Source organism: Mercurialis annua, linkage group LG1-X (assembly GCF_937616625.2).
Source record: "Mercurialis annua linkage group LG1-X, ddMerAnnu1.2, whole genome shotgun sequence".
Taxonomy (NCBI): Eukaryota; Viridiplantae; Streptophyta; class Magnoliopsida; order Malpighiales; family Euphorbiaceae; genus Mercurialis; species Mercurialis annua.
This window is the reverse complement of record NC_065570.1, coordinates 48,003,139-48,147,317: the sequence shown is the minus strand read 5'-3', so window position 1 is coordinate 48,147,317 and position 144,179 is coordinate 48,003,139. Positions and strand designations below refer to the sequence as shown.

At 34.5% G+C, this 144,179-nt stretch overlaps 9 protein-coding genes and 1 non-coding gene across 17 annotated transcripts; 3 read left to right on the top strand and 7 right to left on the bottom strand.

Moving 5' to 3' along the window:
• Positions 1 to 955: 955 nt before the first annotated feature.
• LOC126677470 (uncharacterized) lies at positions 956 to 3,497 on the bottom strand. Of its 4 annotated transcripts, XM_050372108.2 has the most exons (3): positions 3,289 to 3,497; positions 2,921 to 3,007; positions 957 to 1,748 (listed from the first exon to the last, which is right to left on the bottom strand). In XM_050372108.2, exons 2-3 carry the CDS (start codon positions 2,962 to 2,964, stop codon positions 1,118 to 1,120), a joined length of 675 nt encoding a protein of 224 aa, XP_050228065.1. In that variant the 5' UTR covers positions 2,965 to 3,007; positions 3,289 to 3,497; the 3' UTR covers positions 957 to 1,117. The 4 variants fall into 4 exon arrangements, with proteins under 4 accessions (XP_050228082.1, XP_050228073.1, XP_050228065.1 ...); XM_050372125.2 differs by lacking the exon at positions 3,289 to 3,497 and having other exon boundaries at positions 956 to 1,792; positions 2,921 to 3,009; XM_050372116.2 differs by lacking the exon at positions 3,289 to 3,497 and having other exon boundaries at positions 956 to 1,809; positions 2,921 to 2,998.
• A 13,471-nt stretch (positions 3,498 to 16,968) lies between these two features.
• On the bottom strand, positions 16,969 to 22,562 carry LOC126664423 (uncharacterized). Of its 4 annotated transcripts, XM_050356800.2 has the most exons (7): positions 22,456 to 22,554; positions 21,598 to 21,816; positions 20,216 to 20,695; positions 18,727 to 19,031; positions 18,568 to 18,624; positions 17,827 to 18,296; positions 16,969 to 17,583 (listed from the first exon to the last, which is right to left on the bottom strand). In XM_050356800.2, exons 3-7 carry the CDS (start codon positions 20,614 to 20,616, stop codon positions 17,266 to 17,268), a joined length of 1,551 nt encoding a protein of 516 aa, XP_050212757.1. In that variant the 5' UTR covers positions 20,617 to 20,695; positions 21,598 to 21,816; positions 22,456 to 22,554; the 3' UTR covers positions 16,969 to 17,265. The 4 variants fall into 4 exon arrangements, with proteins under 4 accessions (XP_050212757.1, XP_050212756.1, XP_050212760.1 ...); XM_050356799.2 differs by lacking the exon at positions 21,598 to 21,816 and having other exon boundaries at positions 22,456 to 22,562; XM_050356803.2 differs by lacking the exon at positions 21,598 to 21,816 and having other exon boundaries at positions 17,827 to 18,293; positions 22,456 to 22,562.
• Positions 22,563 to 48,212: 25,650 nt separating this feature from the next.
• LOC126656844 (putative DEAD-box ATP-dependent RNA helicase 29) lies at positions 48,213 to 55,363 on the bottom strand. The gene is made up of 11 exons (XM_050351469.2): positions 54,880 to 55,363; positions 53,278 to 54,439; positions 53,138 to 53,195; positions 52,526 to 52,621; positions 52,000 to 52,045; positions 51,743 to 51,819; positions 51,286 to 51,338; positions 51,081 to 51,162; positions 50,935 to 50,991; positions 49,904 to 50,042; positions 48,213 to 49,258 (listed from the first exon to the last, which is right to left on the bottom strand). The coding sequence occupies exons 1-11, from the start codon at positions 55,253 to 55,255 to the stop codon at positions 48,723 to 48,725; spliced, it is 2,682 nt and encodes an 893-aa protein (XP_050207426.1). The 5' UTR covers positions 55,256 to 55,363; the 3' UTR covers positions 48,213 to 48,722.
• A 4,578-nt stretch (positions 55,364 to 59,941) lies between these two features.
• LOC126672140 (uncharacterized) lies at positions 59,942 to 60,607 on the top strand. Its single transcript, XM_050366084.1, has one exon. The coding sequence runs from the start codon at positions 59,942 to 59,944 to the stop codon at positions 60,605 to 60,607; it is 666 nt and encodes a 221-aa protein (XP_050222041.1).
• Positions 60,608 to 74,883: 14,276 nt separating this feature from the next.
• TRNAT-UGU (transfer RNA threonine (anticodon UGU)) lies at positions 74,884 to 74,956 on the top strand. The gene has a single exon. It is a non-coding gene; the product is annotated as a tRNA-Thr (tRNA).
• Positions 74,957 to 85,368: 10,412 nt separating this feature from the next.
• Positions 85,369 to 97,198, top strand: LOC126663473 (BAG-associated GRAM protein 1). Of its 2 annotated transcripts, none has more exons than XM_050356426.2 (18): positions 85,369 to 85,800; positions 86,903 to 86,953; positions 87,076 to 87,173; positions 88,690 to 88,765; positions 89,300 to 89,428; positions 89,532 to 89,578; positions 89,811 to 89,934; positions 90,105 to 90,221; positions 90,377 to 90,406; positions 91,680 to 91,779; positions 92,807 to 92,913; positions 93,737 to 93,871; positions 93,958 to 94,062; positions 94,741 to 94,887; positions 95,061 to 95,114; positions 95,415 to 95,478; positions 96,641 to 96,702; positions 96,811 to 97,198. In XM_050356426.2, exons 1-18 carry the CDS (start codon positions 85,384 to 85,386, stop codon positions 96,949 to 96,951), a joined length of 2,004 nt encoding a protein of 667 aa, XP_050212383.1. In that variant the 5' UTR covers positions 85,369 to 85,383; the 3' UTR covers positions 96,952 to 97,198. The 2 variants fall into 2 exon arrangements, with proteins under 2 accessions (XP_050212383.1, XP_050212384.1); XM_050356427.2 differs by having other exon boundaries at positions 96,641 to 96,727.
• Positions 97,199 to 118,850: 21,652 nt separating this feature from the next.
• On the bottom strand, positions 118,851 to 119,857 carry LOC130015754 (uncharacterized). The gene is made up of 3 exons (XM_056106514.1): positions 119,813 to 119,857; positions 119,640 to 119,732; positions 118,851 to 119,563 (listed from the first exon to the last, which is right to left on the bottom strand). The coding sequence occupies exons 2-3, from the start codon at positions 119,715 to 119,717 to the stop codon at positions 118,958 to 118,960; spliced, it is 684 nt and encodes a 227-aa protein (XP_055962489.1). The 5' UTR covers positions 119,718 to 119,732; positions 119,813 to 119,857; the 3' UTR covers positions 118,851 to 118,957.
• Positions 119,858 to 119,910: 53 nt separating this feature from the next.
• LOC126678332 (serine/threonine-protein phosphatase 7 long form homolog) lies at positions 119,911 to 122,577 on the bottom strand. The gene is made up of 7 exons (XM_056104662.1): positions 122,202 to 122,577; positions 121,912 to 122,027; positions 121,096 to 121,826; positions 120,937 to 121,024; positions 120,464 to 120,859; positions 119,992 to 120,378; positions 119,911 to 119,928 (listed from the first exon to the last, which is right to left on the bottom strand). Exons 1-7 carry the CDS (start codon positions 122,575 to 122,577, stop codon positions 119,911 to 119,913), a joined length of 2,112 nt encoding a protein of 703 aa, XP_055960637.1.
• Positions 122,182 to 123,493, bottom strand: LOC126672131 (uncharacterized). Its single transcript, XM_050366075.2, has 2 exons — positions 123,192 to 123,493; positions 122,182 to 123,100 (listed from the first exon to the last, which is right to left on the bottom strand). The coding sequence occupies exons 1-2, from the start codon at positions 123,487 to 123,489 to the stop codon at positions 122,598 to 122,600; spliced, it is 801 nt and encodes a 266-aa protein (XP_050222032.2). The 5' UTR covers positions 123,490 to 123,493; the 3' UTR covers positions 122,182 to 122,597.
• Positions 123,494 to 128,791: 5,298 nt separating this feature from the next.
• Positions 128,792 to 131,617, bottom strand: LOC126665393 (phytochrome-interacting ankyrin-repeat protein 2-like). Its single transcript, XM_050358179.2, has 3 exons — positions 130,830 to 131,617; positions 129,355 to 129,526; positions 128,792 to 129,241 (listed from the first exon to the last, which is right to left on the bottom strand). The coding sequence occupies exons 1-3, from the start codon at positions 130,974 to 130,976 to the stop codon at positions 129,048 to 129,050; spliced, it is 513 nt and encodes a 170-aa protein (XP_050214136.1). The 5' UTR covers positions 130,977 to 131,617; the 3' UTR covers positions 128,792 to 129,047.
• Between the last annotated feature and the right edge of the window lie 12,562 nt (positions 131,618 to 144,179).

Sequence of the window (144,179 nt, the reverse complement as noted above, 5' to 3'; positions counted from 1 at the left end):
CCTCTTCTATGTTTTTAGAGTGGCGTATAAGCAAATTAAACCTATCAATCAATATATATATATTTAGTTTAGCCATTAAGGTTTGTTAACCTAAGCTCTATGTTTTTCAGGACCAAATTTGTTTTAGGTAAAGCCATTAACGAGCTTGTTTAATTATTATGTATGGTGGCAATAGATCGAATTTAAGGCGAATTTGCTCTATCTTTAAATTCAATTCACTAGTGGAGAATTATATAAATATAGTAAAATAATATCCAATTATTTCTAAAAATATGGAATTTATAAACTCATAATATTTTAATCTCTTATATATTAATTTTGAAGATTAGGATACTCAAATTACACCATGAATGGTGTAAATTAATTTTATTTAAATAATATTTTTTTTATCTATATCATTCATTTGGTAATAAATGGTGTAGATTCATTGAAATTGGCCCTTAAAATTGAAATGAATTTGAAGAAATCTCAATTTTTTTTTAGAATGACTTTCATATGAAATTATAAAGTCTTGTGTGTTATGTGTTTACGATATCAATTCATAAGTTTAGCAATTCAAAAACCACCAATTTGACAACTTAAAACATTGCATTTTTGAAATATTTATGATGGAAGCCAAAAAATAAAAACTTCTAATACACTCTCGGTGTTTGTATAATATTGTAAAAATTGGTAATTTCATCTATGTTTCGAATTGACAACTTAAAATTGCTAATATTAATTATCAAATTATCTATTGCTAATATTAAAAAGAAAATTGTAATCACATAACAGACTAAATTTTGAGATTTTATTTGCAATTAACCCTTATTTATATAAGCATATAAGAATATGTCTTTAATTTCCTTAGAATTCTAAAAATAATATTCAATATTTTATTCAATAATTAAGTTTTTTTTTGAGACAATTCAATAATTAAGTTTAAGCATATATATGTACACATAATATTAATAATTTCACCATCAAAATAGTCTATAACATTAATGACAGAGATTGCCTGCAATAAGTACAAACTTTTTAGCGGATAAAATATAAATTAATAAATAATAAAAGAAAAAAGAGAGGAAAAATTACAAAATTTTCTGTTTGAACACAAATAGATTTTCAAACTTCCTAATCAAACATTCTCCTCCTCCTCCTCCTCCTCCTCCTCCTCCTCGGCCAATACCATTCTACTAAGCGGGCTAGGTCCAAGCTTTTTTCTTCTCATCAAATTTCTCTTCCTAATAACTTCCATTTGATTTCTCCTTCTAATTTGCGTCATTGCTTCTTCCTCAACAACAAATCGCTTCATCAAAACGTCATCCGTCAAAGATTTCCCCCGAAAAACTTTTCTACCTTCGGTGCTATGTCTTGCGCTAGGTATTCTTTCTTGCGTTGCAAGAAAGGGTTTCGACCTAGGGTAACTATTGCTTCTTCTTGGTGGAACATCGGCTCGAAATACCTCGTTGTAGGAAGAGATCGGTGCGCAAAGACATACTCGAGTAAATGAAGTAGCAACCCTAAGAGAAGTGCTTTTTCTTAGCTTGCCTCTATTAGGGTTTGTCGTCGTTGCTGTCGATGTTGCCATCGGAGGAATTTCGGTGGATTTGGATATGGTTTTCCACAATGTTGAATTAGTTGAAGAAATCTCTTCAAGGTTGGAAATTTTCCATAGTGTAGAATTTGTTGATGATGGAATTTCAGGAGACTTGGAAATTGTCTTCCATTGAGTAGCCATCTCTATAGCTCTTTGATACCATGGCTTCCTAGAGCGCAAGAAATGCATATCAAGCATCTTCTCTAGCTTTTGCTATAATAATGCATATGCTTTTTAATATGCATAATCCAATATTAATTTCATATAACATAAAAATGTCATAGACAAAAATATTAGATAAGTTGATGTATAAGATAATTTTTGAAATTAAAGAAAAGAATAACAATTTTTGTAATCAAATGCAAATTTCCAAGCTGGTATTTCAACCTAACTTGTTTTTAGTAGCAATTTAATCAGGGAAAAAAACAAAAGCATTCATGCACTATAGAATACTAATTGACTTAAAAGTGACGGTTACCTAAAAATATTCATAGAATTTTTTCTTGAAATAAAGTTTGGGAAAACACTTATAGATTATTATACTATACATGTAATTTTAAACAAATAAATAGTTTGTTGGAAAAATCCATTCCTTGGCTTTTTCATGCTCATATAGCTTATGAAAAGCTAATTAGTAAACCTTAGCTAATTTTCTTAATTTGCATCTATTTTCCGATTGTCCTACTGCACTTAAATTGAAAAATTAATTTGTAAAGGGATATTAGGTATAAAAACAACAAATTTTATTCAATTTGTTTTTGCATATCTAAAGTAAACTCTTGATTATATTATAGCTCAATTTTGATTCTTTTAAAATAATAATAATAATCCATTCTTAAAGCTATTAACTAGCATGTGATATGAATATATGATACATATTTTAGCAATCTTACGTGGAGAAGAAAAGTAAAATTGACCACTAAAATCAAAATAATCACTTAATAAAATTGGACTAAATGAATATCAGCTTCTAAAATTAAAAAAAAAATCAAAATTAATTTCTTTTTAAAATGTTTGGATTGTTGTTTGACAATTAGGCCATTTTTACAGAGATTGTTAGTCCTAAAATTCTCAAATAATAAGAAAATGGACTGGGCTTTACTGCTCTGGTCCATCAATATATTAGACCAAGACCCTCATGCTCTGGACCATCAATATACATAATAGATACACATCAAATGTGTTACAAACTTTGAGCATTGCTATAATATAATACATCTAACATCTTTATGTGATAATGGAAATGATTAACAAAAATCTGCAAATTAAATCAGTATTAAAGACTAACAAAATTTCAGTAATAATGTAGCAATAAGATCTCATAAAACAAAGAATAATCACCTTTTGTCAATTGTATAAGAGGCATGCTGCCTTGAGATTGTCATGTAGAATGCAATAATCAGTAACGACCTATTAAATCATAATAACCTGTTTTAATCAAAAAAATGCATATTTTTTTAGCTTAATTAGCCATAAAAATAGACATTATACATTCATTTTAAGTTATTAATTCTATGAAATTTATTTTTAACTAAATTAAACACAATTCTTTAACAAAAGAATTAATTCCACAAAATTGTATTGAAAGCATGCATAAGGTAATTAATTAATGATAAGCTCTATCAAACTTTCACATATATAAATTTTCTTGCAAATTCAAGGACTTGATAATTTCTTGAATTGTGAATACAAAGAAAAAAAAAGGTTACCTTGTGTGGCAGTTCTTGAAATCTTGCATGAACATGAACAACCCAACTGAAGTATGAAAGATTGATGAAAAAACTGAAAATTGAAGTTTTTTTTTTTTCATTTGGGTATTCAAAGAAACTAAAAGAAAGAACAAGAAGCCTTCAGTTTTATGACTGAAAAATGGGTTTGCTATGTTTTTTTTAAATTCTTTAAGAAAAGGAAAAAAAAATTGGATTCTTTAATATAAACACATTCTCTTTTGCTTTGACAGGCATGATCTTATTCATCTTTAGAGAGAGAGAAATATTTTCAAATTTCAAAGGCAAAGTAAAATTTGTTGCTTTTTGATGTGGAATTACTAAACTGCCCTTCATTTGATCACTTTAATTGACTACTTTTCTTAGGCATAGAAGAAGTATCTATCTAACCTCTTGAATTCCCTAGTTTAAGAAAATTTAAGGCTTTATAATCTAAAAAAGGCCCATCTTTTTAAATTTTTCTTTTTATATCTTAAACTCTTAGAATCGTCAATTTTATCTCATTTTTCAATTCTCAATTTTAATTATACTTATTCTTTTACTTAAAAAAATAGTTCAAACGTACTTCATATTTGATATTAAATTTCAATTTTTAGTATTTTTTTAAGAGTTTATTTAGATTTAGTGTCATATATAAAACCATATCTAAACTCTTTTTGGAGTGAAAAATTCAATTTAAAAAATATATATAATTAAAATTGAAAGGTAAAAAATGAGATAAAATCGACGATTTTGAAAATTTAGAATATAAATGGAAAAAGTCAAAACAATTGAGTAATTTTAGAGGATTAGATCAAAAATTAAGGTATTGGTTATATACAAGATGGATTACTAACAATGTTGTGACTATTATATTGAAATTTGATTTACGTCATATACTTAAAAGGTAATTTGCAGAGGTCGCTAATTATTGCCTTAAAAAAGTTATATTTATTTATTATTTGATGAATAAAAGTTATATTTATTTAATTCCCTTAAAAGGGTCCATTTGGTATTAAGAGAATATTATTTTGATTTATGTGTCATGATGTTCATTTTTTTTTTATAATGTATTCATTTTTCTTTATTAAATTCAATATATTAAAAAATTTGCAATTTCATATCACTTGGATACAAAATGAATTTAATTTTTAATTTTTATTTGACTTTTTTCACATAATTTTAAAATGTTTGATCTATTCGACCTTAATTGATCAAATTAAATCTATATTTTTAATTCTGCGAAATAAATTTATGGATCGAAATAATTATTCTTCCGTATGCTATAATTATTATTAGGCAGGAAGGGGATGGGCATGCTTAAGATGCAGTCTTTTTATTAAAATAATTTGGTAATGGATGGCATCATGATTCATATGTAGATGAAATGTTATATCCACAACTCAAAAAGCTGCTATAAAATATTTGATGATTGGATTAGATGTACAACTTTAATTCTTTCATTGCAGAAAATAAAACATGCACATGAATGTCCGATTAGCACATGAATTATAGAGTATTAATATTAATTATATGGCATTATTGTAATCCTTTTCTCCTAAGTTAATTAATAGTATAATTTTAATTGTGTATAATAAGTTTAAATGTGGAAGTCTGAAGTTTGAAATTCTATAGTTTTTTTCTTGCTACAATACAATAAATAAAATACTATACTATACATATTTTATCAAAATTAATAAAAATTCACCAAAATTTAAGGATGTTTTTTTAATATAGCTATTTTTTGTTTTAAATTTTATTTCATGTGCTAAAATTTTAATACTGTTTTGAGCTGGGCATTAGCATTAATTTGACTGCATACAGAAATTGAATCAGATGGAAAATTCAGAAACTCTAAAAAAAAGAATTGAGAAAAACTTTTGGAGGTCAAAAGGTTAATGGGTTTCCAGTCTTCTTTTAAATTGCTTTTGTACATTGTAGACCCTAGACATCATTTTGTCTGTTATATACTGGAAAATTTAGATCAATCAACTGTAGGATAATTTTATATATTGGCCTCTTTTGGTTATACAAATTACAAAAATTAGGGTTGTAAAGAAATTATTATTGAAACATAAAAAGAAAAAATGAGAGAGGAAAAGAGAAAAATGGCCGGCCACAGAAGAAAAAAAATCAAAAAACATAATATCAAAATAAAAGGAACTAATTAAAAATAACTAAAACATATTTCTTATGTCTCAAATTAATAGGCACTATTCTATTTTTTTTTCCAAATTATAGGCAGTCATTTATTATTTAATAATAAAATGGCATAAATGCCCTTATTGATTATAATATATTACATTAAAAACAGAGAGCAAACATCAATAAGAGTCAAGTCAACACTACATTAAATAAGGATAAGTATGGTATATTTTCACAAAATTATTTATTTTATATAGATTTACTAAAAATTTTAATACTTGTATTTGTCCTAAACAGTTTATCAATTTGGAACGGGGAGAATTTTTTGACATTAACATTAATTTTTATACATAATTTAATATTTACACTAGGAGTTTGGATCATCAATAAAAGCTTCTTAATACTGATCATGAATAGAAGAATGTTGCAGGGCCATTAGAGGTTGAATTAATTGGAAGACATGTAGTTTACACTCGGAGGTGGAAAAATCTACCGATATTGAAAATTGAAATCAAACCCATAAATTTAGTTCGATAATAAAAATTTAGATCTTCGATTTAATCGGTTTGAAAGGGGCACAGAAAACTTGACTATACTACCTGTTTAGATATAGGTAGAAAAAATTTGAGACTTTCAATTATAGGTTCTTTGGCAAAGTGGTCGTAATCTCGGCATAGTTGTCAAAGGACTGTAGCGCGAAGTCTGTTTTGACTGTAAAATAGATTCAGTTATGTTTTAATGTAAATTGAACCTAATCGAGAATCCAGCCAAACTGATCGGTTCAATTTGGTTGGAAATTTAAACTTTTTTAGAATTTTGGTTCGGCTCGGTTTAAAAAAAGAGGGGAATTTTAATTTGTTTTGGATTAAATGCAGCCAACTGAATCTCCCGAAAAATTAAACTGAAACAGATTGAAAATAGTCCATTTGATTTATATTTTATACTTTTTTAAAAGTGTAGTTTGGTTTGATTTTTAAATTCTGAAATTCCAAAAACTAAAAAAAAAAAAAACCGAATTATGTATACATAATTCAATTTTTCTTAAAACATCATTATTTTCTTAACATTAACATTATTTTCATACATAATTTAATTTTTAAAAAACATCAATGTTTTTATATATAAACAAATGATAAAAATGTATAATATATTATAATTTAGTGGAGACTTGGTTTCAAAATTTAACGTCTATTGATTTTTAATTTTATATTACTTTTTATCTTTTTTTTTTCAAAAATACTATCTTAATATTTTGATTAAACTGAAAATCAAATCAAATTTTACACTTTAATTCAGTTTATCTTTAAATAGAACAGTTTTGGTATTTCTATTTCTAAACCGAATGAAATTGATAGATGCACATTTTTAATTCACACTTCTATTAACAATTTTGTTGGATAGATCATTAAAAAATTATCATAAGATAGTTTAGTTGAGAAAGAAAAAAATGCATGATAATAATCATGATTCAAATAATATAAACTTTGGCTAGCATACTGTTAAATTCTAGATTTTATTTTCCTCACTGTTCCCTCCAATTATGAAAAAAATAAGAAAAATTGCATGACAATTGTTTATCCTGAAGTCATCACATGAAAAGGGAAGTTACAATTGCAGTGCCAGTGAGGAAAATCACGTGTTTAACTTTCTGACATTCATCAAAGCCTGCACTACATTTAGTCATTTCTCACACTAATTTAAACCATTGATTTATTACACAATACCTACACTACTATCAAATCTCTAATTCCATCTACAATAATAGAAAATAGAATGTCATTTAATTAATGAAATATTCATTCGAACTCGGGAGCAGCAAGAGTCGACGTACGTCGCTATTGATAATGGGCGATATTTTCATACGAATCAGGACGGAGTTCAAAATCGGAACATTTTTTCGAGAGAAATTTAAGTTTTAGATTAAGTTAGACTCGGACATTGCTGCATCAGAAGCTTTCTTTCATAAGAGTCATTCAAGATTCAGGACAACATAAAAGAATCAATCTTAACAAAAATGGAAAAACTAAACACTTCTTGATTTCAGAAAATTGGCTATATTTAAACTCTCCAACTAAATCCGTGATTAAAACTGATGAATTACCACACAATGGATTGTTGATCATACAACTCAGACTCTAGGGGTGGTCTATTATATGCCATGTTTCATGAAAATAGAAATGTTCATAATGTTGAAATAAAAAATGTCAAATGTCGTAAAACGGCCAAATCTTTTACAAAACTTCTGACCTTTCAATTTTGTCGATTTTGACCAAAAACTGATTATTTAGTTTCACAAAAGTCCTGACCTTTCAATTTTGTCGATTTTGGCAAAAAATAGATTATCTGGTTTTACAAAAATCCTGACCTTTCAATATATGAGCATGCCACGTAGGCGCCACATAGACAAAATTGAAAACAAAATGAGAGTTGACCACAATTGAGACCAAATAATCTGTTTTGGCCAAAATCGACAAAATTGAAAGGTCATGACTTTTGTGAAACTTTTATGAAATGTTTGGCCTTTTTACGATATTTGGCCAATAAAAAATGATGAAAGAGGTTATGGATATAAAATTTTAAAAATGTTACAAAAATAAAGACAAAATACCCGTAAGACTAATTTTTCGTCCATCATAGGATATTTGCAGCACTTATGGGAATAAATGTTCTTGAACGGTAAAGGTTGCTACAACCAGCTCGAACTAAACATGATTTTAGAAGTGACCTCTAGTGTCACATTGATTTCGCTGTGGCATCAGCTGAGAATGGAATTAAGAAAAACCATTTCTAGCTAAAATTATTTCCTTAAATTTATTATACAATTGCGCAGGCGCATACAATACTATTTTTTTGAAAAAATAATTTGTTAAGCGTTAACAAGAATTCAAATTTTTTTCATCTTTTTATAAATCTAACTAATACCTTTAATTTGTAATTGTAGACTAATTTTAAAAATTAAAATTAATTTTAATTTTTTATAAAATTGCTTAACTAATATTTGAAATGATACATTAAAATTTAAGTTTAGTAGCCATGTGTGAAGAACTATATTAAAAAAAACTTCAAAAATATATATAGTATATATATTCTTAATTCACCATTGAAAATCAAATCAAATTATTAATGCAACTAGACTTAAATTAATATTAAATTTCCAAAATTATTTAAATGTCTGGATTTTTATATTTTTTGACAATTTAGCCATGACCTCTTTAGATAATTTAAATGTCTATAAAAAGATAAAATATTCTCAAAATAGACTTAGATAGCAATTTTCCCCCTAAACTTGCAAGCAATGCGCAATTAACACATAAATTAACTTTGTGGACAAATTAGTCATGAACATGCTTATTATGGATAATTAGCCTCATAAAAAAAATTAGCTTAAAATTTGATGGGACAAATTGCCAATTGAGGGACAAATAACTTACAAGTTTAGAGGAAGTAAATTGCGAAATGGGGTATAATATGCAAGTTCATGACTAATTTGCCCATAAAATTATTTTTTGTGTTATTGCCCATTGCTTACAAGTTGAGGGGGCAAATTGCTACTTAAGTCCTCAAAAATACTATGTGAGAGTTTTTTAAAAATAAATACAATTTATACTCTTTTATTTTTGCAAAAATAACTTTTTTAATCTCAAAAATATGATTTTGATTAACTAACGATATACCACCAGGTTACTAACAATATACTAAAAATAATTTATATTTTAAATGCACAGTTTAAATTTATTAAAAAATTATTAACGATATACTAAAAATTATTAACTATAAGTTTATCAATGATTTTGAAGGAGGATAATACTTCTCCAAAAAAAAAAATTAGCTAGGTCTTCCCATTTAGCGATAGTATCTCGAGGCAAATTTTATAATCAATTCTTGATCTTATCTTTCAAAGAGAATGAGAATAAAATGAGATAAATTGCCTCCATTGGTACCCATTCATCTTGAAAGTGTTGCATAATTCCAAGAAGTTGGTAATATGCTCATAAGGATCATCACTAGGCAACCCATTTAATGAGAGATTGTGAATGATCATTTGAATGAACGCTGGCTTGATTTCGAAGTTATTTGCTTTGACGTGAGGTCAATTCCCGTTGTGGCGTCATCAAGAGATGGTAACATGTAATGTTTGAGAGATCTATCTTCCGCCATTGTTTCGAGTTCGGATATGTCAAAATTCAACTCAAAAGTTTCTTATTCGATAGAATACTCAATACGCCGAAGTGCCATTTGTGCGGAGATTTGCTCTTTTTGTTGCTTATTTAGTTTTTTTGCAAGTTTTCTCGATTTCGGAATTAAAAAGGGAATAATTTCTTGTCTCTTGAACTTCGCATAAACTAAAGAGTAACACAAGACCTACAAACTAAAAACACAAAAACACCAAGAGTAAAAACTAAAAATAAAAATAGAAAATAAAAGGTGTCCAAAGCAATAATTAATTTAGCTGTATTGATATAAATATCAATTCCCCGGCAACGGCGCCAAAAATTTGATGCTCAAAATTGCAAGTGTACGATGTCGAATAATCAAGTAATATAATGATAAGTAAAAGTCGAACCCACGAGGAATTGAATTTAGTACCAAAATAGTTAATTAAGAATTATTTGAACTAACAAAGATGAGTAGGGGTGAGCACGGTTCGGTTCGGTTCGGTGTGCACATGGCCAGAACCAAACCAAACCACCCATATAAAATTAAAACTAATAAAACAGAAAATAATAGTCAAAGAAATAAACAATAACGACAAATAACTCATAATATTGCTTTCATATGGATTATCGATACGGATAGATCGAAAATCACTAATCCCGCTTTGATCCAATCGATTCTTCTATCCAAAAATGCCCCGCTTCGATCCAATTGATAAACCCACAAAATAAACACCTTTTCAAGCATAATTTTCCTAATATAAGAAGTATTATCATCAATTACACTTAGAAAAATATTATACAAAATTCACGTATTAAGGCAGAGAAAGTCTTCTCCTGACGGATTTTAGACTCGATCCTCTCGCTGGAAATTTGTCTTCGTTTGTCAATCTTAAGCTCTTGGATTGATACTTATGCCACCCAGCCTCTTTGTTTGAACTATATTCAAACAACCGATTATATCTATCCATTGACTCATTCAAAGAGGATATCCTTCTCATATGAGGAAGTTCAAGTTTCTTCACAGCATCATTATAAGAATGGTTCGCCTCAATATCCTTCAATTTGTTAGAAGAACTAACGTTCTTATCATTTGAAATCGAGGGAATTCTATGGAAGAAAGAATCCATTAACGTGTGATCCTTCTTCTTTTCGTTCCTTCTATGTGTTATTTTCTTATAGCATCTTTCAAATGGCGTATAAATGATTGATGCCAACCGTGTTTATTTTATCCATGAGGTATTTCAGACACAGACGAAGAATTCAAGTCTGATTCATGAGTAACAACGGCTACTTCACCTGACCTTTTTTGTTCTTGGAAGCTTGAAATAAGTATTATGCTATTAATTACTTAGAGCGTAGGGTTCAAATTTATTTTTGTAAAGACAATAGCATCCATAAACTTTTTAAAGCTGATGTTCAGTGGCTTTCCTTTCGAGCTTACAATCTGCATTACATCACCCGCTACCATAACACCAGGGGCGAAGAGAAGCTGAGGCGAGCTGCGGCGGCTTCCCCACTCGTCTGCTGGAAACCTTTAGAGGGCCTCTATTTTTCACGATAACTTTCCACTTTTCGTCGTTGTTGACGCCTTTGATGAAAGGATTAAGCCTGGTGTAGAGAAAAGGAGGAAAAAGATAAGTTAATAAGGTTTTAACTATTAAAACTGTGTATCAAAACGACATGTTTTGGTATTTTCTTAAAATAAAGTTTAAAGCCAAAATGACAAATATGAATTCTTATGGAGACTCATGTGGCGTGGCTTAATGAACCCACTTCATGAATAATCCGTAAAAAAAAATTGATCCTTTATTTTTTTCACAAAGGGGATATGATCACCAACAATACTATTAAATATCTTGCTTGCAATGTTATACTTCAAAACCCGATTACACTCCCCACTACCAATATATATTATCGATATAATGAAAAGTTTTTTTATTTTTCAAGTTGGTCACATGTGACTTATCATACATAATATAATCTTTCTATATACGTTCAACAAATCTGTATTGGTATTTTTTATGGGCAGGTTAAACTATCAGATATGGTTTTTCTTTTACCTCTAGAAAACAATAACAAGACGCTTCACTCAATAACACGGGTGCTATAATCATTAGTTCCGAGAGCTTTTATTTGTTTCTGCTCGAAGCATCGCTATATCAGTTTAGTGGAGAAGGCTGCCAATTTTGAATTTATATAGATACTTCGCTTCCAATTTCGTTGCCTGCCAAATGAAATATGAATTCTTATTTGTAAATTCACTTTAATCTAAATTCTTATATATTGAAAATACATTAAATATAACATCAGTGTTTTTTTTTTCAAACTGCATTATACAATATTGGATCATCATTAGTAGTCTACTGCATGAAATAATATCAAACATTATCAGGGGCGGAGCCAGGCGGCCGCCCGACTAGAATCCGAGGGACCAATTCCCTCCTTCTATGGTCGGCTGGAGTTGAAGCGACAGTCTGCTGGAAGAAGAAAGTGTTACAGCGCTCTTGCAACCCATTTTTTAAATTAAAACATAAGTCGTTTGGCCTTTTAATTTTTAATTTTTTTTAGACAAAACGACTTGAAAAATAATAATAAAAACAACAGATTGCTTACCTCATTACTCGGAACCTTTCTTTTCCATTTTTCAAACCCCAAATTTTTCCTCTCTTCTTTTCTCTTAACAAAATTAAAACCATAAACTAAATAACACAAAATTAAAATTAATTATAACCAAATAAACTTCATAAACCTAAATATTAAAACTCATTATCTTCTCTACTCAAGTATTAAAGGTATTTTATTTTATTTTTATTTTAAATTAATTTCTTAAATTTTATATAAGTTAGTTTGTTTATAAAGCAGTTTAATAATTAGCTTAAATTGTATGTTTTTAGATCATTTACATTGATTTAGCAATGGCAAATAGTGAGTTTTAGAAAACTTCAACAAGTATGTATCTTATAGTTATTGTTATTTTATTTATATTTTTGATACTAAATGAACTGATTGGTTAAAACAAATTTATTGGGGAATCAATATTAGTAAATCGGTGAATTATTATTAGTAAATTAGTAAATTAATATTAGTGAATTTGTGAATACTAATAAATTTGTAAATTAATAATTGATGAAACTTATTGCATAATTAACTTGATGAATTAGTAAATTAATAAAACTTTTTGTGTTAATTTTTATTAGATAAATCAAGAAGTAAAAATATAATGACTTTTTTTAAACCTAAAAATCTCGTCTCAAGTACGTCATCATCTTCATACGTAACTAGTATTACTTCACCAAAAAGAAATCATGTCGAGTTTAATTCCAATGAACTTATTTTTGATCCTAGGATTCCGTTATGTATTGAAAATTATGATGTGAAAATTAGAGATCAAGTTAGAAGATAGTACTTATTAAAGGGTCCGTGTCAATCTTATGGTCATGATTCTCCATAAAAAAAGACATGAGGAGTTTTCAAGAAGCATGGTTTAAGAAGTTAATGTGGTTAAAAAGAGTGTAGAAAAAGACATAGCTTTTTGTTTGTATTGTTATCTATTTGCTTGTCCAATTTTAAGGAGTGAGACTTTTACAAGAAAATGATTTTAACAACTAGAAAAATGCAATAAAAACTTTTAATGACCATGTTGGTGTACTGAGAAGTGTCCATAATGATATTAGACGTCTTTGTGAGGATTTTTAAAAATAACGTACTCAAAGTCATCAATTGGAAAATGCTTATCGAACTCATTTGACAACAGAGCGTTAAAAGTTGTTCGCATTATTCTATGGCAAGGTCTAGCATTTTGAGTTCATAAAGAGTCTTCTAGCTCTTTGTAAAGGGGGAAATTTATTGAGATATGGACATGGTATGCCAATAAGGATGAAGATCTAAGAAATGTGATAGGTGATAATTCTCATAGCAATAATCAAATGACTGTCTCCCAAAATTCAAAAGGAATTAGCTAGTTCCTGTCTCTCACAAGTAAGATTACTCATGCTCCTGAACTTGGAGATAGTAAATTCTCCTTATTAGTAAAAGAGAAAATGACAGTGATTTTAAGGTATGTGAATAAGAAAGGTGAAATAATTGAACGATTTCTTGCCATTGAGCAATGTTAGTGACACTTCTGCAAATTCATTAAAAGCTTCTTTGGATATATTGTTTGCTCGTCATGGTTTATCCATGTCTAGATTGCGAGGTTAAGCATATGATAGAGCATATAACATGAGTGGAAAGTTTAATGGGCTGAAGGCACTTATTTAACGAGATAATCCTTTTGCCTTTTATGTTTATTGATTTGCCAGCAGTTGGTGGTTGTTTCTGTTAAAAAAATATTTTGGTTGTTGATGACTTTTTTAATTACATCAGTATGGTTTTCAACATTGTTGGTATTTATTGCTAAAGAAGAGAGACATTACACAAAAGCCATCAAGATGGAATTTTAGAGAAATTAGAGAATGGTGAGATCTTACAAGGAGAGGGTTGCAGCAAGAGACTAATCTTGCAAGACCAGATGATACCCGTTGGGGTTCGCATTATTTCACTCTTATTTGTTTGTTATCTATGTGGGTTTAAGTCTTACATGTACTTGAAAAAGTTTGTGAAGATGGAAATGACTCGGAACATAGTGGCACAATAAGTAGCTTGATTCAACAGATGAAAACCTTTCAGGTTGAATATGTTGGTGCCCAATAACATTCACATGTTGCTCTTCTATATGATTTATTTCCGAAACCTGCTGATTTATACCCAAAACCTAGTCAGTTATGTACTCTATATTATGCTGAAAAATGACCTTCTACAAGTCTGGATTTTCAAGAGATTTTTGTTCAAACTAGTCAGCTTCAGTTTGCTCAATCTCTTACATTCCCACTGTGATTTGCTCTTGAAATTCCAGCTCTCTGATCGACTGCAATGGAGATGATAATCTGACCATAAACTGCTACAGAGACTCATTGTAAATAGACTGATCCTCTTGAAGAACATTAAGAGAAGTTTCAGCAAGTAATTACTCCTCATTTGCTAATTCTCCTCTATAACCTTCCAACAAAGATGGAATCCCATCAACCCTAACCTTTGAACTCACCTCCAAACCACCCTTTGACATAGGTATTGTATTGCTTTTAATTTTAATGGCCTTGTATTAAAAAAAAAATTGTCTTGCACTTATTTGTGGTTTAGTTAATCCACAATATTCTATATCCAAAAAAAAAAATCAATATATAACACTTTTATTTAATTTTTTTAATATTTATATATTTTTATTTGAGATGTCGCCCTCCCTCGTTTATAATCATGGTTCCGCCCCTAAACATTATATTTGCATAACCCTTACTCACCACATAAACATTTTGCATATTGTGTTCATCTCACTTTTATTTGACTAAGAGGCATTAATTTTAGCAAGAAAATGAAAATCACATAATTTAAATTTCTCATGTGTTACAAAATTAACCATCTTTTTCCAAATTGAAAGAATCAATTTTAAAAAACATGATAATTCCCCAATTTTTTTGACTTTTTTTAGTTCATAGACTCCCAAAACATTACAATGATATACCAATGGGAGTTGGTCCAAGTGGTAAGCGGCTTGGTATCGCTTAAGCAAGATCTCGAGTTCGAGTCCTTGTAAATGCAGAAAATTCCCACTGGCAGACTCACCCACCATATCAGGTGCGCGACGCGGGTCGGATCCGGATTAGTCAGAGCGAAGCCTTGGAAACCGAATGGGCTTACAAAGAAAAAAAAACATTACAATGATATAATCGAGTTTAAAAGCGAAGGTTTTAAAAATATCAAAAAAGCAGCACAACTCAATGAAATCATGACTAAAATAAGGTATCTTTAAAAACTTAATACTAACCTCTTTGAGAAGCTACAAAGAGTCATTAACCAAGACTTTTAACTCATTTTACCTAAAGTATCTATCTTTACCTAAACTAACATATTTTAGCGCCAAAACAACACATTCTATAACAATCTTTTTATTGTTTTAATAAAAAGCAGTTACAACATCCTCTAGATTTATGTTTTAGATATTTTTAATGACTAGTGTCGCTTTACGAGATTCACACGTGGTCCGTAATGTGACTCGTCAAATTATTAAATAATATTTGAAATAATAGTTAATTAGGAATAGTTTATCTTATTTAATATTTTAGATGATTATTTTAATAGATTAACAATTTTAATTGATACTCAAATTTTATTATTATAGAGAATTTAAATAGAAGATATCAAATAATAATTAAATTAGTAATTTATTAAAAGTAGTTTATCTTATTTAAAATTCTATATGATTAAAAAATAATTAAAATAATAATTATTAAATATTTAAAATAGTCTATTTCAGTTAGTATTCTAGACAATTATCTTAACATAAAAGTTTATTTTAGTTATTACTCTGACTTTAATAATTAACTTAACATAGTAGTTTATTTAAGTTAGTACTCTAACTTTAATAATAATCTTAACGTAATAGTTTATTTTAGTTAGTACTCTAATTTTTATAATTATTTTAATAGTTTTTAATTAATAATTATATTTTGTAAAGTGAAAAGACATTAACGTAAATGTGTCTCCTCCCCATCCATGCTTTTATATATAGTATAGATTAGTATTTTAATTTTTATAATTGTTTTAATAGTTTTTAATTAATAATAATATTTTATAAAGTGAAAAGAATATTAACGTAAATGCCCCCCCCCTCCCATCTGTGCTTTTATATATAGTATAGATAGATATAATACGTAAAAAAATTACATAGCATAAAACTTACAAATAATACTCACAAGAATACTAAAATCAAAACATAATTTGATATAAATAATATAAAAATAAAGGCCTAATTATTTAAAAAAACCTCACCTTGTAATATTTTTTCGTTTATACCATGACCTAGGAAAAAGTTCATTTGTACCCTTTTTTTGATTTTTCGTTTTCAACTCTACCCTAAAGCACTAAATTGAACTGTTTTTATTTAGAAAAAAGCTTAAAATAATCCTTCATTTTTTAACTTATTTGTATTTTTTCAAATAGAAAAAAGATGACATAACCCTTCTATTTAATTATTTTTAATGTTTTCATCCTTTAATTAATTAAATTGTCAAAAAATAAAATTTTGGGGTACAATTGAAAACGAAAAATCAAAAAAAGGGTACAAATGAACTTTTTCCTAGGTCAGGGTATAAACGAAAAAATGTTTCAAGGTGGGGTTTTTTTAAGTAATTAGGCCAAAAATAAAATATTAGTACTATATTTTTGTTCTACAAAATTTTAAATTTCTACTATTTTATAAAAGTAAGCATTATTCGAAGATGTTTTAATAATTGAAATTGTTAAGCATATAGATCAGAAATATCTACACTCATAAGAGTCATTCCAATTCAGAAAAAGAGAACAAAAAGTTTCAATCTTTATAAAAACAGAAAAGCAAACCACTTCTTGATTACAGAAAATTGGCTCTACTTCTTAAGTCTGTCAGAGCTACATTTAGAATCTTCAACTAATTCTATGTTGTTTAACAGTTAAGGTTGCTGCAACCAGCTTGTACCAAAATTCCAGCAATGTTGATTAGTTCACAGCTGCATTGATAAATCCTTGCTCTTCTTTACCATTTTCATTGAGTAGCAGTTCCGGAAATTTTCGAGCAACGTATGGATGGACAAGGTTTTTGTTTGAATCACTGGCTATCAGGATCACCGGAGCCTTTCTTGTTCCATCCACCAGAGCCAGCTTTCCTCTCTACTCGCTTTCTCTTGTTTCTTGGAAATTGGAAATCTGAGGCTAAACATGATTTTAGAATCGATTCCTCTGGTGTAACGGTGGATTTTGTTATGGGATCGGATCCTGAGGATGAAATCGGACAGGGGTTGAGGGTTTCTGCTTCATGTCCTATCTCCGGTTCCTGATGCTCCTCAAGAAGTTGAGCGCTTGTCGCTACGAAAGTGCCTCTTTCTCCGTCGGCTGTTTCAGTATGTACCAGCACATTATCCACAATCTACCAAATGCAAAAATTTACATTACAGAAAACCAACTGAAGTTATTAAAGAAAACAAGATCATCTAACCAGCCATAGATTTGAATTTTAGTGCTCTCGACTTGATTAAAAAGGAAAAACGTATGCAAGCATGCAACAATTTTTTCATATTTCTACTACAATTAGGGAAATATGCTATAAAAGCTCAACGAAAAAGTTTCATGCCATCCGTTTCAGAAATTAGCAGTTATGATAATATCTTACATATTCGCATGAATCTCCGATTTGTGGCTGATGTGACGTAACATCAGCAGCAGACAACATTCCTACGGTGCTTTCAATTATATCAGGTACGTGAATAGCCTCTCCATAACCTAAAATTTCACTATCAGGCAAAACCAAGTCTCCAAAGTCATATTCGGAGATATGCTGAGTTTCATTATGCATAGCTCCTACTGAAATTGTTTCTCCATTGCCGGCGGATAATGTAGGGCTAGGAGCAGAACTAGTCTGCCCATCACAGGGTGAGAGAAGGCTTAAATTCTCATAGGACGAAAATTTATCAGCATTTTTTGATATCACCAAGTCGAGTTGATTCTTCAGTTTTTGAATCCGAGTTTGCACTATTTCAATTTTCCGAAGGACTTGCTCCGAGGATTTATCACCACCTCGAAACTCGAAAGACAATTGATCCCCAAAGTTATCATTGCAATCAGCATGTCGTTCTGTCGCTGCTGTTTTACAATTATTTACAAAATAAATAGCAGTCAATGACAGATTAATGCAAATTTATTTAAGAATCTAATTGAAATGATGACAGGGATAAACTTCAGAATATGCTGTGGAAACATCAAGCTGGACGCAGATAAGAATCCTTGAGGGTTACAACACGAAAGACTGAGCAAGCGTTTTGCAATTCTAGAAACTGGCTGCTAAACTGATTCCAGAATAGTTGACTGTATCATAAAATAGAAAGCAAATCAAGAATATAGCAGTAATTATTACCTGCATTATCAAAATCATCAATCATAGAACTTCCATCTGGATTGGATCTCTTGCTTTCTGTGATTGTTCATGAAGTGAATTTTAAGAACATAGAACGGGAAGAGATGTAGAGCTAATAACCTTAATCACAATATGCATGTACAAAGAAGAAGCATATACCAATATAAGAAAAGAGGCTATGCTGTGACACATATACTGTTGTATCAGTTTTTTCTTCAATTCTCTTTCGCTTCCTCCTCTTTCTGGCCCATCTTCGATAACATTGATTTGAAAATGGCGACAACTTTGAACAAAACCCATCATATGGAGTTTGATAGATTTGTTTTCTCTCTTCATAGACTGCAAGCTCGCGAGCATATTTTAATGCTCGCGACTCGACTTCCTTAATCTTCAATTCTGTCCATTTGCACCGCCAACTCATAGGACGTATAAAGCTCCTCCAATGATTTGTTAACTTCTTCTTCCTGGTCGAAGCAACGGAAGTTTAATAGCATTGTTTACAATCTGAATTCCAAATTTGTGGAATGAGGAAAACACGAAGAGAGACACTAACTTCAGATAGCTAGTAAGTGAAGGGAAGTCGTGCAAATAAAGTCGGAGGGATGCAAGTTACTACGTTAAGGTTAGAGATGATATCAAGTGTAGAATAATACACTAGATGTACGTGCTAGAGTGCGTGTCTAAGTGATGAACACCTCTTGATTATCCAATTAATATGCTGCTGGCCTATATAATTGATAACTTACTGGCCTTAAGGCCGTACTCTTCTAAGTTGCACGCATTTGAAGACATAAATGACAGCTTTCATTCTATAGTTTCTTTACATGTTGACAATTTTCAAACTACTGACTTCAAATTCCGAAACAAGGAATACAAAGATTTGAAATTAATAATCGAGTAAACGAAAGAAGTACTGCAAGTTGTAATAAAATATGACAAGGAAACAGCAAGAGGAGCAGAATATAATAGAGTACAGGATATATAATTAGGCAAAATTAATGATTTTTTAAAAAAAATCTATAAGAAGTTCCACAGCAAAAGTATTACAAATTAAATATATAAAAAGACAAATAAGTTTTAATAAGGCAAGAATAAATACACAAGGACTAGATTTCCTCCTAGGCTAACTAATGTCGAAATATAAACTACACCAGAGAGTAGAGACAAAACTATACGCATTCAAACTTAGCCAGCAAAATTTAAACAACAATCATCGTGTATCTATAGATAAAAAGAGGAAATATAAGCCCTCAGCTCTCAACCATACACCACTAAAGAAGTTGGTCACTATAGTGAAGTAGCAACACCAAAATTAGTTCAGTGCACTCCCATAAACAAACACACCATAAAGACTTGAAATGCTTGTCTAGTAGCAGTGGTAGGACATAAGTTTGAGTATATGATTTTAAGTCACCTACCTTTTCATCAGAGTAATTTACTGCATCCCAATTTCATGTAATGACGTGAATCAGCAGGAAGTCCTCTAAATAGCTAATCACATACACTATAAAGCATATTTTGACCCTACAGTGTCATAGATCAGAATTTTTTCCCCATTCCATCCAGTAAAATATATTTTACTTAAAGTGAAATTGTAAATAATCAGATATCTCACACACATGCAAAGAGGACAATATAGAAAACACACCTTGTTTGAAAGGTGCTATTGAATGCATCATATGGGGATGCCAAATCGCTGTCACCAAAAAATTGTGATTCCACTTCATTTTCACTTAGGCCAGAAAATTTCTCTGTATCAGAGAGAGTGTCGGCAAATGAACTTGAATATTCAGTTGCATCTGGATCTTCAGCTTCAGCTGATTTGATGTCATTGATGTTTTTAGATGCAATTATGTCAACTTCTACATCCTCAGGGTCCTTTTGCTTGCTTTTTTCATTCAGCAGAGTACTTCGAACATTAAATACTTTTTCGTCATTATCTACACACCCTGAACCTATGCCATCTGATTTTACCACAATGTTTCCATAATTTGTATCAACTTCAACTTTTATAGAATGTTGTTTTTTGTTATCTAGATCAATATCCATTAATGGCTGAGCAGGAGCCACGGAACAAACTGAACCAAAAGTAATTGATACCCATCAAGCGCTCCAACTTATAGCAATGCTGGAAAAAAGTGAATGCATTAGTGGTTACAGAATTAGAAATATTTATTCAAATCCAAAGATAAAGATTGAAGCAGTAGAATAATAACATTGCAAAAACGTATACAACAAGTATAAGATAATATGTAATCCAAATCTTAGATAACTATACATTAATCTAAGAAAATCTATTGGAAATTTGAGGAAAATCATTAGCAAGTATTCTTGCGCCGTACTAGCAAAAAACGTATAGATAAAAAAATTACTTATATCTTCTAGAAAATGATTCTTATGATTTACTTGGAAAAAAATTAAAGGGAAGGCTTCATATGTAGAAAACAATCCAATGGTGAAGTCATCCTCCATAACAAATTGGCCATGTTATTGTAAAAAGAAAAAATTCACCAATTATTCTGCATTCCTAAAACTAGTCCCAAGCTAACATCCTATTGAAAGATTTGTGAGCTATTAAAAGATAATGTTCTAGGTTGCTAAAGTTAAAACACTTATAGTAATGCTTAGACAACACATAGCTTCATGTCAAATGAAACTAAAGAATTAGTTTAAGAGTATTCAACAGAAGAGCATAGTTTTTTTCCATGATTTATGAGAAATTTATAGGAAATGGAAAATGAAATAACCATTGTTAACTACAGAAATTCCAAAAGGACACTCCTTTTGCACAATTTGGCTGCCATGCTATAAGGCCAGAGCATAATGGAGAAATATTTTCCCATGGCCCTACCGCGCCCAATTTATCCTCAACTACTGAAGTATTTCAGTTGAGGAAAAGAAGGGCTACCTTGAAACTAATGAAACAGTTTCCAAACATTGAGCAAGTTCAGAACAAAGATGTAGTTTGGGACAATCATAGTAGGAGCACAGCATTAGCATATTACAGAGACAGCATTTCCTTTTTCTTACAGGTATAATTCCAAGAGAAGCAAGATTGATTCTCCAGGAGAAATAAGCCGTGTTAAACATAGAATTCAGGTAACACGACCCAGCCTTATGTGCCATTAAGACGAAAGAAGTGTCATATTTGACAAATATTTTTTGGAATATGCAGCTGAAACTCGTAAATAACGGAAAGAGCCCTTCAATTCCACAACTGCTTTCGTTCATCACATAGAATGTTTGACCCTATACGCAAAAGCACACATGTATGCACAAATTAGGACAAAACCGCAGTCTCTAAATATTACACTATTTAAGACTGCTTTAATTGAGCTTCAAGCTCATGTCCACAATTTAACAAAAACCAAAACTCACAACAAAATTTCACCACAAACATGCCACACAACAAGATTCAACCTTTGTACATTATATCAACAATTCAGACAGAATGGCCACTAATTTGACAACAGAACCCAGTAGCCAAATAGTCAAGAGTTGAATTACACATGCAGAACAAGAAAAAGATAAAGTTGAAAGAAACCCTTCCACCAATTATTTTTTTCTATATATATATAATAAGAACGGAATTGAACCCACAAACTTAACAAAACGCTCGCCATCGCTTATACCATTTGAGCTATAGCTCGTCGCTCAAATTACAAATTAGCTACAGCCCATCAAAAAACTTATAAAAACATTAGGATCATCTCATAAAAGTTGACATGCATTTGAATTTATAACAAAAACAACAAGAAAAAAAAACATCCATTAAAGCTAGCTACACAAAAACAAGAGGTGAAGCTGAGCAACAAAGCTAGCTATAAGCTGTACAGACATTAAAGAACTGAAGAGAAGCTGAAGAATTTAGGAATACATAAAATTTACCAGTGGTTAAGGAAGATTGAAGTTGGTTGTTGATGAGCAGAGTGTCAGTGCGGCGAAGAAGGGAAGTTAACGTTGTTATGTGTTATATACAAAACCTAAAAGCAGTTATATGCCTACTTCACTTCCCGCTTTTGTTTTCTACTTCCCACGTGTCTCTTTTTTATTTGTTTTCACCTTTTTTGCCTCTCTCCCATTGGTTCTTTTCTTTTTTAAATTGATGGCAAATAAGTATTACTAATCCGAAATTATTTATATAACATTTTTATCGAATCTATTATTTATTTTTTTCGAATATTCTCTTCTCCCATAAAAATAAGAAAATGTCTACTCTTACAAAAATTTCAAAATTTATTTATTATAATAATCTTACTATATCTTTAAATTTGTTAAAAATGAATATGTATTCAGTTGTATATCTAATGCTTATATAATAAAATTATAATGGTATTTTAATAATTTTATTTTTAATTAAATATTATATGTAGCAACTATCTTTATTTTTTTTATAGAATAAAAAAGTATTATCTTCTTCTCATTTTAAAATTTTTATTTTTCTGTTTTGAGATGTCTCATTTTAAAAGTATCATTTAGATTTTTAAAATAATTTTATAAATGTTCTTTTTTATTCTTCCTTTTTAATCATTTTTAAAATAATTTTATGAACAATTTCACTATCATTAATATGGATAGAGTAAAAAAAATCTTAACTGATGGATACACCACCAGAATAGTACACAAGACCCACACAGGTGGCGTTGGTCACTGACTTAGAGACAAGCCTGAAGTCACTGACTTATAGACGAGTCCGAACTTACTGACTCAGTACCGTACGCAGTGTTACCAGAAGACTAGATAACTTATCCTGTGAAATCAGGGATAAGGACGGATTTTACCTAATCTTAACAAGAAGATGAACTCAAATCAGTAACAAGATTTATACTACAACGCAATGACTATCTATTATATATTAATAGATCTAGGTCAGGTAAAGGACACCTTTTACTACTCATATTCATCAGTTCAGTCTATCTGACTTAGGTATCGGAGGGTATTCGAGCCAACACCGGCTCGAATCCTTCTAACCTATCTTTTCTGTGTAGATTGAAGATCACGCTCAGACCGGCCACATCAAGACCTGATCCAACATCACCGGAACCATCATTTGGCGCCGTCTGTGGGAACGATAATTCGTTCTTGAATAAATTTAATTTTGGTTCTCGGTGACAGACAACCATAAAAAAAGATTGGAAGTCATGAGTGAAAATCAACAAATTAGAGCATAAGTGGCTATCAAAAGTAATATATGAAGCTGTCGAATCAGAAAGTTTAGTTCATCCAAACTTCTTCATCTCCCTATGTCATAGAAGGAATAGTTACCGTGTGCCAGACGCAGACACCAGTGTAACATACAAAAACAAACAAATAAGTTTTTCCTTTAATATCACTAGTATTCAAAGTGACAATCTTATGATGCTTGTAAGATTACGTTTAATTGTATCGATATTATAGATCTACTAAATTATAAATATTGAAGTAACGGAATCAAAAAAAACATTACTTTATTATATTTGGCGTTAAACTTTACTTGTTGAATCATTTTTACTGAAGTTTGCAATGATTGAAATGCTGCTTAATGGAATTTTAGAAGAGAAACTATTGTGAAAGACAAACTACTGTGACAGTCGGAAGAGAAACTATTGTGAAAGACAAACTACTGTGACAGTCGGAAGAGAAACTACTGTGACACTCGGAAGAGAAACTACTGTGACACTCGGAAGAGAAACAATTGTACCAGTCGTAGAAGGAAAAAATGCACCAATAAAAAAAATTGGAGGCAAATGATCCCAAATGAAGATGTAGATTGACGAATAGCCCCAGGCGCAGACGCAGATCCTAGGCGCAGACGCAAAGATGTTACAAAAAGAACCGACATACGAGTAATCCCAGGAACAAATGTAAATTGACGAAGTCCCAGGCGTAGACGCAGATCCTAGGCTCAGACGTAGAGATGATATGAAAAGAACCAACGGACGAGTAATCCCAGGCATAGATGTAGATTGACGAAGTCCCAAGAATAGACGTAGTTTCTAGGCGCATACGCAGATCCCAGGCGCAGACAGACCTGAATATTTTATTAGACGAGAATTGTTCGTGGATCAATTACTACTCGATGTGTTAGTCTTTGACGTGATATTAGGAATGGACTGGCTAGCACGACGCGAATGTGGATTATCGGAAGAAGATAGTGACGTTCCATGCTCTTGGAACCGAACTAATCTCAATTCAGGGCAAGAAGTCAGAAACCCCAACAAGTATAGTGTCGGCTATGAAAGTGCGGCGGATGTTGAATAAAGGATGTCAATGATTTTTAGCCATAGTACGGTATGTTAAGAAGAAAATAAGTAATGTGTATGAGGTATGGTGGGTATCTTAGTACCCCGATGTTTTTTCAGTAGAATTTCTTGGACTACCACCAGACAAAGAGATTAAATTTTGTATTGATCTTATTCCTGATACCTATCCAATATCAATACCTCCATATCGGATGGCATCAACAGAATTGAAAGAGACAAAAGATCAATTGGAGGCATTACTTGATCGTGGATTCATTCGACCGAGTGTATCGCCTTGGGGTGCACAAGTGTTATTTGTAGAGAAGAAGGATGAATTGCTGTGACCCTGTATAGATTACAGACAGCTTAATAAAGACAAGATAAAAACAAATACCCTTTGCCCAGAATTGATGACTTGTTTGAGCAATGGCAAGGAGCAAAGTGCTTCTCGAAAATTGATTTGAGATCAGGGTATCATAGTTAAAGATGAGAAAGGATGATATTTCAAAGACTAAATTCAGAACTAGATACGGTCATTACGAGTTTCTAGTTATGTCATTTGAATTGACGAATGCACCCGCAACTTTCATGGATTTGATAAATCAAATTTTTAAGCCGTTTATAGATCATTTTGTGATAGTGTTTATAGATGACATTCTGATTTATTCGTGCACGGAGGAAGATCATGCTCAACACTTACGGATAGTATTACAAACTTTGAAAGACCATCAGCTTTTTGCCAACTTTTCAAAATGTGAATTCTGGCTGAAAGAAGTAGCATTTTTTGGACATGTTGTATCTCAGAGTGGAATTAAGGTTGACCCAAAGAAGATTGAAGTTGTAATGGAGTGGAAAAGACCAAGTCCAGTGACGGATATTCCTAGTTTGTTAGGATTAGCTGGTTATTATGCATGATTTGTGCAGGACTTTTGGAAAAATTTTGCATCATTAACCGAGCTAACTCAGAAAAATGCAAAGTTTATCTAGACAGATCAGTACGAGGCAAGTTTCTAGAAGTTGAAGGAATGTTTAACAACAGATCAGATTTTGGCATTACCAGAAGGTAGACTTATAGTCTATTATGATGCATCTAGAATTACGTTAGGATGTGTGCTAATGCAACATGGTTGATAATAGATTACGCCTCTCAACAGTTGAAAAGGCATGAAGTCAATTATCAAACTCATGATCTAGAGCTTGCAACAGTAATTTTTGCATTGAATCCGGAGACATTATTTATATGAAGCAACATGCGAAATATTCACTGATCACAAAATTCTGAAGTACATATTTGATCAGCGGGATTTAAATCTCAGACAAACGAGGTGCATGGAATTGCTAAAGGATTATGATTGTAAGATACAATATCATCCTAATAAAGATAATGTGGTAACATATGTGTAAGTAGAAAATCAGCAGGAAGCTTAGCGCATGTTACTACAATTGAAAAGCAACTGTTGATTAAAGAAGTACATTCATTAAGTGAACAAGGACATCAGTTGGAAGTCTCATATCTTAGAAGTTTATTGGGTCAGATGACGATCAAAGAAATATTGAATGATCAAATTAAAGAATTACAGACAAAGGATCCTCAACTAAAGCATGTGATTGATGAAGTATAGAAAGGAGACATTTCATAATTTATAATGGAAAATAAAGTGTTGAAATTTAGTGATAGGATAAGGGTGAGTATCGGTCGGTTCGGTTCATTTGGAAACATTTCACGTTTTTTTGGTTTTCGGTTTGGAAAATTTTCAAACCAAACCGAACTTTTAGTTTAAAGGCAAAAAACCTTAACCGTACCAAACAAAAAAATTCAGTACGAAACGGTTCGGTTACAACCAAATTTGTTTTTTTTTTCATTTTTTATATTAAAATTAATTCAAATGTTAAATAATTAGTGTCACGGCCCAAAACTATTGAGCCGCAACCGGCGCTAGGGAACGGGAGTGGTAGCTCCGGAACCCGTAGCAAGCCTAACATCACAATTTATTTTCCGCAAATATAATATAAACAAATAACAACAAACAACGGAAGCAAATATACATATATATAACATATAACCAAATATGTACACTAACTGTTTCAAAACCTCGCGGGCTCTAGTTACTGTACCCTGTACGAACTGGCCTCGCGGTACTATATACATCAGTTAGTGTTTCAAACATCTCACCGGCATCTGGGGCCGTGGATCATATACTAAACACGTAGCCTATCAAAATGCATATAAACAATAACAGCAGTTAATATATACAATCAAAATGAACTGCTGACTAGGCTACTATACCATTGACACAGGACCACTACTGCAACACTCAGAAGTCAGAAACTAACATATACAGCTGACTTCTGGACTTCAAAATTGGCTTCTAGCTAGGTCCACAAGCTAAGCACCTGAAAGACATCAAAGGTGAGGGGTCAGTATTTGAGAAATACTGAGTGAGTTGACATTTACTAACAGTATTAATATAAAAACATAGCATCGCATCTCAAGAAAATATTAATATAAAATATATAACCATGTATTTGATCCGTGTGAAACTAATATCCTAGCATGCGACACATCTCTTGAATAATCATATATCATTCAACCCAATCGTAAATATCAATTGCGAGTCCAACTCGCTGGTGGCCCAGCCACTAGATACGGGGACTTCCAGGCTACACCGTAGCCGAGTTCACACTCGTATCGAAATCATATACCCAATCGTAAATTTCATATTCATCAACAGCTCCCAGCTGTGTCAAGTCATTTCTCAATGCAAACATACTAGACCGACTCGATACTGGTGATCACACAGCCTATTGACACCCAATAGGTAGCTAGTTTCTTCGGATCGCATACTAGTTCTCGCATATAGAAATTAAATAAACATATAACATCCAATCAATTGTATATAGTGCGATGCGTGAAAACAATATATATAATTTCATAAAATAATTTCAATATATATAATACATGAAAGTAAAAGTACAACTCACAGTGACCGGAATCCAAGAAATGATATGATCGATCTGATAATACGCTCTCGCTAGTCCACCTCTATTGACTTCACTACTTGCTGACACGTCTGATAAATCGTTAATAGTTAGACGTGATTCTCGCATTCTTATACGTATAATACTTTTAAGTTTTATGATTTAGTTTCATTTTATACTTGTTTACGTATTCAATAACTTTAGTCGTATAAACGATTTAGCGAATACTATTTCTCATAATTGAGAATTGCTTAACGTCCTTGACGTTTTCCATTATTGTTATTTATCTAAAACGTCGAGCTAATCTCGAGATTAATGATTCTCAAAGTCCGAAACCCGTCCTTTAGAGTCAAATTACTCAAAACGTCGAATGCCTAGATCAATTTCAGTTTGTATTTGCGTGGGGGCGAGTTGGGGTGCACGGGTGTGCGTTTTGGTGGGTGCACGATCGTGCAACTGAGTACACGTTCGTGCACCTCAGGGGTACACGTTCGTGTACTTATTGTACACGTTCGTGTACCATGAGAAGTACACGTTCGTGTACTTCAGTACACGATCGTGTACCTTGCTAGGTGCACGTTCGTGTACATCAGTACACGTTCGTGCACACGTGGTACACGGTCGTGTACCACGTGCACAGTCCCGGAAATGCGATTTTCGTGGTTTTTCCTCCATTCCGACATGCTTCACACACCCACACTCAATACCCATATCTCGGTTTCTTCAAAAACGCCATAATAAACCCAAAAACGTCAAATTCAATCCAAAATCATAATCTCATGAAAACAGCCCACAAAACCATAGTTTTCATGCCAAAACCCGACCTCTTACCTTAATTTGATGGCCGGAGGTGATAGAGCTTTCGGTTCTGAAGAAATCGCCGCTTGAATCGCTCGAATCGGACGTCGAACGGAGAAACGGCGGCGAAACGACGGAAATCGATCGGAAATCTCTCAATCTCTCTGGACGCTTCCTGATTCTCAAATTCATATTTTCATTTCATATATAATCCGGCTAAAGTGCCACTTTGGTCCTTGTTCTTTTTGCTTACTATCATTTATCCTGTAAACTTTTCAATCATACGATTTAGTCCATAGCTAAATCGTTAACCTCTTTTATTACGACTTATACGTGTTATTTATATTTGATAAATAATACGAAGCTCGATATTAGCACTTTCCCGTCAAAATCCAATATTTCTATTTTCGACACAAAGTGGCTAAATTACCACTTTGATCCCTATACCTTATTTTAGACTTTTCTCATCATTTTTCCATTAAATTCCAATTCCAACTTTTTAGAATTAAAATATAATATAAGGTTTCTTCATAATAACCTTTTCTAAAACCGACCTGCTAAAACTTATTTACCGGGAAAACTTTCCAATATTGCCACTTCTGCGACTCAAAACTGGACACGTGGTCCAATTAGCTAGTTAAATATTTTGGGGTATTACAATTAGGTTCTAATAAAATTATATATATGTTTAAATAACAATTATCAATTCATATATCAACAATAATTAAGCTATAAAGATAAAAAAAACATATAAATATAAGTATAAGTATATATGTGTATTATTTTTTAAAAAAATTACATATTTTATATTAAATATTGGTTCATTCGGTTTTTCGGTTTTCAAAATACCCAAACCGAACACCGAACACCAAACTTTACCTATAGTAGGAACCAAACCAAACCATTTTCACTGAAAAACAAAACCAAACAACAAAGTTCAGTTCGGTTTGGTTTTTCGGTCTGATTCGGTTCTTACTCAGCCCTATGTGAGGATATGCATACCAAATATACAGGAGTTAAGACAAAAAACAATATGACAAAAGCGCATGCATCTATGTATAGTGTTCATCCTGGTTATACCAAGATGTACTCTGATGTTAAACAAATGTATTGGTGGAGCGGTATAAAGCGAGACATAACAGAGTTTATTGCAAAGTGTCAGCAAGTTAGGTTAGAGCATCAACGACCATTCGGATTTTTGTAACCGTTGCCTATTGCAGAATGGAAATGGGAACGGATAACGAAGACCTATCAATCTTTCAGATTGTATTTTCGGGACATTGGTACCACTGGAACTCTTTTGTTTTTTTTTTTTTGCTTTTCTTTTTGGGCCTATTATTTTTGCCCCAGTCTCTTTTATGTGTTCAACTTGGCAGGCCTTCAACTCATTCGGATTCCTGGTTGCAACTATGAACTTATTTGATTGGCATTTCATATGCATTGGAACTCTGTCGTAGTCTGCTTCTTTTGTCTTGAGAGCCATTGGACTGGCCGTTCATGTCATTTTGTATGCGAATCTCGAAATTCTTGATTCTGCCTTCGATCTGAATGTTGTATCAGTTGAGCTTTTCCTTGCAAATATCATAATGTTCGGTGGATGTCTTGTATTTGACTAACTTCTGAATTTCTAGTCTGAGTATGTTGCATCGATCGATATTATTCCCCCGAGCTTGGCAGGATGTGCGGCATTAGTGGTCATCTAATATGATGAAGTCGTCGTTTGTCAACTGGCTTTGACAAGTTTACTTTTGAAAGTCTATGAAGGTACTGGTAATCCCCTCTTGATTCATTCTGGAATGCATTTCTTGGATAGTCCATGTTGATCTTGACTGCAGATGATACCTCTTTGGTTGATTTTGACATACTAGTTGAACCGTAATTGGCATTTCTGATGTTCTATCTGAGTTGATTGATCTAAAAATTCTACTGGATGAAGATCTTCTGGAAGGAAAGTTTTTCATGAATCCTTTTGACTATCTGTATTGTCGACTTTGGAGTTGTAAAAGACTTTCTTAACCTTTTTCTGATCCTTCGGTTGTCTGGATCGCCGATGCTGGAGTCATGGAAGACTTGGTAGAAACTCTTTTTCTTATTCGTCGACTATCTGGATCATCGATGTTGGAATCGTAGTAGAATTGATAGAATCGTTTTATAATTTGTTAGTTGTCTGAATCGTCGATGTTGGAGTCGTAGTAGACTTGATAAAACCGTTTTCTGATTTTTCGGTTGTCCAGATCGCCGATGTTGGAGTAATGGAAGACTTGATAGTTTTGTCTGATCCTCTGGCTTTCTAGATCGCCGACACTAGAGTCGTGGATATAACCTTTTTCTGATCCTTCGGCTATCTAGGTCACCAATAATGGAGTTATGGAAGACTTGATAGAACCATTTTTTGATTCATTGGGTTGGTTGCTTGATATTCTAGATGTTAGCTGGGTATCCAATAGAGTAGTCAGTAGAATGGCTGCAAGACAACTGGTCAGCGTGTGATGCAAGTATGCAGCTACATCCACAAAGGGTTAGCATATGATGTGAAATATTCTGAATGCATGAGATGCGTGATATGCATGAGATGCACATGCATGATATGTAGTTAACACATAACACGTAGCTCATAGCAATTAGCACGTAGAGCAGTTGATATCATAGAGACATGTTATTCTTTCCAACATTATTTCTAGGATTTTTGGTTTGAACCCTCGCATCGCAATGCAAAGGTCGACGTATACTTGCAAGCTCTAGTCTAGTAGTCCTAAAACAAACAAGCGGAAGTAGTCAATGTAAGAATTGTTTGTCCCTTTTTGAAGGTGTCCAAACACAGAAAGTGGACCTGGCGGCCCGTTTTGAAATCTGAAAAATAATTGAGTGTGGACGGCTGGTCAAGTGCATGGATTGACACTTGAATGGAGTGGATATTAGAGGTTTCACCAAGTAAAGGAGTTTTACTTGATCGAATCTGGTATTTAGGTCTGGCCTACTAGATGTTTTTGAAAATCTGGTTTTGAAAACTGGAAAAATTATTAGGCCTGACCTAAGACTGAGATTGAAACATAAATTTTTTAAAACAGATTACCTTACATTGACAGCATGCCTTAATTACAGTCATTATGTTGGATATTTTTCTAGAGGGTAGTGTCTAAGATGGTATGCATGTGGGCTGAGTTGATGGGTTTTGGCAGTAACCGGTTTGAGGGCCCCATAGAAAAATATACCTTTGATAGGTCTCATCAATCACGAGTACAAGCGACCGAGGTACTAGACTGTGAGTGATCCTAATCCACATAAGACGTTCTGAATGTTAGAGTCAACGCTAAAACGTGGTATCGTTTATGAACATCGGGGCTGAAAACGTGACTCCTAGAGAATAGCTGGAAAGAGAAATTTCTAAGGTTATGCAACATGTGCGAATTTGTATGGTAAATAAAGTGATCGATAAGGTGCAAGTCGTGTGGTTATATCCATGGCAACTGTTTTCGAAACAATTTTGAAAAACGTTTTGAGTTTATGTTTTAAAAATAGTTTGACTTTAATCATCCCTAATAGAGTCGCCACTGTGAGCGGAGCGGGGTTCGAGGGCTGCTCGCCCAGACTTATGGCTGACCTCTATTCTGGAAAGATTTGAAAATATGGAGTCGCCACAACTAGGAAATTCCTTTTCTACCGGCTGGATAACCTCACTTGCTTATGGGTGAGATTATCGTACGCCGGTGTCACGACCCATTTTCATGAATCGCGACCGGCGCTAGGGTATGGGTAATGTAGTACCGAAACCCGTAGCTAGCCTTTCATTTAATTCATAAACACATAAACCTGCAGAAAAACCAATGCTCGGGGGCAACCGAGACTTCAGCCTAAAACTAGCAGTTATAATGTTCAACAGTTAATATAACATGCTTATTCAATTTTGGGTCTAAAATAGGCATAACATAAATAATCCGAAATAAATACATAACATGCCAGAGCAATATAACCAGTCAGACCAATCCGACAAACAACTGTAACAATAAATAAGACGTCTAGTCAACTACTGCGGTCTAAGAATAAAATAGTTTGACAGTTTATCAAAATAAATGGAACCTCCGAGAAAAAGTAAATGCGGAGATCACCAGACTCTCTCAGATCATAACCCTGGGAAAAATTGGGAAAACAACGGGGTCAGATATACTGAGATGAGTTCATACCACTATTTACATTTATTAAGTGGAAAACCTTTAAAACGTTTAAAACATTTAATAACGATATTACAGATAATAGTTGGAACCCTAATCCACAATTCTAAATAATAATCATAATCCAATAGGTCTGGTCCCGAGAGCTGAGCTACACCGAGTTACCACTGACCACACTCATACCAGAGTCCCGAGAGCTGAGCTACACCGAGTTACTCTACCTGGTCCCGAGAGCTATGCTCACACCGAGTTACCACATTTCCACATATACCTTACCCAGATCAATACCGGTGCGCACGCAGTCCTAATGATGCCCATTAGGTAGCACGTTCCAACTAAGAGCCATAATATAAAAACAGTTCGAAATATACGTACAGTACATATATATTATATTAAAATAACAATTTACTTAATAAAGCGGTAAATAGTAAATATAAACTCACAGCTTGCTAATCCGCGTGAAATACCGGCAAGCAACTAACTCTGGTTCGCCTCTGAAGCACGAACAGTAGACGAGTCTAGACAAATAAAATAATTATTAAAAATCAGACCCTAACTCTAGAGAGTACTAGACACCACATAAGACTAGCACAATTAACACGTAGTAAATAAACAATCCAAAATAACACAAATATATCCAAAAGGTAATAAAGCCCAATTAATATAAGTCTATTGAGTTCCCGCTTAAAATCCAATTTATAAATATTATTTAATAACTTTAAATAATAAATAATTTACAAATAGTGGGTTTGCCGAGTTACCAAATAACTACCAAGCTAAACTCACTTGTCGGATGACCCAAGTCTAATCCGACTCAAAACGTTTATCAAATGTAAACCCGAGTTTATATTTATAAAACAATTTAACAAAATAATAATCCATTTTAAAAGCGGAACTCAATAACTTCACTTCTAAGTAACCCAAGTTACAAATCAAAAACTTAAACATTTTAAGTTAATAAAAGTTTAGGGACTAAATTGTACTTTTGCCAAATAGGGACTAAATTGTACTTTAGTCAATTTGATATCCGAAATCAATTTATTGCTTTTCTTTATAATTAAAACCAACAATAAAGTTATTAACCAAAAATCCACTTAATTAAGTTATAAAATAAGTTTAGGGGCTAAATTGTAATTTAGCCAACTTTTGACAAAACGACATTTGAAGGCAAATATAACTACCCGAGTAATTATATTAACTTAATTTATAATTATCTATCATTTCCACTATTTAATTTATATTCAAAATAAAAACCCAAGTTATTAGTTTAAAGTTTAACCTTAAGGATTAAGTTGATTAAAGTTAAAGTCTTTGGTGATTAAAATGAGAATTTAACCATCTTTCTCAATTCAAAATAAGAACAGACCCCGCCATGCTCAAACAACCAATTCACCATTTTTATGATTCTGAAACTAAGCTCACATCTCAATCCTCATCACCAAAGCAACTTAATTCATAAATGAACAACACACTAATCACCTAATTCAAACCCATAAACAGCAGCATAGTAGAAGGAATTCAAATCAAAACCATGGCAGAAACTTAACAACGAAACCAAGAACAACCCAATTACTACGGATCCGAGAACCAAATGATGAAACAACTCAATCTAAAAGCTTGATCTATTAACTACTAATCATGCCAAGGGATCCATAATCAAAAGACAAGCAAAACAAAACCAAAAGAGGAAAGGATGGTTCGGCAGAAACATATAAACAAGCACAGAACATAGCCAAAACAGAAAACGGAAACCGTACGGCGAATGGAAACGAGGTCGATCACGTACCGTTCAACGAAAACGAGGTGGGGAATCGAAGGTATATGAGTCTAGAACGTCTGAGATCAAACGGTTTTGATTTCGATCTAGAAACGAGCAAGAACGAATCAGAAAACCGAAAGGCGTTTCAAAATGAAAACTGAAATTTAACGAAACCAGAAAACTTACTGAACAGCGACCTTTGGAGGACGATAACAGCTTCGATACTCAGTGAATGGACAAGAGGAAAACGGCTAGGGTTTGTTTGCAGCGTGATGAAGGTTTTCTGTTTAGAAGTCGACTTTAAATATCGAGAGGAGATGGGTCGAAAATGAGTACGAAGTGGGCTGGGCGAAGGGGTCCAAAAGGGACCTGCTGTTCTCGAACGGGAATGGCCATATTTGGCCTGCTCCCGTTCGAGAAAGGGCCTGGTCTCGAACGAGACCAGGCCTGAAAAAGGATTCTCGTTCGAGAATCCTTGGATTCTCGAACGAGAATCAACATTTTTCTCAGGTCTCAAATGAGACCTGAGTCAAACGAAAGTGGTTCAACCACTTCGGTTGAACCACAACCCAAAGAAGAGATTTTTTTTTTTTTAAACCGAACCAAAACGAATCGAACCACGAAAATCTACGAAACTTCAAATACCCCTCAAAACACATCCGGAACCACGTCGGAAATTAACAAAATAAATTTAAAATTTTACGGGATATTACATTCTCCCCAACTAATTAAAAATTCGTCCTCGAATTTAACACGATAAGCAATTACCATCAGAACAACACGTAACACAAGTAAAAATCATAAAAAAGTCACAGAAACCAAGATATCGTACCTCACGGAAATAGAAAAGGATAGCGATTCCGCATATCCAACTCGGTCTCCCAAGTACACTCCTCTACAGAATGATTGCGCCAGAGAACTTTGACCATCAGAATCTCCTTGTTCCGCAATTTACGCACCTGCGTATCAACAATCTCCACTGGCTGTTCCTCATAGGACAGCTCCTGGTCAATCTCAACACTCTGAGGCACAATCACGTGCGAAGGATCAGAAACGCACTTTCTCAACATAGAAACGTGAAACACCGGATGTACTAACGACATGTCTGGCGGTAGAACCAGACGATAAGCCACAGCTCCAATCCTCTCCGAAATCTCATAAGGACCAATATACCTCGGTGCCAACTTTCCCTTGACACCAAAACGAACCACGCCTTTCATAGGCGAAACCCGAAGAAACACGAAATCACCAACCTGGAACTCAACGTCTTTCCTCTTCGGATCCGCATAACTCTTATGCCGACTAAAAGCAGTCTCTAACCTCTGCTTAATCAACGGCACCTTCTCTGAGGTAATCTGAATAATCTCCGCTCCCGAGAGTTTACGCTCCCCGACCTCCTCCCAACAGATAGGAGATCTACACTTGCGCCCGTACAAAGCCTCATACGGCGCCATCTCGATACTCGCGTGGTAACTGTTGTTATAAGAAAACTCAATCAACGGCAAATGAGTATCCCAGCTACCCTGAAAATCGAGAACACACATCCTGAGCATATCCTCCAACGTCTGAATAGTCCTCTCAGACTGACCGTCAGTCTGAGGATGAAAAGCTGTACTGAAATCCAACCGAGAACCCAAGGATTCCTGTAACGCTTTCCAGAACCTCGAAGTAAACAAAGAACCTCTGTCTGAAACAATAGAAACCGGTACACCATGCAAACTGACAATCCTGTCGATGTACAACTGAGCCAACCTCGAAGCAGTATACGAAACCTTTATCGGAAGGAAATGAGCTGACTTAGTCATACGGTCAACTATCACCCAGATGGAATCGTATCCCTGTCGAGTACGTGGTAATCCAACCACAAAATCCATAGCAATCCGCTCCCACTTCCACTCTGGAATAGGTAGTGGCTGCAGATAGCCAAAAGGTCTCTGATGCTCCAGCTTCACCTGCTGGCACGTCAGACACATAGAAACATACCCAGCGACATCCTTCTTCATCCCGCTCCACCAGTAGGTACCCTTAAGATCATGGTACATCTTAGTAGAACCCGGATGAACACTATAAGCAGACTTGTGCGCTTCTTCCAGAATCTGGTCCCTCAAACCATCTGAATCCGGAACACACAATCTCGAACCATGTCTCAGAACACCATCCACAAATGTAAATTCAGGATTTCCATCCTGCTGAACCTCCTCAATAATCCGTTTCAACTGTGAATCCTCAGCTTGTAAAGCTTTGATCCGATCAATCAAAACGGGTTGCACTTGCAACTGTGCTAACAAACAACCAGTCTGAGAAATCTGAAATCCATAGCCTGAAGCTATCAAACTGTGCCACTCTCTAACCATGGGTCTACGCCCAATCTCAGAAATATGAGCCAAGCTGCCCGAAGACTTGCGACTCAACGCATCGGCTACCACATTAGCCTTACCAGGATGGTACTGAATAGTACAGTCGTAGTCTTTCAGCAACTCTAACCATCTCCTCTGTCTCAAGTTCAATTCTCTCTGATCAAAGATATACTTCAGACTCTTATGATCAGTGAAAATCTCACAAGTAGCACCATACAAATAATGCCTCCAGATTTTCAGTGCAAAAACCACAGCTGCCAACTCTAAATCATGAGTAGGGTAATTCACCTCATGCTTCTTCAACTGTCTGGAAGCATAGGCAATCACCTGTCCATGTTGCATCAGAACGCAACCCAAACCAATCCGAGACGCATCACAATACACTGTGAACCCATCAATGCCAGAAGGCAATGCCAAAACTGGAGCTGTAGTCAAAATCTCCTTGAGCTTCTCAAAGCTCGCCTCGCACTTGTCAGTCCACTCAAACTTGACACCCTTCTGTGTCAGTTTAGTCAAAGGTGCAGATATTCTGGAGAAATCTTGCACGAACCGACGATAGTAACCAGCTAAACCCAGAAAACTTCTGATCTCGGTAACTGACCTTGGCCTTTGCCAATCCATGACCGCCTCAATTTTCTTCGGATCAACCTTGATCCCATCTTTCGACACCACGTGTCCTAGAAAGGTAACCTGATCCAACCAGAACTCACATTTTGAGAACTTAGCGTACAACTGTTGCTCACGCAACGTCTGTAGTATAGTCCTCAAATGATAAGCATGCTCCTCCTCACTCCGAGAATAGATCAAAATGTCATCAATGAAGATGATAACAAATTGATCCAAAAACGGCTTGAACACTCTGTTCATCATATCCATAAACGCTGCTGGTGCGTTCGTCAGACCAAAGGACATAACCAGAAACTCAAAATGTCCATAACGAGTCCGAAAAGCAGTCTTAGGCACATCTGCATCACGGATCCGTAGCTGATGATACCCAGACCTCAAATCAATCTTGGAAAAACACTTCGCACCCTGCAACTGGTCAAACAGATCATCGATGCGAGGAAGAGGATATCTGTTCTTGACAGTAGCCTTATTCAACTGTCTGTAGTCGATACAGAGCCGAAAGGAACCGTCTTTCTTCTTTACAAGCAGAACTGGAGCACCCCACGGAGAAGTACTCGGTCTGATGAACCCGCTATCCAACAACTCTTGTAACTGGTCCTTCAACTCCTTCAGCTCTGCAGGAGCCATCCGATACGGCGGTATCGAAATCGGAGCTGTACCAGAAACCACATCAATGCAAAACTCAATATCACGATCAGGTGGTAATCCAGGCAATTCCTCTGGAAACACATCAGTGAACTCATTCACTATCGGAACACTATGCATATCACCACTACTAGTCTCCAAATCACGAACCACAGCAAGAAAACCCTGGCAACCCTTGCCTAACATCCGCTTCGCCTTGATGGCGGAAATCAGATTCTTAGGTGTCTCTGCCTTTTCTCCCTGAAAGGAAAAAGGTAGATCACCTGGAATCCTGAACTCGACTGACTTCCCTCGACAGTCAATAGAAGCATAATGGCGTGACAACCAGTCCATCCCCAAGATAACATCAAAAGAAAGAACGTCAAGTACAATCAAATCAGCACATAATTCTCTACCCTGAATAACCACAGGACAAGAAGGATAGACGACGTCCACTACTACACCTTCAGACATAGGTGTAGACACAGCTAGAGGTTCACTCAAAACAGATGGTGCTCTACCCAATTTCCCAGCAAAACAAGTAGAAACAAACGAATGGGTCGCACCCGCATCAAATAATACCAAAGCATCAGTAAAAGAAATCGGAATGGTACCTTGCACCACAGCATTTGATGCACGCGCATCCTGAGGAGTAAGTGCAAACACTCTGGCCTGACCCTGCGGCTGCTGCTGCGAACTCTGTCTAGTACCATAACCGTTGGAACCTCTACCGCCGTTACCACGGCCACCAAAACCTCTGCCACCAGAACCACGGCCCCGCTGGCCACCAAAAGATGCTGCAGGTTGAGAGTACCCTACAGACTGTGTAAACGCAGGTCTCTGCTGCTGATAAGATGACTGCGCCACACTGGAGTTAGACATCTGCTGCCCAGATGTCGGACACTCCCTAGAAAAATGACCCGGCTGGCCACAAGTGAAACAACCTCCAGGAGCTAACTGGCACTGACCATAATGCCTACTTCTGCAATTCTGGCAGAACGGAATGTTCTATCCACCACTGTACCCGCGTCCTGAACCACGGTTGCTCCCACTGCTACTAGAACTGTACGGAGCACTCCTGGCACTATGCCTCCCTTTGTTGTGAGTCCGTCGACTCCCCCTGTTGGCCTGAGAAGAGCCACTGTAGTAGTTCCCACTACCATGCTGCACTGGGGCCTGCTGCCCCCCACTAGGAACGTCACTCTTTCCCTTCTGATTCTGGAAAGGGTCAGAGATCGTTCCAAACTGAACCATCGAATTCTCCATCCGCCGCGCACTATCCACTAACCGGGCAAACTCCATGTTTGTCCCTATCAGCAAAGGGAGAAACTCCGAGCCTAAACCCCTAATATAACGGTCGTTCACTCGCTCTTGATCACCCTGTAGATCTGTAGCAAACCGCCCCAAACGTACGAACTCAGTAGTGTAGTCTGTCACTGATCTATCCCCCTTCTTCAAAGTGAGCAGCTTTTCCCTGAAACTCTCAGTAACAGAGAAGGGTAGATAGTAACCTCTGAACCTGACCACAAAATCAGCCCAAGGCAAAGTATCCATAACTGGCCTGATGTTATCGCGATACCAATCCTTAGCTGGACCCTTCAGCGACATCTCCACAAGCATCACTGATTGACGATCAGACGCTTGAATCCTCTGACTGTTGTACTCAAATTCCTCCAAAAAGTCAAGAGCATCACCAGTACCATCAAAAGAAGTCGGATTCAACTTCAAGTAGATCATCACCAACTCTCTGTCCGTCGGAATGTGACCGACACCAGCAAGTCCACCAATACCAGCTACAGCACCAACCTAAGGTTGCTGTTGCTGCGCTAACTGACCCAGTATATTACACTGATTCTGCAGTAGAGCCTGATTGTTCTGCATCTCGACAACGCCAGCCAAGAAAGTAGTGAAGTCGAACGCTTGCATATTTGGTGCTTGCTGCACCTCTGGTGCCTGCTGCACATTCGGTGCCTGAACACCTGCTGCACCGCGTCCCCTAGCTCCACCTCTACCAGCACCAGCTCCTCTACCTCTACCAGCACCTCTACCTCTGCCAGCACCTCCACCTCGACCACGTCCAGCATTAGCCTGAACTGGTGGTACGTTTTGATCGACTTCCATGGAAATCGCATCATCAGCCACAGCTTCTTGCTCTGCCGCAGCACGAGCACGAGTACGAACAACGTTGTCCATATCCTAAGATTGAACAACAACAATTTAAATAACAGATATTTCATACCCAAGTATGAACAAAACAAACAACATACAGGATTTCCCAAGAAATCAACAGCAATAAAATGTTCACCCAAGTGAAATAAGATTAACATTTAACAACATCAAATTAACATACAATGACTGACTCGACGCAATCCTATTGGTGTAGGCAGAATGTTTTTTTTTTTTTTAAATCAAAAGATGACGGTTTTAAAGACATGACAGAATCCTATATCCGCAGTAGTTCCTAAGACACAACCATACTTAACAGAGTAAACACATAGCAAGCAATGGCCTTGGTTTGAAACCAAAGCTCTGATACCAAGTTTGTCACGACCCATTTTCATGAATCGCGACCGGCGCTAGGGTATGGGTAATGTAGTACCGAAACCCGTAGCTAGCCTTTCATTTAATTCATAAACACATAAACCTGCAGAAAAACCAATGCTCGGGGGCAACCGAGACTTCAGCCTAAAACTAGCAGTTATAATGTTCAACAGTTAATATAACATGCTTATTCAATTTTGGGTCTAAAATAGGCATAACATAAATAATCCGAAATAAATACATAACATGCCAGAGCAATATAACCAGTCAGACCAATCCGACAAACAACTGTAACAATAAATAAGACGTCTAGTCAACTACTGCGGTCTAAGAATAAAATAGTTTGACAGTTTATCAAAATAAATGGAACCTCCGAGAAAAAGTAAATGCGGAGATCACCAGACTCTCTCAGATCATAACCCTGGGAAAAATTGGGAAAACAACGGGGTCAGATATACTGAGATGAGTTCATACCACTATTTACATTTATTAAGTGGAAAACCTTTAAAACGTTTAAAACATTTAATAACGATATTACAGATAATAGTTGGAACCCTAATCCACAATTCTAAATAATAATCATAATCCAATAGGTCTGGTCCCGAGAGCTGAGCTACACCGAGTTACCACTGACCACACTCATACCAGAGTCCCGAGAGCTGAGCTACACCGAGTTACTCTACCTGGTCCCGAGAGCTATGCTCACACCGAGTTACCACATTTCCACATATACCTTACCCAGATCAATACCGGTGCGCACGCAGTCCTAATGATGCCCATTAGGTAGCACGTTCCAACTAAGAGCCATAATATAAAAACAGTTCGAAATATACGTGCAGTACATATATATTATATTAAAATAACAATTTACTTAATAAAGCGGTAAATAGTAAATATAAACTCACAGCTTGCTAATCCGCGTGAAATACCGGCAAGCAACTAACTCTGGTTCGCCTCTGAAGCACGAACAGTAGACGAGTCTAGACAAATAAAATAATTATTAAAAATCAGACCCTAACTCTAGAGAGTACTAGACACCACATAAGACTAGCACAATTAACACGTAGTAAATAAACAATCCAAAATAACACAAATATATCCAAAAGGTAATAAAGCCCAATTAATATAAGTCTATTGAGTTCCCGCTTAAAATCCAATTTATAAATATTATTTAATAACTTTAAATAATAAATAATTTACAAATAGTGGGTTTGCCGAGTTACCAAATAACTACCAAGCTAAACTCACTTGTCGGATGACCCAAGTCTAATCTGACTCAAAACGTTTATCAAATGTAAACCCGAGTTTATATTTATAAAACAATTTAACAAAATAATAATCCATTTTAAAAGCGGAACTCAATAACTTCAATTCTAAGTAACCCAAGTTACAAATCAAAAACTTAAACATTTTAAGTTAATAAAAGTTTAGGGACTAAATTGTACTTTTGCCAAATAGGGACTAAATTGTACTTTAGTCAATTTGATATCCGAAATCAATTTATTGCTTTTCTTTATAATTAAAACCAACAATAAAGTTATTAACCAAAAATCCACTTAATTAAGTTATAAAATAAGTTTAGGGGCTAAATTGTAATTTAGCCAACTTTTGACAAAACGACATTTGAAGGCAAATATAACTACCCGAGTAATTATATTAACTTAATTTATAATTATCTATCATTTCCACTATTTAATTTATATTCAAAATAAAAACCCAAGTTATTAGTTTAAAGTTTAACCTTAAGGATTAAGTTGATTAAAGTTAAAGTCTTTGGTGATTAAAATGAGAATTTAACCATCTTTCTCAATTCAAAATAAGAACAGACCCCGCCATGCTCAAACAACCAATTCACCATTTTTATGATTCTGAAACTAAGCTCACATCTCAATCCTCATCACCAAAGCAACTTAATTCATAAATGAACAACACACTAATCACCTAATTCAAACCCATAAACAGCAGCATAGTAGAAGGAATTCAAATCAAAACCATGGCAGAAACTTAACAACGAAACCAAGAACAACCCAATTACTACGGATCCGAGAACTAAATGATGAAACAACTCAATCTAAAAGCTTGATCTATTAACTACTAATCATGCCAAGGGATCCATAATCAAAAGACAAGCAAAACAAAACCAAAAGAGGAAAGGATGGTTCGGCAGAAACATATAAACAAGCACAGAACATAGCCAAAACAGAAAACGGAAACCGTACGGCGAATGGAAACGAGGTCGATCACGTACCGTTCAACGAAAACGAGGTGGGGAATCGAAGGTATATGAGTCTAGAACGTCTGAGATCAAACGGTTTTGATTTCGATCTAGAAACGAGCAAGAACGAATCAGAAAACCGAAAGGCGTTTCAAAATGAAAACTGAAATTTAACGAAACCAGAAAACTTACTGAACAGCGACCTTTGGAGGACGATAACAGCTTTGATACTCAGCGAATGGACAAGAGGAAAACGGCTAGGGTTTGTTTGCAGCGTGATGAAGGTTTTCTGTTTAGAAGTTGACTTTAAATATCGAGAGGAGATGGGTCGAAAATGAGTACGAAGTGGGCTGGGCGAAGGGGTCCAAAAGGGACCTGCTGTTCTCGAACGGGAATGGCCATATTTGGCCTGCTCCCGTTCGAGAAAGGGCCTGGTCTCGAACGAGACCAGGCCTGAAAAAGGATTCTCGTTCGAGAATCCTTGGATTCTCGAACGAGAATCAACATTTTTCTCAGGTCTCAAATGAGACCTGAGTCAAACGAAAGTGGTTCAACCACTTCGGTTGAACCACAACCCAAAGAAGAGATTTTTTTTTTTTAAACCGAACCAAAACGAATCGAACCACGAAAATCTACGAAACTTCAAATACCCCTCAAAACACATCCGGAACCACGTCGGAAATTAACAAAATAAATTTAAAATTTTACGGGATATTACAGCCGGACCAAATGACTGGGTTCGTGGACATTCTAACGAAACTCATGAACTTGCCTTATCGATTACGTTGTTATTTACTGGACATGTTCGGTTATTCTCATCTCGACATTCATGTAGTTCATAGTATAATTTTCTAGAAATTAAACACGTATGAAAGCGGTAAAAGGGTCCATATAAGACGCGCATATGACTCTATCTGGCATGTGAGGCAAGTAGTAAGTACTCTTAAACATGCATCTAACCATGATGGTATCTATCACGCATCAGATTATGGATAGTTTGGATCATTTTACATGCACAAAACCTAAAATCGGATGTCTAAATAAGGTTGATTTTATTATTAGTTATGTTTAATATCCTATACAACCTTCTAACTACTTTTTCATGGCAATACTACGATTTCTAGGTGATTACTGGACTTGCTAGATTTGATTACTAAATTAATGTGATTACTCCTTTAGCCTGTTAATATTTAGATTTGGACTTGCTTTTTGAAAGCTTTTAAACAATATCAACATACACATAAGGCAGGTGATAAACATACAAGGTCATAATACTTTTAAACTTTGTATACCGAAGTGTCTGTCACTCGAGGCAATTCGGATGTTGAGGTGGTCAGAATCTGAAATCAATTATAACATATAAGTTCTTCTTTTTGTCAATACGGATCCACTGGTTCAAACCAGGGTCGATTTTGAGTTCAGACGAACTCGAAATCACGTTTTGAAATTACTGGTTTCGTCGATTATTGGCTTCAAAGCCTAGTTGATTGGGAAGATAATAATTTTGGGCTTTGAGGCCCAAGTTAAATTAGGACAGGCGCATTACAACACATACTAAGATTCTACAACTAATTTCGTACATGTGGGCTCAAATAAGGCCCAATTCCGAGTTCAAACGAACCTTGAAACATGAAATTAAGTTTAGATTGAAGTCTGGAAGTTCTGTCAATCAATTCTGAGATGAGGATCAAGAGGGAACCATGGATCCAATGGTAGTGGCGGTGGCGCCACTCCATGATGACGTCGGCGGCAGTGTGTCTGGCGGCGGCCCCAATGCCAGGGAGGGCGTCGATTCATCGTTTCGGCTTGGGATTTCATGTAAAAATAGTCAAAACACATAAAAATAAACAAAATAAAATACATTGGCACGTACTACAATTGATATACAGTTGATACAACATGCTAAATCAGATAACTATCATGTTTTTAATGTAAAATCATGGAAATTTGAACAAGAACGCGTTTATAGCAAAAAAAAACATAAAACAATCCTAACATGCATTTTAGGCATCTAAAAAAAACTAGATATGGTTCATAAAACACGTTAAATCAGCCTAATAACATGTTTCTAGTCAATTTTGCATGGCATCATAGCAAGAACATTGAATTTAGCAATTATGATAGTTTTAGCAGTTTATGGCAAAAAAAAACAAAACAACTAATCATGCATCCTAAATACACAGAATTCAGCAGTTATAACTAGAATAATATAAAACGTTATAAGAGACAGTTATGGATCCTCATAAGTGCCGTTCTGAGTTCTTGACTCTTTTTCTAGTGGACAATAGGGTGTTCTTGAGTAATTAAAACATTTCTAGCTTGTTTGATTGAATAGTGTGGGTGTGGGTGTGTGAGGGGTTCGGCCAAACTAGTATTTTCCTAAGGTTTGGTGTTTGATTTTTGTGCTTCTGGTTTGTCCATCTCGACCCTTAGCTAGGTTGTCCTAAGGGACTATTTATAGGGATGAATTAGGTTTAGGGTTACTCTGGAACCGAATTACATCAGGCTTCTACAAGTAAGTGAGATGGTAGGATTAGGAGTGTGAAGTGATAGACTAGATAGTGTTAGGATTAAGCTAAACTGCTAGTGTTTTAATTAAATTCGGATTTATTCTTATAGGCTAAGTAAACCATGGTTAAAAGTTATTTTTGGTCCTGAAAGTGTTCAAAAAGGCTTCTGGGACTCTATAAGATTTGGGTATGGTCAATTTAGCCAGTCAAACTTACAAATTGGCCCATAAACTTCTAAGATATTGCATTTTGTCTAATTTTTGAGACTTAGGCTATTTGTGGCTTATTATATTTTAATCCCTCAAGTTCGCAACTTTGCGTTGATCACGCCTGCTTGATTTCAAACAAACGGATCAATAGCTCGTCATTAGGACAAATTTTTCTAAAAATTATCATTGGACGCTTCAGTCTCTTGTCACTTTTTACTTGTTCAGAAAATAGGTGTCCATAATGAGTATGTTGGCAAGGTTCTTGATCTCACGTGTTTGATTGTTCATTTTGAGAAGTCTATTGTATTGTATGATTGTCGGTTTATCATATGAGTTGGTTGAGTTAGTATTGAGTAAGGCTTGAGCGCCTTTAAATTCAAAGTGTTGAGATTATGTTTTAAACATGTTTTTCGGGTTTATGTAATGTTGAATTACATTTTGATTTACGGTTATTATGGGATGGACTTGAGTCTCTCGACTTGTGAGTTAGGCTTGTTAGTTGTTATAACTCGGGCAACTCAAGGAGATAGTGTTTTTGAAATGTTTTGAATTAATAACCATTTAATGAAGACCGAAAATTGCTTTTAAAACCTTGGAGCTCAACTAGCACTCGAATACTAATTGATTGGTTGGTTATGTCTTGTCTTAGTCTTTGATTCAGTAAGTGTTATATGGCTTGTTTGATGACTATTTGTTGCTATGGTCGAGTCGAGTTAGAAATCTCTGGAGTTAATGGGTGTTACACATTGGGGTATTGATTTATATTTTGTTTCCTAGACCCGTTTACTACTCAAGCGATGGAGTCGGATCTTAGCTTTCGAAGCATGATGGAGTTCGGGAATAGTGATCCTGTTTTATGAGTTAATATTATTATTTACTTTTATTAAGTAAACTTATATATTTATTTAGTATATTATATAAACGTTTTAGAATTGTTTTACATACTGTTATAGATTAAATTGGAACGTGCTACTAAATGGGCATCATTAGGACTGTGTGCGCACCGGGTTGTGATGGATAAAGGTAAAAGTATCGATATTAGATCCATATGTGTGGTTAGAGAAACTCGGTTGGAACTCGGCTCCCACGACTCTCATTTGAGGTTTAAGTGCAGTCGATGGTAACTCATTTAGAGCCTAACTCTCGGGACCATTTTGGAGTATTGATTATTTTGAGTATTATATATATATGTATAATGATGTTATTTGGATTTGTGATCTAGAGTTCCATTTATAATCTGTAATGGTAAACTACTATCAATTTTTTCGAATGGTATTAACTTATTAATTGTTTATAATGATATGAACTCACTCAGTTTTAACTGACCCCGTTGTTTTCTCCACTTTCAGGTTTATTGTCGTGGGCGTGGTGTCACTTCCGAACTTTTTTCCTCAGAGGTTATTTTACTTATTTGTACGTTAAATATATGTTTTAAACTCTGAATCGCAGTAGTCGTAAAAGTATTATATGTCTGTTTGTATAAACTTATATTGTCTTCGAGTGAGCTAAATGACATTAAGTTTGGAAATCTGAGTATTGATTTGGAGACTCGGATTGACACCGAGCATTACATTATTGTTATTGATGTATTATTCTATACATGTTGTTGGAGTCTCGATTGCTCCCGAGCATTGATTTTCTTGTATGTTTGTTGCATGGTAAATGATCAGTTAGGCTTGCTATGGGTTTCGGAGCTCACGCCCCCATTCCTTAACGCCGACCACAGCCTATGCTTTGGGGTTGTGACACAACCACTGCAGCAACAAGCCACCACGAGCAATGATTTTTCTGATGGTGACAGAGGTTCGACCGGTAATAACGATTTATGTCGCTGCTCCTCCAGCAACAACACACTACAATAAAAAACGACATACTCCATTTTCATAAGATTGAGTTGTTGTTGGAGTTTGGATTGATGGGTCTAACTCATGTTCAAGATCAACTGCTGCCATTCTAAATTGAGGAGGCCGACTACAGATTTTGTTGTTTAGGGTTAAAAATTTCTGCTTGTTCAAGTTTAATTAGATTTTAAATAAGACTAATTAGAGTTTTAGTTAGGATTTAAATTAGAGTCGTAATTAGTTAATAAGAACTAATTAGGGTCAATACAGGTAAAGTAGGTGTTGCACTCTTTTTTTTTTTTAGCATATGAGTGGAAATGATACGGTTTGGGCAAATTTTTGAACTTTTTTGACTGATTTTCTTAAGAATGACTAATTTAAGGGGGTGGATTGATCCTTTGTTCAAAAATATATTAAAAGTTTAGACATTTAAATAGCTAATTTAAAAAAATCAGACACTATTGATTGATGTAATTTTTCTAAATTTAAAGATACATATTACAATATGACAAGTTAAAATATACTATTAATTCTTATGTCTAAAAAAGAGTCCAAATATAAAATTTAATGAGAGAATAATGTAACTTGTAGAAACTTTAAAAACCTTGATAATATTTAGAAAAGAAAAATCATGACAATAATTCTGTGTCTGATCCAAAAATCAAAATTGTCGAACTACACATAAACGTTCTATAATCTTTTAGAGCATCTTTAAATACACTTCTCTTTGGACTTTAATATTATTAAACTTTTCACTCTACTAAAGGCATAGTGAGTAACTGATCCAGACGAACATTTGAATGAATTTTGTTTTTTCAGTGTCCAATTTTGTAGTCTTCAAAAAAAATTCCTCAAAAGAGCAAGAAGCATGGAAGAATCACAATAATCTGATTACAGAACGTTAGAAAATCGTACTGGTACATTCAATCAAACCTTCTCTCAACTACTTGAAAACTTTGCTCGCACTTGAGTTGAAACATGGGTGGCTAGCGAACAAGTTCACATTTAGTTACCTTGCATGAGCATCAAGCCATTCAGCACTTGAATTGCTGCTTTCCGTAAATTTCAACAAAGAGACGACAATCTAGTTGGTAACTAAATATTCTTTAGCTGTGCTAGGCCCGTAAGTAAAAAACAATGTATGCTCGGTGTCTACGGAGAGGTGAAAGCTTAACATTGTATGCCTTCAAGTTGCTTCAGGCACAAGAAAACTGAATACCGGCTGCAGGCCTTCACCACGCAATAATTCTACACAAAACTTCCAACTAAAGAATACTCAAAAAATTCAAATAATCAAACCGATGTTTACCTCTTTCCCTTTCCTCCCTTTCCTCCTTTTCCTCCCTTTCCACTCGTTCCAAATTTTCCTCCCTTTCCACTCGTTCCAAATTTTCCTCCACTTCCTCCCGCTCCGAACTTTCCTCCACTTCCTCTCGATCCGAATTTTCCTCCACTTCCTCTCGATCCGAATTTTCCTCCACTTCCTCCTGATCCGAATTTTCCTCCATTTTCTCTCGATCCGAATTTTCCTCCATTTCCTCCCGCTCCGAATTTTCCTCCACTTTCTCTGGTTCCGAATTTACCTCCATTTTCTCTCGTTCCGAATTTTCCTCCACTTCCTCCCGCTCCAAATTTTCCTCCCTTTCCTCCCGCTCCGAATTTCTTCTTACCACCAGGACCACCTTTGCTCTTCATATGAGATATTTGGTTAGCCTTCTTCTCCCTCTCCTTGCGAACTTGATCAAAACTTTTAATTTCTGAATGCACATTAGCATTAGGCATATGTTGCTGATTCCTGCCCCCTTTGAAATTCCTATTATTTCGCCGTAGATGCCGATCTCCTGCAAATTAATAAAAAAAGTCTATTGTAGGAAAAGCTGGCCATATAACAACTAAAGGTAATTAACAACGTGGAGCATAATGGAGTTCATCAAGACAATTATTGGATGATATTACAAGACATCAATAAAGTTGGAATTAAAATTTAAATACAATTTATTTTTGAATTTACATTCAGTGGACAATAAACGCCAAACTTATACTTTTTTATCAATTAGTTTTCTGAACTTGTTAAATTTGACCAATTAAGCCAAATTTTTGGTCAATCAGCTTCCTTCAGTTGTTTTAAAACTGATACATTTAATCTAATTGATAAAAATTAACAAGTTAATTAAAGGGACTCTTTGGAAAAATAATAATGATCCTGGTGTTAATTGTTCATTGCGTGCAAGTTCAAGGAGCAATTTGATAATTAGGTCTTGGGATTAATATTTATTTGAATTGTATTAGACGACATCAATTTAAAAGCAACAGTTGCTTTATTCCTATGGCTGACAAGAAACTGAGAAAGGATGCGGAAGAAGGAATGGTACAATCGGTAAATGAATGTACAGTGCGCTTGACCACCAATACCGTAAAACAGAACACAAAATTAAACAAGGTCAGAATACAGCACTAGGTAGAAGCATTCATATTCAGAAAGGTACCTGAGGAGGTCGAAGTTTGCTCCGCATTCCCTTCATCTCCAGTTCCTTTAAGATAGACTTTTCTATGTGATTGTTCTTTCCACTTCTTGTATATCCCAGTTTTATTACCTTTTACTTTGGCTCCACCTTCTGTCTTTATCTACTCCCAGTAAAAAAAATAGAGTAAGAAGCCTAAACATGGACTATATTATGCAGATGCATCAATCAATTATGATGAGGATGGAGCCATAGGGAAAATAATAATTATACGCGATTCAGAGAACAGACGAGTATTTTTTCATGATATGCAGATAACTTGTGCTTGATCTATGATCTAAACATATTTAAAGAAATTATCTTCTGCCAAAACAGACCTATAATATTTAACTAAAAATGTTTAATCGTGTTTAAACAGGTTAAGCGTATTTTATCCGTTTAGACATGGAATTAATCATGTCATAAATGAGTTAGTCCGTTTAAGACACGAACCTATTTAGACGAAACTCGAACTGACTTAACTCCGTGTCAAAGTTTGTCTAAAGTTGTCAGGTCAACCTACAAATGCTAATTCACAAGTGGACAGCTATAAACCCAAACTACTGCCCCAACATTTTATGAAGTGCAAAATCTTGAACAATTGGTAAAATTGAATGATATGGCAAACATTTTCTTCCCTTCAGCTATATATTATAGATTATTTGCCTATCATCTAAAATGGAGAAATATTCACTACCGTTAAATTAAGCTAAAATGACATAATAAATAGTAAAAACAATTTGAGGACATCAACCAATGCCTTGTTGACAGATCTATTATTTATACATGCTGAAAGTAAACGAAAACAAAATTTCACTACAATTTTCACTTGATTGCATATTTGAAAGTTCAAAATTATCTTAAAAGGACAAGCAATAGAGCCATTTGCAGAACTACAAATTTCTACTTACAAGAATTAGAAACCTTCAATATGAATATATATTAGATGCAGAAATTAACAGTAAAACCACATAGTCCCATACAAATGCCAATTCAAGAAGAGGTTAAAATAGTACCTTTCCACTAGCAGTAACACGATCACCATTGTTTAATTTGATGTACTTTTTACCCCTCTGTCACCAAATGATGAATGAAATATGAGATAACAAAAATTAATGTGCATAAAACAGCTACATAACTTGCCATTTAAATATTTCAATACCTTATCCCAGTGGTATACAGTTTTCTGTTTCTGCATTCCCCCACTATCATCTGCAACCAGATCTAGGACAGCTGCTTCCAACCTAACAGGATAATTTCCATCAAATAGTGGGGAAAAATAGCACTTAACTATAAACTTAAAAGAATCCATGTCGCACCAATCAACATACAACACCATTTGACAATATAGTACGTAAAAATTTTACCTATTTGATCCATAGCCTTCATTAGCTCTCACTGAAAGACCTGCCTCAGTATGCTATGCATAGTACAAAATTGCAACTCAAAAATGTTAGCCAAAAACAGCGATAACAAGGATACTTTTCTTTTACCAAGTAAATGAAAAAAAAAGTCTCCTATACAAAAAGGAAGTGCAACAAATGCGAATTATCAATACTAATCATAATTTAATGAAAATAAAAATTCTTAAGATCTAAAAGTGCACAATATAAACATTTCCAAAGATTCCTCATTATTATTCAAGGAATGTCGATGGTAAAGTCACCCGCATGGGATTGTTTTAATTTTTAAGTATCATAACAGATTGAAAAGGTGGAGTGGACGTAACATTTTTTAAAAATCTTATAATCAAGACAAATGAAGTGTTAAATTAAAGAAAATGCTACAAGAAAAAAACGAACGTAACAAGATATTTGAACGTACATGATTTGTTGGTATTGAACTTATGAAATATTCCTCATCTTTGAAACTCTTCGCCTTTCTTTTAGAACCACGAGCTTCTGACATCCAAAATAAATCACTGACATTCAATACTGAACTCAACTTGGCCTAATTCTCAAGTTAATTGGGGTCAGCTATATGGATTCTCTTTCTCCATTCAATATTAGAATAGAAAATAAATTACTTCTACTAATAGACATTCAATTTCATTATAAAGGAATGCTTGAAAGTCACTGGACCTTTTTTCTCCTTTTCGTTTGTATAAATAACTTCAGGTTCAATTTCCTGTGGTATCAAAAGATATGCCCAAGAAAAGATTAGGAACATATAAGTATGCTATAACCAATGAATATCAACTAATTGTGCATACATTATGCAGCAAAACTAAAACCAGGTGAAAAAATCAAACTATATATGAAGACATGTTATACCCAACAATAGAGTGATAAATCGATATCTGAACTCCTAATTCTGTGGCTACGCTGGGACAACAAGGATTAAGGCCCCACCTGACTCGGGTCAGGAGAAAGTCAAAACCTTACAAAAAAAGGATCTTTACACATGTTCCTAAAAGCCTCCTTAGGGGAATCATTACAAAGAGAGATTGTATATAATAATATAATGATATAAATATCACTTTCTGTAAGAATCGCAGGTAGTTAATTGTTTCATGGTGTTAAAATTGAGTGATATAGAGGATAACAATAGCTTGCATTAACGATTAAGAACAATGGCTGCAGTTCAAGTTGCAACTAACATATTTACCTTTTCCTCCTGCTTGTTAGACTGCTGCCGGTGTACCAATTTGATGACCTCCTCATGAATAGCTCTTTTCCTCTTCATGACATCAACCCGTTGACCCTGCAATTAAAACATATTTTCCAAAAAAAGCTTCATGCACAAGAATATGATTTTAAATAATGAGAATTATACACACATTGTGTTCCGATTAATTTGTGTTTATTTGGAATTTATAAACTAAAGTGAGCAAACAAGCTAATAAAGAATAATTAAAAAAAATCTCAAAAACGATTAAGATGTGCAAGAATGGCGAGTAAACTCGGAAAAACAAAACGGAAAAGAATATTATGAATAAAGAAGAAAAATTAAGAGGAATCAAAGAATTAATTTTTAGAGCATCTTCTTTAGCTTCAAGATAAGTGAAAAAGAGATATTCAAACATAAACTAATAACTTGAATAGCCTACGCTATATCAGATAAAGACATAGAATAGAGTAATTGACCCAACTCCAACAGTTGTAGCCTCAAATTGAGGAGCGTTTTTCGTTGACTCACAGGAATAAGCATTCAAGTTCAGATTGATAGCGGTTTCACAAAGATATAATATAATGCATAGTTAACAATGAGGTAAGTTACCTGCAAATGCTTCGACTTAGCAGCTTCACCTTCAGCTTCCAATATAGTCTGCTTGGGTCTAGGACAATCAAGGCATTGTATAGTTAAGGTTATCCAATCAAGCAAAAGTCGTCCATTGTTGAAAAAATATATAGACTCACCTGTATGCTTTTAAGCGCGCAGAAAATGCAAGTGCAGTTAATTCACCATCTCCCATAACATTTTTAAAAATTGGATGTACACCTTCATGGGGCAAATCCTTCGCTCTTCTAATGGACTCCTTTGCAGGTAAGGGTTTTGTCTTCGTATACAACCGAAAAGCATTTGTACAGGATTTCTGCAAGTAAGTCAGTTCTGCAGATGAATCGATAATTTCTCGAACTCTATCTGAAACAAGATCAAGAACCGTCTGAGGGAAACGTCCATAAATAGTTTCTCCATTTGCCATTGCTTTATCAATCTTCGTCATTGCTCCATCCATGTCCTTCAGAACTTCTTCCTCAGTTGGCGCAGCCCTTACTGGTTTTGAAAGAAATAGATGAAGATCTAAAAGGTAAGGCATATCTTCAGATGTCATAAAAGAGAATGCTGTACCAATTCGACCTGCCCTAGCAACTCGCCCTACACGGTGAACAAATATTTTCGGTTTTGGAGGGAAGTCCCAGTTAATGACATTATCAAGTAAGGGGATATCAATCCCCCTAGCTGCTACATCTGTTACAATCAACAACATAGTTTTCTGTGCCCTGAACCTTGATACATGAATCTTACGAGCATCTTGATCCATATCACCATAGCATACAGAAGGAATAATACCCTCTTCTCTAAACAAAAGATTAAGGCACTCCACATGATGTTTTGTGGAAACAAATATCAAGGTCTGCTGATCAGAACTAATGTGCTCTCTTACTAAATAAAGCAATGCTGCATATTTTTCCTCCTGCCTTAAGGTGAAAAACATTAACTTCAAATCAGGGCTAATTTTACTATCTACATCAAGCCGAAAAAGCTGCGGATCGCGAAGGCCAGCCTTAGCAAACTCCGCAAGGGCACTAGGCAAAGTTGCACTAAAAAGCAAGGTCTGTCGATTCTCACTCAGCTGGGTTAAAATTTGATGCAACTGCTCAGCAAAACCCATGCCAAATAAACTATCTGCTTCATCAAAAACTACATATTCCACTGTCCGCAATGACATGTCATCAATCTCCGATAAATGGTGCATAAGTCTACCAGGAGTTGCAATTATGATATCAGGACTCTGAGCTAATTCCTCAAACTGACTTTCCATGCTATCACCACCAACCAGTAAACTAGTCCGAAGATCTGCAACCAAGATAATAAAAAAAAACTTAAACACTCAATAGTCACAAATGCACTATCACCGTATCACGGATTACATAGTGTCCGGAAAATGCAAGAATTCAACATTTTTTTGTTCTGTTATTTCTAATTAGTGAAATCTCATCTTTAAAACCTTAGAATTGCTAGAATTCAATATTTTCAACATTTCAGCCTGATTTGAAACTAATCGTTTGCCCAGAATTCGACATAGTTGAATCGAATTCTTGCAAAAATGTGTCATATCCCAATGCTCACACTGAAAACAATTTTGCCACAGTCCAACTCAGCTAAATTCTTACACATGACATATCCTAAACATATAAAATGACTGTTTAATTTCCATATCAATCAATTAAATCCCAATTAAACAGTAAAACATAATGTAAAACAATTAGAAGAAAAGTAAGAGAAAAAGAACTAACCAGTAAACCTGCCAAGCTCTTTAGTAAATTTCAAAGTCTGCAAAGCCAAATCTCTAGTAGGAGACAATATGAGAGCTCTAACACCTCCTTGTGACACGTGTTGTCGTAATCTCTCAAGCATAGGGATCAAAAATGCCGCCGTTTTACCAGAGCCAGTACGAGCCATAGCAACGACATCGGAACCGGAAAGAATGATAGGCATGGTCTTACGCTGGATAGGCGTCGGAACACGGTAGCCTTTACGTTTGATTCCGTTGTAAACATTTGGACTTAGGTTTAGTGACTCGAATCCTCCTGATTTCGCTTTCTTTTTTAGCTTTATTTTGTGTTTTAGCTCTGCCTTTGAGGTTACCAATGGATCTTTTCCCCAAAACATTTTTAGGGTTTGAGGTTTGTAACTGTAAAAGTTGCAGTGGAGAGATTTTGAGGTTGAAGACGATGGTGTTATGTATTCGTTGTAGGGCTTTTCTGTGCCTTTGCTTTGAAACGATGCCGTTTGAATCAGGGTTTTAGGAGAAGTAGACAAACTGTTTATTCTATATTGGTCTCTCAACTTTCCACTATGATCAATTTGCCCCCTCTTCTTATACTAAAATCACTCAATGAAAATTCTTTTTGCCCCTTGTACTTGTCACAAAACATCAAATATGATTAAATTTGTAAAAGGAGGTACCTGTAGTTTTCAAAAACGTATACATAGCCCTTTTAACTTGTCTTGGGATCGTTTAAGCCCTTCAAGTTTTTCACATGGAATAGATAATCCCTTTCTTCTCACACCGTCATGAAATTGCAATTAATTTGATGACATATCTGTCACACCTAATTCGATTCTTTGACACCGTTAATGGGGATGTGCATCGGTTGATTCGGTTCGATTTGAAATATGCCAAAATCTGATAAAATTAATATGTCGAAAACCGAATCGAACCAAATAAACTGAACCCAACTGAAATATTTAGCTTGGTTCGGTTTATAAAATTGAGTTTTGGCATGTAAGTAGCACTTGCTAATATCTATAAAATTACTGCTTGTGAGCCTATTTTCATCACAAACATGCTATTTTTTCATAAATTTAACCTATATACATAACCTTCAAAGTTTGAATTCACAAAATATCCATAAACATTAAAATTCATAAATATTTATAAACATTACAAATTCAAATTCATACAAAACTTTAAAAGTTCTTGCTGAGATACAAATTCAGCAATTTAGAATGTAGAAATTGAAATTCAATAACTTTAAATGCAAAATAACAAATTCTAAAATTTCAATATCTTCAAAACAGCAGCTATAATACTATACTAGTACATAATCCTTGCGTTGCTTTCGGGATAATTGCTTTAAAAACAGAAATAGAAATCATAGGTAAGATAATAAAATATCTAAATAATATAACAAAGTATAATCACAATTACAAATATAATTGCAGTAATTAAACCAAATCCAAAAAACGTTAGCTCTAGATTGTAGTAATAAAAGAAAACGAAGATTAAAAATATTGACAGAACGGCATGCACTGAAGTATTTTGGCAAACAAATTGCGAACATAGGTATGAGATATTATTTACTCATAACATTACGATTTACTATAATTTTATTATATTTTATTACATTTACTTACCTAATAAGGTTTATTTTATTTTAAAATAAATAACTTTTTATAACAAAAATTAGTTGTCTACATGACTGCATATTTTACATGAGTCGGATATTAAAAACACAATAAAGCCCCTATTGTCAATTTTATATTTAATCATTATAATTATTTATTTGTTATCTTTTGTATTTATTAAAATTTAAATTCTCAAATTATTATCTACCTTATAAAATAAAAAAAATATTAGCTGACATAAAAAATGTTTAAAATATATTTTATATATATAGTCATAATTAAATTCGTAGCATGTTGCAATATTCCAGTTTATGTTAAAATTTATTATTATTCCTTTATTATAATATACAGTTATTAGTATGCCAATAACAATTTAGTAGCAAATTTATTTATGGAGTGGGCATAAATGAAGACTTTGTCATCCATGTAAGTCAAGCCTTGCAAGTCTGTGACATATGCACATCTTGTTCATTCAATTTAAAAGACATTTTAATCCGTTCATTCAAAAATTGGATCGGGTCAAACATTTTTTATTCTCGCCTCACTTTGTAAAACAAAGAACTCTTCTTAATTCACCCAAATGAACAAGACGATATGCTCTAAAGAATTAAACCAAGGAACACTGAGGAATGATGGCCATAGTTTAACTGTTTCGTAGGATGGTTGAGTGCGCAAGTTCTCTTCAGTGTTATTCGATTTGGTCTACCCGATATATTGAAAACACATAAGCTAAACCATCGCTGAGAATTGTTAGGGAAATCCATACGGACCGAAAACGTTACAGATTCAACGGAACACATCGGAGGTCGTAGGTCCAAAATATTATACACAAAGCTGTGATCAATGTAATTATTTTATGAGTTTATTTTTTCTAGCCCATCCCCTTGTTCTTCAAATGATTCATGGGCTAGACTAAATAACTACAACAAAACACTAACAAACATAGGGCAAGTTCCTTTCATTCTTTTTCCATATATAGTTATTGACCATGATACTTGTTGTATTCTTACCTAATTAATACATCGTCTAAGAAATTTGAACTGAAGACATGATGAAAAAAATTGATTTTTTTTAGCAAAACCAAGATTTACTGTAAATATTTAAATGTGTTATATGCATTTAAATTTATATAAACAAAAAGAAATTGCCGACCTTGAGAAGAAGACTTGCAATTGAAAAAACTAACAATTGTTTCGTTTCACACCCAATTTATATTGGCTAGTGCAGGGGCATCATGGAGAAGCAAAAAAATAAAATGTGGACATGAAGAAGCCACAACAAATAGCATAGTACAACCACAATTGTCAATAAATAGATGGACTATTTGAGCAGCAAAACTTCATCAATAAGCAACACAAATCCTCATGTGTTTTTGTTTAAATCCAACGGTTATAGATTAAATAAAAATCTCACAGTAAGTACATGACAACAAAAAGAGCTGTGTTGTACGAAAAGACAGGAATGTTCTGACTGTAATAAGTTAATTATTCATCCATTCTTAAAAGACTGTCGTTCTAAGGAAAAGCACACAGATTAAAAATATAATTAATATCTACTAAACTTCCCAAATTACCTTTAATAAAAAGTCTTGTTGACAGAAGTAGAAAATCCATTTACTGTTTACAGCTTCGTGACCTTTTGCATTCTTTACCACCATTCATTATAATCGTCCACTTTTTCTACTACCGCCATTTTCATCTTGTTTTGTGCCATCTTTTTTAAATTATCCTAAAAATGCTTACTCTCCCTTCATCTATGGGTTTTCATTTTTTGAAAACAAACATGTAATGTGATGGAGAAGACAAACTGTAGAATACCTCTTAGAGAAATTGACTTGAATAATGAAACTCTAAATGATGAAGTTAATTTTGAACAAAATTGTTGAAGTGATTTACCTGATCTTAATCTCAACTTAATCTCACCTATTTTGAATGAACTTCTATTTTATTTAAATTTGGGTTAATTTCATATCAAATCACCACCTTCACAAGAATTGTCAAAAATAACACGACCTTTAAAAAGTATCAATTCAGGGCATCACCTTTCATTTTTTTTTAAATAACATGGGCACGTTTTTTGATAAAATTTCGCTGACTTGGACACCCGATGGGAGTGCCACGTGTCATGCCACGTCAGCAAAAACGCCACTAAAAATGTGCCCGTGTTATTTTTAAAAAGAAATGAAAGGTGACGCCCTTAATTGCCACGTTTTAAAGGTCGTGTTATTTTTGCAATTTCGTGTATATGTGATGATTTTATATGTAATTAACCCTTTAAATTGTGATCCTAATGATGCGAGTTCTTATCTTCATCCATTGTATAATCCTTTAGGTATGTATTTGTTTACACCTCTTATCATGCATATTTTTGTCGTTCTTTATGTTCATTAATTATATATTTTGTTTACAAAAGATTGTCTATAATGTAGATTTTTTACTCTGCATACATATTTGTATATAGGTTGCATAAAATAAAGTATGATCGGTTGCTAAGACAAAAAGTTTATGAAATTTCTATATATGGAGATATTAGTACATGAGCTGTTTCAAGCATTTACAAATTGTAATTTCACACTTTCTTCCGTGCATGTTTTATGCATACAAATGATTATAAAGGGTGATTAGAGTTATAAATTGGTAACTTAAAGGGCAGACCTATGTATTAGAGTTAAGTTCTTATATTGTTCATTATTTCATGCTTGAAAGAAATTAATTAAACTTATTTTTTTTTACATAATGAATCTCTGTTAATGGATTGATAGCCATCAATTATATACTGATTTTTTTTGTTCAATTAGATGAAACTATTGATGAAGACAACATCATTTTAGATACTTCACCAACTCACAATCATCAAAGTTTCTTGTTTTTTAGTAACGAGAAGCGCCAAGCCATTTATAATATGCTACAACAAAAGAGTGTTAACGGAAAATAAAGAAAATCGATAACAACGGAAGTGTCATCAGCGTTTTCAGTCCCAATGCACTATTCAACGAATTTGGAAATAAAGCAAGGAGAGTGAAAATAATGATGTCTCTAACATGGTACAAAAATGTGGCAGAAAAAGAGTGCAAATTAATTTGGAAAAAAAAAATAGGAAACCCCCTTTACACAAAAGAAAAACTCCTTAATCTTTGTCGTATGCTACCAATATATGCAAAACCACTTTGCTTAGACATCTACAAAAAGGAGAGATACGTCAACATTCAAATGCTATCAAGACATTTTTGAAGAAAGAAAATAAGAGGTCGTGGTTGCGATATTGCTTATCTATAATTGATTCAAGATATACACCACATGATCAGAGTTTTTCAGCTATGCATAATATGGTTCATATTGACAAAAAATGGTTTTATATGACTAAAAAAAATCTAAAATGTACTACTTGTGACCTAACGAGGAAGATCTGTTACGTATTTGTAAAAGTAAAAATTTCATTGCCAAAGTCATGTTCTTAGTTGCTTTAGCTCGTTCTAGATTTGGCGTTGGAAAAATTGGGGTGTTTCCTTTCATTACTCATGAGCCGGCTAAAAGAAGTAGTGTCAATAGAGTTGCGGGAACAATGGAAACAAAGCCAATAACTTCAATTATTAGGGATGTTATGAAGTTGTATTTGATCGAAAAAGTATTACCTGCCATCAAGAAAAAATGGCCAAGAGAGGAGTCACATTTACCGATATTTATACAACAAGATAATGCTAATACACATATCAGCCTTGACGATGTTGATTTTCAGCGAGCTGCCTTAAAAGATGGATTTGATATACGTTTAATGTGTCAGCCTGTGAATTCTCCTGATTCTAATGTGTTGAAATTAAGATTTCTTGCAGCCATTCAATCTTTGCAATATAAAGAGGCACCAAAAAATGTTGATGAGATGATAAATGTCGTTATTAAATCCTTTGAAGTTTTTCCTATAGTAAAATCTAATCATATATTCCTAGCATTGCAACTTTGTATGTTAGAAATAACGAGCGCAAAGGGTTCACAACAATACAAGATTCCACATATGAGAAAATCAACTTTGGAAAGAACCGAGGAGCTTTCAACTCAAATCAAATATGACGATGCACTTATACAAGAAGTCGTTGAGTATCTTAATATGAGTTCATAGTTAAACTCGGAGTATTTTGTCACACATGTTTTGGATTTTACTTTTTCCATACTTATTTTAAGCGAAGAGGATGTTCGATAACATTTTGTATTTTTGATGTGTTTAAGGAGATGCAATTATATTACAACCTGTTCTTGGATTATATGTAGCTGATTTCTGTGGATGCAATTATATTATGATGTGTTTACTCTTTAAATCAGTCCATTTTATCGTATTAGTTGCTAAAAAGAATTTCAGACTCGCACTTCAGTTGTGAGATATGAACTAAGTTGGAGAAAATAAGCTTCTGCTGTGTACAAAAAAATAAACTTAAATTGATGCATGTACCAACAAATATTAATGACTGCAAAAATGAACTTCAAATGAGTACATGTACTAAAAAGTACTATTATGATGTGTTAACTTAAAATGAATGCAGGTACTAAGCTTATGTTGTATACATAAAAATACTCCCTTCGTCCCGTTTAAGAAGGGACGAATGGATTTTACACACAAATTAAGAAATAAAGACAACATTTTATTGTTTCATATTTGCCCTTATTAATTGTTAATTTTGTTAAAAAAATGTGCGTTGATAATATAAACTAGCAAGTGGATAGTTATTGGAGAATTTGAATAATTATGCATGGCACAGAAAATCATTGTAGAATTCTAAATATAGGAATCTCTACTGTACAAATATAGAAAGGCTATTTATTCTTTCAAAAACAAGGAAGTTACTCAATCATATTGTTAAACTTATGGAGGCAAATTTAAAATTAGGAAACCCGCCAATATTTTTGGCTTAATTAACATAATCAGTTTTGGCAATGATAAAACTCCATATATATTCAGTTTTTTTCCTACGTAATTTCTATGACTAAAATATTTCTTTCTCTTAATTAAATTGTTCCAGACTTGATTTCTTACCAAAAAAAAATGTCAAATGAAGTTGAAAATACATCTACCAACAATTCTTTACCAGATTTAAACATTGTTTACCAAATTCCAAATGATGTTCCTCACTTCAACATTCCTGTCAACCAATACCAAACAATATTCCAGACTTAAATATCCCTTTTGAACAACAACACAGTGACAATGAAAGCTATCAAGATAATGCATCGCCTGAAGATGTTGATCCTGAAAACATTATTAACGATGGTATATCAAGAAAGTGTTTGACGAATACTCAACAGAATGTTATTTTTCAATCTCTACTTGCGAAGAGTAATAATGGAATCATAAAAAAGGGAGCGATATCTCAGGTAGCATCACAATTTTCAATTAATAGAAAAGCTGTGAGTAACATTTGGTCGAAGGGTAAAAGGTGCATGGAAAATGAATCCACGGTTGATGTTTGTAAGAACCTTCGAGCACGCTCTAAACGGGTAGTATAAACGTTCGATCAAGTTTCTTCAATTCCGCTTCGAGATCGTACAACTATACGGAGAATATCAACTGCTTTAAGTATTTCAAAAACAACGCTTCATAGACGGATTAAAGAAGGTGAAATAAAAGCTCACTCCAATTCTTTGAAGCCATTTTTAACTGAAGATGATAAAAAGGCGAGGCTGAAATTTTGCATTGACATGATTAATCAAGGTACTATTAATTCAAGGCCTTTATTTACTGATATGTATGATCACGTGCATATTGATGAGAAATGGTTCTACTTGACAAAGGTTTCACAAAAATATTACCTTCACCCTCAAGAAATTGAACCGCTACGTACTTGTAAAAGTAAAAGGTTCATTACGAAGGTCATGTTTTTAGCCGCGGTTGCTCGACCGAACGTCAGAACATCAGATGAAATATTTTTTGGTAAGATTGGTATTTTTCCTTTTATTTTGAAGGAACTGGAAAAACAAAATAGCAAAAATCGAATTGCTGGAACCTTAGAAACAAAGGCCATCGAAAATGTGAATAAAGATGTAATACGTCAATGTTTGATTGAGAAAGTTTTGCCTGGTATTCGCACAAAATAAACTGAAAATAGATCAAGGGTCATATTCATTCAACAGGACAATGCAAGACCTCATATAAAGCCCGACGACGATAAATTTCTTCAAAAAGCTCAAAAGGATGGTTTTGATATTCAATTACGTTTTCAACCTCCTAATAGTCCCGATTTGAATGTCTTGGATCTTGATTTTTTTAGATCAATCCAATCTCTTCAACAAGAACAAGCACCAACAACAATTGACGAATTAGTGACAGTAGTTGAAAATGCATTCAACGAATTAACTTCTGAAAATTTAAATTCTGTTTTTTTGACATTGCAAAGTTGCATGATTGAGGTTATAAAACTCAAAGGAGGAATTAATTATTCTATTCCACATATGAGTAAAGAAAGGTTAAGGCGACCCGGTCAACTTCCAAATTGTATCGAATGCGATCCTATAATTATGAACCAAGCCATTGAAACCTCACAAGAATAAGTGAAGCTTTTCTCGACATAACAGGTATTTTTTTGCTAATTAATTTCACTTACTACTATATTAGTTCATGATGGCTATATACTTACCATATTAATCCATTACAGGTGATGGCCTTGCTGGATATTTTTTGCCATAGGATTGAATAGGCCAAAGTTCATATCTAAATTTTCGTAAGTGTTTTCAAATATGAATGGGGTTAAAAGATTCAAAGAGCTATCATTTTGAATTAATTTATTTATTTAAGCATATTGTTCACTGGAGTTGTATGAGCGGTTCATACTCAGATTAATACCAACAAATATAACAACGAAATTAAAAATAAAATTAACCAAAAATTTAAACATTAACTTTATTTAAATATTAATAATACTACACCATAATAATTCTCATCATTACTTGCTTAATATTTTAAACATAATCTTCTCACATTTGATAATACTAACCATGGAGACTCATTTGAAAGCTTTTGGTATGTAAATCTTCAGTATTTTAGTGATAACCATGTCTTGTTCTTGAGCAGGAGAAATGAAACCATCTTCTTTTGGTGGATGATTTAGATCAAGCATTGGCCTTTTCATATTCTTCTCTGATGTGTTCGTTTCTGGTTTTTGAGTTTCACCTTTTGTTGCGTCCATTTCAAGTGTTGTTAGATATGAATATTTTGTTTACTTAATGAAACAAGCAAAAGTGACTATTTATATAGCTACATAGTGCATTGGAACTACAAATGATAATAAATCAATTGTCTTGTTAATTGAATTTTCATTAAGTGTATTTGAGAATTTCTAAAAGGGTAAACATGGAAGTTTAATGTAAATTAGCGCGGAAAACACGATTTGGCCTTCTTATATGGGACATCCAAAAATTGGATATGTCCCTTCTTAAACAGGACGGAGGGAGTAATTCTGATATATGAATGTGCAGCTCATGACTATGTAGCTGAGAGAAGAAGTTGGTACATATGTAAAAATCTTAATTTACGTTTGCTAGTGGAAATTCTTGTTTGTGTGTGTTGTGTTCCATAATGTAATACCTAGTACGTTTAACGTTGCCAAAGTAGGCAATTTGTCTCTTTTTAGCAACCAGAATTAGCAGACTAAAGATTATCAAAGCATATATTAAGACAGGACCCGAGCAGGACGGTTTTCAAAATTCTAATATGAAAAGTTTGATATTAGAACCTAATTAAAGCATAAGAATTGGGACTAAAGGAAACAATATGAAAAGTTATTAAAATAGAGTTTAAGTCCCGAATTGGTAAATAATATATTACTCCTGGGGAATTGACATTAAAAAATTATCGACAGAAAATAATAATTATGGGTTAGTATTATTTATTCGGATATAAATAATACGTATGTGTTCGAGTTAAAGTGAGTAAATGATGGTTTGATTAAATTAGAAATTTAAAAGAGAAGTGGTTTAGATTAAAGAAGTGAAAGATCAAGGTAGCACTTTAGCCATGATATAAAAGCTTAAACATATGAATATGAATAATTCATATGATCAAAGACAACAACTTGAAGAAAAGAAAGGAGAGAGTTGGCAATCACCAGGGTTTGGCCGTTCGACGTCCGAATCGCGCGATTTTCGTTCTGTTCTCTTTAGAAACTCGATCTCTATCATCTCCAAGATTCATATCAAGGTAAGAGTGAGCTTTTGGCTTAGGGTTTTAAGGGTTATATGGCTGTTTTGAGTTATGTTGTGTGCGATCGAATCGAACACGTCGGAATCACGTTGTTATAGTCGTTTTTGATGGTTTTTGAGTAGGATTTTGTGTTAGGTTGGTGTAGAAGCATGTTGGAATAATTTCAGATGTTTTCCGAAGGTTAAATATGATGCAAAAATGGGAGACATGGTCTCGCGACATGAGACAAGCTCTCACGACGTGAGACCATGTCTCGCGCCGTGAGAGAGGTGGGTACAATGTGCCCAGCTACCGAGGACCTCCATACGTCGTGCCGAGGTCCGACACGACGTACCCTAACCCGATAGCATTCCGTAGACTCCGAAAACATAAAAAATAATCGTTGAACTTAACATCTTGAATTAGATTTTCAGAATGTATACGCTAAGCAAAGCATGATCTATTAGTTGAATACCACGAATGGTATTAACCACGTATAAATATAATTAAGAGTCTATTAAAGTTAAGAAGTCGAATATGGAATAAGATTGTTTTAACCTAAGTTTATAACGTAGGGTTTTGATATTAGGTTCACGTTTACTTATTAAACGTGTAGTTGATTTGTACATGTAACAGACTGTCACGATTTAAAATTATTGAGCCGAGACCGGCGTTAGGAAATAGGAGTGGTAGCTCCGAAATCCGTAGCAAGCCTGAAACAACTAAAACTTTTTTCGCAAATAAACAATCAAATAAGGACTATACAGTCGGAAGCAAATATATAAACATATAGACATATATACACTAGTCGGTCGATCTAAAACATATGGGCATATAACTTCCATACCACGTACGTACTAGCCCAACGATACTATGTACATGCTAGTGTATCTAGGTCATATCACGGGTAACTAACACTGTGAAACAAAATACAAATGACGTAGCCTACAAAAAGATATACACAAACAACAACAAATATATACAACAAACACGATACATTGCTGTCACAAGCCACGACTCTGTCAACTGAGGACTGCTATTGCACCTCTACGGAAGTCAGGAACTATACATACAACTGCAGACTTCCGGACCCAAAAAGGTGGACTCTAGCCAAGTCCAGACTTTAAACACCTGAAATTGTTAAATAACAACTGGTCAAACTATGCTGAGTGAGATTACATATTACTAACAGTATTATAAAAATAACATCGCATATAAACAAACATTTATACAAACATATAATATAAGCCAAGTATTTAATCCGATCGAAACTCTAATTTTATAAACGATCCTGAACTAGGTATTTCCTAGTGTTTACGAGCGATAGAGATTTCCCAAATCTTGTTGGTAAGCTCCCGAGATAGTTCGACCGAGTTTAACCTATACCAAGTGGTATAGTCCCGAGATAGTCCGACTGAGTTAAACTAATACCAGTACTTATAACCAATCGATCAATATGTGAGTCCAGGGATAGTTCGATAGAGTTCAACTCACTTGACATAGGGCTCGGGATAGTTCAACCCACTAGACACAGGTCCCATGATAATTCGACCGAGTTCAACCCACTAGACACAGATCATGGGATAGTTCGACCGAGTTCAACCTTGTGTCTAACACAAAGGAGTTAGTCTAATCCTATTTTCTAAAACTTACCCGACACTGGTGATCACACAACCTATTGACATCCAATAGGTAGCTTGTTCCCTCGGATTGCACACCAGATTCTTATACTTAAAAACAATCAATAAAACGATATATTATACGATCAAGTCATATAATATGCGATGCAATTGATAATAATATTTAGGCTTAATTCCTTAAAAAAAATCTCACCTTACACTTTTTTTTCGTTTATACCCTGACCTTGTAAAAACACCATTCGTATCCAATTTTGGGTTTTTATGTTTCATCCCTACCCAAAAGCATTAAATTGTACTATTTTCATTTGAAAAAGAGTTTAAAACATACTTTTTTCTATTTTAAAAAATACAAATAAATTCTTAAACTTAAAAAATAATCAAATACATCCAAATAATTAATTAACTTTGTTTAATTTAATAAAAAATTAAAAAAATTATTATTATTTTTAATTTTTTGTCGTAAATATTTTTAAAAAAATAAAAAAATTAAAAAAATTAGGAAATATTTTTTTAAAAAATTAAAAAAAATTATTATTATTTTTAATTTTTTTTTAGGATGGTATTTTTGTACTATTAATAACATTAATATCTAATTAGTATATAAGTGTAATATCCCGTATTTTTAAATTACTTTTTTAACTTTAATTATAAATTTTTGCATTCCGTCAAGTTATAAGTAATTTATTATTATTATTATTATTATTTAATTTTATTTTAGTCGCTCGTTGATTCGATCGTGGTCCGATTCGTGTTTAATGTGTATTATTAAATTTTAAAAGAAAAAGAAAATAAAAAAACTTATGAAATGTAAATCATGTAAATACCATGCAACGTTGGCCAATCTTCTCTTTTTAACATGACTAAACCATGCATGGACTTAACCCACTCTTGTTTTCCCATGTAAGCCCATCCCACCTCTTTTGGCATAAAAAGAAAAGCTCATGCACTTACTATATTAAGAGCCATGCTTCTGATTATCAATTCGGCAACAGTGAGAGTCATCATATCTTCCCTCCTATACATTCTGTTCATCACGTTTCTTCCTTTTCTTAACCTAAAAAGAATTTCTCTCGTTTTGAATCAAAACCTATCAGTCACACTCACTTAAACAAATCTGAAACTTCATTAAACTCTATCCAAGCTCCATTCGATCCAAGTTTCGGCAAGTAATCGTTTAACTTGTTCTTCGTTTCAATATCGTCAAATACGGTTTTTGATTTCTATTTCATTGTAATAGTTGTAAACCGATTGTTCTTTGACGGTTATCATCGACTCCACGATCTCTTCGAGTCTCACGTATTGAAATCGATAAAGGTACGTAAAGATTACTCTGTTCATTGCCGTTCTGTTTTGTCGTTTCAATTACAACTTACTGCCATTCCTTTGAGTCTGTTACTGCCATTATTAAGGTCTGAATTTTTGCATGTTTATCATAGCAATCCATGTGTTTGTGTTGTGGGTTTGCATCGAGTTGTTGTCTTGCGATTCTTCGTGTTTGAATCCTTTTGTTGCTGTCGTGCTTCCGGTGTTGCCGCCATGTTCTTTCTCGTTAGTTTCTGCCCTATGAGTATTTGTGGATTCTTAAACTATAGTTAATTTAGCATGGTAGATTAAAGATTGAATCTTTCATTTTGCTTTCAAATTGTGTTTATATAATTAGGTTGAATTATAATGAGTAAGTTGCTGCAACTTCATGAGATGGAGGGAATGATTTTGATTTGAAATTTGTTAATTGGAGAAGATGGCTAATTGGCCAATATGGTCACCAAATGAATTACTTGAAATCAATTGAATCCCTAGCTATGTTATTATTTAATAATAACTTTTCTATTTGTTTCTATTTTAAATTAACAACTTGAAAACGATAATTGTTTTTTAATTTAAATTAATATAATTACTCAGGTAATTATATTTAATTTTGATTGATATGTTAAATTGGCAAATTTATAATTTAGCCCCTAAAGTTTCTAAAAAGCTTATTCAAGTTAAGTTTTACCTATAGGATAACTTTTTGGATTTTGTTTATCCTATAATTTAGTAAATTGGAAAACGAATAATGAATTTTGATTTCGAAAAATCAAATTGGCTAAAGTACAGTTTAGTCCCTGAACTTTTATAAACTTAAAATGGTTAAGTTTTGGGTTGTAACTTAGGTTACTTAAATTGCAAGATATTGAATTTTATTTTAAAATGGATAATTATTTTATTAAGTTATTTTAATTTATAAATTCGGGTTTATAAATTTAATAAAGTTTTGCTTTGAGTTAGGCTGTGGTCGCCCAACAAGTGGGAAGAAGGTTGGTAGTTTTAAATAACTCGGCTGACTCACTGATATGGATTTTAACTTGAGTTTATTTAAATTATTTTACGAATCATTCTAAATATATTTATATGATTTGTACTCTATAACTTGGGTTATTTTTGGAATGCATTCAATATAGGTGTTATTAAATGTGACTTGGTATTGTGGTGTGCTAGTCCTATGTGGTGTCTAGTACTTTTTAGAGTTTGGGTCTGATTTTAATTATGATTTTAATATTTTATTTAGACATGTCGACTGTTCGTACTTCGGAGGCGAACCAGAGTTAGGTGCTTGTCAGGATCACGTGGATTTAGCAAGCAGTAAACAGTTTTTGAACTGTTTTCGGCATTGTGGATTTGATTTGGAACGTGCTACTCGATGGGCATCATCGAGACTGCGTGCGCACCGGTAATGATTATGGTATTAAGGTAGGTTTGAGATACGTCTCACCTTAGTGAGGGCACCGGTGGAAGATACGTCTCCTGGGCTCACTATTTATTAAGGGATAGTCGAGGATCGGTTATTGAGATACGTCTCACTGACACGATAATGGATTTAGAATTGTGGTTTAGGGTTTCATTGATAATCCATAATGAAAATGTTTTATTAAACATTTTAAAGGTTTTTAACTTATAAATGTAAATGGTTATATAAACTCTACTTAGTAAATCTGACCCCGTTGTTTTCCCAAATTTTCCAGGTTTATGATTTGAGCATTTATCGATCTCCGTTTCTTCATAAATAAAGTGTCGAACTATTTTAAACTCTTAGACCGCAGTAGTAGTTTCTTATTATTCATGTCTTAGTCTTACGTTTATAGTTTTGACTATTGTTTGTTGGATTGGTCCAACTATTACTATATCGTTTTTAGCATGATTACCGTGTTTACGGTATTTATATTATATTGCCATACTGTTGGATATTATTTTGAGATAAGCGTACTTTAAATATATGTTGTTTATATGTACTGCTAGATTAGGCTTGAAGTCTCGGTTGCCCCCGAGCATGTGGTTTTATACAGGTACATTGTTTTAAATGTGCTAAGTTGGTTATCCGCAAGGCTAGCTACGGGTTTTGGTACCACCATACCCATACCCTAGCGCCGGTCACGATTCATGAAAATGGGTCGTGACAAACCTTGTATCAGAGCTTTGCTTTCAAACCAAGGCTTTTTAAATGTTAAGTGTTTATTTGTTTGGCATGTTAAGTGACTAAATTGTCCTAGGAACTACTGCGGAATTAGGATTCGAGTCTTGTCTTTGAAACGTCGTCTTTTGCTTTCAAAACTTTCTGCCTACTCCTATAGGAATGTCGTGAGTCAGTCGTGTGGATTTAATTGATGTATTGCTTATTATATGGTTGTTTTCACTTGGGTGATTACTTGTTGGCTGATTCGTCATGTTGTGTTTATTTGGTTAAATTTTGTTTATATTGAGAATTTTTGTTTCATTATTAGGAATGAATACTCGTACTCGTGCTGCGGCTCAGCAAAATGCTGAGGTTGATGACGCGATCTCTATGGAGGTGGACCAGAATGAACCAGAGGTTCGAGCTGGTAGAGGACTAGCAGGCAGAGGCCCAGCTGGTCGGGGTCGACTGGTCTAGGTCGTGGTGGCCGAGGCCAAGCTGGCAGAGGTAGAGGCAGAGGCGTAGGACGCGGTGCTGCAGGGGGTGCTCAAGCACCAGGTGCGGCACAACCTGAGTTGGACGATTTTGACTTCAACACGTTTTTTATAAAGTCGCTGCTTTACTACTCAACCAGGTTCAGCTACGAGCGGGTCAGGTCGCTATGCAAGATCAGTATGCAGTTTCGGGTCAGATAGTTCAGCAGCAGCAACCACGGGCTGGTGGTGCAGTAATTGGTGGTGTCGGAACTACTGAAAGGGATTTGGTTTTGGCTTACATGAGGCTGAAGCCAACTGAGTTTGACGGTTCTGGAGACGCGCCGGATTTTCTCGAAGAGGTTGAGCAGAATGCTCGGCGACTACAGGCTACTGAGCGTCAGACCGTCGTCCTAGTTGAGATGTCTATGAAGGGTTCAGCTCGGGACTGGTTTCATAGATTTGTTCATGTTGACATGACTACCATCTCTTGGGCTTAGTTTGTGGCGAGATTCAGAGCTTTCTTCTTACCGTTCTCAGTGACAGAGGGTCACTGAGACAGGTTGCTTACGCTTGCTAGGGATGATAGGTCAGTATCCGAGTACACGACGGAGTTCGTGAGATAAGGTCGGTTCGCTCCAGATTTGCATGCAGATCCGCAAAGGGTGAACGACAGATACGTAAAGGGCTTAGGGCGAGATTTTATGAGTTTGCTGACTGAGACACGTAGAGACTTTACAGACGTAGTGGACAGTGCTCGGCGTATGGAGAGTTTGTTATTATAGTTTGGGGAGATTTCTGGTCCTTCTCAAACTAAGAAGTCATTTGGCCCTGGACAGCAGAGTGGTGGTGGTAGCTACCAATCGACACCTTCTCTGTACAAGAACAAAAAGAGGGGTGTCAAGAAGAGTTATCAGCCGTACACCTACGTTTAGGCAACAGCGGTAGTAGCCGCAGTTTTGGGTGCGGTAACAATGGAGGTGCTAGTTTTCCTTTCTGCCAGAATTGCAGACGTCGACATCCATGCGAGTATCGTTTAGCACCAGGGGGGTTGTTTTACTTGTGGCCAACCGGATCACTTTGCGAGAGAGTGTCGGGCATCTGGGCAGCAGATGTCTGCAGCTAGTGTTGCTCAGCCATTCTATCAGAGTCAGAGACCGGTGTTCTCTGCACCGGCAGGGTTTTCTCAACATGTCGCTTCTTTTGGTGGCCAGCGGGGCCGAGGTTCTAGAGGGCGTGGTTTTGGAGGCCGTGGCAACGGCGGTAGAGTTTCTAGCAGCTATGGTACCGGACAGAGTTCTCAACAGTAGAATCAGGGTCAGGCCAGAGTTTTCGCTTTGACTCCTCAGGATGCTCACGCATCTAACGCAGTGGTGCAAGGTACTATTCATATTGCTTTTGTAGATGCTCTTGTTTTATTTGATGCAGGTGCAACCCATTCTTTTGTGTCTACGTGTTTTGCTGCTAAGTTGGGTGTAACACCAACAAGTCTGTGTGAACCTTTATTTGTTTCAACTCCTTTGTCTGACTGTGTGGTGGTGGATGTTGTGTATCCATCGTGTTCGGTGGTTATCCATGGAAGAGACTTGCATGCTGATTTGGTTGTTTTGGATGTTCTTACCTTTGACGTGATTTTGGGAATGGATTGGCTGGCACGCCATTATGCTTCGATCGACTGTCGAGGGAAGTCGGTTGAGTTTCAAATTCCAGGTGATCTACCATTTTCTTTTCAAGGGGAAAAGACGGAGACACCGAAGAATCTGATTTCTGCGATCAAGGCAAAGCGAATGATGAGTAAGGGTTGTCAAGCTTTCTTAGCTGTGGTTCGAGACATGGATGCTGAGGTGGGCAGTATGAACACTGTCCCTATAGTGAATGAATTCACTGACGTTTTTCCAGAGGAGTTGCCTAGATTACCACCTGATCGGGATATCGAGTTCTGCATTGACGTTGTTCCTAGAACTGGTCCTATTTCGATACCGCCGTATCGGATGGCTCCTGCTGAGCTGAAGGAGTTGAAGGAGAAGTTACAAGAACTTTTGGACAGTGACTTCATCAGACCGTGTACTTCTCCGTGGGGTGCTCCAGTTCTGTTTGTTAAGAAGAAGGATGGTTTCTTTCGGCTTTGTATCGACTACAGGCAGTTGAATAAGGCTACCATCAAGAACAGATATCCTCTTCCTCGTATCGACGACTTGTTTGATCAGTTACAGGGTGCAAAGTGCTTTTCCAAGATTGACTTGAGATCCGGGTATCATCAACTTTGGATTCGGGACGTCGATGTGCCTAAGACTGCTTTCAGAACGCGTTATGGGCATTTCGAGTTTTTGGTCATGTCGTTTGGGTTGACTAACCCACCAGCAGCGTTTATGGACATGATGAATCGGGTTTTCAAACCATTTTTAGATCAGTTTGTTATCGTCTTCATTGATGATATTCATATTTATTCTCGGAGTGAGGAGGAGCATGCTTATCACTTGAGGACTATACTACAGACCTTGCGAGAGCATCAGTTGTATGCTAAGTTCTCAAAGTGCGAGTTTTGGCTGGAACAGGTTACCTTCTTAGGACACGTGGTGTCGAAGGATGGAATCAAGGTTGATCCGAAGAAGATTGAGGCGGTTATGGATTGGCAGAGGCCGAGGTCAGTTACCGAGATCAGGAGTTTTCTTGGATTAGTTGGCTACTACCATCGGTTCGTGCAGGATTTCTCTCGGATATCTGCACCTTTAAATAAGCTGACACAGAAGCGTGTTAAGTTTGAGTGGACCGACAAGTGTGAGGCAAGTTTCGAGAAGCTGAAGGAGATTCTGACTACAACTCTTGTTTTGGCGTTACCTTCTGGCATTGAGGGTTTTACTGTGTACTGCGATGCTTCTCGGATTGGCTTAGGTTGCGTGTTGATGCAACATGGACAGGTAATCGCCTATGCTTCTCGTCAGCTGAAGAATCATGAGATGAATTACCCTACTCATGATTTGGAGTTAGCAGCTGTGGTTTTTGCTCTGAAGATCTGGAGGCACTACTTGTACGGTGCGACTTGCGAGATCTTCACTGATCACAAGAGTCTGAAATACATCTTTGATCAGCGGGAGTTGAATCTGAGACAGAGGAGGTGGCTAGAGTTGCTTAAGGACTACGACTGTACTATTCAGTACCATCGTTGTAAGGCTAATGTGGTAGCCGATGCGTTGAGTCGCAAGTCTTCAGGCAGTTTGGCCCATATTTCTGAGGTTGGGCGTAGATCTATGGTTCGAGAGTGGCATGGTTTGATAGATTCGGGCTACGGTTTTCAGGTTTCTCAGAATGGTAGTTTGTTGGCACAACTACAGGTGCAGCCAGTTTTGATTGATAGGATTAAAGCTTTACAAGCTGAGGATCCACAATTGAAACGGATTGTGGACGAGATCCATCTTGACGGGAATTTTAAGTTTGTTTTTGTAGAGGGAGTTCTCATGTTAGGTTCTAGACTGTGCGTTCCGGATTCAGATGGTTTGAGAGACCAGATTCTGGAGGAAGCGCATATGTCAGCTTACAGTGTTCATCCGGGGTCTACCAAGATGTACCATGACTTCAAGGGTACATATTGGTGGAGCGGAATGAAGAAGGATGTTGTAGAGTATGTTTCCAAGTGTCTGACTTGCCAGCAGGTGAAGCTGGAACATCAAAGACCTTTTGGCTATCTGCAGCCACTACCTATTCCAGAGTGGAAGTGGGAGAGGATTACCATGGACTTTGTGGTTGGGTTACCACATACTCGACAGGGGTACAATTCCATCTGGGTGATAGTTGACCGTATGACCAAGTCAGCTCATTTCCTTCCGATCAAGGTTTCGTATCCTGCTTCGAAGTTGGCTCAGTTGTACATCGACAGGATTGTCAGTTTGCACGGTGTACTAGTTTCGATTGTTTCTGACAGAGGTTCTGTTTTCACTTCGAGGTTCTGGAGAGCGTTACAGGAGTCTTTGGGTTCTCGTTTGGACTTCAGTTAGCTTTTCATCCTCAGACTGACGGTCAGTCTGAAAGGACTATTCAGACATTGGAGGATATGCTCAGGATGTGCATTCTTGATTTTCAGGGTAGCTGGGATACTCATCTGCCGTTAATTGAGTTTTCCTACAACAACAGTTACCATGCAAGCATTGAGATGGCACCTTATGAGGCTTTGTACGGACGCAAGTGTCAATCTCCTATCTGCTGGGAAGAGGTCGGCGAGCGGAAGTTGTCTGGTGCTTAAATTATTCAGATGACCTCAGAAAAGGTACCGTTGATAAAACGGAGGTTGGAGACAGCTTTTAGTCGGCATAAGAGTTATGCTGATCCGAAGAGAAAAGACATCGAGTTTCAGGTGGGAGATTTTGTGTTTCTTCGGGTTTCGCCTATGAAAGGCGTGATTCGTTTTGGTATCAAGGGAAAGTTGGCACCGAGGTATGTTGGTCCTTATGAGATTTTAGAGAGGATTGGAAATGTGGCTTATCGTCTGGTTCTGCCGCCAGACATTCTTTAGTGCATCCTGTATTTCATGTTTCTATGCTGAGGAAGTGCATCTCAGATTCATATTCATTATGAATAACTAATAATAATTATGAATAACTACTACTAATAATGAAAACAATAAAAAGTTAATAGCCAAGATTCCACTAGTTTACTAAATTCCTATGCATATCCTAAATTTCTGTTATGTGAGCCCGCTTAGCTCAGAGGTTAGAGCATCGCATTTGTAATGCGATGGTCATCGGTTCGACTCCGATAGCTGGCTTTTCTCTATTTGTTTGATTTTTTACATAATTGATAATTTTTTTTTGAAATCAAAGAATATTGATATTGAAAAAGCTTCGTTCCCTTTTACCAAAGGGGACCCATTATTATGTGGTAGGAACTTCAAATTATGAAAAAAAGTTAAAAGTTAGAATAGTTAAATCTCTGCAGAACAAATCCAGAACAAGAAAAGGACCCTTTTTTTCTATATACATTATTGGTATATATACAAAAAGGCCCCAATATTGATACATGTGATTGTGCCTCAGAGTGTTGAGATTGACCAGGAGTTGTCCTATGAGGAACAACCAGTTGAGATTGTTGATACGCAAGTGCGTAGGTTACAGAACAAGGAGATTCCGATAGTCAAAGTTCTGTGGCGGAATCATTCTGTCGAGGAGTGCACTTGGGAGACGGAGTCCGATATGCGGAAACGTTACTCTTTCCTCTTTCCTTGAGGTACGTGTATCGTTGCTTATGTGATTTAGTTGATTGTTTCTGTACTTGGTGTGTTCTTATGTTTATTTGTTTATGTTTAAATTCGACGGCGAATTTTTAATAAGTTGGGGAGAATGTAATATCCCGTATTTTTAAATTCTTTTTTTAACTTTAATTATAAATTTTTGTCTATTCCGTCAAGTTTTAAGTAATTTATTATTATTATTATTATATATTTTTATTTAATTTTATTTTAGTCGCTCGTTGATTCAATCGTGGTCCGATTCGTATTTAATGTGTATTATTAAATTTTAAAAGAAAAAGAAAATAAAAAAAACTTATGAAATGTAAATCATGTAAATACCATGCAACGTTGGCCAATCTTCTCTTTTTAACATGACTAAACCATGCATGGACTTAACCCACTCTTGTTTTCCCATGTAAGCCCATCCCACCTCTTTTGGCATAAAAAGAAAAGCTCATGCACTTACTATATTAAGAGCCATGCTTCTGATTATCAATTCGGCAACAGTGAGAGTCATCATATCTTCCCTCCTATACATTCTGTTCATCACGTTTCTTCCTTTTCTTAACCTAAAAAGAATTTCTCTCGTTTTGAATCAAAACCTATCAGTCACACTCACTTAAACAAATCTGAAACTTCATTAAACTCTATCCAAGCTCCATTCGATCCAAGTTTCGGCAAGTAATCGTTTAACTTGTTCTTCGTTTCAATATCGTCAGATACGGTTTTTGATTTCTATTTCATTGTAATAGTTGTAAACCGATTGTTCTTTGACGGTTATCATCGACTCAACGATCTCTTCGAGTCTCACGTATTGAAATCGATAAAGGTACGTAAAGATTACTCTGTTCATTGTCGTTCCGTTTTGTCGTTTCAATTACAACTTACTGCCATTCCTTTGAGTCTGTTACTGCCATTATTAAGGTCTGAATTTTTGCATGTTTATCATAGCAATCCATGTGTTTGTGTTGTGGGTTTGCATCGAGTTGTTGTCTTGCGATTCTTCGTGTTTGAATCCTTTTGTTGCTGTCGTGCTTCCGGTGTTGCCGCCATGTTCTTTCTTGTTAGTTTCTGCCCTATGAGTATTTGTGGATTCTTAAACTATAGTTAATTTAGCATAGTAGATTAAAGATTGAATCTTTCATTTTGCTTTCAAATTGTGTTTATATAATTAGGTTGAATTATAATGAGTAAGTTGCTGCAACTTCATGAGATGGAGGGAATGATTTTGATTTGAAATTTGTTAATTGGAGAAGATGGCTAATTGGCCAATATGGTCACAAAATGAATTACTTGAAATCAATTGAATCCCTAGCTATGTTATTATTTAATAATAACTTGTCTATTTGTTTCTATTTTAAATTAACTTGAAAACGATAATTGTTTTATAATTTAAATTAATATAATTACTCGGGTAATTATATTTAATTTTGATTGATATGTTAAATTGGCAAATTTATAATTTAGTCCCTAAAGTTTCTAAAAAGCTTATTCAAGTTAAGTTTTACCTATAGGATAACTTTTTGGATTTTGTTTATCCTATAATTTAGTAAATTGGAAAACGAATAATTAATTTTGATTTCGAAAAATCAAATTGGCTAAAGTACAGTTTAGTCCCTGAACTTTATAAACTTAAAATGGTTAAGTTTTGGGTTGTAACTTAGGTTACTTAAATTGCAAGATATTGAATTTTATTTTAAAATGGATAATTATTTTATTAAGTTATTTTAATTTATAAACTCGGGTTTATAAATTTAATAAAGTTTTGCTTTGAGTTAGGTTGTGGTCGCCCAACAAATGGGAAGAAGGTTGGTAGTTTTAAATAACTCGGCTGACTCACTGATATGGATTTTAACTTGAGTTTATTTAAATTATTTTACGAATCTATATTATATATAAAAGTACGGAGGGGGGGGGGGGAACGGCACATTTACCTTATAGCCTTTTTTAATTTATAGTTAATTGATAACTTAAATAAAGATTTTATGGTAATTTATTTAATTAATATTGTTATGATTTTTAGTAGTATATTAATCAGGATAATTATCAATATAATTACTAGATAATAATTGACTTATCTTTATTCTACTAAAACTAAATCTCATCTGTTAATAGATTTAGTCTCCATCCAATAAAAAAGACATAAGAAGAAAGAAGCTTTTTCGGGATGGACTGTTTTCTTTTTTGCTAGGTTGCCGGTTTCCAGACTGCAATTAAAAATTACAAAGAAAGCTTTCTTGTCAATTTTTAATTTATGTCTTGTGTTTGACACTTTTAACTTGAAACATTATTGTCATTTGATAATTAATTATAAAATTAAAACAAATATTCAATAATTAAAAGTAAATAAAAAAGTAATAAATTTCTTTCTTGACTCTAACTCTTTTCTTATTTTACTACTAATAAATCTCTCTTATGACTCTAAAAAATAGCTTAATAACTTTTCTATTTTAAGTTTACGGTGACCTTCAAAAATCCAAACTCTTAAATATTCTTATGTGGACATAGCAAAAGAAATTTTTTAGAAATATTATACTTATGACGAAAATCATTACTTTATTTGAAAGAATAGTAGTAATAGTTTGGTTTGGTTTGGAGATTTCTAATTCAAATATAATAGCAATTATTTTTACTTATAAACTAATAGTTAATAAAATAAAGACGATTATTTATATTTGGCATAATTATAAATTAGATTCTATTTATTTGTTAAAACTAAAATTAAAATAATAAATAAAATAAACTTCCACTGCGACTTCAATAAATAATTTATAAAAAAGTATTCATAAACTATATGTTCTTTTAATTTAATTAATAATTAAAAATTATACGACAATCTACTACTTTAATCACTTAATAAAGGATTACTACTACTACTATGATATAATAATTTATAAAATTTTCAATTAGTTTGTTAATAAATTAATATTATTTAATATTAATTTTAAATAATTATTGACTAAAAGTTATAGTTTTTGACATGTCACATTACGAGCCACGTGCGTAGCACGTAAGACGATACTAGTCATTCTAAATATATTTATATGATTTGTACTCTATAACTTGGGTTATTTTTAGAATGCATTCAATATAGGTGTTATTAAATGTGACTTGGTATTGTGTTGTGCTAGTCCTATGTGGTGTCTAGTACTTTTTAGAGTTTGGGTCTGATTTTAATTATGATTTTAATATTTTATTTAGACATGTCGACTATTCGTACTTCAGAGGCGAACCAGAGTTAGGTGCTTGTCAGGATCACGTGGATTTAGCAAGCAGTGAGTTTATTTCTTATTATATTATATTATATTATATATATATATATATATGTATAAACAGCTTTTGAACTGTTTTCGGCATTGTGGATTTGATTTGGAACGTGCTACTCGATGGGCATCATCGGGACTGCGTGCGCACCGGTAATTATTATGGTATTGAGGTAGGTTTGAAATACGTCTCACCTTAGTGAGGGCACCGGTGGAAGATACGTCTCCTGGGCTCACTATTTATTAAGTGATAGTCGGGGATCGGTTATTGAGATACGTCTCACTGACACGACAATGGATTTAGACTTGTGGTTTAGGGTTTCATTGATAATCCATAATGAAAATGTTTTATTAAACGTTTTAAAGGTTTTTAACTTAATAAATGTAAATGGTTATATAAACTCTACTCAGTAAATCTGACCCCGTTGTTTCCCAAATTTTCCAGGTTTATGATTTGAGCATTTGTCGATCTCCGTTTCTTCATTCTCGGAGGTTCTTTATTTATTTCAGAAATAAAGTGTCGAACTATTTTAAACTCTTAGACCGCAGTAGTAGTTTCATATTATTCATGTCTTAGTCTTACGTTTATAGTTTTGACTATTGTTTGTTAGATTGGTCCAACTATTATTATATCGTTTTTAGCATGATTACAGTGTTTATGGTATTTATATTATATTGCCATACTGTTGGAGATTATTTTGAGATAAGCGTACTTTAAATATATGTTGTTTATATGTACTGCTAGATTAGGCTGAAGTCTCAGTTGCCCCCGAGTATGTGGTTTTATGCAGGTACATTGTTTAAAACGTGTTAAGTTGGTTATCCGCAAGGCTAGCTACGGGTTTTGGTACCACCATACCCATACCCTAGCGCCGGTCACGATTCATGAAAATGGGTCGTGACAATAAGTTAAAAATGAAGGATTGTTTTAAGGCTTAATTACCAAAAAACCTCCCACCTTTTAGCCCCTTTTCAAATGCACCCTGAAGTTGCAATTTTGTCAGTTGCACCCTAATTCGCACCTTTAGTTTTCAATTCCACCCTCAAGTGCTAAATTGATCTCTTCTCCATTTGAAAAAAGTTAAAATAAGTCATCCATTTTTAACTTTTTGTGTGGAAAAGAGTTCAAACAAGTACTTTATAAGGGTTTTTATGAATTTTTCCCGAGTGAAAAAGAGTCCAATTTGATTTTGAGGGTGGAATTGAAACTCAAAGGTGAAAATTAGGGTGCAACTGACAAAATTGCAACGTCAGGGTGCAACTGAAAAAGGGCTAAAAGGTGGGTTTTTTTTTTGTGATTAAGCTTTGTTTTAAACTCTTTTTCAAATGAAAAGAGTACAATTTAATACTTTTGGGTAGAGATGAAACATAAAAACTCAAAATTGGGTACAAATGGTGTTTTTACAAGGTCAGGGTATAAACGAAAAAAAATGCAAGGTGGGTTTTTTTAAGGAATTAAGCCTAATGTTTATAATATATCAAATAGCTTTTACGAATAATACACGAAAGTAAAATGTAACTCACATGGACCGCTATCCAATCTACTATGCTATCAATATGACAATAAACCCTTGCTAATCCGAACTAGTTGATCTCGCAGCTTGCCAATGTGTATGTCACATGCTCAAATCAAATATACGTTAAGAAAGTAAACGTGAGCCTATTTTCAAAACCCTAAGTTATAAACTTAAGTTAAAAACAATCTTATTCCATATTCAACTCCTAACTTCAATAAATCCTTAATTGAGTTCTTATTTAATCGATATGCTTGTATCAATTTGAACTTACCATACAAATGTTCATTTTCCTTATGTTAACATTAACATTTCATTCTCGTTCTTTGTCATTTTCAATCACATTTTGGATACCCGATTAAACTAGTTTTGAACTTCGGAAATGTCGCGTTGGAGTAGGGCGTTTCAAGCCCTAAGTGCATGGGAAGGGGTGGCCTTTCCCCTTCCTCATGTCGTGCCCTCCCCTAGCTGAATAGGGGAGGGACACGACGCGACCTACCCTAGCATGTCGCGCAAAGGCTGGTTGCAGCCCCTCGCGTCGCGTTGGGGCTCGGCGCGACGCGACAGGCCTTATTTGGCCTTATCGCGTCGTGTTGATGCCTATCACGTTGTGAGACCCCTGCTGGACTCGTTTTCCAGCAGGTGTGACGACTATCTCGGCCTCAAAAACTCCTCGGATACATTCCGACATGCTAGTTAATGGTTGCTACATAAGACCCATCTCGAAAATCATAAAAAACGGCAATAACAACATGATTCTGACGTGTTTGATTCGATCGCACACAACATAACTCAAAACAGCCCTATTATTTACCAAAATCTAAGCTAAAAACACATCCTTACCTCGTTTTGATTCTTGGGGAAGATAGAGGATTGAATATCGAGAAGATCAATATAAAGAACGCGTAATTCCGATGAGAATTGATCAAACCCTAGCCATCGCCAAAATTTCCTTTCAATTTGCTATATGATGCTTCTTTTGATCATATGAATTTGATTCATATTGAAGTTCTTATATAACTTGGCCAATTATCGATTTTAAAATAATATAAATAAAAAAATGCTACCGTCAATTAGAAAAATCAATAATTGACAGTTGCAGTAGAAAAATAAAGGGTTTGTTTAGAGTAGAATAAAAATAAAAAATAAAAATAATAGTCAATTAAGAAAGGACAAATGTGTCTATTTTATGAACTTAGTATATGTATTTATTTTTGATTAAGTCAATCGCTAAATTTTAAAAATTACTAAATTAATATAGTTATTCTAATCGATACATAGCATCAAAAATAAGGCTAACTCTAAATTGAATTATAAAATGAACCAGTTAATTTTTTACTATTTAAACTTAATACTAATTATGCAAATTAGGATTGTTAATATAATTTATCTAGATGTAATTTTATACAATTAAAATCCAATTTCAGACATAGTTTTACACTATCAATATTTTTATGAACTTAAATCAGATTTTAATAATATATTTATATAGCTCTTTGAAGTTTAGAAGTTGATAAAATAAATTCAAACTAACTTGTCAAATATAAAACTTAAAGATTTCAGAAATCGTAAAAAAATATTCTTCATTTTTAGACCATGAAATAGTTTATGTTAATTAAATAATTATTTACCCGTAATTTTAAATTAATTGTTAGTTTACAATTATAAAAAAATAAAATAAAATAATCAAAATTATTATATTTAATTATAATTACAAGTATACAATAAATTTTGAATTTGATGAAAGTTTATGCTCAATTAAATATTTTAGAATAATTATTAAAAACCCATAATATTAGGTTAGTATTACTCATTGTTCTATTTTTAGGATTGATATCATACAAATTCACCAAATTTACTCGTTTTTTCATTTTAATCATGCCGTTTAAAAATCGTCATTTTCATACACGAACTAATTTTTTTTCTCAAATTCATACACCTTTCAAAAATCCGTTGAAAATCGCTGAGTTGTTAATCGAATAATGACATGTCATAACAAACTATATAATGACACGTCAACAATTTTTGCCAGATTTTTAAACGGTGTATGTATTTGAAAAAATTTGGTAGTTGTTTTATGAAAATGACGATTTTTAAACGACGTGACTAAAATGAGAAAACATGTAAAGTTTGTGAATTTTTATAACATTACCCTTTATTTTTATAAAGTCAATTAATATTTACCATGACGTCTAATCAAAATTAACTACAATCACCTTTTGTTAAGAGGGAATTTCTTACACTACACTATTTCCTATTTTATTTACGTTATTTTTTTTATATTTACTTTTTTAACTTTTGTTTTACGAAAAATATCTTCATATCTTTTTTCACTTTTTAATGGTTTATTCTCTTTTTAATAGATTTTTTTCTGGTATTTTTTATATTTTTATCGTGTTTTTAGTGTAACTATGGTGTATTATAATATATCTATTGTGTTTTTTTAGTGTAATTATGTTTTTTTTATAGTGCAATAATAGTGTATATATAGTGTATTTATGGCATTTTTGTAGTGTTTTTATGGCGTATAACATAAAAATACTGCAAATACATCACAAACACTGCACATACACCATAAACATTGCAAAATGCACCATAGATATGCTGAAAAAAAAACAAAAATACACCAAAAAGCATAAATATTCATATTCCGAAAAACACCAGAATTACACTATCAGTACACAAAAAATACACTATAACATAAATACATTATAAAAATACTGCAAATACACCATAAATCAATTCGTTCTTTACAAAATCAGTAGCATTAAAATTAATAAACAAATCTATAGATAAGAGAAAAATAAAATAATTAGATGAATAATGGAACAATTTTATAAATAAAAAATCATAGATCTACAATAATTTATTTATAAAATGTTTAAATCATCACAAAAAATCTAAAAAATTATAAAAAAAATCTAAAAACAATATCGAGAAATCCATAGTGCGAAAGGAAGAGCCGAACGAAAAAGCGTAAACGGAAAAGACGAATGGAAAAACAAACGAAGGAGACGAGAAACTCATCGGAAGTAGACGAACGGAAGCGCGAACGAAAAAGCGAATTGAAGAAACGAACGGAAAATCAACCGGAAAAGACGAACGGAAAATTAATCGGAAGAGACAAACGGAAAATTAAACGGAAAATAAAAAGAGAGAATTTTGAGGAAGAGAGAGAAAAGAAAGAAAAAAATTTGGCTATGTAAAATTTTAACCTAAAATGAGATAAGATTTCTATATATAGTAATATTTTTGTAAATATATTTGTTATTATTGTAGAATGGAAAATTATGAAAAGATGGACAAATTTATTGTAAATATGTTTCAAAATGAGGTATTTTGGGAATAATCCCTTTTGTTAATTGAATGATTTGATTGTATTTTTTTTTATTTTGACCTTTATATTTATTTTATTTTTTAAATTTTATAAAAGTTTTAAAGAATTTAATTATTTTTTTTAGAATAATTAATAATTACTTGATAAACAATAATATATTTATATCTTATAATTAAGTTTAAAAATATCAAATATAATATAATTTAGCCCGGTTCAATCTAAAAATCACAAATTCAATTATATTTTTGGTTTGAATTATTTTAAATAAAAACATTAAAAATTCAATATTATTTTTACCAAACAGAAATATATAATATTTATTATTAGATTTTTTTATTTCTAAACTTTTTCAAAAGCTATTATAAAAAAATAATATTTAATAAATATTTATAATTTTTTTATAAAGTTTGTTTAGCTTCAATGGTTTTATAGAGTTTATAAAAATCAATTTACAGGTTAAAAACTATTTTATGTTGATAATATAAACTCTTCGACTTAGTTAAATACTCTCTCCGTCCCAAGATAGGCAGTTTAGGACAAATACGGATATTAAGAAATTTAGGTTCTATAGATAAAATGAGTTAATACATAAAAAAAATACCATACTTGCCCTTATTTAATATCGTGGCAATTTTTGTCTTTTAGTGACTTTTGTTGTCTTTTCAAGATATTCCCTAGAGCAAATTACTATGACACCCCTCACATTTGATATAATTCGCAGTTTAGTCCCTCTTGTTTAAAAATTGAACTATATAGCCCCTCACTTTTAGTTTTGTCAACGATTTAGTTCTTCCATCCATTTTGGATGTTAGTCAACGAAACTATATGGTCCCCCACTTTTTTTTTCTCAACGATTTCATCCCCCAGGTTTAATAATTAATTTACCCATAAGCCCCTTGACTTTGTTGACTAACCCTAAAAATGGATGGAGGGACTAAAATGTTGACGGAAGCAAAAACGAGGGGCCACGTAGTTTAATTTTCAAACAGAAGGGATTAAAGTGTAAATTATTTCAAATGCGAGGGGTTTCATAGTAATTTGCTCTATTCCATATAATTAATAAGGGTATGTTTGACAATTACTTAATAAGATAAATATCTAGTTTCTTTAATTTGGGACAAAAAATAGAAATATTGTCTATTAATTTAGGACGGGGGAAGTAGTAGAGATAAGTGATGGATGAGAACAATAATGAGAGGAGAAAAATGGCAAAACAATCTCTAAACTATATAGTTTTGATTCATAAGGTTTTTAATTTTTATATGATTTTTTCAAGTCCCTAAACTTTTACTGTTTTGGTTTATCAGTTCTCTCAATTTTTATTTATCTTTTTCAGACTCTAAATTTTCGTTTTTTATTTTATTGGATGTCTAAATTTTTATTTTTTATTCATTAAATTCTTAAATTATCTCCGTGTAAGAATCAAATGAACGAAAAATAAAATTTTAGGAATTTGAGGTAGCCAAATAAAAGTTGAGAATCTATTAAATTAAAAAATGAAAATTTAAAAACATGAGAAAGTCAAATAGAAGTTGAGAAATCTAATAAACCAAAATAGTATAGTTTAATGAGTTTAGCCGGAGTAAAAAGTTGATTGTTTAAAAGTTAGGGGTCACTAATAACGATGATTTAATATGAGGGGTTTTTAAGTAATTATCTCTTATATTTCTCCGCTTTCTCCGGCGGACCAATTTAGAAGACTTTCACACAGTACCCTTAGAAAAGTACAAAATATCACCTTCAAAGAATACAAACTCGTAATTACCAGAAGTCATCAAGGGCACAATAGTCACAAAAATAGGCAGTTATACATAATTAATTAATAAATTTACCGAGTCTAATAAAATTAAAATGAAATTGCCACTTCTTCCACGTTCAATTTTAATTTTGTTTTCTCATATATTAATTTCTCCCAACGGTCCATTCAATGGAAGAAATGGTCGCCAATGTTTACTTGTCAACGCTTCCATTTCACTTTCAAAAACCCTAAAACCTCTGACAATCGATCATCACTCATCAATTTTTATGCAAACAGAGAGAATTGAAAACGACGTAGTACAGTGTTTTATGGCGGTGATGGAGATGGTGATGATCGTCGGTTCGGCACTTGAGTTCTTAGTGCCGTCATGGTGGGAGGTTAAAGTGACGGTTGCTGCCGCCGTTTTTGTCATAAGTTCGTTTTGGTACTTCTCGTGGAGTGGCGGCGGCGGTGATCGATCGCAACAGCAGATTCTGGAGAATTCCGGTGGGGATGATGATAAATACAAGGTCATTTTTGTCTTTTCGTTTACTGTTACTACTTAATGTGGATTTCTTTTTTGTAGTTGAATTTGTGTGACTTGTAGCAGTAGTTGATTAACTTTTTGGAAGGTTATTTAATTTTATATCCGCTCTTAGTTATCAATTTGAGTGTTAATTGAAGCTATAAATGGAAGAATATTATGTTGATGTTAGTTTAATTTATCACAGTGTTGGTTTAAGTAAGCATATGGATGATCTTTTACTTGTGGTATTTTTAATTGGAATAAACCGTGTGCGTAAAATCATGCTGATTTTAATGTGATTAAACTGCTTCACAATTTTCTTGCTTTTTGGAGTTGAAAGAATTGGTTGTTTGCAACTATTATCTTTCTAAAAAATGAGAAATGACTAAATTAAACTTAGTATAATAATTATTGAATTTCTGCAATTTAATGACTTTCCAAACAAGAGATTATTCATGATTTTTTTATTTTTGTCCTTTTTTTAGCATTCTGTCTATATTTCAAAGTGTAAGCATACATAGTTTCTTAATTCCTTTTTCAAGTCTTACTTTTCGTTCTAGACAATTTGTTGCAGTTTTTTTTTTGAAGATATGATTTAGAAAACGAGATTCTACAATTTTTCAATAGCAGGGCATATTTTAACCATTTCATATGCTTGAAGTACTTTATTCAAACAAATTAAGAAATTAAAGTATGCTTTACATTGTAGGAGTCATATCCTTGTGAGTATAATAAAAATTCGTGATAATTAATGAGATAATAGACTTTACTAAGACATGTTGCATTTAAGACCTTGAGACATTACAGGAGTCATACCCATGTGATATAATAAAAATTTGTGATGACTGGTTAGATAATAGAGTTTATTAGGACATCATGCTACATATAAGATCCTCATTTAAGTCTCTATATTACTATATAATCTCTTGTATGAAGTTAAATATTTAGTCTGGGTGTTAGTATGCCGTCATGTTGGCTAATAACCATTTTCCTCTCTTTCGAAGACCAAACTCCAGTAGTATTTCTTTTATGCAATGTTACTAGCTATTTGTTTCTTGGAGTAATTTTCCACTTCTTTGACATGCAGTTCTGCACTTATTTTGTAGATGGGCCAGTTGAAAGGAGATTCTCAGGGCAATTCTGCATATTTAATTAAGGTATATTTGGTTCTTGCTGATGTGTTCGCTACTTGAATCTTTTTATCATACATTGATCAGTTGAGCATCGTATGCTGATTTAATGTTATATTCTTTTCCATCTTTGTCTCTTTGTATCTCAGTTGGAATTGTTGGCAGCTAAGAATCTGATTGGTGCAAATTTAAATGGAACTTCAGATCCTTATGCTATCATTACCTGTGGTTCAGAAAAGCGATTCAGGTTATTTAATTTGTATCCCATTTTTGTAATTTCATGAATGATAAATTAGATTTTGATAGAAGTTATTTTGATATAATTCTTGTTTTTGATAAGTTAGATGCCTCCTCCAATTTTTCTCTGTCATTGACTTCTCAACTCCTAAATTAGATGTTTTTCTCCTTTTTTTTATTTAGGGTACCTTAGAGCCTCATTGCAATTTCAGGTTTCTTTTTCTGTAGGGACTTTTTTTATTCTTCAAATGATTATTATCATGGGGGTAGGATTATTATCACCTTTTCTTTTATTTTCTCTTTTATTGGGCTATTCTTTACATAATTAAAATCCCTTGACTGACTTCTAAGGAATTTAATATTCTGGAAATGTATAATCTCTTTAGCACATAATTACTGTACGTTATTGTTCAAAAGGCATAGTTTTAACTAGTCCAGAACTTTTTTATGATATTCTATCTCTTTGTTAATTTTCTCCTCACTCTTGTTTCTTTACGATTCTAGAAAGTACCTGATGCCAAATTTTCTTTATATCCAGTTTTCCTTTTCCCCCCTTCTTAGCCCTCTTAAATTTTGGAATCCTTACATAGCTTCTCCTTCAATTCCATTAAGCATTTAAGTTTTGGACTACGATTCGACGATAAAAGAACTATAAATCAGGTACCTCTGCATCTTCTCCATCAGTTGAATGCTTGCTTTGAGTATAGTGTACACCTATAGATCAGGTAGTTGCTAGGTTACATGGACTCGGGTATGAGTGTCCAAAATGGACACATGTTAAAAATACGTATGTATGGATCCGGAATAGGACTCGGATACTTAGGTACGATTTACATGTACACATGGGTACTTAGATACCTTTCCGTGTCCCTTCTTTTTCTTATGTTCTTATGATCCTTCAGTCTTCATCACTCTTTTCTTCTAAGCAACAACTTCGCTTTTTATCTCTGGAAGTGTCGAACTAGGCAATCCATTCTCCTTCCTTGCATTTCTATGTCCCTGCAAGGCAATCCATTCTTCTTCCATGTGTTTCTATGTCCCTGCATATCTCTTTTCTTCTTAGCATTTCTTATCCCTTCTTTTATCTCGTGAAGTGTCCAACTGCAAATAGAAGAGTCCGACCATATCCGATGTCATATCCTGTGCCATGTCATCGACACGGGTACAGCAGCACAAATTGAAGAGTGCTAGGGAACTTGTGAAAGAAAAAACTAGGAAAGCTAAATTTTTTTGTTAGATAAGTTTATGAAGTTCAAGATATTTAAACTTGTGGTTAGCAGAGAGATATTACCGTTAAACTGTTATCGGATGATTGATCTATGCCAAGTTTACTGGTTAACATTCTGCTGTAGTTTCACTTGACTTAAAAAAGAGTATCATTTTACAATAATGAAATTAAAATTAAAGCTTTGACACAAAATAAAAATAAAAATTAAAGCTATGGTTAAAGATGTTAAAGTATAATTTATCTCAGATTGCTCTCTAATGCTCTAGGACTTATTTTACCTACTTTGTTGCTGGTACAGCTCAATGGTCCCCGGCTCAAGGAATCCCATGTGGGGAGAAGAGTTCAATTTTTCGGTTGATGAGCTTCCTGTCCAGGTAACATTTATGAAGTTTTTAGCTAATGATTGACCATTATGAGAATCACTGTTTTACAATAATTATATTAGATATTTGATGATCCTTCCTATAAGTGAAGAAGTTTAGAAACAGTTTTATCTATCAGTGTAACCATACATGTGTAACGGACAATCATTTCTCGTTTATGCTGTTCTCTAAGGCCTATTTTGAGTTTGTGATCCTATATGCGGAATAGTGTTTTTGGTTGCTCTATTTAAACTCACGTTAATTATTTAGCATGTGCAATTTCTTTTGATGAATTTCACATGAGCACTGATGGATGTAATGTAAATTCGAAGTGGAAATTAAATGGACTGCTATACATTAATGATCCCAGCACTTGTAACGGGTGCTTATACTTATATCTGAAGTTCTGCAAAGGAGCTATAGTCTTTAAACAGATTTCTGTCCTAAGTGAAATGCTGTTAGACTTATATTGTTGTACAGCATACATGAAAAAATTTCTTGATAAATATTTTTGAATTGTTTTAAATTTTTCTGCTGCGTTAGCAGATTCAAGTAACAATCTATGATTGGGATATAGTTTGGAAAAGCACTATTCTGGGCTCGGTAACAGTTCCAGTTGAAAGTGAAGGTCAAACTGGTGCAGTATGGTACACTCTAGATAGCCCATCTGGGCAGGTAAATTTCTTTCTAATTTACCTTTCCATTTTAACTTCATCACACTGCGGTACTTTTTTCTTTTTGTTTAGCTTGGAAGCTAATATATTATGCTTCCTCTCAGGTCTGTCTCCATATTAAAACAATTAAGCTCTCTGTAAATTCTTCCAGGTAGTCTATCGCTCTTTACTTTGTAATGCTTTTGTGCTCTGTGATTTTTCATATATTTGAAGAATTTTATTATATTTCGCATGCATTCTTTGGTGGTTTTAACTAAGCAAACAATTGAATCATTTAAGTATATTCTTTCCTTTCAAATCATATTCAACAGTGAATAGATAAAACAAATAATGGTAGAAATGTTTTTTTTTTATTGAATTAGCTCAAATTTTGATTATGTTAGGGGCGTGAATGGATATGCTGGAGCTAATACTCGAAGAAGGATTTCTATAGATAAACAAGGCCCTACAGTGGTTTATCAGAAACCTGGGGCTCTGCAAACAATATTTAACCTCCCTGCAGATGAGGCAGGATGCTTAAACTCATTTTTTGTGTGATTTCTGTTTTTTCTTTTGAAACAAAGTTGAAAACGTAGATTTTTAATTTCTCTTTTGTAGCATTTTTCAATTTCAACCGAGTTCCTTCTTTTTAAATTTTTTCTTCACCAATTTCTGGCCTAACCTGCTGTTAATTTCAGATTGCTGAACGCAGTTATTCATGTGCGCTTGAGCGGTCATTCTTATATCATGGCCGCATGTATGTTTCTGCGTGGCACATATGCTTTCATTCCAATGTGTTCTCTAAGCAAATGAAGGTAAGCCTGTTTTTTTCATTCATCACGTAGTATTTTGACACGTTGTTCTGATTTCTTTCTTTATATTGCACTTTGATCAAGTTAGAAAGCATTGCAGTGCCACCTGCCAATCCTTCGCTTGTAGCCTCTGACAGTCTTTCATTTACGTTTCACAGGTGATTGTACCTTTAGGAGATATAGATGAGGTATGTTCTTATCTTCATGAAAGTCCCTTGTCTAGCAGCTATTAGAGCATTGAGGCTTCTCTTAGGGGTGTCTTCAATGTCTAGTTTCATTTTGGATAAGACACAGTGGTGACACATCCTGGATGTGTCAAAATGTGACTTAAAATTTTGCATCCAAACAGAAATGTTACTTGAGATAATTCTCTATGAGGTCATTGCTGTCTATATCTCAGCTTAGGTTGGCTTTCTTGATTATTTATTGCATAAGATAAATTAATTTTAATTTTGAATTTTAAGTTTAAGTTGATCAGGGTTTATTACGTAGAATTCTACGGTACCATTATCATGCATTTGTGTTTATTGAGGCTTCTCTTAGGGGTGTCTTCAATGTCTAGTTTCATTTTGGATAAGACACAGTGTTGACACATCCTGGATGCGTCGAAATGTGACTCTTTAAATTTTGTATCCAAACATAATATGTCACTTGAGATAATTCTCTATGAGGTCATTGCTGTCTAAATCTCTGCTTAGGTTGGCTTTCTTGATTGTTTATTGCATAAGATAAATTAATTTCAATTTTGAATTTTAAGTTTAAGTTGATCAGGGTTTATTACGTAGAATTCTACGGTACCATTATCATGTATTTGTGTATACTTTTTTCGCTTCTGATTGATAATTTTTTCTTCACAATTAATGTGAAATCATTGTATTTGGATTAAGTTATATTTAAAAATGGTAATTTAACTTCAGAGGCTTATTTATAACAGTTATATTTGAAAGTTTAATTTAATACTTAATAGCAATGCAGTATAAAAAACTGGACATGGACAAATGATAATGAAGTTGTGCTATACAATATATGACTAATTTAACTAAGATTATTCAGGATGCATTGGACAAGAGATAAAATTGGATCGAATTAACACTAGGAATTAGCATGATTAAAACTGAAAAAAACGCCTTTGAATTAAATGCAAGTCATTGCAGTGAGTTGGATGAGAAATTTGAAGTACAAGCGCTTGCGAGTATAGTGATTGAAACTAAACAAACACTTCCAGAAGATACAAACAATTCATGTCTATGTGCAATGCATTTATTTATATATCTATTTAGAGGTTTGATGTATACAAGTTTATTTATATATTTTTTTGGTGTTCTTTTGTTACTATATTGTGTCATAGAATCTAATAGACTGTTGACGTCATGAGTCTCTGTGTCGCATGTTCAAGCTGTCAAGCCCACATATGTTTAAAAACAAAAGTGACGGTGCGGGCATGTTTCATGGTTTATGCAGATACGAAGAAGTCAGCATGCGTTCATCAATCCTTCCATAACAATTATACTTCGGATGGGTGCTGGCGGTCATGGCGTGCCTCCGTTAGGGAGTCCTGATGGTTAGTTATCAACTCAGATTTTTCGGAAACCTCCTATTCATTAATTCTTTTTTAATTGAACCATGGATTTCCATAATATCATATGCAAATATTTGTTATTGTTCCCAACTCACAAGATGCCTCAATGTTTATCTCATCTCAATGCTTTTGAGTCATAGGGAATTAATATGAAACATTCTCTTTATTTTATTTTGGAGTTTCTTGTTTTATTAAGGCTGTTTGTCTCAGAGTAAATCACTTTCTATGGAAATGCTTTTTGTAATTCTATCTTTATTTGATAGCAATATGGATACTGTTTATATAAATTTTCCCATATGTTAATAATATTTGTTTCAGAAAATTAATAGGTGTGAGGGTTTATGCTGTGCTTTACTTATTGTTATATTTGATTGGGGTACAAGATGACTATGAAATCTGATTCATTACTCTAGGTATGTGATACATTGTAGTAGTCCTTATCATCAATAGGGGCCTCTGGAGATTGGAAATGCTCATTGGGGGATTGCCTGTGCAGATTTTCTTTTAGTTGCTTTCACTTATCATGATTTCATAGATGTTTGGCAATGATTCTGCACCTGTCGTAGGTGTTTTTTTCCGGTTAAGTTAGGTGTTTGAATTGATGTTAGGACAGAAGCTTAGTGTTGTTATGGTCTGCCCATTCTAAACTCTTTTCTGAGCTTTGATATCTCTTATTGAGCTGTGAGGAAAAAATGAGATGTGCATTAAGTTCACTTAGCATAAAATTGTTGCTTTGAAGCTTCTGAAAAAGTGCATTTTTCAGATTTGACCACATTTTTGCTTGACATTATATCTAATGGTGATCTGCTATTTCAGTTACTTGATTAGCATTTATTGGATTCTTTTTTCTTTTTCCTTTCGTTTCTCTTTTTTATTTGTATCTTTTTGAAGATTGTGGAATGCTATTTAGAAGCAATGGCAATAAAATGGAGTTCTATTTTTTTTTATATCACAAATTCATTTTTATAGGTGAGTTTATATGGCTGTTATCCTTGGTTGACATTTTCAGGTAGGGTCAGGTATAAATTTGCATCCTTTTGGAACAGGAATCATGCATTAAGAGTTCTACAGCGTGCAGCAAAGAACTACCATGCTATGTTAGAGGTTGAAAAGAAGGTATTTTCTGGTGCTTTATGAACTGTTTCTTTCATTTTAGAAATCTCTCTCATATCTTTTTATTTCATGAACTGGAAGTTGTCAAGTCAAGGTCATTCCTCTTTTATATATACCATTTCTATGCTGTGTCAATGGGCTTAAATTTGAAAGCTTCGGTTATATTGTTAGCAAAGAAAAAAAAAAACCTTGTTCATGCAGTTACTTGTCTTTGGAACAAGTGCATATATATGTGTTAGGAGTCCTTTTTCTCCTTCAGTCCTAGCTGATAATTTTATTCCCCATCAGTTTTGCCAACAGGCACCTCCTATCAAATCCTACTGATAATCTTTATTTTGATTTACAAGTAAATAATGAAGAGTGTTCCTTCCCTGTCTGCAATAGACTCCTTCTACTTCCATCTCTTATTTCTCCTTGAATTTTATGTTCTGTATTTGAGAATCTCCATTGTATTGCAATGAGTTCAGTTGATCCTTTAATATCCGTGCATTGCACAACTTGTTACTTTGCAGGGAATCTTTTTAATACCCATGTGCTGCACAGTTTATCATATGTAATGGATCTTCTTTTGCTAATTGCGCAATATTCTTGTTCATGTAATTTTTTTAATTGTAATTGGGAATGTCAAAATTTATATGTCCAACAGTTAGTGGGCTCGTGGCTGTTTTTATTCAAATATATTCTAGTAGAGAGATGGTATTTATCTTTGGGTTTCCTGTCCTTTGTTGATTCCCAATGATGCTGAAGCTTCTTGTGCTATTATCTGAATTATACCACTGCCGCCTTTTTGCATGTAACCTGATTGGATATTGTCATGATTGTGCAGGAGAGAGTAGAATCAGCATTGCGTGCTCATAGTAGCTCCACTAGAGGCAACATCAAGATTCCTGATGATATTGTGACGAAAGTTGAAAAGCATCAAGTTTTTATCAAGGAAGAGGCTCTTGTTGGTATACATAATGTATGGAACATTTATTGCCTCTACTTTTTTGTGTGTTTACTTATTTCCTTATTGCGTTGTATAACTCGATTGCATATTTGTTGCAGGATGCATTTCCTTGTGCAGCAGAACAGTTTTTTAATATATTATTAAATGACGACTCGAAGTTTACAAATGAATATCGTGCAGCTAGAAAGGATACCAATCTCATTGTAAGTTGAAGATTAATTGGAAAAGTTATTATTTTTTCCTTCATAGTCTATGAATTGGTCTTCTTGTTTATCTGCTCTTAACTAATGCACATGTAATGGGCATGATTGGCGGGAAGCCGGGAAGTTATGGGAATGTGTGTATCACGGTGAAAATGCTTGATTGGAACATTCCCAACTTTGGACAATTGACAATAGAGTTACTATTTACGGAGGACACTGTGATGTCTAAAAAATATCTTCCCTGGATATTTACGATTTTTTTTTGGACTTCTAACTCACTTTCCAAAATGTCCTTTAACATGTATCAAATAAGTTTACCTTAGTTTTGCAGTGAATTTCTGATGGGGTGCGTAGTTTACATGTCTTGAGACTTGAATTGTTGGCTTGATATGTCTGGAAGTTTGCTGTAAAAGGCTATTATGCAGTCATGAAAAGTTGGTAGCTAGACTTTGACTTTAAAATATCTTTATAGTATATAGCCTGTCCTCAGTATGCCCTCATGCAATGTCATTTAGTTCTGCAATTACTAATGCCAAGCATAGTGATTAATGGGGCTTCAAGTATAATCATGTAATTGTTGGAATGGAATGTGTAGATCTTCTTTGTCTTGGTAAGCTACTAATTTTCTATTAATACTTGCAAAATAAATGGTGACTTGCTATATTATGATATTTCCAGATAGGACAGTGGCATGCTGCTGATGAATATGACGGTCAAGTGAGAGAAATAACATTCAGATGCATATGTCATAGTCCCATGTGTCCACCAGACACAGCAATGACTGAATATCAGCATTATGTATTATCAGCAGATAAGAAAATTCTTGTACGAGATCATCTATTCTGGCCAAAACTTTTTATTCATGCTATTAACAATTGCTACCATCATTTTAATTTATTTTTATCATTTCTTTTATAAACATGCTTGCAATCTAATTTCATGTTTCTAATGTTATATTGGCATATATTCATTACTTTTAAATGCCCTTCTCTCTTTAGGTATTTGAAACAGTACAACAGGCTCATGATGTTCCGTTTGGGTCCTATTTTGAGGTATGTACTTTTTAAACGACTACACTTTTAAATACAACTCATCTGATAGTATATCTGCACATCGCAGCTAATAAAAAAGGCTCATATTAACAAATGAGCATAACATAAGATACTAGACATAATTTCAAATTTCTTCTGTTCCACTTGCATTACTCTGGAGTCTTGTTTTGTGAATATTTTTCTTCAAGCTGGTATGATAAAATTACTGTTACTTGATGCTTATAGATGAAACTGAAACATATTGTTTGGTGCTTCTGTAGTTATTCACACTTACTTAAATGGTCTCACCTGCTGCATCAGGTTCATTGTCGCTGGTCGGTGGAAACGAATGGTGAAAATTCCTCAATATTAGACATTAAAGTGGGTAGGTTAACCGCTCCATTTCTTTGAAGTACTAACTGAGAGCTGATATTCCATTCATTTTATGTTTTTACAGCAAAAGTTCTTAATTATTATCCACACCTTTTTTTTGAGAATCCACTCTGCTTTTTTGATTTAAAGCATTTTCAATTGGCATCTTGGTACTTTATCTGGTAGGTGCATCCATTGTAATTATCCATTTTAAATTGCTGCAATTTATGGAGCACTTCTTGTTTTGCGCATGGAATTTTAAAATCTGAATCCAGAAAGATCTATGTTTTAGACATTTTGAACTGCTGATCTTTTTCGGTGCAATGACGAGGAGCCAGTGGTTAGCATGTGATATATTTTTCTTAAAAACTACATAGAAACATCCTGATGGATTGTGGGTTTGCATGAACATGTTCTTACTTGCATGAGGTGTAGGTGAAGTTTGATGTGTCAATTTGAAGTCTTAAAAGAAGCCATGGATTACCAATTGTTCTATAAATGCATGAGGTTTTACCGTTTTAGGAGTCATCTTGTAATCTGTATTGATTGATGCATATGTAGTTTATGCTGGATAACATTTTTTAATGCTTTGATGTCATTTTACTGGTGAACTACTCAAATTTACTAACTAGACTTGGTGTGGCCTGGTGGGGTGGGCATGAGGTCTATTGTTCAAGTCCTCACACTGGTTGTGCATGGTCAAAAGAGAATCAAAATTTTGACAAATGCTGAACCAAACTTATAAGGATTTAAAATATCTCACACTGGTTGTGCATGGTCAAAAGAGAATCAAAATTTTGACAAATGCTGAACCAAACTTATAAGGATTTAAAATATTTCAAAATGAAACCGAACTTAACCAATCAGTTTGGTTGATTTTATTGATTTCTTTGATTTTTTGATTCGGCTTATATCAGAAGTAAACCATTTGTTTTATTTTCAGAAATGAATAGAACCGAAAACAAAAGTTTTTGTATGTCAAACCAAAGTGAATCGAGTTTGTTGGTTTGGTTTGATAAGGGAATTTACCCTTAAGTACACACTTGGCCTGTATTAGACCCTATATATGCCGCATAAAAAAGTAGCAATTAGCTACTAATTAACCACATTACTGGTTGAGATCTTTATTTCATCTCTAATAAATTGGTGGAAATCAAATGTGACCATAATTACAGGTGCACATTTCAAGAAATGGTGTGTAATGCAATCCAAAATTAAGGCGGGGGCAATTAATGAGGTTGGTGCATATCTTATGATTAAGAGTAAGCGAAAGCATACGATATTAAGTGTTTTTCCATCGTCGTTACATGCTCATAATTGTGTTGTTTATGATCAACTTGTGCAGTACAAGAAAGAGATGGAGTTGATGCTCGAAACAGCGCGAACTTATATCAAATCACATAATACGAGTAGTGAGGATGACAAGCTCTCTTCCTTCATTGTAACACAAGATACCAGAGTCGATTACACCAACATTCCAAATTAATTTTTTTCATTATATATAGAGTAAATGTTATTGTATCAATGTCTTTTGTTTTGTTTTTTTATATTTAAAAGCCACGTTCCTTTTTGGTGGCAATAGGTGTAAATTTTGTGTTATTTGTAAACTTCACCCTCTCTCTTTAAGAGAATCAGTGGTGAGTGTTCTTGTATGTTTATCATGTAATTTATTCAATTTAAAGCAGATATCAATTTGTTATACAATACGACTACCATTATTTGCTTCAGCAAAATGAACGATTCTATTGTCTTTCTCTTAATAACAAAAAATAACTTGTAGGAAACCAATTGAACAAAAAGGTCAATGCGCCCTTTGAATTTGTTATACGTGGTCATTTAATTCATTTTATATTTTTTTGATCAACTAATTCTAAAACTCTTTCACTTTTAGATCAAATAAACTTATAATTTATATTTTTATTTCAAATAGATTTAGGATAATTAAAAAAGTATCTAATTATTTTTTTGCATCCCGATTTATATTTTATGCGTTTAAAAATATAATCATGGGGTTATTTGACCTAAAAATGAAGAGTTTTGAAGTTAGTTAGTTAAAAAAATATAAATTGAGTTAGATGACTCCATGTCACAAATTTAGAAGACGCGTTGACCCTTTGTTTGAACCAATTTGAAACCAATTTGGTTACAGCATTCTGTAAATCACTACCTCCTTTTCTTTTGTAGGGTTATTTTGTGGATACAGTATCAATCGTATTAAGACAATGTAATCTTTTTATTCTCCAGTGATTGATTCTCTTCACTTTTATATGAAATAAAAAGGTTTTCGTCTTTTCTAAACTTGCACTATTTTCTAGAATTTTTAATCTTAGAGTTGGCAACTCCTGGATTTTGAACAATTATATTTAGAGTAAATAACAAAACTATACAAAAAAAGGAATAATATTACAAAAATGCTAAGTCATCTCTATTATTATATCACCACCTAAAAAAGCTAAAACTTTACATTTAATACCTTCCCAATGAGAATGCAACACATGGCACACACAAAAAAAATAAAAAAAGCCAAAAACGCGTCAGAATGGGTCAAAAACGCGTCAGAAAACGCGTCTGACTTGCGTCAGTCACGTGTCAGTCACGCGTCAGTTTGTCAAAATTATTCACATGTATCATTTATGTATCCGCGATGTATCAGCAATGTATCAGAAACATATTTAATTATCATTTTCTCTTATTTTTAAAACAAATATATATGTATACATATACACCCAAACACGCATACTATTTATATTTATTATTTATATCCCTATAAAGTGTATGTATAGCATATTTTAAATTAAAAGATACATGTATCACATATTTTAAAAATACATAAATTATGTTACAAAAAGAGTATTCATAAAAAATGTTCTTTCTACATGTTTGATGCGTGCCTTGTTCTTTTATTATATATATATATATATATATATATATATATATATATATATATATATATATATATATATATATTCATACACACACTCTCATATATATGTATTAATAATGTGTCTTTAATGTGTATGTATAACATATTTAAATTAAAGCTACATGTATGATATATTTTAATTAAAATTTATGCATCAATAACATTTTAATTTGTTACTCGATATAAACATCTTTATAATTTGGTTGCATTTTTTTAGCTCAGTTGCCTAACATTTAAAAATTATGTGTATCTTGTATGTATGTACAAGATATTTCTAACATATTTTAAGCATTATTGTTTCCGATATATCTATCAAAATATATGACGTGTATCTGAAATGTATTTATAACATATATCATATTAAAAAAATATGTGTTCCATATATATATATATATATATAAATATGTATCCTATATATATATATATATTTAAATTAAATATTAGAGATTTATCTAACAAATACAAGTAAGAAACATGTCAAAATACGTTTAATTAATTAATATATATTTAAAATGTATACATTTGAACTGTTTTTTGATATGTATAATTTATATATTAAATAGAAAAACACAAATACATCCAAGATACATTTCAGATACGTCATATATACATCTCATTTTTTCAAGGTGTGACTGAATAAACTTAGTTTTTAAATTCATAAAATGGCCGAGAAAAAAGTGATGCTAAAAAGTTATAACTATCGCTCAGATAAGCATTTCCTTATATTTTCAATTATTGTAAACCATATACCAACAGTTACTCTACAATTATAATGATTCACTAGTTTAAAAATCGATCGATGTATCTACAATATATCAACGATGTATCGGTAATGTATTATTGATGTATGTGTGATGTATCTGTAATGTATCTACAATGTATCGGTGGTACATTGTATTTGAGCTGTTTCTAACATGCATTCGATATGTATAACATATGTATCTGATATGTATTTAAGATGTATCTCGAAGACAGTCACATACTATTAATGGAATTTATTGAAAAACTATATCTTAGACATGATAAATCTTAAATATATAAATAATACATTTCTTTCTCATTTGCAATGCTATCATATTTTCTAAATAAATATACTGCCATTTTTATAAAACAAAAAAATTAAATTAAACTCTATCGAATTATACACTTCCAGCAAATGGATTGAATGACGAGGTTGATGAGTTTTGGTTGCAAAGAATTTTCACAATTCTTCTGGCTGGCAACACCTGAACACTAGACCTCTTGAAAGTTCTAATTTCCTCCTCCACATTTTTATCCCACGATGTATCAGAGATGAATCAATAATGTATCAGAAACAACTTAAATACATTTTCTATACATCTTAGAGACAACTTAAATACAGTTTCTAAAAAAAACTATATACTAAACTTCTCACTAAAGACACTGTTAAAATCATAAACTACAAATAAAAAAAAGCACATAAGAGATGTTAGCAAATAATAATATACTATTTATATCACATAATGTATAAAAATAATAAAAAAAATACATCTCTTAAATAATATAAATAGATGATATACATGGATACATAAATAATACATCACTTTTTCATTTGCTTTATTATATTTTTTTTAAAAAAATGCATTTCCATTTAACATAAAAAAATTAAATTAAATTCTATTGTTAAGAATTGAAATAAATTAATATAATTAATAACATAATTTTCATCTCTAAATCAATTTAAATAACATACAAACATAATTTAATATATCATTAACACAAGTATATAGATTCAATTATTTGTAGAGACAAAATTCAAAATACGACAAAAATTATTTAGATACATTTTTTAAAAAATAAAATGTTATGTGAAAGTTCTCACTAAAGACATTGTTAAAATTATAAATTATAAATAAAAAAACACATAAGAGAAATTAACAAATAATAATATACTACTATTTAATAATCTATATCACATAATGCATAAAAAATAACACATTTCTTAAATAATATAAATAGATGTTAAATCAGAACTAAGGCTAATAAAATGTAAAAATAATGCATATTTGAAAAAAATAGTAAAACTGCATATGGATAAATCCTTTTTGCTTAAAGAAGAGAGCAAATGATTAACATCTGCAAATGAAGAGCTGCCATCTATTAATTAAACCCTTAATCCAAAATTTTATAGTTAAATTTCTCAAACAAAGTCTAAAAAAAAAAGAATTTAACATGTCCTAAATCAATCAATTAAGGCATGCCCCTAAATCAAGGACCACTGTCTCTCCTTCATCTTTCTCCATCATTAACCAGCAGCAGCCATTTTCACAAATCATTCTTCAATCCTAAGAAATTCTTTTAAATTATAATCAACCCAACCAACCAACCAACCCAACCATTAAATCTTGAACCGATTGAGATGAAAATGGTTTCTCTTTATTTTTAATCAGAAAATAGGTGAAAATCAGAAAAAAGAAATGGAGAAGAGAAGGAAGAAACCGTGTGCCTAAGAAAAAAATGAATTAAAAAGGACAAATGGAAGGCTGTAATCAATTAGGTATGAAATGTAAACTTTTCCCGTTATTAGCTCAAAAAAGTAAAGAAAAAAATAGCATAGGTGTAAGATTTAGGAAGGCTTAGCATTTTTGTAAATAAAACCCCTTTTCAGCCCAGTTATGTAATTTTCTCTTATATTTAATATATATAATAACCTTAGAGAATCTTTTTAATAATTTTATTTAACTAATGTGAAAAGTAGTAACTATTCTAATTTTTATGGTACTCAATTTTATTTTTTTATGAAATATAAAGAGTACTTTAGTGTACTTTTTTAAGTGGAGCCAATCTTTATATGTACTATAATAAAAGAAATTAACATTAATCAATAAACTAAAGATCATAATACAGTCGACCCTCTAATAATTAATATACATGGTGGATTAATAATTTATTAATTATTAGAATTATTAATTTATTAAATACTTTATAAGACGTAATATTAAAATTGGTTCCCTAATTTTTTTATTAATTATTAAAATTATTAATTTATTAAATATTAATTATTAAAGGGTCTACTGTAATTAATATCACTATTTTCAAGACATTCAAATACAAAACAAAAAAAAAAGAGAAAAAGAACAGAATATCAAACAATTTTTTTTGCTTTACACGTTTCTCTTCTGCCTCCATCATAAAGTCAATTATCTATAACTCAAATAATATGGATTCAGCAATATTTTATTAAAATAATGGGTGCAATTCTTTCCACAAATACTCTTTTTCTCTAATAATAAAAATGAAATAGAAAGTATTGACAAATGCAGAAAAGAATATAAATTCTTCTCCAACTCATTGATAGAGTGAAAATCATAGGCACTACCTGTTTAACCCGTTTTATGTTTTTTTTTATATCATTATAAATTTCAGTATTAAATATTTATTATTTTTGTGTCAATATAATCTAAATAATATTGTTCGATTTAATCCAAATTTATATTATTATAAAGGTTTAATGGCAAAAAAACCCAAACCTTTACAACTTGTTGTAATTTTATCCAAACCTTTTAATTTTTGCAATAATATACAAATTGCATTATTTTGTTGTAATAATAGCCAAATTGCACTTTTTATGTGATTTTTTTGAGTTTTTTTTTCATTTCTTAGGACGTTTACTATATTATTATATATCAAAACATAATAATAGGCTAATATCTTAATTGAAAACAACAAGTTTAGCCATCAATTTGACTATTATTGCTACAAAAAATGTAATTTGGATATTATTGTAACAAAAAAATGCAATTTGGATATTATTGCAAAAATTAAAAAGTTAGGATAAAATTGCAACAAATAGTAAAAGTTTGAATTTTTTTACCATTAGGCCTATTGTAAATGCACATAAACCTACTTTTACTCAATTACTTTTATCTATTTATGCCAAGAATTATTTTTACTTAAACAATATTAATATTATCACTTAATGTAATATTATTTTACAACTTAAATAATAATAACATTAGTTTTTGTAAGATTAAACAAACATAAAATTGCATTAATTTAAAAACAGAAATCACTCAGTAGTACCGTAATAATTAATAATTCAATAATTGGATAAATCAGAATTAGATCAATCAAAATTATTAAAATATTCACTAAAATCATTTGACAGAGGAGGTAGTGATTAGTTTGTTATCTCTTTTATACATAATTCTTTTTTTCTTCAACTCCCATAAATGCACCAAATTCAAAATCTTCAATAGAACTAAAATTTGTAAATAAAATCTTTTTTTTTTCTTTTTCCAAGATAGAGTTAATTATGAAGATTTAAATTATAAAGGATGAAAGTCATATAATAAAGACTTGCATATGATCTTTCAAAAAATTAAACTACAAAATAATAGACAATAATAAAATACAAGCAAAAGAAATAGAAAAATAAAGAAAATTGTAGACATAGATGTTCAAAACTTAACACAACGAAATTGTTGGAAGGGTGTTTCGAAATTTTCTTGCACCGATTTATCAATCAAACCCCTTGAACCGTTGAAATCTACTATTTCCGATCGTCGATCTTCATCTTCATTAAAACTCTATAGAGATAGATCCATGTCCTTTTCATTTCTTAAATCTACAATACTTTTGAGTTAAAGCTCAAACAAACACTAAATTTTTTTGTGAATTTAAGAAATATAAACAAAAAAAGAAAAAAGACTTAAACTTTATTTCTAACAAGCAAAAAATAACACCTAAATCAAGCAAAAATTAGACTTTTATTTTTAGATTTATTGAGTTAGACAAGTAGATTTAGAAAAACTACCGGAAAAAACATTTTTTCCCACCCTAAAAAATATGAAAAAAAAGAAAGTTTTTTTTAAAGAGAAGTGAGAGCACCTAAATTTAAAGAGTATTTTCCGGCTCCTTTTACTTAAATAAAATCTTATTCTCTTTTTTGAAATTCTGAACTTCCGCCTTTTCATCATTCATGGTATCAACCTTTTTTTTATAACATTTCAATAATTTGTCTAATTTTTTTTTATTGAAGTTTCATTTTTCATCCAATTTTGACTCCTTTAGTTGTTCCTCCTCATTCTCTTTGATTTTGCTTTTTAAACACCAGTGGAACATGTAGTTGAAAAACCATTTGCATCACGCATTTTATGAGCATAAAAACAATTCTTATAAGTAATTATACATATATATTCATCAGAAAAAAAATTATACATATATAAAATGTTTAAATCACATAATACTAAGATTTGGTAAAATTATGTTGAAAATATCCTTTACAAAGTTAAAAATTGATAACAACATAGATAGCTGCAAAAAGCCTAAGATCAAAGTGTTGGATTTTATTGGTTCATAACGCAGCGGAATTTCAAAAATTTATCTAAAAACCCAAACCAATATCCATGTAATTCGAATTAAACAGAACAATTACTTACTTGTATGTCGAATTCAACAACAATGTAGGAAGGAAGGAGGTGGTTCACTTTGGTGATACCTGGCCTCGGATCAGAAACGCCTCCAAAAGAACGCGTCCTCTACGAGTATCCACACGAACAGACCTTAACCAAAACTAGTGCTTGTGTGCTAGCACTATTGCTTCACAAGCAATTTCGAATTTTAGTGATTTAGTGAATAATGAATTTCGTGATTCTCAAACCAACTGCTTAATGAGTATTTATAGTGATAAATAACACTAGGGTTTGAGACAAATTCGAATTTCAATCTCATTGCAATTCTACAAGTTTATGTTTATCAAAAACTCCTTTTTGATAATTATCCATATATATTAATTACTATATTTATTATCTTTCAAAAATAATAAATTAAGGAAAACACTTATCCTTAAATTTCGAATTAATATATATATTTATTAATATATATATATATATTACGAATTATATATATATATATATATATAATTAATCACTTAATCACATTGGGCTTGTACAACCCATAATTGTTTTGGGCCTGTTCTTAGTGTGCGACCCTGTAGGTTCATATAACGTTGGCAGTAGGCTCGAAATCCCTATTTCAGCCCACAAGTCATAAGTGGCCTCTAGCAAGACATTATGACTACCCAAGTTATATGAATATCGATAATACGATTTAACCATTTACAATAATATTTTAATCCCTTTGTCTCTCGATATCCAGATTGAATATAAGGCATAGTTATGTCATCCTTATAACATTCAATCATTAGTTTCTTGACTCTAAGTAGACTGAAAATGATAACTTCTTATCAATTAGCATGGCCATGCATTTTCTTCAGTCTATCTTCTTCAAGGGGCCCATAGATATCTTACTCAAATAAATGAGGGACAAATTCCTTCTCAGTCACTCACATTTCTCACATAGTTACTTTCATATCCAATGACAATCTATTCCATTATCCTGTTAAAGATAATGTAAGACTGTATCAAAATATGAAATAGCTATGTAGAAATCCATGATGATTTCAAGGTCAAAGGATTATACTAATAGAACTGTAATGAGAATTACTTATGACAGTGATCTATGTAGTATTCTCACAGTGGGTCATCCAGTGCCTTATTTCTCAAATAGCACCTATGATTTGACTTAATATCTCATATACATGATTAGTAAAACATAATCATCAGTCAACATCATACTAGTCTCAATGTTCTATTAAGACTAGGGATAGATGGTATATAATTATTTTATTAAACCTAAGGGTTCTACTATCAAGTCACATACTCGATGACCTTAGAAAGAATTAACCATTCAAGTATTTTAATCATTAATATAAAATGATAAAAACTGCCAATCAATAAATAATAAAATGATAAAGTCAAAACATGGTCAAACATGATTGACCTAGTGCATATCACTAACACAAAGCCCATGCTTGAGACCCACATCCAAAGTCCATACCCGAGATCCAAGACTAAAGTCCATGTCCGAGGCCTGAAATCAAGAGCCCACCCCCTCTGTAACCGAGACCAAGATACGTCAATAATTACTCTCAGAACCATGACACCAGTAGTAATCAAAACAAACCTTTTCACATGATACAATTCTCAAACCGAGACAACTAGTCTTGATACCGAGCATACCCACAAATCTCCTGACATATAAGATCGCCTGACAATAAAAATCTATGATAAAGATACACTTAACACAACACCATATCTCGTAGAAGGCAAAACGAATACTCGAATATTCCATATCATCACAAAATCCTAACAAACTGCGTCACTTCATCACAAGTAACAACAAGTATGGCCACATCATCATTCCCTATAAATACTCCAAAGTATATAAAGTCAAGATTAATACTATTTTTTTTCACATTTTTTAATCTATCTTTTCACTTTTTATTTATTTTTCCTACTTAAACAAACTTAACCGTCAGAGTGGCGTTCCAGAATCTACTTCCAACGCCCTTCTTATAGTTGTTTTCTATGTTTATGGTGGGCTTCATTGGACTCCCTAGGATGAACTTCCTCCATTAACTTGTGAGTTATCACACGCGCTGTCTGTAGAAAAGGAAGAAAAGCTTATCTTTTCCTACGATGGTTCTTGGTTACTTTGAGCTTGTGGAAATGGAGGATACAGAACAAGTCATACGGGAACTTAACCCCTCATCCGGAGGTACATTAGTGGGGTAAACAGGTGGAGGAATGACCAATCCTTTAACTAGAGCTTCCAGTGAAATTTTGTTTTGCCTTCTTTCTTGCACACGCGTGGGAAGTCATTTAGCTTGTAGAAATGGATCACTAATCCTTACCCTTAAGGAATTCCCTATTCGCTACCACTACCATCGATATCCGCCGAAATCCTATGAAATTCGACGAATATCTCCCAGAATGCGACTTTATTCATTTTTTCAACGCCTTAAATGCTCCAGAGCTTCATGCTCAACAAACCATTAGCCTCGACTAACCTGGTTTTCCCTACAAACACAACAGATGTTACTATCATCTTCAATATGATAGAACAAGTCAGTCCTACTATTCCCCAAATACATTAGTACATTGAGTACCACGCTTGGAATCTAGCCACCCTCCACCAAATGCAGCAAGCTTTGGAAACTCCCACAACCCCAACAATCTCCCATGCTCACAAGTTACCACCACCCTAGGTGCCCACATCGCTGCCACACCCACCTGAGTTTTACCGAGGGGCGAGACCCGCATTCACAACACCGATAAATCACATAGATACCCATACAATACATAGTTTGAGACAAAACTAAACTTTACCTCCTAGAGAACGTGTATATCATCCGAGTAGAGCTAATTAGAACCTTCCTCTGGCTGAGGAGAGAGTTCCGATGGGAGAGAGGAGACCATCAAGGAGAGCAGAGGTAGAAGAGAGCATAAATAGTCCAGAGGCGAGACCTGGAACAAGAAATCACAAAAATAATGAGCACTGTAATGGATAAAGTCAAAAGCAAAGACGAAGCTAAAAGCGAACTATTGAGACTTAGATCCCAACTCTCGGCGGCAATATGAGAATAGCGTTTCCCAATGAACTATAAGATTCCCACATTAAATGCCTATAACGGAAAAGGAGATCCCGTAACACACTTAAGTTGTTTTTAAGTCATAATGATGGTATAAAGTCTATCTGAATCGGCAATATGTATAATTTTTCTGACCACTTTGAATGGCCCAACATAGATATGCTACCAAAGTTTAAAGGAGGGGTCAATTCATAACTTCGACGAGTTGGCAGAGGCTTTCAGAAATCATTTTGCCCCGAGCATACAACGAAAAAAGAAGTCGAGTGACCTGAGAAAATGCTACCAAAAGCCAGGGGAGAGCAAGAAAATTTTTATAACCCGTTTTAATGAGGAGGCCATCTTACTGGAGGATTTGAACGATGACACAGCCCTAGACTCCATGAAATATAATACCACCATGAACAGTTTCCGAGATAATTGAATTACAAATCTGGTAGAAAATTACCCTTAATTGATGACCAAGCATGGAACTATATAATATGGACGAATAAAGAATAAAAAAGCAGGTAATTCAGCAGGAAAAGGATTGGGCACACGCCCAACTTTTCTCATGAGCAATAAGAACGATGGATACAAGTTTTGGGAACCGAGGCCACAACCAGCATAAAAAATAGAAACCCATCAGACAATAAGGCTAGATGACTGAGCATACATCCCAATGAACACTATGAGATTACAAATCCTCATGTGGATTCACAACAATGATGAGGTTGTTCAATACCCCGAAAAGATGAAGTACGAGGGAGATCAAAAGAAATACTGCCAGTTCCATGATGGATGCGGCCACATAACAGATGAATGCGAAACTTAAAGAGGGAGATCGATCGGTTCATACAAATTGTCTGACATAAAGGTTTTGTAGCACAGAGAAAATCTTTCAACCCGAGTGCAAATAGTAGACCAGAACCAAATAACCGGAGGAAAGATGATGCACCGGCTAAAAGACAAAATTTGGCAGGGGCGATTAACATTATAGCGGGAAACATAAAATGATACTGAGCATATTGGCCATGGAACCATTACCTGAGGTGAGCTTTGGACCAGCAGACAGAAAGGGCATAGAGTTTCCCCATCAAGATGCACAATTAGTTTCGGGTTTGATCGAAAACTTATGGGTAAAAAGACAACTGGTAGACGAAGGGACTTCCGTCAATCTAATCACTAAGCATGCGTATCTGGGAATTAGTTTCTTAATACTAAACTTGAAATCTATTAGTACTCCATTTATAGGACTAGGAAGGTTACTAGTTAAGATGGAAGGAGTGACTGAGCTTACAGTTGAGCTGGGGAAAGACAATGGAACCCTATAAGGCGGTTTGGTCGGTATAACAAAGAAATTTAAAACACTGTTCATGGTAGTAGACATGCCGCTAGCCTATAATATCATATTGGGAAGTATGATGTTGTATAACACAGGGGCAATTAATTGTATTCAGTATTTATCCATGAAAATACCAACAAACTGAGGAGTCGTGGCAGTAAGAGGAAGCCCAAACATAGCTAGAAAATGCTACATGGTGTCTATGCAGGAAGTCTTTGAAACATAAGATATCAAAACTATGGATATACCTGACTCGGATGAGGGAAAGCTGGAACCATATGGAGAGTTGGAAAAGGTGGCACTTGAGGGTGCGGCACCCAAATCAGTTATGATAGGAGCAGATCTCTTGAACTCGGCAAAAACCAATATCATTGTCATGCTAGTAAATAATGATATAGAATCATATCGCATAATCTAAATATATACCCGTCAACTAAACTGGTGAGAGAGAAAAAGAGGGCATTTGTTGTAGATCGAAAGATCGCCGTCAAAGAAGAAGTAAACAAACTCTTAGCAGCTGGGTTCATCAAAAGAGTATATTATCCAGAATGGCTGTCAAACATGGTCCTTATAAAGAAACCGAATGGACAGTGGAGACTATGCATCGACTTCACAAATCTGAACCAAATATGTCCATTAGATAAATATCCTTTTCCAAGTATAGACCAGCTAGTAGATTCCACCAGCGGGTACGAAGTATACTCATTTATTGACGCTACATAAAAATACCATCAAATCCATATGCACAAAGACGATAAGGATAACTAGTTTCGTAACCGACAAGGAAACTTATTTCTATAAAGAAATGCCTTCAATAGACTCAACTAGCGGATACGAATAATACTTGTTTTGTGACGTTGCACAGGGATACCATCAGATCCCTATGCACAAAGACGATAAGGAGAAGACTAGTTTCTTAACCGACAGGGGAACTTACTACTACAAAGAAATGCCTTTTGGCTTGAAAACTGCAGGAGCCACTTATTAGAGGCTGATGAGTTTCGTATTCAAGGGTCAGATAGGTCGGAATATGGAGATAGATATTAATGTAATCATTGTGAAGTCGGCAAAGGAAGAGGACCATGCGAGAGATCTAGATGAAGTGTTTCAAAAATTTAAAAAATTTCAATTGAAACTAAACCTAGATGAATATGCATTCGTTGTGCTAGTAAGAAAGTTATTGGGCTCTCTTATCTCCCATAAAGAAATTGAAGCGAACCCGGAAAAATTATAAGCAATTATAGATATACAACCATTGACATCAACTCGTGAAGTGCAAAAGTTGAAATGTCTTCCTTTCTTCAAAACATTAAGAAATGCCAAATTTTTTGAATGGACCGATGAGTGTCAAAAAGCTTTTGAAGACTTGGAGTTATTCAAAAGATCTCCACCGCTAATGAGAAGGCTGAAAGCCAAATAGCTTATGTATTTGTATTTATTTGTTACAAACAAGACTATAGCCTCGGTGTTAGTCAAAGAAGAGAAGTGGGGATAGAGAATGGTCTATTACACTAGCAAATTTTTGAAAGGACTAATACTGAGGTATATAAAAAGAGAAAAATTTTCATTTGCTCTAATACTGTTAGTCGAAAAACTGAAAATATTTTTTCAAGCACATATGGTAGTGGTGTGGACTAACCAAACCTTAAAAAGGCATTGGAGAGGTCGGAGACATCAAGAAGGTTGATCAATGGTCAGTTATGTTGACAGCTTATGGCATCATATATGAGCCAAGACCATTTGTAATACCTCTAAGTTCAAGTGCCGTCTAGTGCAATGTGTACTACAGAGAGGGACCGGAGTTGCAAAAACATAAGATTTTGGATATTAAACAAAAAGATAATATCAAGTAGGATGTCTATGTTTAAGGATTTGAATAAGAAAATGTGGATATCGACATTCGTTAAGGTAAGATATAATGGTATTAAAAGGAATAAACGAGAAAATAAGGAAAAGTGAATTTATGTCTCATATTGGAATTTAAGTGTTTTAATCGAAAATAAATCAAAAGAATTTTTCGGAATAGAAATTAATTGGATATCGAAGTAGTATTGTTTATTTGGATATAAATAATACGTAAGTGTTTGAGTTAAAGCGAATAATTGATCGTTTGGTTAAAAGATAAGTTAAAAGGAAAGATTGATTAAGCTAAGGAAATAAAGGATCAAATAAGCAAATTGGCCAAATGATATAATTCATTATAAATTGAAAGAATTGGAATCAGAGAAGGAAACTTAAGAACGAAGGATTTGGAGCGATCAAACTTGCGATCGTCGCGGTTTCTTTGTTACTTGACAGAATGGAGTGATTCTTGCGCCATTGGATCATGAATTCAATCCTATATATTCCCCAAGCTTCATATCAAGGTGAGTTTTCTGTTTTGGTTTCTGAAATTGAAGGTTAAAGGGCTGTTTTGTTTGAATCGAACTAACCGAGACCACGCTGTTTATGATGTTTTTGATAAGTTTTGAGTTGGGTTTTGTGTTAAATTGAAGTGGTAACATGTTGGAATGGAGTTGAGGGTTTTCTGATGGTCGGAGACACGTCGAAACAGCTCTAAGAGATGTTCTTGACATTCTCATGACGTGAGACCGGTGTCTCACGACGTGAGATAGGTTTGTGATGTATCACGACGCGGGACATGGCTCTCACGACGTGAGACCACCCTCTCACATCGTGAGAGGGTAGGGCACATCGTGCCCAGCCAGTTTTTGCTTGGGTACAATGTGCCGAGGTCCGACACGACCTACCCTAGCTCGAAATCATTTCTTGGACTCCGAAATCATAAAAATTGGATATAGAACTTGACATTTAAGGTTGAGGTTTCGAATGCAAGTGGCAAGCAATCGGTAATCGATAAGTCAAATACGGCGAGTGGTATTAACTAAGATTAAGAATAGGATTAAGAGTTTATCGAGGTTAAGAATCGTATTGGGAATAAGATCGTATTAACCTAAGTTTGTAACTTAGGGTTTCAACATTAAGTTATGTTTATAAATTAAATGTACGTTTAGTTTGATATGAAACAGACGTATCGACGAGCTATGAGATCGACGAGTTTAACTTAGCGGGATTCAATCGTCATATTGATATCGTACTTAATTGAATAGCGGTCACCGTGAGTTACACTTTACTTCTGTATACTATTACGCAATAGCTATTTTTGATATTATAAATAGGAATATCAACTACATCGCATGCTATAATATTTTATCGTTATATATGACTTTATGTATCGTATTATCGAATATTAGAATTGTGAAAACTAGAATATGATCCAGGGGAACGAGCTACCTATTGGGCGTCAATAGGCTGTGTGATCACCAGTGTCCGGGTATGTCATAGACTTAGTCTCAATATCTTTGTAGAGTACTTTCCTTGTTTGTTTAGATACAAGGTCAGCTCGGTGGAACTATCCTGCGACCTTTATCTAATGAGTCAACCTTGGCGGAACTATCCCGAGACTCATATCGATCGTTTGGATATAAAAAATGGTACTAGCCGTCTTGGTCGAACTATCCCGGGACTGTACCACTTGGTAAAGGTTAAACTCGGTTGAACTATCCCGGTAGCTTACCAAAAGGATTTAAGGAATCGTATTTGCTTGTTATGATTAGAAATTCTACCCTAATCCAGGCTGGTTTTGGGATTAGGGTTTCGAGCAGATCGAATGCTTGAATTATGGTATATGTTCATATATACACGTTTAGTTTTAAATGCGATGTTATCTTATATAATACCTTTAGTAATGTGTAAACTCACTCAGCATAGTCTGACCCCATTGATGTTTACCCCTTTCAGGTGATAAGAGTCGGATCAGATAGACATCCTCTTTTTGTGCTGGGGGTCATTTGTCTTGTACCAAGTATGGCTTCCCTTAGAACTGCAGTAGTATTTGGTGACCAGTTGTGGCCTAGTATAGCAGAGTTTTAAATGTCTAGTATACGTTTATACCTGCTATTCTATAACACCCCGTATTTTACTGACTAGTTCTGTTAAGCTTACCGATCACTTTAGAGTTTGTTTGGGTGGTTAGACCACTTAGATTCGTGGTTCGAAGGTCCCAAACCTTTTAATGATGTTTTGAGATGTCTTGGATGTGGCCTCGAAGTTCGGAGCAGTTCCAAGCTCGATTTCAAAAATTAATTATTTTTCGGATCCAGTAGAAGTTTGTGGGCGCGAACGATAATTCGCGGTCGCGAGTTAAGTTTTGCGGGCGCGAACTCGCATTGTGCATATCGCGTTTTTCTATAAATAACACCTTATCTCGACCCTAATCAGTTTCTAAACATTTCTAAAAACCCTAAACTGCCATTACCTCTCTGAAAAACATTTCCCTTCATTCCTTTGCGTATTTTGGATCCTTGGTAAGTGTTTTAATAAATTGTTTCATAGTTAAATCCCTTAAACCTCATTCAATTAAATTCTTATTTATTGTTCTCTGTCATTTGTTACTATAGGCTGATTTAAGTTGTTATTTTTTGGGTTTTCTCCTTTGGTTCATCTAAAAGATATGTGATGTCTTCTCCTTTAGTTCTATGGTTGAAACCATATGTTGTATTGATAGGTTGTTATGCTAGACCTTTACCTAGGGTGTTATGGATATATTTTTTATTTTTCTATGATTTAAAAATCTGGAAACTATCTTAATGTGATATATGTGGCTAATAGAGGTTGTTTATACTTTGGGTGGATTGAGATAATCGGTTAAGTGTTTAGATTTATCAATTGGTTGATAGTTTGGATTATAAAGTATGTTTTAGACTAAACTAAAATATGGAAATCTATAAGTAAATCAATCATAGGTTGTTAGATGGAAATCATACCTTAGATGTGTTGGGGAATTCGATTATATGAACTTGTTATGTCGAAAGTGGTTTAATTATATTTAATTCGCTTTTTTAAGAACCTATTTAAGGGTCTGGAAATTTGTAACTTAAGGACGACTTTTATAAATTAAAATTTTATACTTTGGGTGCCTATTTGGTTGTTGGCTTATATTAGTTTTGTAATATTGTTTTGCCTTAGCTACATGGCGTACTTAGGATGGATTAACTAATTTACTAAGGGCAGGAAATTGTTTAAGACATGTAAATTGATGTTAGCTTTATTTTAGGTTGTGGGTAAACAATTGGTTAAATTGGATGAAAAGCATGTAAGGTATTACATAGTTGTGTAATGTTTTGACTAGACTATTTTAGTTTCAAGTTGAACCTTGAAGGATGTTTGAATCTTTTTGATTCCATTTAAGGTGATGTATTCAAGTTGTATATACTTTGGGTGTCACTTGCCAAGTGTTGACAAGCTATTTTTGGCTTAATTGCTTCTTATGTTTTTGGTATGGTTAAACTAAGGATTGAGTTCTTATTTCAAATTACTTTGGTTTTATTTAAGATTTGGTTTTAAACTTTGATTTCATGTTGGCTTATGGTTGGGTCGAGTTAGACTTGGGTCGTCCGACATGTTGTGTTGAGCTACACTACAGTTAAGGCTAACCCACTATTTTGGGAAAACTCTTTGTTTTTAAAAGAACTATTTAAGTATTTAAGTTATTCGGATTTGGTTTCAAAAATAAGAACTCGCCTAAGCTTAACTTGCCTTAATTGTTTATGTGGATCATATGGATTCTTTGGTTGTGTTTGAGATGCCAGTCCTACGTGGTGTCTAGTATTCTTAGAGTTAGGGGATGTTTGAATTTTAATTTATATCTTATTTTAGACTCGTCGATGCTCGTGTTTCGGAGTCTACGCAGGGTTAGCTGTTTGCCAGATTTTCACGTGGATATGCAAGCAGTGAGTTTATAGTGTTATTTCCCGCTTTATTAAGTACCGTAAATTTATTTTAGTATATCAACTGTTTTAAACAATTATGAATCTGGATTGGAACAAGCTACTCGATAGGCGAGTATCGAGACTGTGTGCACCGGTAAGTACTTTGGGATTGACTGACTATATGTCTGGCTTACTTTGGGATCGATGAGGATTTGTTCCCATCTACTTTGGGTTATACTTTGCGATGTCATTTCAATACTGTTATTCCATAATCAAGTATATAAGTGTATTAGTATAAAAGGATTTGGTCTTAAGGGTTTTAATCTTAATAAATGTAAATAGCATTATGAACTCATCTCAGTATATCTGACCCCGTTGTTTTCCCAATTTTTCCAGGCTTATGATTTGAAAGCGTTGGTCGGTCTCCGATTTCTTTGATTCCTCGGAGGTTCTTTTGCTTTAATAAAACTGGCCAATTGTTTCATACTCTTAGACCGCAGTAAAACTAGTTGTCATTTATGATTATTTTTATACTTTGATTTGTCGGAGTGGTCCGACTATTTTATATTGATGTTGACATGTATACTTTGGTTTATATAGTTATATATAAGGCATGATGTTGAATCTCAGATTTGAGCCGAGTATTTATATTATAACTGTTTATATAAATTTTTAGACTTAGGTTGGAGTCTCGGTTGCCCCCGAGTAGTGTTTTCTGTAGATTTATTATATTGTTGGATTATTCGCGAGACTTGCTACGGGTTTTGGTATGACCATACATACCCGGTCGCGATCCATGATATTGGGTCGTGACATATTCTTTGTACGTCGGTGGTTAGGCTACGCTTTATTATATGATCGTTTTGATGCTGTTTATGTTAATAGCTTTTGTATAAATTGATAGATGGACTAGTACGTACGAGTTACGGAAGTTGAACGCCCACTATTATATAGTATCGTTTGTTGTATTGACAATGGGTTATGCATGATTGGTGTTGTGTTTGCAAACGTGTATTTCTTATTACATGTTTGTATCATTGTAGTGTTTATTTTTCCGAAAAAGTTAGAGTGGTTCTAGGCTTGCTAATGGTTTCAGAGCTACCACTCCCATTCCCTAGCGCCAGTCTCGGCTCAATAATTTGGATCGTGACACATCCCTGAAAGCGCAAGTATTGGCAGATTTCATTACTGAGACCACAAAACACGACCAACTAAACGAGATTCATAAAAGTGTCATTATATGGGGATTTCAAGTGGACATAAAATCAAATTTAAAGGGGTCCAGTGTCATAATTGTTCTAACCGGGCCACATAACATGAAGATAAAATACTCGATAAATCTGAACTTCCCAGCAACCAACAATTCGTCCGAGTGTGAAGCTTTGACCGTCGATTTAACAATGACAAAGGTGGTAAAAGTAGAGCAACTTAAAATTCAAAGCGACTCAACCAGATGCTTGGAAATTTTGAAGTTAGAAACCCTGAGATGAAAAAATATTTGGACAAAGTAAAAGAGTTATTGGCAAAAATTACCGAGGAAAGAGGACAATAGGAAATAGAGAAAATACCGAGAGCATAAAATACAAAGGTAGATTTATTAGCAAAAGATGGTGCAGCAAAAAGGTAGATTTATTAGCAAAAGATGGTGCAGCAAAAGATCAAATCTCGGGAGCACCATACACCAAACAACATCATGCTAGCATACAATACCCAAAGTAATTTTGCCGACAGAACAATTAGATCAATGGATGGAGCACACCACCACCTACCTGTATATGGAGATACTGCCACAAGATGAAGAAATAACAAGGAAGGTAAAAACGCGAGCCCCACACTTTTCTTTCACGATGGTATATACTATATCAGAAATCTTTCACAACCCGTTGGTCAAGATGCTTGAGATCCATGAAGACATATGCGGAAGTCATATATCTCATTTGGCCATACGTCAAAAGGTTGTGCTACAAGGCTATTATGGACGATTTTAGCAGGAGATTCTGCCGAGATAGTACGCAAAAACGAAAAATACCAAAACCATCAGAATGTCAATCACGCACCAACCTCCGAGCAATGTCCCATCATCAGAGCATGGTTGTTCAACACGTAGGGAATGGACATACTCGGACCCTTCCCTATGGAAACCGGGAAAATAAATTTTTTGATAGTAGTTGTGGATCATTTTTCCAAGTGGGTGGAAGTAGAAGCGGTATCCACAATTACTAAAGCCTGAGTCAAAGACTTATTTTAAAGAGAAATGATATGCCGGTTTGGTACACCAAAGATACTGATAACAGATAATGGTAAGCAAACCAGCAGATAGAGCTTTGCTTCACCTCGGTTACACATCCACATACTAATGGCTTGACTGACGTAAAAAACCGAACAATCTTAAACAGCCTGAAGAAATGGCTGTACAATGTCAAAGGAAAATGGGTGGAAGAACTGCATGATGTCTTGTGGTCATATATGAAAATCCCGAGAGCTGGGACAAGAAGCACATCGTTTGGTCTAACTTACGGTTGTGAAGCCATGGTACCAGTAGAGATCGTTATGCCGACTTTGCGAGTCCAATACTTTGACGAGTTAAAGAATGAGGAGAGCATGAAGGTATGTCTTGACCTGCTAGAGGAAAAAAGAGAGCAAGATTTGATTCACATTGAAGCCTACAAGTAGAGAATGACAAATTACCATAACAAAAGAGTGAAACCCGTGCATTTTGAAGTCGGAGATTTAGTATTGAGAAGAGCAGATATCAAAAACAGAGAAGCGGGAGTTGGTAAACTCGAAGTAAATTGGAAAGGACCATATCAAGTAGAAATGTAGAAAAAAGAGAGGCATATAACTTGACCTACTTATCTAGAAGAGACCTACTAAGAAGTTGAAACTCACAAGTTCTAAGGAAATATTATCAGTAACATCAGTTTTGTACAATCGAGTCTGCCAGGGGTTTTCTTTTACTTGCATTCCGACTAAAAGTTGGTTGTAGGTCGGAACGCAAATTTTTCCCTTATCAATAGAAGAAAAAAAATTAAAAGAAGCATACACATGAAGAAACTAACTCAATTGACTTAGGTTACAAAAAATTTAAGCTATTATTTAAGTTTTAGAATTAAGTTATTTCTTAAAAGTTCGAGTTAAGTTATTGCTTAAAAGCATAAAAATATAAATTATTGTTAAAACTAGAGTTAAGTTATTACTTAAAAGTTCAAAAATAAAAGCTATTGCTTAAACCCCAAGTAAAATTATTGTTTAAAGCCAGAGTTTAGGTATTGCTTAAAAGTTAAAAATATAAACTATTGCTTAAAACTTCAAAAACATAAGTTGTTGTTTAAATTTCCGAATTAAACTATTGCTTACAACCCATATTGCTCAAAACCAAAGTTAAGCTATTGCTTAAAAGTTCAAAAGTATAATTTATTACTGAAATTTCCGAGTTAAGCTATTATTTAAAATTTGAGTTAAGCTATTGCTTAAAAGTTCTAAGCTATTGCTTAAATTTGCGAGTTAAACTATTGCTTAAAATTCAAGTTAAGCTATTACTTAAAGGTTCAAGTAAGATACATCTTAAGGTTCAAAAACATAAGCTATTGCCTGAAACCCGAGTTAAACTAGTGCTTAAAAATATGAATTGAGCCGTAAATACTAAATTAGTTAAGTTACTCGTTTAAATACCTGAATCAAGCCATAGCCAGAATAAATCATGGTTTAAAAATCAGTCAATATTCAAAAGGGAACCAACACAAAAACAAATAATAATAATAAAATAGCCAAAACAAAAACTCAAGGACAAAAAGACAAGTATTCATACATAAAATATTTACAAGATCTCACCATTCAAGACCTCTTTAGGAACCGACAACTTAGACCCCTCACCACCCTTGTTCAAACCAACTACCTCATTATGAGGGACCTCGATGTCGCCCGGACACCTTATCTTTATTATCGAACTTCGAGGCATCATCTATCTCAATATTCGCTGAATCCGCCTCGTGGATATCATGAGTAAGCTCAACCTCCAACTCCTGGACCCTAGCCTCAATATCCCAGGCCGAATGCATTTGACTATAGAGGGAACCCATATCGATATCTAGAAAAGAGAGGGTCAGCATTGGGACCGAGCTTAAGACCCACACGAAACTTGATATAATCTTCGTTAAAATCCACCAGCTCCCCAAACTCAAGCAACTGCGCTGTCCAAGAAGAAGTAATCTTTGTAGTGGCAACATCCATGGTCTCAATTATTGTCTTAATATCTTCATTCTTCTTATCCAATAAATTCTCAAAGTGAGATCTTTATTTTCCCAATTTAGTCGATAACTGAAGCTTCAAAGCTGATTTTTCGTTATCAAAAAAAGGTAATCGATGAGACAAATCTTCATTTTTCTCGAACGATTTAGAAAGTTGCGTCTTCAATTCGGAAATTTTCTTCTGGTACCCTTTCCTCTCAAAATTCATCATCGAATCCACATTAGCCTGGGCAGTTTGCTCAGACTCCATTGTGGTAGCAGCCACTTCGACTTTAATCATGTCTTCAGAAACCTGGTGTACCAAGTCATGTTGATAGACACGGGAGGAGACGAAGTGATTAAGCGCCTAAATAAAAAGAGCTCAACCTTAGGGGTTTTTCCCAAATAATTCTTTCATAAAAAACTTATTCCCAAATGGTGCCTCTGGCTTGAATCCGCAAGTCTGACTTGCGGATTCAAGCCAGAAACCCTTAATCACTCGATTAAGGGTGATTAACCCTTAATCGAGTGATTAAGGGCTGACACCAATCATTGGGAGACAGTTTTGTCTCCCAATGATTGGTGATTGGGATTAATGATTGGGCATTTAGTGCCCAATCATTAATCCCAATATATTAATAAAAAAAAATTAATTTATATATTAATCTATTTTAACAAATACCTACTAATTTAAAATTGATAAAAATATTAAACATTAAAAATTAAATACAAATTATAACATTTGTAATAATTTAAAATAACAATATTATTTTAAAATTGTTTACAAGTACTAAAACTAGTCACGATATCGAGCCGGTTTCCGCATGCGGGTACTCATGTCATAACCCTGCTGAGTGCGTCGGTGACGTGAGGTATCAGTCACAGGGTTATAGTCGCCACCGTTACCCTCGTCATTGTTATCAGAATCGTCGTTGTCTTCTGAATCGTCACTGTCTTCGTCTGTAGGCTGGTGCGGCTGTTCAATAACTGGAGCTGGAGTAGTGTCTCGCAGATCCTGCGAGGTGATGTCCGGATACAGGGTAAAACTAGGAGGCGTAAAATGCTGAAACCGATCACCGGAAAACGGATCAGCAGACAGATCTGCACCAGAGCACCACGGCTCCGTAGTCGAGAAATACATCTGCGAAGGATCTTGAGCCTGAGGCGACCCAGAAGGTGGTACCTGATGTGACGATGACGCCTGTCCTACAGTAGGTGCGGCGGGATAGTAGAACAATTGTTCAATGAAATTCGACTCTGTCGACGTACGCCATGGGACATCTGAATGCGTCGGCGGTGCAGGCCATGACTGATCTGACTCTGGCTGAGCCGGCGTACCTAGTGGAGTATATCCCATCTCTCCCAGATATGAATGGAAAGACGGAATCGGCGGCTGGCGAACCTGAACAATGAATTGATTAGATTTATAAACTGAAATAGAAGATTATAAATTAAAAATATAATAAAATAGGTCGAACCTGTGAATCAGATGGCACAAAAGGATCTCGAGTGTTGGCAAATGTCGTATGTCTAAAAGATGAGTCACTATACGGCATCGGCGCCGGGGGGACCTGAACAACGTAATTTATTAAATTGTAAACTAAAATTGTAAATTATAAATTAACTACAATAATAATAAAGTAACTCAAACCTGTGACTCAGATGGCCCTGGTGGATCCTGAGTGGTCGTAAAGGTCGTATCTCCAAAAATGAGTCAACATACGGCATCGACGCAGGCGGGACCTGAAACTATAACATCGGGTGGCACTAAGCGTAAGAGCATAAAATACGAGTTAATCAAGTGAAATAGTATATTAAATTGTCTCAAACCTGTGGATATGATGCCTGGGGTGTCGCCCCGGAGGTTGACCCGTAATGTTGTCTTTCCCAGTAGTCCGCCTGCGGTATGTCTGAGGTACCCGCCACCTCCGTGTGAAAAAATAATGGCTCTGGGATAGGGTACACATGCTCTGGACGAGGCTGTGGAGGCATTCTGCGTGGCTGTCGACGCCGTCCTCTAATAGAGCTTAAATCGACCTGACAGGGAGGGAGCGGAGGCAGCTGGTATGGTCGGTCGGGTGGCTCAGGAGGGGGAAGTGTGACGTCCCTGCGATCCTCCATGGTAGCAAGCTGAGAACTTCGTGCACCAAACCTAATCCTGCGAGCGGCACTCGAACTGGCCTCCCCCGTAACATGGGTTCTCTCCTGCAAATCGCGCTGTGACAATATACAATAAACCGTCACTAATATTATTGATGAAAATTAATGAAATGTAAATAGTTTTAATTTACAAAATACGTACACTAGTGCCAGCCTCTGCACCCTGAAGTGTAATCCATCTCCGGCATCGACGCCTATACCAGTCCATGTACTGGGAATGGTAATGGGGTGGGTGCTGAAGCTGCCGGCCCTGAACTACAAACACGTTTCTATTGTTCCAAAGTTGCACCCAGTAGTCCATCTCATATGCGAAGCTCGAGGAACCCCGGTAGCGGACGTTGTGAAGCTCCTCAGTCTGCAAGGGGGGCAACGGAATAGGCTGAACTAGCCCGAACTGCTGAAGCACCCTGTCTGGCTGGTGCCATTCCACAATGTTATAGTAAATGAGTGGGACTCGCGCACGCCAGAGATGTGCCCCATCGAGGTACTCTCGAGGGATCGAGCTGAGAATATCGCCAGAATATGGCTGCCAGTGGAGCTGGACAATAAAATTGAACACACTGTCAAAATGTGGTTAATTATGTAAAATTAAACTGAAATAACTACAAAACTTACATCCTCGTATCGCAGGCCATCCAAAATTAATCTCACGGCATGGATGCTGTGCCTCGGGACTGCCCAACGATCCCTACGCCCGCCCCACCTATTAAAAAATACATTGACGAATAAATACATTGATTTACAAAAACATTATAAATACTAGTAAGTACGCACCTGTCACCCAAAGGTAGATCCTCTGCTATTCTTGGGGTCAGCAGTTGGGGTCGAAGTGGCCTCAGTCGCTCGAACGCCCATAGCTGTACAATCCACAGAGGACCTCCTATGTTACGTCGGCGTTTGTGCATCCGCGTGGAAATGCACATCTCGTGGTATAAATGGGCCAAAACTGCAGATCCCCAGCTGATAGTCCGTAAATCATGTAAATTTGCTAAAAGGGGTAAAATTCTCAAACCCAAATGACCACTGTTCAGGTCTGGGAAGCACAAAGTCTGTAGAGCAGCCCATAGGTACGCCCTAACCGCCCATTCAACATGTTCAGGTGTAGCATAGGCCGGTAAACTAGTAAAATCGCCGAACTCACTATACAGCCACCTGGACCCAACCCAAGAGAGCTCTAACGGTCTCCCTAACAGGGCAACACCCCTATCCTGCCAGTCGTCCACCCTGTCTCCAGTCACAGCCGTCCCATCAATGGGGAGTCCAGTAAGGATCGCTATATCCTGCAAAGTGATCGTGCACTCCCCATCTAGAAACATGAATGTATGCGTCTCAGGCCTCCACCTCTCCACTAATGCTGTGATAATGGACATGTCGAGCCGATAATGTCGCATCCTGATGAAACCAGAGAGCCCTGTCCGGCGGACTCCTTCCTGGATGCGTGAATCTATCGAACCAAAGGAGGGCAACCCTGCACTAGTCCGCGAACCTAGGACACTTACGTCCTCCTGAAAGAAAAATTGTATACAAAGTCAGAGCTTCATTGAGCACATTACCAAATTAATATGGAAATAATAAAATAGCATTACTTACAGGGTGATCCCAAGTGTAAGACGATATGTGATTGTATTTTTGAGTCAGAAGTTCGTCATTTAAAGGTCCAGGCTGAAAGTACTCAGGCTGGTAGTGACCACCGGGGGCAGCCATTGCTGCAAAAAATATGGACATAATTAATATCATTAACTACATAGACATGCCACAAAGGGGATCTTCATTTTAAACAATCTGATTATTGAAAATAATGACATTACATTAAGAAAAATAAATACATTAAATTAACAACAAATTAATGACATTACATAAAGGGAAAATCGTGAAATTACATGAAGGAAAAAAAAACATTACATGAAAGGAAAATAATGACATTACATGGCAGATTATCATTTTAGGCATCTCTAATCCTATTAGTGCAAGTTCTGGCATTATGGCCCCTATTTCCACATTTACTACAAAAATTTGGCTACGGTCCTCTCTATAAGTTTGATCCATTTCATTTCTAAACCGTTGATTTACTTGTCGTCCCTTCTTTCTAGCCCATTCAGGATTTGGCACAAACGGGAGGTTGTTCGGTTTTATCCAACGCTCACGGTCACGTAATGAATGAAAAACGTGACTCCAAGCTTGGATTGCGTTTTGGTTCCGATAGTGCGACCCAATGTAGTCATGAGGGTTCAGATTCTCCTTTAAGCACACCGCCATAGCATGAGAGCAAGGCACCTTCAACTGCTGAAACTTACCACACGTGCATTTTTTTTATGGAGGTTTACTGTATGGACATTTCCGCCGGCTTGATTATGATTATTCTTCTTAGTCACCACTTCACACGTCATTGTGGTCATGTCATACGGCTGGACAACATGAGTACGAGACTTGTCTCCTGCTTTTCGCAATAATTGGATGCAGATTGGCGTGTACTCAATGTCCTTGTCGATCAATGACTTATAAAAATTCCAACGGGAAATGTATTTTTCGACAAGCTTACGGAAAATAGCTTCAATCATTGCGGTGATAGGCAGCCCTCTGATATTCTTGAGCGTCGCATTAACAGACTCATCATAATTTGTTGTCATCGCATTGTGACGTTGTCCGTTGACGTCATACGCCCTTGCCCACTGATTTTTCTTCAATACTTCCTTATTCATCAAATATTTATACCCATCAGGCGATTTGATCTTCATAATTTTCATATACCGTGTGAATTTTTTTTTCTGGTAAGCCCGTCCTGTACATCGCAAAAAATTTAATAAAAAAATTCAATTTTTCCATAATATCGCAATATACGAACATAGATTATTAAAGCGCAATGATTTTACCTGCTTTTTCTGCCAGTTTTTTCAAATCCTTATCTCTGAAATGAGTATTGAAATTACTCGCTAAATGCCTTATGCAAAACATGTGAGAAACACCCGCCCACTCCGGACGCTTCAAAACAGCTATTATTCCACCAGCGCGATCCGAAATAATTGCCACTTTTCTCTCCTTGATAACATGCTCCCGGAGATGACTCAAAAAATATTCATAGCTTGCTACGCTCTCTGATTCGACAAGTGCAAAGGCAAGTGGCATTATGTGATTGTTTCCATCTATCGCCGATGCGATCAACAAGGTCATTGTGTATTTTCCATACAAATGAGTCTCGTCAACGAATAGCACAGGTTTCAAAAAAGCAAATCCAGCTGTCATCGGGTAGAAGGTCCAAAACATTCTGCGAAACATTCTCACTCGGGGATTTTGCGAGTGGTTTGTGTAAATTGGATCGCCTGTTTAATAGAATTTGAACATAATTAGAGACGGAACACAATTGTCTTGGCATGGACAAAATAAAATACAGATTGTACTTAAAAATGTACCTTCTGCATGCCAGAATGATCCGGGATTTGTGACCTTCACATTGGCCATGAAGCTACAAACTTCGGCGAAAGAGTCCTTCCAGTTTCCGTAGGCGCTGCATATTGCCTTCTCCTTAGCTAACCAAGTTCTTTTATAGGTAGGCATTACAGAAAATCTTTCCCAAATACCAGCCATCGGCGTCTTGATGCGAATGTCGCGTTGTTCCAACACCAGGTCCTTGATAAATTCTACGATTTGACTAGACTTAAAGTTTCGATGGTCGCGACCTGTCATAAAATGATCGCACGTGTGTGGCCCTATATATTTTGTCAGGGTCCATGTATGATTTGCCTGTAGTTTGGTTGCTCGCAACCACCATCCGCAGATTTCGTTGTGTCGGCAAACAAACACGATTGTCTTGGGGGTAGTCCGATGAAACTGGTGCTCCTTCCCCATAGCGATTGAATAAGCGGTTGCACAGGTCTGAACAGCATCGCGACTTTTGAAGGTCATCCCCGTTTGAAACTCCATTCCAGGCTGCCAAGTCAAATTCGGGGTCTCACCCTCATTCAAGTCAACTACGAAATCGTCAACATTTACACGACTAACGTGTTCAGGGAGCTGCGACTGGTAATGAGTTTGTTCTCCCGAATTGGCCATTCCTAACTCGGCGTCGATGTCTCCTGCATCATCTCCGTCGCTCTCATAAAAGTGTTCGTCTTCATCTTCGTCACTGCTCCTTACTGACTCACTGTGCCACTCTGACTCGCTCGAATCGCTTAACTCCAAATTATCCAGCAAAATTTCAGTTCCACCCAAAATCCGGTACTCAACGTAGAACTCCATAATTCGTAGATTCGGATATCTCATAGATTCGGTTAGTATTCCAAATAAATGGTTATTGTCCTGCACTAAAAAGAGTGCGTACGAATCTACTTCACCCCTTACAAATTTAGGCAGTCTGAATAAAATTTGTGTAATCTCCACTTCTGAGTTAGTAGAGTTCGGTCCGCTACAAACTGCTCTTTTACAAATGTTAACCAATTCATCGAAATTCATTCGTTCACTGAGTGGCATCTCCACTCGACAACCACCGTGATATTCTACTCCACGGGGGGAGTTTACAATTTGCCCATCGAAACATATCAGAAAGGATACATTGAGTGTCGACATTACTACACATTCTTTTACAAAAAATTAATTATCTATATTTAATATTTGTCCATAAATTATGATAACAATTTCAAATACAAAGCATCTTTTAATCACATTTTACTAGCACTAAATAATTATAACAATTATTTCTAATATTTTACTAACAATATAAAAATAATTTTACTTTTAACAATTATAATTTTTTAATATTTTTAAAAGTTAAATAAAATAGAAAAATTCTTCTAAAAATTACTAATCCCTAACATTTTACTAAAATGTAATTAATTTTTATTATTATCCATTATACTATTTCCTTAAATCATACCATTTTTTTAAATTATACTTGATTCTAGTATTTTATTTAATAATGATAATACTTACTTCATTTTACATTATAAATACTATATAATAAATCAATAATATTCACAACTAGGATTTTCTAATTTTTTTAAACATTAAACTAACATACTAATTTTTTTTTTATTTGACTAATTTCTAATTTTAATATTCACAGTTATAATAAATACTCTAAAAATATCAATTGAAATTAATTATTAACATATTAACAATTTATATTTAAATTAAAATAAAATATTTACTAACCTCTTGTAGTCCACAAGCACTAATACACTATCCGTTGTTAACGCCTAGCTCCGATACGCTGTCCGTCGTTAACGCCTAGCTCCGATACGTTGTTCGTTGTTAATGCCTAGCTCCGATATTTGTAAATTATAGGATTGTAAATTTAAATCGAAAAATTGAAAGGGTTTTTAAAAAAATAATAAAGAGGGTTTATATAACTAAATGTATCCGCAAGTCATACTTGCGGATACATTTAGTCTGATTCCCATGTGGGAATCAGTTAATTATCTCCTTAATGGCAATTAAGGAGATTTTTGCTTGAATCCGCAAGTATGACTTGCGGATTCAAGCGGGAGACATCATTTGGGAATATTGTTTTTATGGGGCAATTATTTGGGAAAAAACCTCAACCTTAGCATACCGAAGAATAAAACTACAGAAACGTGAAAATCAAAAAATAATTCATCTAGTAGAGAAAGCTAATACCCAAATCGCCCAAGTCTTGGGGCATATTGGTATTAGTTGCCTCTTGATCATCCGGTAAAAAGGACATCTCGACAAGCCTCACGACAGTCGATCGATGCTCGACATAATAGCCTTTGGTTTTCTTCTTTTTCTTAGGCTGAGTAAAGGACGTAGCCTCAAAACTGACCCTATCTACCCTCATTCTTAGGGTTAGAATGATTGTGAGAATCATCAATATCCTCATCCACAAGATCAGGACGGTTATGGGAATCCACACCCGACATTATTCAAAATTTTAAAAAGATGGAAAACACAAAATCAAACAATCCCAAAACCTAGTTATACATACTCAAAACAACAAACTGAGAAAGAACTAAAAGAAAAAGAACAAATTTATAAAAACCTAGAATTCAATCCTCCAAATTATCAAATAAAAGACAAAAATAATAGGATACGCTAGAAGATGAACTTACTGACTTTATGAATAAAAAAAACCACAAACTCAATCAAAAAACTAGAAAGAAAGGAGAATCAAAGATCTAAGAGAGTTAGGTGCGAAAAAAGACTAAAATATTGGAGGAAAAGAAGAACAATTGAAATAGGAGAGAGAAAAGGGGAAAAGGAGTCGAGAAACCAAAAAATTACCCCAATAAATGTGCACGATATGAGTACCTCAGTGGGAAATAAAAAAATCATACCACATGTCTATAACTTCCACGATACGTAACTACCAGAAGAGAAAGCGCCTCTCCACCAAAGCCATCACATGTCCAATTGTTTTACCTCACATATCATACCGAGTGCCACTAATACCAAAAAGATAGCAATAGAAAGAACTTAGACATAATATTAATACCCGGATAGGAACTTATGATAACAACATAGCTAGAATAGCTGCAAAAAGCACAAGATTAAAGCCCATACCAGAGGACCGAAACCAAAGTCCATATTTGAGGCCCGAGATAAAAAGCCCACACCCTATTTGACCAAGAGCAGGATGTCAACAATTTCTCTCGGAAGCACGACACCGATAGTAGTCAAAACAAATCTCTTCACATGATATAGTTCCTAGAGCGAGACAATCAGTCTCGATAGCGAGCATACCCACAAATCTCCAGACATAGAAGATGGTACGATAATAAAAACCTCTGACAAAAATACTCTAATCAACGCCTGCGTATCTCGCATAAGGAAAAAAGAATAATCGAATATGCTATATCATCACTAATCCTAACTAACTGCGACACATAATCACAAGTACACATCATCATTCCCAATAAATACCCAAAATAGGTAAAGTCAAAGTTAACTCTCTAGTCCATCCTTTCATTTTATTTTATGAGTAAAGGTTCGATTCACTCCCTGAATTTGGTACGAAATAGCAAATAACCGCAAGTTCACAAAACCAGATCAAATCATCCCAGAAGTTGGCAAAATCGGATTGGTTTCACCCTTTTAACTAGAAAATAGAGTGGAATGACCTATTTTAAAAAATTAAGAAAATAGAGTTGAATAACCTATTTTAAAAAATTAACCTTAATTAACCTAAATTAAAACACTAATTAATTTAAAATTTAATTAATATAAAATTGGGGCTTTTTCTACTTTTTTTTCTTTCAAATTTAGTCTAATTACTCTTCTAATCAATCATAATTTACCAATATTAAATCTAATTAAGCCTAAAATACTAACACCCCTAATATTAATCACCCACCACCTCTGCCAACCGACCACCGCTGGAAAAGAAATTTAGGCCACATCCGTGAAAAACAAAAGAATAGAGAGAGACCCATGATTCTTCACAAATGAAGAACATAATCAAACCTAAGCAAAAATCAGCAATTCACAATAAAATATTCAACAATTTACAGCAAAAAAAATGCATTGATTCGCCAATAATCAACAATTCACAGCAATTTTTTTTATCTTTGTTTGCAAAAATCAAAACAATCAACAATTCATCTCTATTTATCTTGGTGTTGCAGCTGTGGCGGAGAAGATAGAGAGAAGGTACCACTGCTGCTAGAGGATGACCTTCTGCCGGAAGACGACTAGAAGATGACTTGCTGTCGGAGGACAACTAACATCGCCGCCAAACAACCCAGACCTAATGGGTCTGTTTGAAAAATCGATTCCTTTTTTTATCACGATGGTAATTTTGCCTGCCCCCCCCCCCCCCCCCCTCTTTCCCACATATAAGATAGTTATAGATAGACTTCATTAAGGGTATAAATTATAATTAAAAAGATAAAATAATAAAAGATCAATTAAATATATGTAATATAATAGAAGTTAAATGTAGTTCGGCAACATAACAATTTGAATAGAATAAGGACTATAAAGATGAGAATAAATAGAATGGCAAGTTTGAGAATTATTAACGAATTGAGATTATGGCATTGAGATTGTTCAAACAGACCCATTAGGTCTGGGTTGTTTGGCGGCGATGTTAATTGTCCTCCGGCAGCAAGTCATCTTCTAGTCGTCTTCGTTATTAACGAATTGAGAATTATGAGGTAAACTTGATCAATCTATTAGCGTAATTTTGCCTGTCCCCCCCCCCCCCCCCCTCCTCCCACATATAAGATAGTTATAGATAGATAGATAGATAGATAGTATAGATTGAGCGGTGTTCCGGAATCAACTTCCGACGTCTTTATTATAATTGTTTTCTTTGTTTCAAGAGGGTTTCATTGGACTCCCCAGGTCCAAACTTCCTCCGGTACTTGCGAGTTATCAAAAATGAAAAAAATGATTGAAATAAAACACTAAAGCAGCTACATGTTGAAGTAAAATTAGCTATGTATTGAAGTAAATGGTTAAATATAGCCTAAGATTAGAAAATAGTTGTCAAAATTCAAAAGTATGAGAACAATCTCAATGCCATAATCTCAATTACTATTTCCTTCTACAATAAAGTTGGATTCTGTTTACAGAAGTTAAAACATAAACTTTAACACACATCATTGCCCATTCAATGCCCATAATAGGTGTTAAAAATCGGTCAACACAGCACAAGGCCGTACAAGGCCATAGAATATATTATTCAAAATACAACACTTCAAAATCATAAAATAGTTTATAGAAAGCAGTATGGCCAGGAGAGCACATCAGGCATCAGAGCTGTAGAGGATGATTCATTCACCTGCTGAAAAGTTTCCGCAGCGTTGACGCTTCATCTCCTCGTATGCCCATTCAAGGCCTGGGCAGTAGTGGAGCGGTGGATTGAATCTGATATCATTAATATCATCCGGCAAAAATGCCCCATTCTCGATAAGAAATTTGACAGCTTCTTTCTTCCTATCTTTTAATGCACTATGCAGCGGTGTCCCTGTGCAAGAAAAAACATTTAGGTTGGTAACTTCATATACAGAAAATAAGACTAACTAGTGTTAGGAAAACTAAAAATGAAGAAAAAGATTAGCATTTGTAAAAGGTACTTACAGCCACAAGCACCCCAGGTTCTCGCATCAATGTCGGCACCACGCTCGAGCAATTCATCCATCACCTCAATGTGACCTCCCTCAGCAGCAAGGTGGAGAGGGGTCATCCCTTTTGATTTCGGACCCAATGCAGGAACATTAACATCCATTCCTTGATCAAGTAAACGCTTTACCTGTAAGCATAAAAACTACCAAAAATAAGTACGATTTCCATATAAAAGAAGAATTATGAAAAATACACAAGAATAAAAGAAATGAAAAGAGAATCCAAATGGACAAATAAAATCATGAAATGTAATTCGATAGAGCACAACATCCGTTCTTAATTCAACTTGCCCTTTTTCTCATAAAGATACCATCCAAATAAGTCCTTCAAATAAGAATTATCATGTCTGCTATAATCTGATTTGCCTCAAAACACTTGATAGAACTCTCTGAAATCCTTAGTCTAACAAGGATACCAACTCCAAAGGAACGTTATTCCGAAAGCAATCTTCTATCTCATTCTACGTAAGCTTGCAAGGCATTCAGCTTCTCATCCGGTGATATGATTAGTGATAACCAAAAAACTCTAGTTGGCAAGATGCAGCTGGATATGGTCCTAAGATAATTGGCCCAACTGTTCTATACTGTCCCTACAACTAAAAACAAACCATACAGCTAAAATCTTCAACCATCCACATTTATTGAGTTGTTCGTTAATATTGCTTAATATCTAGTTTACCTCATAATTTCCTTAGGATTGATCTAGGAATTATATGAATTTAATCCGTTAGTACCATGGGTCTAATTTAGTGTTTCCTTGTTCCCACTCTTGACAGTATATATTCCATTTTGAATGGCACGTAAATCGTTCTTCAACTTCATCAACAACTACTGCTTTCCTTTCTTTCTCATTTGGATAATCCAAAGTTCAATTTTCTGTCCCTTGACTAAACTTCTTGAAATCTATATCCTACATCTTACCAATTGTTCGACAGCTTGAGATTTTCCCACTGAAAAGGTAAAGTGTCCTACATCATTTCCATACTAACTATAATAAAATAAGACCACCTCTAGTTTACTGTAAGGTAAGCCAGAAAGTCAACAGTTACAAGTAAAGACATGCTTCAATAACTGCAAATAGCACTTATCAGAACTACTGCAAAAAATAACAATTTTCAGTGTAAAGACAAGGTCCTTTAATCCCCTTGTTCCTTCCTTAATGCAACAGAAATAGATAAATAATCAGGGTAGTACAACCATCAATTGCTGCAACGGTCTAAATAATCAGGGAAGTATAGTCAAAAATCCAACTTTGCACCTGAACTGCAATATTATTAGGGCCAAATGTCCATGAAAAAGTGACATTCCAATTCGACCAAAATATTATTTCTACACAAAAGGCTATAACTAACTAACTACATCAATTATTACACAATCATACAGTGAATGGTCAAAACAAAACCCTAAAATGAATGAAGAAGCAAGATTTACCTCTTTGAGATCACCTTTTCTGGCGCCAATATGAAGCAAAGTCCATCCTCTATCATCCCTATCGAACCTTGACCTAAAGCTCCGTCGTTTCGACAAACAACGCCGCAATATTATAGAAACCGAATCCGACGGTTCCTGAAGCATCATCCCTAGTTTTTATTCTTTGCTTTTTCTCTTCCTTCCAAATTTTATCAATCAATCAATTACCACCAAGAACAGAGTTTTCCAACAATTCAAAACCCTAGAGAAGATTGAGAATGCAAAACCCTAGAAAATATTAAGAAGAAGAAAAACAATAACAATAAACCGAAGGCGACAAGAATTCGACAGATTTACATGTTCAAAGTCAGTCAACAAATTTAGAAAAAAAAAAATTAGCGAGAAGAAGAGTGATTTGCAACGCAATATGGAGCAAAAGGATTCAAGCCGGGACCAAATACACGAAGATTCTGAAAAATTAGGATCGAAACGATGAAGGAATACGAAGAAGTAATAATCATTGCTCGCTTTTCTCCGATTCAGAAACAAATTAAAACCCTAATTTGAGTGCTATAAAAAATTTAATTTCACGGAACTTGTAATAATTAGATGAATCCTACTCTAATACGGAGACAATTTAAAGGATACATAACTAAAAATTGAAAAAACAACGAACAAACCCTAATTTTAAAGATTGAGAAAATTCCACACAGAGGCGGCGATTTTTTATTTTTTTTACGAGCAGAGACAGGAATGTGTTGTTATCAGCTATATTAATGGGCTACGTTTATACTCAATTTGGGATTCTTATTCTTTATTTTGTCAAATGATAAAATTTGATTACATAAAATAAACCGACTATAAGAATCTCAGTTCTAGTCACGGTATTTGAATTAAAAATTACAAAAAATATTTGGTTAAAATACAATCTTCTCTAGCTTAAAAAACACAATGTTTTTGAAACTAGTGTCTCTAAAACTCTCGAGAAAAAGGCTCGCCTTCAACTGATAATCGATCAATCAGAAAAGCTAAATTTCGGAATGAGTTATCTGCTGCAAATCCCCCAGAAGGAATGTCTTTCGGAGACAAAGTGATTCAATATGCTAAAGAAAGAGAAGATGTTTTGGCTGGCAATATGGATGAATTGGAGGTTAATGAGAATAATGTGACTATAACGACAGGGGTATGTTGGCTTTCATAGATTTCTCTATAAGAGTAAGGAAGAATTTTCTAAGTCTTGGCGTACCACAGTGGTGGTGAAACTTTTCGGCAGATCGATAGGCTTACTAGAAGTTTGGATACTATCGATTTGCAAAATGACTACTTTCTTATTAAATTCAAGAATGGCTATGATCGGAGGTCCTTGGGTAATGCTTGGTCATTATCTTTCGGTTCAAGCGTGGAGTCCTCAATTCGATTGTTACAACGATAATATTCAATTCATTCATGCCTGGATTACGTTGACAGGAATGCCGATTCATTATTATAATAAACAAGTTATGCATTATATTGGTTAGATAGTGGGGAAAGTATTAAGATTGATTATTGTACGGAGGCAGTTGAGAGAGGAAAATTTGCTCGGATTGCGATGGAATTAGATTTGAATAAACCTCTTGTTTCTCATTTTTCTCTTGATGAAAAGATTCAAAATGTGGAGTATGAATATCTACCAAGAATTTGTTTCTCTTGTGGGAAGTTCGGTCATATTAAGGATCATTGTCCGGAACTAATTATTAGAGATCCTCAACCTGATGTTCTAAGGGATGAGATACAATTTGAAGTTGATCAGCCAACACCGGTAAAACAAAAGCAACATAAAAACCCTAGTTTTGGTCCTTGGATGATCGTTGGTGGAAGAGGAAAGCCAAATTACTGAACTGATAAAGGAAAGATGCAACAAATGTCTCATTTTATTAAGAGCAAAGATTTGGGAGGATCTCGTTTCCAAATTCTCGTAAATGAAGTTAAGGAAGAATCAATTAAATGTGATAAGGGGCCTGATTTGGTGGAAGTTCCCATTGGGGAAGCTAAAGTCAATAATTTGCCTAGCAATTCTAGGAGAAGTCGTGCACCTCATGCAAGGAATGACGGAAATGCCCTGGTTAAAATTACTAATCCAGCACGCAATAATTAAAGTATAAATAGGCCCACAGAAATAGCCCAAAATGAAAAGAAGAGATTTATCGTTTCTAAAGTTAATGCATCCCTTAACCCCAAAAAGCATTCTGTAGTAGCAATTAGCTATGATCATTCAACTATAATCGATTCTAGTCCTAATCATGCAAACCCAATTTCTTTAGATAAAGGGGAAGCATATATGGACATCTCCACACCAGATCCTGCTCCACCTGACATAAGTGCAGGAAAGGATATTGATCCTGTTCACAGTCAGAATGATGTTAACTTGCAGAATACATACATGAATATGTTTGATTAGGAGATGATGTTGGAGCATATTTCTTTACAAGGGGATGATGATTTGGAGATGGTGAGCTTGGATAAGGTTCTTATTGACCTTGTTTAATCATTTTGTGGTCCTTTTCACTTCTTTTTTGTTTAATGTTAGTAAACAAAAATATTTTGGTTAGGAATGTGCAAGGTGAAGGATCTAAATATTTCAACTAAGTGTTTAAAAATTACTGCAACCAGTATCATTTTGACATTGTCGGTATTCTTGAGCCAAGAATAAGTGGGAATAAGGCAAGTTTTTATGTTAAAAAACGGCTTTGAATACTCTCATAGATTTGAAGCTAATGGTTTCTCTAGTGGTATTTGGGTGTTGTGGCGAGAGGGAATTCAAATGGGAGTTCTAGAGAATATTAAGAACTTTGTTCATCTAAGTGTTGATGATAGGAAGGACTGTTACCTCTTAACTATAGTTTATGGCAATCCAAATGCCAATTTACGCCGGGCTTTTTGGGAGGATTTGTCTAAAGCGCCTGCTTCGATTCATAATCCTTGGTTAATTGGGGGTGATTTTAGTGATGCTCTTGATCATTGAAAAAAAAAGGAGGAGCTAGGAACAAGACATGAACTTGTCCTTTATTTCATGGCTGGTTCGACAATAATCATATGCTAGACCTGGATTTTTATGGTACTCCGTTTACTTGGTGAAGGGGTTTTATTCTTAAAAGGCCATATCGTTTTGTTTGTAATGATTTGTGGGATAACAAGTTTGCTAATCGATTTGTTCTTCATTTGCCTAGAATTAAATCTGATCTTAACCCATATCCTTCTTAAGATTGATAATTGTAATGAAGGTATTCATAATCCCATTCATATTTTTAGTAGCGTGGATGGGAGATTCTAGTTTCAACGAGCTTGTGAAACACAATTGGGGTCGGTCCGATTCTTTTCTAACGTCGGTTAATAGATTCACCAATGAAGCTAAGGAGTGGAATTTTAATGTACTCGAATTTTTTTTTAAGAAGAAGAATAAATTACTTGCCAGAATAGGAGGGGTTCAACGTTGTAGAGAAAATTATCATTCTAAGGGCCTTGAGGTTCTTGAACAGGATCTACTTCTTGAACTTGACAACATTCTTTACTAGGAGGATCTTCTTTGGTTTCAAAAAGCAAGGGGTGATTGGGTTATTGATGGCTTGTTTCACAGATCAGATGCTCAAAGGCGAAGGAAGAATAAAATCCTTGTTCTTCGAGATGAGAATGACAATTATAATGATGATCAAGAAGCTTTTAAGAGGTTGGTGATGGAGTATTACTCTCAGCATTTTTCAGATGACGAGAATAAGGTTTTGCCTTTTCCTTTATCTGGTATGTTCCCTAACTTCGATTCAGCTTTGCTTCAATTTCTGTCAGCTCCTATTACTATGGAGGATATTAAAAATGCTCTTTGGGATATGAAATCCCTCAAGGCTCTAGGGATTGATAGTATCCATGCTATGTTTTACCAATTTCATTGGATATTGTCGGGCATAAATTATGTTCCTTTGTGAAAGGTATTCGAAGGAAACAATCTTCCTAGAAAGATAAAATGAACATTGATTACGCTTATTCTGATATGTGAGAATCCAAATTCTATCAAGATATATAGACCCATATGTCTTTACAATGTCTCATACAAACTTAAAACTAAGGTGATCGCTAATAAGCTCAAACATGTGATTCCTTTGTTGATTAATTGGTCCGGCTCAAACTAGTTTCAATGGTGGTATGCACATAAATGACAATATTATTCTAGCTCAAGAGGCGATCCACTCAATGAGAAAGAAAAAAGGTCAGAAGGGTTCATGGCTATAAAGATCAAACTTGAGAAAGCATATGATAAGCTTTCCTAGAGAAAGAATAAGGTCAGAAGGGGTTTATGGCTATTAAGATCAAACTTGAGAAAGCCTATGATAAGCTTTCCTAGACATTTATCCAAGATACTTTAGTGGATTGTGGTATTCTGAATGCTCTTTCTAATGTGATAATGCAATGTGTAACGTCTCCTTCCTTGCAAATTTTATAGAATGTCAGTCCTTTGCAACCCTTTGATATGGTTTGTTGTATTAGACAAGGGGACCCAATTTCTCCTTATTTTTTTTATTTTATGCATTGAGAGACTTACCCATCTCATTAATTTGAAATGCAATAAAAAGAATTAGAAACCTCTTAAAATGGGTAAAGGTTGTCCAGCTCTTACGCATCTTTTCTTCGCAGATGATCTTATGTTGTTTGGTGAAGCTACATGGCTCAAGTGGATGTTATCAATAATGTCCTAAAATCATTTTGTGACTTTTCTGGCCAAAGAGTTAATAAAGAGAAAACTAAAGTTTTCTTTTCTTTTAATATTTCTAGGTGCATTGGAAATTCTTTAGCCGATAGGTTGGGTTTAGCTAAAACTCTAAATCTTGGTAAATATCTCAGGATGCCTTTGATCCATGGTAGAGTTACCAAAAGTTATTTTCACGGTACTTTGGAGAGGATTAAGGTTTGTTTAGCTGGTTGAAATGCTAAAACTTTATCTTTAGCAAGAAGAGCTACTTTGTCTAAATCTGTAATTCAATCCATTTTTTTGTACTCGATGCAAACAATAGAGATGCCAAAAGGTATTTGTGATTCTGTTGAGAGTAGCTTTAGAAAACTCATATGGAAATACTCAGATGATTGTTGAAAGATCAGTTGAGACTCTAGAATGATGCCAGACGTCCTAAAAGTATGGCGGCCTGTGTTATAGAAGTATGAAGTTGATGAAACAAGCTTTTTTAATGAAGGTTGGTTGGAATATTATGGTGAACTATAATTCTTTTTGGGTTCAAATCATTCGAGCCAAGTATAAGTTCAATGAGAGTTGTGTTGATGGTCTGAATTGAACTTGAGGGGCTTCACATTTGTGGCGTGCAGTGGCTGACATTTGGGATAAAGCCCGAGAAGGAGTTCGTTGGGCTCTTTGCGATGATAAAACAATTAAATTATGAAATGGCATATGGCTTGGGGATAGCATTTTATTGAGAATGGTGGTTATCCAATCAATTAATGATGACGATCTTAATAGAATGTTTGATTGGTAAGTCGATAATAACAGTAATTGGTGGTGGTCTAAGTTTCAAAATCTGATCCTAAACTCGTGGTTAACTATAATTGCAAAAGTTATCCCACTAAACAAAAATCATGGAGCTGATTTCATTTATTGGGGTCTTCCCCCATCTAGGTTATTTCCCATTAAGGCAGCTTATGAATCTATTATTAACACTGATCAGAGTAGAGATGTTCAAGACTGGAATATAGTTTGGAAGTGGAAAGGGCCGGAAAGAATTCGTCACTTCTTATAGACTGCGTTTCATGACAGATTGCTCACAAATGTTGATCGGGTTAGACGACATATATCTAGCGATAACTATTACAAGAGATGTGAATCGCCTATTGAGGACTATCTTCATGTGTTGAGAAATTGCTTGCATGTGAAGCAAGTTTGGATTCGGCTGGTTGATAGAGAGGAACAACAAACCTTTTTCTCATTTTCAATGAAACATTGACTTCATCTTAATTTTAAGATAGTGAGGTATGGTAGTGGCAAGGAAATATGAAGTTGTTTGTTTGGAGTTACTCTATAGAGAATTTGGTTATGGAGAAATTATGCAAACTTGGGGGGATGATACCCAATATGTTGTTCAAGTTGTGCATGATGTCTTATTGAGAGTCAATTACATTTTAAAAGCTTGAAATGATTATATTTAGGGGTGTGCATCGGTCGGTTCGGTTTTCGAACCGACCAAAATCTCAGAAGCGATCGGTTTTTTTGAAAACCAAAAACCAAACCGAACCAAAACAAACCGAAATAAAGGAAATATTTCGGTTTGGTTCGGTCGGTAACCGAATATATGTTATGTTTGTTAAAATATAACAAATTTGCACTTTACTTCAGTGGGGCAGCGCGTGATAGAGGCTTTGAAGGTCGCAGATTCGATCATTGGGCATGCTCTTGTCATTTAAAAAATATATTAAAGAGTATCTTTTTAAAATTAAAAAGCAAAAGACATAAAAAAGAGGTTATTAGGATTCGAAACTATGACCTAAGGAGGAAATGGAACGCCCTATACCACTGAGCTAATATGAAATTCTGAAATATAAATGAAATATGTAATATCTATAATAATTTTGGTCGGTTCGGTTTTTTTAGTTTTAAGAAATAGAAACCGAATCGAAAATCCTTAGAACCGGACCGAACCTATATTTTCTATTTGGTTCGGTTTTTAGGTTTCTGTCGGTTTTTGCACACCCCTAATTATATTAGCAAGGCAGCTAGTGATTCTCTTTTCAAAACAGATGTTCAGATTAGGTGGAATAAACCAGCACCATGTTGGGGTAAGCTAAATATGGATGGAGCTTTCAATTCGGAATCTAGTATTGCTAAAGGATACGGTATTTTTCAAAATGAATATGGAAATTGGTTGAGTAGTTTCTCCATGACAATGAAGGAGGATTCGGTACTCGGAGCATAATTTTGTGCTGTTTATTATGGTTTGCAAATGGGCTGAAATCTTGGTTTCCGACAGGTTATACTTCAAGTTGACAATAAATTGGTGGTGGAAAAGCCAAGTAACAATAGTTCAGTTATGCAATACTCTAATATAGTAGCTGCCACTCGAGCTTTCTTGTTAGAGATCGGTAGATTAAGGTCTTTCATATTTACCGTGAAGCGAATTATGCAGTCGATCATCTTGTAGCTATTAGTGATGCTCATCATGTAGGTTTCATAGTTCATGACAGCCTTCCAGCAAGTCTCATTCATTGGATTGTGCATGATCTACATGGTACCAGTTATAATAGCAATGTTATTCTTAGTTTATTTTATGCTTTGCCTTCTTTTTGTAGCAAAAAAGAATCACAACAAATCTTATGATGGTTTTTTAGCTACTAAAAGCACCCTAACAAACTCAAAGTTATCTAAATCTAATACTTTTTCCGTCCCATAAAAATAGGCAAAATAGAGTTTGCACATGAATTAAGAAATGATAGTTAAAATATTTATATTTTATTAATTTCCAATAATAACTTTAATTTTAATTACTTAAATATTTTAAATATTATTAATTTACATTATGGGAAAGATAATTATTGTGTTGGAATTGTAATTATATTTTGAAAAGATAAATTTGTTATTAATTTTTATATTGTATAAGGTGATAATTAATGATGATTTATATAGTATAACAAAAGTGGTTGAAGTTAATGAAGGGTAATATTAATATTATTCAAATTAATACAATAACTTTGCTTATATTATGGGAGGCCCAAAATAGACATTTTGCCTATTATTGTGGGACAGAGGGAGTAGTAAATTGAATCAAATGAATATAAAAACTACAAACTTAGATAATTACAATAAAATATCAGCAGATCTATAACAATTCTATTGACTAAAATAATTTGTAAGCATGTAACCCGCTGGAATAAACCGGGGATGCCGAGAAAAACGCTGAAGATGCCGCAAAAGACGTTGAAGCTCCCCATTAGAAGAAAATATAAGTTACCACCCATGCAGGATAGATAAAAGGGTTAATTAAAAATTAATACACGAACTTTATCCTGATTTGCAAATGCAACACGAACTTTAAAACTTAAAAATTACCACACCAAATTTCATTCTTTGGCAAATCAGTACATCGCACTAGAAAAACACTAACATGGACATTGTAATATACAGCCACGTGTTGTTGTATGATTGTTTGGTGTACCAATTTTCCAAAAAAAAAATAAAAGTTGGTGTGGTAATTGTCAAGTTCTAAAATTCGTGTTGTAATTGTAAATTAGGATAAAGTTCATGTATTAATTTGCATTTAACGCTAAATAAAATCCATAAAAGGTACGTAAAATCCATGAAGAGGAGATAAAACTAAAAATTAGAAGAAAAATAAAAAAATAACAATCTAAACTAAAATATTCATTTATTTACTGGAAATTGTAAAAGATTGGAGGTGGAGGTGATTTTAGCTAAGAATGGCCAAAAATCACCTCCCGCCATGGGGTATGCGGATAGAATTTGGAGAAAGAAGTTTAATGAGTTAAGGGGGAAAGAAGAGAGAGATCTTTTTCTCCAACTTAAATACATCAATTTTTTTATTGTTATCTTTTATTATATTGGTAAAATTCATGTTATTGTTACTAAATATTTTCATTTTTTACTTTTTTTTTATTTAAGCATAATTTAAAAAATATCTCACCTCATATCCCAATCTTTTCAAATTTTTTATTTTATAGCCCATGTTTGCATTTTATGCATTATTTTTCGTAAAACATTTGCCTTGTGAATGACCAAAATAATGTTGTCTAATACAATTAGGCTATATATGTCATAAGATGAAAAGTTGGTTTATAGGGTGTCACATTTTTTAGATTGTGCTTAAATTTTTAAAAACACAAAAGGTGGAATATATAGTAATAATAAAACCCTTTTACTTTTTGTATTAAGTTTTAAAGCAAATAAAGTGGAAGTCGGTGTTCCGCCGGTGGTCCAATGACGGTTTATTGATGGTATGGTGATGGTCTGCTAACAATTGACCATTTATTTATATTTCTATTTCTAATTTATTTTATTGTGTTTCTCTCCTTATTTATTTTGGACAAAATTATCATAATTACTCCATAACTACTCCGATCCGTTTTTTAATTGAATTTCTTTTATTTTTAATTAATTATTTTTCTAATGATAACACCACATATTTGAAGTGCATTTTCATTACGATTTTCCAATACTAAAGCGGTCTTTATGAATGATGGATCCGAAGATGCGGTGGAGTACGGTCCAGTCAGATCTGTTTAGGGGATTGTGATCTTATCAGATCTCCTGCATAAGACAAATGAGAGAAGTGGTAACAGTTGAACTGTGGACCCTAAATTTACTCTGATGCTTAAGTTAGTGTAGTATTAATTTAGGGTATATATGGTATCCGAAAAACTAAAGGAATGGAATTGTTACCCTTTTATAGGCCTTTTCGCGTGGTCTTCTTTTAGGCGATGTGGGATTAATGAGTTTTGTGGTATTCCATCATGAAACCCCCCCCCCCTATATTTTGCATTGATCAAGTATTTAAGCATAGTTTTTCTTGATGCAACTTTAGCAGGTGTAACGCCATTGCCTTGGATTTTGTCGTTTGTCTAGCTTGTGATCGTATTTCTAAATTTGGACATGCATGTCACGACCTGATAATAACACAGATGAACAATCTCTAAATATGACATAAACCGGGTAAGGCACACCGTAAAACAACCAACCAACCGAACAAGACATAGACAAACACCATCTCGTCCTAAACCGAGCAAGACATATCACATCATAATCTCTGAGACCATCTCGGTCACACCGAACAGAATATAAGGAAATACCATAATCTCGGAAACCATCTCGGTCACACTGAATAGAATACACGGAAATACCATAATCTCGGGAACCATCTCGGTCACACCGAGCAGCATACACGGAAATACCATCTCGGCTTCACCCGAGTTCACCTGTCACCGAATACAGCGACAAACCTGTCAGAACGTACCCTGACATTCCAGACAACATCTGCACAGACAAAGAGAATGAAATCAGATCTGTCGGCCCAGACAAAGAGGAACAACATACATAGTATAAAAGGCTAAGAAAAAGTAGGTAAGAAGGTTAATTCTCTTTTTCTCTCAACTCTTAACTCACTTTCACTTCTTATTCTTTCTCTCACTAAATATTTACTGATTAGACCGTCAGAGTGGTTTGCCGGAATCCCCTTCCGGCATCCTTCTCACGGTTGTGTTACGCCTTATAGGTACGATCTTGAAGTGTCCGCCGGATTGGAGTGTCGCCACGAAGTCACAAGTTATCATTTGGCGCCGTCTGTGGGAAATCGAAAGTAAGAAAGTTTCCCCCTTTCTATTCTATCGGAAGGTAATAGGATGAGCAGAGTAGCGGGAGATGATCCCGCCATCGGAGATAATAATACGCACAGCAATAGAACAGGAGAGGGGCTCAACGCGCCGCCACGAAGAGCCACGGGTGAAAGCTCGTTCTGCCCGGTCTCAACATCTGGAGGAGGTATTCACCCAGGCCCTATATCAGGAGTCACCACTCATTACCCATGGGGAATGCCATTATCGGGAAACATTCCCGCAACATCATACTTCACCCCTGTGCAGCAAACCACTCAAAAATTTTCTTTGAGACCGGCCGTAACCCCCATCAACCTCACATTCACTCCGAGCGCCACCCCCACTCCCAGACCGACCACCACGACAGAAATTCAAAACCCTACACCAGCACAAATCCAAGAATACATCGAGTTTCATGCTCGGCAGCTGACTTTCCTTCAACAAGTACAACAAGCCCATGCTCGGCCAACAGCTGCAACCGCATCTTAGGGTAACATTACCACCCCACCATACATACCGACCGCACCACCTCACCCACAGGAATTCTACCAAGGCCAAACAACACCCGAGGAAGTAAACCACGAGAAGAATCCGCGTGAACAAAACCCAGAGGCAGCACAAGCCGGACATAAAACTCCAGAGGGACAGAAAAAGACACCAAAACGGGTTGAGATCGAAGAAAGTGTGCACAGCTCGGGTGCTGATTCACCAAAGAAAAAGAATCTGGAGCAAGAAATTACCGAAAGGGTCAGAACCGAGATGGAAAAGTGTAGGAGGAAAGAGCCGAGAAACACAAGCTTCCTGAACATCGGAAACCCACTGTCGGCCGAGATACGAGATGAACCCTTCCCTTTAAACTACAAAACACCGCAGTTGGACGACTATAATGGAACAGGGGATCCGATCACACACTTGAGCTATTTCCAAGTGGTTATGATTGTACAAAGCTTATCCGAGGCCGCCGTCTGCAAGCTCTTTCCAACAACCCTGAAAGGATCGGCTGCTATCTGGTATCAAAGCCTAAAAGAAGGCTCTATTCGAAGCTTTGACGAGCTGGCAAGAGCTTTCCGAACTCATTTCGCACCAAGCATACAGCGAAAAAAGAAGTCCAGTGACCTAAAACTCTGCTACCAGAAGCCAGGAGAAAGTTTGCAGAGCTATATCGGCCGATTCAATGCCGAAGCTGTCGAAGTAGGAAACTTAAATGACGATACCGTGATAGACGCAATGAAGGACAACACGACGATGATGGCATTTAGAGATAACCTAATAACGAATCCGGTGCAAACTTACTCCCAGCTCATGGACCAAGCCTGGAATTACATAAATTTGGATGAAGAGCAACGACGAAAAGCCACGCAAACAACAACACAGTTCCAAGCACCAAGGGCCACTTTCAATCATCCATCTTCGGCTAGACAAGATAGGTTCAGGCCAAGAAACCAACAAAAATCCGTCCCACTGCGAACAGAACCACACCGACCAGTAAAAGTAGAAGATCAAGCTTTCATTCTACTTAACACACCGAGATCGCACATCCTAATGTGGATAAAGAACAATAACGAGCCAGTAAGATACCCACCAAAGCTTCAGTACGAAGGAGATAGGAAAAAATACTGCCAATTCCATGATGGCCACGGCCATGTCACCGGTGAGTGTGGAAGTCTGAAGAAAGAAATTGACCGATTGGTGCAAGTCGGTCGCCTAAAAGATTTTGTCGCATAAAGCAAAAATTGTAACTCGGGAGGAAGCTACCGAGGAGAGCATAGTGGGAAAAGAGAAGAGGCACCACCACTGAAAAGACAAAATATATTGGGGGTAATTAACACCATAGCGGGCGGGATGGCCGACCCAGAATACAAGCGAGGAAGGCGCAAATGGCAAAAAATGGTGATGAATATATCGGTAGCCAGCCCACTACCCGAAGTCAGCTTCGGCTCAGCCGATGGCGAAGGAATATATTTGCCACACCAAGACCCCTTGGTAATCTCGGGATTGATCGAAATTTTTTGGGTAATGAGGCAGTTGGTTGATGAAGGAAGTTCCCTTAACCTCATCACAAAGCAGGCATACCTCGGCATAGGGTGCTCAATACTAAACCTCAAACCGGTCAGAACCCTTCTAGTCGGTCTAGGGGGAGCACCGATACAAGCGGAAGGAGTAGCGGAATTAACAGTAGAGCTGGGAAAAGAAAATGGATCACCAGAAGGAGGCCTGGTCGGTACCACAAAGAAGTTTAAAACACTGTTTATGGTTGTTGACATGCCACTTGCTTACAATGTCATACTCGGCAGACCAATGTTATACAATACCGGGGCTGTCACATGCATCAAATACTTGTGTATGAAAATACCAACCGAAGACAGAGTGGTGACAGTCAGAGGAAGGCAAGACATAGCCAAACAATGCTACCTGGTATCAATGAGAGAAGTATCAGAAACCCTAGCCATTGAAACAATTGAGGTACCAGACTCGGATGAAGGCAAGCTCGAACCTCATGGAAAGTTGGAAAGGGTTAAGCTGACAGGAATAACACCAAAATCGGTCCAAATAGGCGCAGAACTACCTAAACCAATAAAACAGGAGATAACCGATATGCTAATCATAAACGAAGTCAAATTCGTTAACACCCCAGGCGAGATAGAGGGGGTTGACCCGGAAATAATATCACATAAACTAAATGTTGACCCAAAGCACAAGCCAGTCAAACAAAAAGAAAGAGCCTTCACAATAGACAGACAAATCGCCATCAGGTCGGAAGTAGACAAGCTACTAGCAGCAGGCTTCATCAGAAGAGTGTATTACCCGAAGTGGTTATCCAATGTCGTGCTCATAAAAAAGCCAAACGGGAAATGGAGATTGTGCATAGATTTCACAGACCTGAACCGAGCATGCCCCAAAGACAGCTACCCTTTGCCAAACATTGACCAACTGGTCGATTCAACTAGCGACTACGAAGTCTACTCGTTCATAGACGCAGCCCAAGGATACCACCAGATCCCAATGCACAAAGATGATAAA

What these genes read in the sequence shown, in the direction of transcription:
- LOC126677470 (XM_050372108.2), bottom strand. Translation starts at nt 2,964, where the DNA reads ATGACAATCTCAAGGCAGCATGCCTCTTATACAATTGACAAAAG. An exon ending in TCTTATACAATTGACAAAAG is followed by an intron (nt 1,749 to 2,920) that starts GTGATTATTCTT and finishes CTTGCGCTCTAG; the next exon opens with GAAGCCATGGTATCAAAGAG.
- LOC126664423 (XM_050356799.2), bottom strand. Translation starts at nt 20,616, where the DNA reads ATGGATATTGATCTAGATAACAAAAAACAACATTCTATAAAAGTTGAA. An exon ending in AATAGCACCTTTCAAACAAG is followed by an intron (nt 19,032 to 20,215) that starts GTGTGTTTTCTA and finishes TGCTTCGACCAG; the next exon opens with GAAGAAGAAGTTAACAAATC. An exon ending in TGATGATTTTGATAATGCAG is followed by an intron (nt 18,297 to 18,567) that starts GTAATAATTACT and finishes ATTGTAAAACAG; the next exon opens with CAGCGACAGAACGACATGCT.
- LOC126656844 (XM_050351469.2), bottom strand. Translation starts at nt 55,255, where the DNA reads ATGTTTTGGGGAAAAGATCCATTGGTAACCTCAAAGGCAGAGCTAAAA. An exon ending in AAACGAAAAGGAGAAAAAAG is followed by an intron (nt 51,820 to 51,999) that starts GTCCAGTGACTT and finishes TTTGGATGTCAG; the next exon opens with AAGCTCGTGGTTCTAAAAGA. An exon ending in GAAGGCTATGGATCAAATAG is followed by an intron (nt 51,163 to 51,285) that starts GTAAAATTTTTA and finishes TTATCCTGTTAG; the next exon opens with GTTGGAAGCAGCTGTCCTAG.
- LOC126672140 (XM_050366084.1), top strand. Translation starts at nt 59,942, where the DNA reads ATGTTCTTAGTTGCTTTAGCTCGTTCTAGATTTGGCGTTGGAAAAATT.
- LOC126663473 (XM_050356426.2), top strand. Translation starts at nt 85,384, where the DNA reads ATGAAATTGCCACTTCTTCCACGTTCAATTTTAATTTTGTTTTCTCAT. An exon ending in GGGATGATGATAAATACAAG is followed by an intron (nt 85,801 to 86,902) that starts GTCATTTTTGTC and finishes CTTATTTTGTAG; the next exon opens with ATGGGCCAGTTGAAAGGAGA. An exon ending in CAGCAGATAAGAAAATTCTT is followed by an intron (nt 94,888 to 95,060) that starts GTACGAGATCAT and finishes TTCTCTCTTTAG; the next exon opens with GTATTTGAAACAGTACAACA.
- LOC130015754 (XM_056106514.1), bottom strand. Translation starts at nt 119,717, where the DNA reads ATGCCGTATAGTGACTCATCTTTTAGACATACGACATTTGCCAACACT. An exon ending in TTGTGCCATCTGATTCACAG is followed by an intron (nt 119,564 to 119,639) that starts GTTCGACCTATT and finishes TTCATTGTTCAG; the next exon opens with GTTCGCCAGCCGCCGATTCC.
- LOC126678332 (XM_056104662.1), bottom strand. Translation starts at nt 122,577, where the DNA reads ATGGCGGTGTGCTTAAAGGAGAATCTGAACCCTCATGACTACATTGGG. An exon ending in AATGTTTTTTTTTCCTTCAT is followed by an intron (nt 122,028 to 122,201) that starts GTAATTTCACGA and finishes TATTTTTTGCAG; the next exon opens with CAATGGCTGCCCCCGGTGGT. An exon ending in CTTACACTTGGGATCACCCT is followed by an intron (nt 121,827 to 121,911) that starts GTAAGTAATGCT and finishes TTTTTCTTTCAG; the next exon opens with GAGGACGTAAGTGTCCTAGG.
- LOC126672131 (XM_050366075.2), bottom strand. Translation starts at nt 123,489, where the DNA reads ATGACCTTGTTGATCGCATCGGCGATAGATGGAAACAATCACATAATG. An exon ending in AAAACTGGCAGAAAAAGCAG is followed by an intron (nt 123,101 to 123,191) that starts GTAAAATCATTG and finishes TGCGATGTACAG; the next exon opens with GACGGGCTTACCAGAAAAAA.
- LOC126665393 (XM_050358179.2), bottom strand. Translation starts at nt 130,976, where the DNA reads ATGATGCTTCAGGAACCGTCGGATTCGGTTTCTATAATATTGCGGCGT. An exon ending in GAAAAGGTGATCTCAAAGAG is followed by an intron (nt 129,527 to 130,829) that starts GTAAATCTTGCT and finishes TTATGCTTACAG; the next exon opens with GTAAAGCGTTTACTTGATCA. An exon ending in AACCTGGGGTGCTTGTGGCT is followed by an intron (nt 129,242 to 129,354) that starts GTAAGTACCTTT and finishes TTTCTTGCACAG; the next exon opens with GGACACCGCTGCATAGTGCA.